Source organism: Elaeis guineensis, chromosome 3 (assembly GCF_000442705.2).
Source record: "Elaeis guineensis isolate ETL-2024a chromosome 3, EG11, whole genome shotgun sequence".
Lineage (NCBI taxonomy): Eukaryota > Viridiplantae > Streptophyta > Magnoliopsida > Arecales > Arecaceae > Elaeis > Elaeis guineensis.
Window position 1 is genome coordinate 112,657,666 of NC_025995.2, and position 144,179 is coordinate 112,801,844.

Here is a 144,179-nt window from a genome sequence, read left to right on the forward strand (position 1 = left end):
AGTTGAACCGGCAATTTTTTTGATAGTCCTACTTCGACGGTCTATCGTCAGTTACCGACACATAGTTGGAATACCGACCGTGAGATAGGGTGCCGATTGTGAATCGGAAAAAGCTGATTGCCCCAACATTGCTAACAGCTAGCAATGACCATTGAGCCTCAAATGAAGGCCAATTCAAATCCTAGAATCATTGCATTTCTGAAAATCTTCTAATTTACAGAGATAACGGTATGTCCTTTCAAAAGCACTGAATTAATGAAAGGAGCACCTAGGATAGGAATATGATAAGTATGTATGTATGTGTGCATGTATGCATGCATGCATGATGAAAATAGATTGACCAGGAAAAGGTCGAGCAAGGTCACTAATTCAACTTCCACGTTGTATCACCTTTGTGATGACAAATGTCCTCCATCTAATCGAAGGTTTACCACACTCCATCAACTTACAAGTTGGCAGAACTGATACGTTCCGAGAAGAGCTGATGCATTTGAAATCTGGACATGGAAAACGATCCAGTGGAGAATTTTGTGGCATATTGTTTGAGAAGCTGTTTCCGGGTTTCCTTGTTCCCATTGCTGAAACCTGCGGACCGGGAATGTAATACGCTAACGTCATGCTTGCATCATCCAAACTATTCTTACTTTGTGGAATGATCCCACTAACAGACTTGGAAAAGGACTTCTGGAATGTAAGCTTGCTCCCCCTGGGTCTGCTTGCTTTCTGGGTGCGTTTTTTCCTTAGTTTTTCTTTTCTTTTTTTTTTTTTTTTTGGGTTTTGGTTGTGTGTTGTAGGAGAGACAGTGATATGAGAAGACATCCCAGGTGGAAATAAAGTATAAATTTTTTGTGGTGTGGAGCTGGACAGATCGAAATCAATTATAATTCGCCTAGTTATGATAAAGAAATATACAAGATAGATTAGCTGTGGATATATGATAACTTTTATTAACTTTGGCTTTAGATCAACCAATATCTGCAACCAATGTGCAGTTAATAATTCTAAACATGCAAAGATATCCTTCAACAAATAGATCCCATGGAGGATCGAAAGTTAAATTAGGTTCATTGTTTCACATGCATGTACTATATTTAACGGTACGTTGAACATGGGAGTCCCGTGATGTCCCTTGATATATATTTATAGATTGTAATAGCATGTGCATTTTATCATCAAATCACGCGGATGATTGAAATCGAGCAAAGGGTGTAGGAGTTTTTGGTGCATCAGAAATTCCTATAATGGTCCAATCGAGTGTCTGAATGATTTGAAGAGAGAGCACAAAATGAAGGGATTTATATTACAAACACAAGTTATAATTTGATCAAATGCTCGGAAAATTTAGATGAGGCGAGAAGGAAATGCCATGATTCACCCAAGCAAAAGGCTAAAATAAGCGTACTATGAATTGGGAATACTGGAGGTTAAGATTCTAGAAATTAAATGGATAGATAATTGTTGATACCGAATGATCAGTTGTGATTCAAATCTGGTGAAAAGAGCAATCGGATTTCATGTATCGATCCCAGACATCCGGGCACAAAAGACAACCCAGCTTGGTTGTTGAGGCTGGTGCAATACCAAAAGGTGATGGGAACGAAAATGTAGGGCCTCTTCAAGTCAATGTGTCATCATTGGCTCTTTCTTTTATGCCTTGTAGGTCCAGTGGATTTGCCTTTTTTATGTTCAAAGTAGCTTGCATGATATTGGCACCAGTTCGCGGAGGGTTTATACAAAACTGCTCAAAAAAAAAAAAAAAAAACTCAATTCATGTTTAGATGCTTTTAGGTTTTTGAAGAGAAATTGCTTGTACCGTGATGCCTGTGGTCATTCAGTCGTTCTTCCACAATGGCAATCGTAATTTTGCATGAAAGTGAATTTTAGGCATGATCCATTCAAAGTAGTACATGCGTTGAGGTGTTGATGAAACACTAAATCTATACTCTCAAAGAATCATACAGACATATATTTAGTCCAACGTCACTTATTTATTGAGATAATTTTAGATATTTTATAGTATCAAAAAATACAAATAATATCTTCTTATTAATTTTTTTTAAGTGAAATCTTGAATTATTACAAATGGCATCAGAGTCAATCCAGTCCATAGTCTATGTGGATTGGAGGATACTGCAGCACGGATTCATTAGGACTACCATGGACTGATTATGATAGTTATTAATGGATACATGGGCGTGGACCTTTTGTCTAGTGAGAACATCAGGGCTTCAACGAGGAGAGTATGTGAAAAACTATGTGGACATGTATTTAGTCTTACGTTGCTTATTCATTGAGTTTCGTTGGAAAGATCTTAGATATTTTTATACAAAGCCAAGGAATACAAATAATACCTTCCAGCTAGCTAGTCTTTTTTTAATAAGATTCTGAGTTGTTACAAATAATATTAGAGTCATTCTAAGAATAAGATTCTGAGTTGTTACCAAAAGTATTAGGATCAATTTAACCCATAGCCTATATGGATTAGGAGATACTACAACACGGATTTATTAGGACAGCCACCAGCCAAGCATGTTATTTATGAATGGATGTATGAATTTGGACCTTTAATATTGATGTTAGGACTTAAACAGAGAAGTATGTAAGGAACCGTGTAGACATTAATTTTATTTCACATCACTTATTTGTTGGAAAAATTTTGGATACTTATATAAGATCAAAAAAACCTAAATAATATCTTTCAATTAAATTTTTTAGATAGGATTCTGACTTAATATAACAACATAAATTTTTAATTATAATAATTGATTTATTTGAAAACTTTGACGACCAATGCCAGTCAAAAGATTTAGATTGTAAGTACAAGCCCCAAAGGTGTTGTAGTTGAGGATCTGTGACCTGGGACCACAGAAAAAGGGAAAAAAAGAATGAAACAAGAAAAAAATTCCTGTACTTCCCAAAGTAATGGCTTAGGGTAGCGGGTGAGGGATTGTTATTCTGGGAAAGAGAAATTTAACTAAAATAATTTAGAATTATCAAAACCTTTACGTAAGACTGAAATCAAATTAAATATCATCATATTCATATCCATATCTATATTTTATTTGTCTGATGAATATAAATACATATAGAGATATTATTCGGATATAAAAATTTATATCTATATTTATTTTAAACGGATACAGATACAATTCAGATATTAAAAATATGAATATAATTATAGATATTATTTAAATAATTAAATTTTATGATTATATAATCAAAGATATTACTAAATAGATGATAAATCAAATTAATAACATGTTTATAAAATTATATATTTTTTTAAAAAATTAATAAATATTATATAAAATTATATAGAATTATATATAGATTCGGTTATTCGGATACTGATCGAATAGTTGTCTATTCATATCCATATCTATTTTTTTTTATGAATATGAATATGAATATGGCTATTAGTCGGATCTTCAAATTTTTATTCATATTCGGATTGATTTGGACACAAATGAATCTGGATAGATAATATTCATATTATTTTTATCCTCACCTCCACGAGAAACTGACATACGTTAATATAGAATTGCCGGTTATTACCACTTGAATCCGGGATACAGCTCTTTGCTCTCCAAAGGTGAAAATTGTTTCCTCTCGTTCTCCTCAAGTAGAGTTCAATGGTTGAGTGTAAATTATTTCCTCTCATTCTCCTCAAGTGGAGTTCAGTGGTTCTGTGTCCAACGATCTAATATGCCTTTTCTGCAATCATGACATGTTATGGAGTGCGCTTTTTCTTCTCCTCCTCCTCCTTCGATGAGAATATGGAGCACGTTTTTTCTTTCTTTTTTTTTTTTAGATGAGATTATGGAGCACGCATTTTATATGTAGGATGTGGTAGTATCATTACCATTATATGATAAATAGCATAACAAAAAAAAAACTGTGAGGCTATTTTTAAAAGCTCTTATACAATAGGATATAATGGAAGGTGAGTTTTGAACCGAGATCATTGGAATAGAAAGAGACAATAAGGAATGGGCTAGTCAATAGGGCCAGCTCTGTCTCCAATATCACTAATTCAATGTATCAAGAGAGAATTCGACCCCACATCACTATGGGAGGTGAGTTTTAAACCTAGATCATTGGAATAGAAAGAGACAATAAAGAATGGCCTAGTTATAGGGCCAGCCCTTTCTCCAATATCACTAAATTTTCACTGAATCAAGAGAGAATTCCACCCCACATCATTTGATATAATTTTTTAAAATTTTAACAGTTCGGTAATCCAGCACTTTGATAAAGACCTACATAAGATTATTGCTTAATCCAAAGCAGCTGTTAAACGATACCTAATCCTGGCAATCAAAAACTAGCATCTAATGCAGCATGGATGGTCCAAACCCCACAAGCTGTACCTAACCTTTGCATACTGCCCCAATTTCTTCTGACATGCCAACCTCGTGGGTAGCCTGTTTGCTTTATGGATGCACAAAGGAGAAATTATTGTCTGGACCATGCCCAGCTAGACCAGCCAAATCCCACGGTGGATAACATGCCACATTAACCCTTGTCTTTCAGGAATTCCCGATTGCACATTATCCACCGTGCATGTGCTTTGAGATTTGTGCTGGTCTACCTGGGTGTGGTCCGGGCAATAATTTCTCTGCGCAAAGTGCTGGGTTTGGTTCAGAAGCTTTATGGTTGGTCGGAGTCTAAGGCTCACCCAGCAGCCAAGCCACTGGGATAGGCATTCACCACGGTAGGGAACCAAAAAAGAAGGAACACTTCCTGCAATTCAACAACAACGATACATCTAATGTATACTATGCACTGCACCCTACCCTCTTTTTATTCCTAGAAGAAAGGAAAGCAATTTTCTAATTTATGGCCATGGGCAGCATTGTCAGGACTTCGTGATCCTTAACTCATAAGTTCCTTTCCAACAACATCAAACGCAAGCATTAACTTAGACTCGCCACTATTAATCACCGTTACCAACTTTCTGAAACTAATAAAGTACCATAATCAAAATTCGACACCTAAAATCTCAGGAGACTACATAAATTATTTACCATCATATTTTCCTCTCCCAGATCTTTTTTTGGATAATCCTTTGCAGCAGGATTCTCTAACCGCTGATCAAGTTTGTACCCTAAATTGATCCTGGAGTATGCCAGCACTGCTCAAACGATCCAACAACCATCACGCATTACAGTTGCCAAATCAAGAAAATATTACTGCTAAGAGGTGACCAACCATGTTGCTACCAAATTATTTTGAGCCAACTCAATTGACGCATTTGCACTTACGATGGTCATTGCATGCAGTTTTTAAAGGATACAAGCCACTAGGTCACAAATAGAGCCTCGCGCACAAAGGGCAATTTGCCCGAAAGCATCAGAGCAGTCTCAAGTTGAGTCCCAATCAGATCCCAGGCAGCTCTAAAGGTTTCTGTCCCTGCTTCATTATTTATGCTACCGACCAGAAAGCGAACTAACACCAAAAGCGTGATAAAGTCAAGGAGTAACCGAAACAGATACAGCTATGGAGCCACGATAACTTACCCCAGCACTTAATTCAGAACACCAAGGAACTGTTCCACTGAACTTAATACAAATGTCATGGCACGTCGACCCAACAATAATATAGAAGGTCCTTTCAAAAAATAATAATAATAATGTAGAAGGAAAAACTGGGAGGAACTACACTAAAACAACATGAAGGTTTTTTGAACAGAACTCTCTTTTATGTCACTAATAACTCCTGCTACATGTATCTTATGCATTCACCATACTTTCTACAACACCAACAAATTGAATAAGCTCCCAGATGACAGCTGCAACAGTATGCAAGTGGAAGGATGGTATTTTGCATTTTGCATGTCTTCACCTGAGAGAAAGGGAGGAAAAACGTTATCGGGCTGTCAAAATCCAAAATATGGAACAAATAAAATTCATAGGCACACGCAATCCTTTCAAGAATGTGGCAAAGATTACTTTTTAAACTACACAATTTTCAAGCATTAACAAACGGCAGCTACCTTCCACCAACCAGATTGTTTGCTTCTGGTACATAATACCAATCAGACCACTCAAGCAATTTGACCAATTCCATTTCAGTGTTTTAATCCAACAAAATGATTTATTGGTAGTATTGACCCAAATTCACTTGGATGACCAGCAAAATTATGCATATCAACATTTGATCCAAGTGGTGGTGTCAAGCCCTTTAGCTATTGTTTTTAGATATAACGGACAGGCCCAGCCTGCTCCTACAACATGTTCATCAAGGATCCCTGCCTACAATGAAATTTCTGCTTCCTGCTGTGGCAGGCAAAATAATACTGACTCCACTATCCAGCTGAGTCCAAAGTTGCAGAGTAAGTATCAGCTGAAAAGCATGCAATGAAGTAAATAAGTATGCATCTGAATTTCTGAATACTGGATTCTACATATGTCATGCATAGGTATGATATATTAGTAAAGCAAGCCCAACCACTTTTCCCTGTTTCTTTTCAAGTTTTCTCAATGTTCCTCTTTTTCCTTTTATTTTTATCTTTAAATTACTTCAGTGCCACTGATACTGTGAAAATAGGTAAAACACTGAAAATATGTAGATTTTCAAGATGATACCTTTACTGAGGCGGTAGTAGAGCTATTTCGATTTCCTGGAGTGACTTGCCTTTTGTTTCCACCACGTTCCTCTGCACGAATATTGCTGCTATCAAGCAAAAGGATGCAAACATTGAGTACAAAACCTGCGGTCCCAGTTGCTCCAACATTTGCAAGAATAGCAGACCAACAAAAAAATTCACCACCTGGAAAATTCAAAGTCAGGAAGACATTCTTCAGTTTGACGATACTATCAACCCAGCAAGAATCAAAATACATCAAGCAATGGCATCCCTTAACTTGACTATAGTATACAAGTTACAACAAGCAAACATGACAAGCAGCAATGGTAACAATCCCCAGCACAAGCAACTTCTACATCATCAACATCGTCATCAAAGCAACTTCTTATCAATCACACTACATTCTTCAACACAGTGCAACAGGGCAAAGTCAACAAAACTAACTGGGGAGAACTTTGAGTGGGTTGTGTTTTACCACATTTCTCGATGACTTCATTTAGCAGATATACAGGTTTTGCACAAGTTTCTCTGCTTATCCCTTCATGACACCATTTGAAAAAAATAAGATATGACAACGAGTACTTACCCAATGCACAGACATGCATAAAGCCATAGCTTTTGCCCGAATCCTGTTGGGAAAGATTTCAGGCAAAAGAAGACCAGGAACAGGGCCAGCTCCCAATGAAAATGCCAAGACAAATCTGCAAGAAAATAAGTAGGTAGCTTGATACAAAACTTCTATAAATATTCCTCTGTTCATTTTTATGAACCTACTCATCTAGTAAAATCATGCAAAATCTAATAGAAGTCCAGAATACCAGGGTTGTTTCATATATCTAATTAACAATAATCCAACTCCTGTTTCCTTTTCAGACCAATGACAGACACAACACCATTAATTAAGGGTTTATTAGAACTCTAGAGAACCCATTGTGGAGTTAAAACTTGAAAAGCAAGTGCCTGGAACAATGCACTTGTAAGACGCCAAGCCAAAATATAGACATTCACAACAAAGGATCCATGCTCTGAGTAACAATACTGCATAACCAGGTGCATGTACAGAACATACACAAAATCTAGAGATACTACCAACATACAACTAACAGGACTGAAGAATAGAATCACAGCAACATACCAATCATATCTGATGTATTATCAATCTAAATAAAAACATCCTCTTCTTTTTTAGTCAAGGTGGCTCACAGATCAAATGTGACTTTGCCACTAAAGAAACGACCATAAAGTTTATGATAGCCGTATCAAAGTTCAGATAAACATTATTAGAGGCATTATTGATGTGACTAAAGAAGCGCAAAGGGCACATTCTTGACAAGTTTATATGATGCTCAAGTGTACCCAACCAATAATGTAACGTCACAAAATGGGAAATACTTATATTGATAATAAGTTGAAATTTCAACAGTATAATGGTGGTGAGAAGCCTGTAGTAGAATTAAGATGCTACTGGAAGCTGCAACAAAAAAAAAAAAAAAGATTAATAGCCATAGAAGAGGCTCACCATTATAAAGGCCAGATGGAAGACACAAAAGAAGATCAAACTGAGTAAGAAAGCCTCTCGTAGTGTTGTGAGTGATTCAGTGAATCTTTGAAGTGATGATCACACACTATCATGGCTGAGTAACCCACCAAGCTGATGAGAAGTGAACTAGTTGAAGAAGCTGACCGTCGATAATACAAGCTAGACACTGAAGTCAACCAACAAAAAAGAAAACTAGGAGATGGTATATTACACAATAGCACCAAGTTGCAAGTGGACAATGCTTGAAATCTGCAAATAGTCGATGTGAACGTGTATGTCAAGGATGGTGAGGAAGATTGTTATCTCTCAATGCATGCTTAAAGAAATTGGATGCATGAGAGGCAAACATGCATGGAGCAACTAGGGTTAAAACTACAAAGATCCCAAGCCAAAAGAGAGGAAGGCTGCTATGCATATATCCATACACTCAGTGCAACCATGAGGATGAAGTTCCCATGAATAATTAGAAGCTATAAGAATTGGCATGACAACAAAGAAACTCCAAGAACCAACAAGCCAAGAAGGAAATCAAACCTTAGAGTCAAACTAGAAAGCCACATGGAATGACAAAATCAAGATGTCCCACAGATGCATCATGGAAAGATTAGTCCTTGGCATGGAAGACAAGAAGAGCCCAACTCAAAATAGAAGTTAGAAGTTAAGTGGCCATAGACTGACTTGGGCTCGGGATTAGAATTTGGGATGTTTACAGAGCGATAAGCAGAAGAAATGCACCCTTTGACCAACAAATGATGGAAGAGGCACGCTAATATGTAGGGGACCAGCCTAAAGAGGCAAAATGACTAGATACCACATGTGGCGGGATGACAATAGGATTTTAAGAATAGCAAGAAGATGCAACAGGAGTCAAAGAAGATAGTTCAACCATACCAATGGTTAGAGCAAATAAACTTGCAAAAGAGAAATAGTCCAACTAAATGCCAGAGATATCCAAAGGACACAATGTAATAAAGCTGAAGTTTTTAGTCATAGTCAAGACAGCAGTATACTTACATTATTTGACTAAATCATCAACAAATATTCAAGATGTACCCTCACGATAAAGTTTCATGACAATGTGAATCTAATATGACATACAAGGTTCCACCAATTATGAGAAAAAAGTGTAATTCTACGATATTTTAATTGATCATACAAGTAATCCAACTAAATGGGCTTCAGATAGAGCAACAAGATGCTGACACCAAATTTAGGTTCATTGCCAAAATCCCATGAACATATGAATAATGCAATTACTGTTAGTTACTGCAATAGCCAAAGTCTGCTGAGTGTGAATCAGACCATAGGAGCAACATATATTAAGATCCTGTGCAACTGAAATATAATTACATTTATCTTGAAGCTTAGGTATAGATACAAAATTTCCAGGTGTTATTAATGCGAATATTTAAATTGAAGAGCCTAGAAAGTTCAGATGTATCATGGTAAAGGTGGAAGCAGAAATTTTGATTTTCTAAGTAGCACAAAAGAATCAAGATAAATAGGTGCCCAGATCTTACAACAACATTCCACCAACAGAGAGATACAACCTCCCAGAACCTAGGTGGTGAAAACTTGCTGCACCAGCCTGCAGACCCATTGCTGCAGCCTGCATCAGCAGAGAGATTAGATGTTATCGGTGTAAATGTACTCAGTCTGCCAACAGTAGATTTTTCACCAAACCGCTTACCATGCCAATAAAGCTCCCTAACAGTAGAACCTTCCTTCCTAGTTTGTCCATCAAAAGCATTGCAACAATTGAACCTGAAAAGAAAAAAAAAATGAAATGATAAACAATTTATTATGAATTGCAGATTACGGTACTAGCATTAGAGATAGTTCATCTCACCTGATAAATTAGCTAAACCCACACATATATTAGCAATGTCTGAGGGCACCCCCGCGCTTTTAAACACGGTTGAAGAGAAATAGAATACAGCATTTATGCCTGATAACTGTTGTAAAGCAAACAGCGTAGTTCCAATAAAAACAACTGTAGGAAAAGAGAAGGGACTTGCAATGAACAAAACTTCCACATAGAACTTTTGAAATTATGACAACAGGGCAGCATGCAACAAAACCATGATGCAGAAAAGGAATGTTAAGTTAAATGCTTGCCTCTAAAATGACGGCCATATAACAATTCTGAATACTTAACACCCTCTGCATCATCGCCTTTGTCCGAACGTGATAATTCTGCTAATGCTGATTTGACATAAGGTCCTCCTAAAAGTCTCTCGAATTCAACTTCTGCTTCACCAATTCTTCCACGCTGTAATATGCATTTAATCACTCACAGCGATTTTCATATGACAAGTAAATAAAACTAGTTTAATATTCTTGGCATTGCTATTCATGTGACAGAAGCAAATGGATGTGGCACAAGCTTGGCAACACATTTGAGCTTAGGTTCATCTTTTTACTTTCAAATCATATTTTTCTTAAAAAAGAACTGACAATTACAGTTTTCTAATCCAGACATTTTCTTCTGTCGCATACCTGTACAAATATACACAGAGTCCACAAGCTTATTGTCAGATCTTCTTTTTACACTGCATTATTAGCCCTAAAAACTTGCAGTGACTTCATAGAGGTATAGTTCATGTTGATTTCCAAATTAATAGAAACAAGCTTATATAAGAAAATAAAATAATTGATTGAAAACTTGAACTTCCAATAAATGTTGCAAATTGAGTCAATAATGCATCAGCTTCAATTGCTGAGTTTAAACATGAATATACAAGTGAATTTTCCAATACCAACAATTCAAAGTTAAATTGGTTGCTGCAATTTTTTCCAAAACAACTATAGCAGATTATTTTAGTTACCTCATCTTAACTGAAGAAAAATCATTATATATTAACACAATCATCATATATTAACACATAACTAGTGAATGTTGTGCATATGGCAACTCTTCAGTAATCTCAATAAAATTAACCATCATTTCTGAAAGAGAGAACCTTATAGAGCCAATGCGGACTTTCAGCACAGAATTCCATGCAGAGAGCAAGTAAAGCAGCAGGAGCAGCAGACACCCAAAAGCACACTCGCCACCTACCAGCACAAAGCAAATATTCAGCATAAGGCAGACAATTTTTTGCTGACAAAAGGCGCAAAGAAGAGCTACCGAAGGAATTCTTTAAATTTCATTATGTCTCTTACCAACCCACGACTTCTTTCACTGGGATGCCAATAAAGAGAGATGCTATAAGTCCAAGACATGTTGCAATCTGAATGAAACTACCATACGTACCCCTCACAGAAGGAGGAGAAACCTGAACAGCATCGCAGATAAGGAAACAAATAAAGGTCAGGACTATGCAATAATATGAACTAAAAGATACTGTCAATCAATCAAAATATTTGATGCAGAATTCTGATGCACCTCTGTTACATAGAGGGAAGCTACAGGCGGACCTATACCCATCCCTGTTCCAACCAAGAATCTACCAAGAAGCATACCCTCCAAACTGGTCGTTGAAGCACTGTAAATGCAAATTTATAGAATAAGTTCCACTTAAACAAAACTGAAAACGCATCACCTCCAACAGAGAAGGACATCTGAAAGGAAGAATATGTTTTTTCAAAAAAGGAAAAACTTTAAGAACTAAACAATTCTAACTTCTGACATGCTGCAAAAACCAAATGAGTTAAACAAAGACGAAAGCCCAATAAATTTCGCAATGTGGATACACTACCTTATACAAGCTCCAGCGATCATGGGCAACGCAGCCAACTGGAAAGCCCTGCACCGCCCAATCCCATCTGCAATCGACCCACTAAATAAACACCCAACAAGAGCACCACCCAAACACATGCTCACCACAAGCCCTACATCAAACGCCAAATCAGATGCACTCAGAAATCACAAGCAAGTCCAAGTAACTTAAAATCAAAAGATCTATTCGAACAGTCAATACCTTCTGCCAACACATTCCCAGCAAAACCAAGATCCATAGAAATGCTTTCAAGAGGTTCATTAACAACACTGCCATGAAATCCACCCAAAGTTCCCAACTTTATACTTCTCATCCCGCTTTCAAACATTATAAAAGAGATGGAAGTGAAGAATGTAAACTAAACATACCTGAGGTGGTAGCCAAACAAGAAAGACGAGATGGTGGCCACGCACACATGTGGCAACGAGTTTTTCCACGAGGGACTGCCATTCTCCTGCCCAGTAGAATTCGACAATCGAACTGGCACCAGAAATGCACTTCAGAATCTAAAATCACTAATATACAAATCCAAGCCATAGATCCATATACCATTCGAATCCAATGTAACGGAAACCTAATCCTAATCAGATTCGCTCGAATTATGCCTTCGAACAGCCAGAAACATAAGAAAAGGAGCCACCTGGACTCTCGTCATCTCGATCCATGGCGCCTACAAGCTCCCTGGATTGCATCCGCTTGTGGACGGAAGAATTAAACTTCCACCTCATCCCGATTAGCTGTCACTGCTCCTCTCAGAGATCTAATCACTTCCAGACAAATCAGTCCAAACCACCCCAAAAAAATTCAACAAAAATACCGAAAAATCAGCGATCACTCTCCTTGGATCTCTTCTCACAAATAAACTTCAAAAAAAAGCAAAAGAAAAAATGGAAATAGAAGAAGATTCCAGGTACCTCGAAGTGAACATGAGAGATCTCGTATTCTCGAATCTACTCTTCTTTCCACTTTTGCCGCTCACTGCCAACGTGAGCCGGGGACCGGTGGCCGACGCTAGCGTGCGGATCGTTCGAGAGGAGTCCTGGGAGCTGACGGCTCTCTCCTCTTTATATGCACACCGGCTTCACTCGTAGCGTTTCGGGCACGAGGAGCGATATAACGTGCGGCGAGCGGTGAGCGGCGGGCGATCCGGATGCGATCCTGTACCTGACGTCGAGATCGCACCGACCGACGTGATGGAGGCGAGAGCGAACCCGGAAGTGGAGACTCTCCGCAGGCCGCGTGTCATTTAAAAAAGGTTGAGTCCAGCACAAGCCCCTTCAACCAGGACCGTCTGATTGGTTCCCATGATAAATTTACTCTACGTTTGTGATAGATTTATTTCTCCTTTTGTCTTAAATTTACTCTGCATTAATTTAAGACCTGATTCCTCGTCATTGAGGTGAACTAAAGGGTTGATTTTATATTAATTAAGTCTAATCCGAGTCGTTAGCCCAGAAAAAAAAAAACCAATGTGAGATTTATTATGGAGCAATTAATCGATGGTGACAGATCTCCGCGGGTGGTAGCTGGGGTGATCTCAGATGGGTGCACGTGTCCCCACGTCCCAGTGCGTCACCGCAATCTGCGGCCACCCAGAGGTTATATTCTCGTCGGCAAGCGAAGCTTCCTGCTTTTATCGATCCGACAGTGGTACGGTTCACAAAACGGCCCGCAACACCGCCGATGGTTTTCTTTTTAAAAAGAAAGAAGAAAACATAGAAACACTGTGGTGTGGACCCCACTGAAGACTCAGCAGCTGACGTGGCAGGAGACGGTCGCCCAGATTCAACATGGTTGGTGTAATTCACGTGGGGCTGCATCATTCAAGGGGCACCGTCGTGGTGAGTGAGAATAATGCCTTAAAAAAAGATGTTTTAATTAAAAAAAAAAAGTTGGCAACATGCTTTTTATCTAATTCAGAGAACATATTTTTTTGGGGTGGGGGTAAGATAATTCAGAGAGCAGTTTAAGAAATAGTGTACTGTCTAACGGAGATAAATGAGCAATATCTGGTTAAATAGATATAATTTCAAACTACATGATGACTAGGCGCATATTGATGAACACAAATTGAAAAATTGTAGATAGATTGTTCTGTAGTTAAAGGAACAAAAAAAGAGTTCCAATTTATGGTTTGCGGCTGGCTAAACTGCCTGACTCCATGTGAATTCTCTTTTATACTTATCCATTCCATGTTGAAAATAATTTTTTGGTATGAGTATTGGTATGAGAAATATTTTTATGGTAGATGCGGAATAATTATGTAACGTTGGAGTATGACACATATGGAACCTGGCTTTATGAACAGAATCTTTCAGAGTTTAAATTATGTAGAAGTATAATAGATAATTGCACAAGGGAATAGGTTTCTTTCTTGCCATAATCCTTCAATCTATTTCATACCAATCACTATATTCCCTGCACCCAATCTCTCTTGCTATTGAACGATGCCTTCCAAAAAAAAAAAAAACTTATACGAAGTGATGTTAACTGATTACTTGTCGGTTTCTTATAACACCATTTGTCAATTAATAATGGATATCGATATGGAATGGAAATGTATTAGAGAAAAACCCTTCTACCTTTACACATGAATGTCATTATCTTGCAATCACCTAGCTTTTGTTTAGGACAATGAAGATTCAATTAGGATTGGTACGAGGCCTAAAAGGGTGGTTGGCATATCACATTTGTATGGTACAATATATATTATTGATATGCACGGGTACAAAAGAAAAAAAAAAAAATACAATGACATTGCTAAAAGATGTCATGTGCTTTTGGTGCATAAATTTATAGACATCCATTTTTCTAAACTAGGGATCTTTTCAAACCGAAATTGGGCCGGAGAGTGCCTGTCTTCCAACCACAACCATCCATGATTGGTGGGTATAAATCAATCTCATTACATAAGATGGTAGGTCAGTGGGTTCTATCCAATCATTCTTGTTGTGCAATCATAGGTATATGTGATTGGAAGACAAACCCTCTACAATTTAAGTGAGGAGTGAAGATAATTTTTTAGTAATTACTTCCAAATCAAGCAAGGCATGTACAGTCAATATAAAATATGAATGTGCATGATTTATAAAAACTTAATATATCCTTTGTAGTGTATATAAAAAGCACATGCACCAAAAATGCATAGATAAACGGTTCCTGCACTCAAACTAATGGAATATGCATACTATTATAGTGTTTTACCATGATAAAACTATTTAGAATAATTGCAAACATGGAACAATACCCAACGATATATAGCAGTTGAAGATGCATGGTCGTATATTGCAACATCAAACCATAAATACAATATAGTTTGACACTCTAACGTACTTGAAAAATATAAGGCATCTACAAATGAGCATATATACTTGTTCTGTTTGTGTGGGGGGAACCTTGGTGTGGATTGATGAAGGGAATACCCAGGTTCTCTTTCATGCCTCAAGCAAGAGTACTTGAAAAAAATGCACCAAAAAATGAACAAGATAAAATAGAAGGAATTGAATCAACCTTTATTTATCTAAATTCATGTAATACTGATATATCTTATACATATGTATAGGTGAGAAAGATGGGTTACAATAAAGTGGGTACTTAAGAAGGAAGCGAGATCAGAAAGATGAGTAATGCTTGACTGTCATTTAATTTGATTTCAAATATTTTTGATGCACTAAAATTAAAAGGCAGTCCAATATGGATTAAACCTCTGCGCTAGAAAAGAATCATAGTTCTAAAATAGAAGACCGATGTAGCTTATTTAGTGTAGACATTATAGTAAATCCGTTGTAATTCTAAAAATCTCTAAAACTTAGTTAGGATTTGTTGAGGTGATTAGGCTGAAGTTCTTATCAGATTTGTAAGCTAGATTAATACAACCAGCAAAAACAATTAACTATAGATTAGGTTGGGTTTATATTTATAAATATTTAGAAGTAGCTTTGGAGTAAGTTAGATATGCTCGCTATAAGATTTGAGCCGATCCACTCCAATGCCTTTTGTTGCCGCCTGTCTTTGGTGGAATAGTCGGCCAAGAGCCGAATTGTTGCGCCTGAACGATGGATGGCAAGAAACCTGTAAAATAAGTTCTCTTGTCGGTGGTTGACCGACGGAGGACTCTCCGATACTTAAGTTAGCCGGAGAAAGGAAATAGTTGAAGAAAAGCTAAAGACAAGAGCATGGGCTTCAAGTTTATAGATATGCTTACCTAGTCCCTCTTTTTTTATCGATATTTATAGAATTTGGAGATGTCGTTACCATGTAATTTCCGTCCCTGATCGTTCGGGACGTGAGAGTTATGGGCATTTAGTGGACGGTTACTGCATTAACTGTCGTTAAGGCCAAGTAATGGGCCGATTGTGGGCATTAGCCGCATCCCACGTTTAAGAGTAGTTAGTGCCTGCACCGAATAACCATCATTTTCCTTTAAATGCATGAGATTCAAGTCGTCAGTATGGCACCGAGTAGATTGTCAGTTGTATACCGACTTGTTGTAGTTCCGTATAGGATTTAGTTGGTCAAGAACCGACTAGGCATCGAATAGTCGTCGGCCAGTTGTCAATTATATAGTAGACCAAGTTGGTTAAATGCCGACTTTACCAATTCTATCATTTTTAGTCAGTTGAACACTGTCTGGGATAAAGTCCTTTAGTTCAAGTCAGATTGAGCAACGTGTTAGTCGATGCAGATATGTCGTCTCTTGTTTTTTTGGACGGTTAGAAGGCAAAGAATAGAGATAGTCGGCTAAGCGACGAGGATCTACCCCGATATTTTATCCATGATTTTGCCGATTGTAATGATCTAATCCATGAATCCTATAAAATTTTCAACCTGACCATCCAAATAACCCTTTATTGATTTTTCTATGCATATTAATACTAAGTAATCTATGAACCTTACCCAATAGGCGAGAATAAATACATTCTACCGCGAGTATACATCTTCTTTTAGTAAATATAAACCTCAAATGCTCGTTTCACTAAAAAATCCTTCAAGCATTTTTTTTTTCATAAATACATTTTATGATAAAAGTCATGACCATCTGCTGGATGCTCTTAATTCTTGAATACATGATGTTCATCAGAACCATTATCTACGGCGATATCTGGCCCGTTCGTTCATGCTAGTGCTGGTAATTTTAGAAGAAGAGGCCAAGTCTTACCAAAAAAGAGAGGAAGAGGCCAAGGGCTGTCGCATTGTCGGCAAGCTTAGGCAGACCCAACCGGCCAACAAAAGTCAAGTCCTAAACCGCTTGGCTTCTTAGGATCTTCAAAATCTCGCTCCGCGCGTCGATGCATCAAAAGAAAGATCGCTCCGCATCCAACGGCGGATCTGAAAACCATCAAAAAGCGAAGTGAAACCTGTGCCCGCTCAAGGCTTCAGATTTCTTCGCTCTCAGACGACGTATGTCGTCCATGCTGCCCCGTAGGACAAATTTTCCACCGCCCTATTCTTTGGTCCAATCGAGAGGGAGAAAGCGAGAGAGATGCGGCCGCGGGAGAGTGAGGCGGCGACACCGCGGCCGGAACCCTCGCCGTCGTCGCTGCTTCCCACGACTCGTAGCGGAGGCGGTCTTAGCAGGATGGTAGTCCGCTCGTCGGACAGCGGCCACGCCGCGAATGACCGCCGTGACTCGCCACCGAACCTGCGCCGCCGGGACTCGCCGCGCAACCTGCACCGCCGAGACTCACCACTTGTTGCACGCCCCCGTGACTCGACGGCGTTCCGCCACCGCGGCGACGCGACGCAGGACCCCGGCCTCCGGGAGTCGCCACCGCTTGATCTGCGCCACCGCCACTTGCCGAGGTTACGCCGCCGCTCTCCGGCCGATTTTCGCCGCCGTGGAAGTCCTGCCGGTCTTCACCGCCGTTACCAGCGATTCAGTACAGGGGCGTATCTATTCCCCTAGATTCTGTGAGTTAGAATGAATCTTGAAGAGATTTGCTTTTGGGTTTACTTAAGCTTTGAGGTAATGTCTGGCAACCGAAGCTGGACTCCAGTGTCCTTTACCCGTCTGAAATTTAAGCGGTCATAAATGTTATAAATTTAAGGTCTCACCAAATAAGGGTGCGTTTGGTTAGCCATTAAAAAAAATATTTTTTTTATTTTTTAATTTTTAAAAAAATAAAAATCAAAAAGCAAGATAACATCATGAAAAAGTAAAAAATTAAAATTAAAATAATTAAAATAATTATTTTATATATAAAACAAAATAAAATTTTATTTTTTAAAATTTATTTTTTTAATTTTTTTATTTTTACACTTTTAAAATATCAAATCAAAAAGTAAAAAATTCAAACTCTTCTCTCTTGTCAAGCTCTTCACCTCCTCACCTTCTTCTCCATCTCTTCCTGAACTCTTCTCTTTAATTGAGCTCTTCATCTATCGTCCTCAAATATTACCTTTTGTTTTATAGCAACATAGTTACTAAATATATTTTTTATTTTTTTATTTTTATTCAATAACAAAAATCAAAAAAAATATTTTTTAAAAATTAAAAAATAAAAAATATAACCAAATGTACCTTAAAGATTTGAGAATTTAGATTTTATATCATTGAAATAATATTAAACTTAAACTTGAATGGTACTGTTGTCGTCTAACTCTGGTGAAATCCTCGTTAGATGCCGAGTAAATGAGTCTTGCTTCCGAGTGAGAAATAAACCTGCAAAAATAAATTTTCTTACCAAAGTTATCCAATAGGACCCTTTCTTGGTGGAATTAAGGAAACAGTAGGAAGAAACCACGGGACTGAGAGCTTAATATATTTAAAAAAAACTTAGCCCGACCCTCCTCTCCCTTTATATGAAGGTGAAGTTGCCTTGTAATATAATTTTCCGTCTTTTGGAATATAAGAACGTGAGATTTACTGAACTTAATATGAGTTTAGTGGGCAGTTTGTCACGCCTTCGATCCGAGATCATGAGCCGAAGGTCGTGATAATCGCCGTATACTCATAGAAAACTCTTTTCATAAGCATGCAAGGCATCTTATCACGATATCAATGCTTCACAGCAGAATAATTAATCAATAATTTAAATTCAAAATATAATGATCTAAATTTTTTTTAATATCTTAATAAATTTAACAATGATTCATAAGCCTTACATCAAATTCAATAAGACTTTCAATCTAAAATAAAAGTATGGAGATTCTACTTCTAATCACTCTTCCATTCATATCTTGTATAATCTTAATTCCTCAACATATGTAAAAACAGTAAAAATAGGAGGTAATGAACTAGACAACCAAGTAAGCAATGATCACTTTCAACAGATTTTATCAGACATTTAAGTAAATAATCATTAAAGAAAATAAACATATAGAGTTCATCAATTTGAAATCAATTTCAATTATGCAACATAATTCATGCCAAATTCATTTTTTTTCAAAAATTCGAGTTTCTTTCGAGATTTCAATTTCTTTTATTCTTAAATTCTTTTCATCAACCATGAGCTATGACCACATTTTCTCTGTGACAGGGTCATAACACCGCGTATCTTCTTGCGGTGAGCTGCGAATCATCTGGCAGTAAAGTCTTTCGGAACCACTGGTCTCTCTGGCAGTTTGTCGCTGGTCCCTCTAGCAACATGTCGCTGGTCTCACTGGCGACATAAACCCTCAGGACAAATCAATTGCCACCGTATATGCCTCCATTGGCGGGGTCCTTTACATAGTCAGGTTGTCAATTTATTTTGTTCTTATATCAGAATTCTTCATAAATCATGTTTCATATTCTAATTTCGATAAGAAAATATATAATCATGTAGTATCGAAATTAATCAATATAATGCATCATGAAATTAATATGTTCAATCATGCTTCATCATAATATATCAAAATATGATATTTTCATAATAAAATATTATTCATCCAATTCATATATCGTTTCACAAATCATATCAAAAAAATATATTATAATTTATCGATAAATCTAAAAAAAGTGAAACATTACTTACCTCGAACGCATTCCAATAAATCTATATATTTCTATACATTTTCTTTCAAAATTTTTCAGTTCATAAATCATATCACAATATCCGATTATCAGGAATCAACGATACCTATACGAGATCAAATTCAATAATCAGAAAGAATACGAATATCATATTTCAATGGTTTAGATTGGATCCGATCATCTAATTTCATCTAATCAAAATCTAATTAGGACATAAACGATCCAAAGTTTGACTATCAGATCAAATCGGATTCGAAGTGATAAGATCAAGGTTTCTTCATTGGTTTCGTAAAATCAAGTAGAGAAAAAATTAGAGGAGAGAGAATTCATGAGGTACAATTCAAATTAATCAGATGCCATAGTCCAACATCTCGATTGGTGTGATCAAAATAATCTAATCAAGTCATGGCTAGATCGGGATCATGGATGATCAAATTTAAGGATTTATGATCTGATCAAGGTGCTGGCATACTACCTGACAACTACAGATCAGGATGTTTTCACTAGAATCATTCAAACTCATCATCACTCAAACTCATCAAAATAATTTTTTTTTTCTTGATAATTCTAAAAAAATAAACTTCTAGGGAGATACAATTATAGAGAGAGAAATTTATGAAGATGAATCTGTACTAATTAGATGATATGGTTCAACAAATTCAATCGATTAGATCAAGATAAATTAATCAAATCATGCTGAAATTACCACATGGATAATTTAATAGAATCATAGGTGATAAAATTTAAAGATATTTGATCTGATCAAGGTGGGTGCCAGTACACTATCCGACAATCATAGATCAGGATTCTTCATCAGATCAAAATTATTAAAAAAAATTTCTTATTGATAAATCGATCAGAGAGAGAAACAGTTTTAGAGAGAAAAAATTTTAGAGAGAGAAAATTTATCTTGAATTTTTCAAACGATATGATTCAACAAATCTGATCGATCAAATCAAATCATGCTAAAATTATCATATGGATAATTCAATAAAATCATAAAAAATAGAATCTAAAGATATTTGATCTGATCAAGATGGTGCCTATATACTGTCCGACGATCACAGATCAAAAATCTATTACTAGAATCATTTAAATTCATCATCATTCTTCTCAAAATTCTAAAAAAATCTTAGGAGAGAGAAATAACCTAGAGAGAAAAAGTAGAGAGAGAGACTAGAGAGAGAAAGAGAAAGTAGAGAGAAAAAAAGAGAGAGAGAGAAAGCAGAGAGTCTATATTTTTTTTCTTCTTTTTTTTTTCTTTTCTTTTCCTTCTTCTTTTTCTTTTCTTCTTCCCACGGCTTAACTTGGGCCGAAATAGGGGACCGTATGGTCCCCTCCTTTGCTCGGCCAACCAAGGGCCGCAGCCGGCATGGCGGTGGCCGGCGATAAGGGGACGACGATTCCATGGCCCAGAGGGATCAAATCGATGGTCGGTGGTGACCACCGACGTCGAAAAATCGAAGAAAAGAGGGCAAAAATAGAAGTTTCTTCCGCAACAAAATCCGACGACTTCGGTCACCGACGATCGTGCACACAGGTGCGGAAAGAAAGGAGGAGAAGAGAGGAAGGGGAGGAGGCTCACCTTCGACGCCGGCGACACTTTCTAGCAAGAAAATTGGACGGACACAGAGTCGGTCTTCCACGATGATTTTTCGATGATTGTCGCTGATGAACTTCGAAATTTTCGATGAAAGGGAGAGAGGAGGGATCCCCTCCTTAAATAAAGTCGGAGGGGGCCTCTTTCCGACTCCAATTGGGAGTCGATGAAAGGAGGAAGAAGACTCCCTTTGGGAGTCTTCTCCTCTATTTCTCCCTTCCTTTTTTTTTCGTTTGTGTATTGGGCTGGGTTTAAGGCCCAATGGGTCGGGCCATGACATTCTTCCCCTTTAAAAAAAATTTCATCCTCGAAATTTTTTCTTACTTGAGTTTTCATAGTTTCTTACTTGAATCTCATCCACAAATATTTCTAATTCTTGATATAAAATTCATTCTTAAATTATTTCATAAGGAAAAAGTCAATATATCAAATATCGATATGAAACAGAACCATTCATTTCTTATTATCAACATCTCAAAGATTTTCAATATTTTAGAATTTCAAAATCATGCTCTCATTACCTATAAAATAATGTTTAATACCTCATGACTAGATCAAAATCAAATCTATCTCTTATAAATAGAAGAAAATCAATATCTTAACTTCTGAATAAAAATTTCATTCATCATCATCATTTTTTTTCTCAAAATACTAACCACTCTTAATTAATCAACCTATCATAAGATAGGAAAACATACTTATGTAAATCATACAATGACATTCCAATCAATTAAAATTCAAAAATATTTTTTCTTATTCGTACTTTCAAAGGTTGAGGATTCACCATTTTAATCTCATCCTCAAGTTTTTAATATTTTAATTTTTGATGCAACTTCATCATTAAATCATTTCATAAAAAAAATCAATATCACTAATATTGATTAGAATCAATACCGCTATTTCTGATTATCGAAATTAATCTCTCAATTCTAGATAAAAATATCAAATTTCTCGTCAAAAATTTTTAACTGCTCATGATTTAATCAATTTATCACAAGATCATAAATAAATTTTACCACATTCTCCATAGATAAATTTTTGAGTATGAAAATCTAAGATCAAAATCATTATTCGATAAACAATCTTAAATTCTTTTTAATAAATAGAGAATTATTCAATTCTGAGATAAAAAAATTTATCTCTAAATATTTTAAATCTAAAATCAAAAAAATTAAGGATCCACTCATCCTAGAATTAGGATGCTTAATATTTTTGTAGCATAGTAGGTGGAAGTACTACTTTTAAAAATCACATTAAGGATATCCAAAATAATCTAAAATTTTAAAATATTATTTTTTCTAATATTAATAAATTTTTTATATCAAATCATATCATCTATCATAATTTTTTAACTCAAAGAGTCAATATTCCTGACTTACTCAAAATAATCCAGATCACCATGCTTCCACTGTGCACTTTATTCTACCAATCAAAATTTCTTAGATTCATCAAAAAAAATTTTGATTAAATTATTTCTTTATCTTATCAATATAAAAGATCTAAAATTTTAAATTTCAATTGAAGTCAAAGATTTACTTTCTATTCTCATTCCTACTTTTGCTGGTATACAATAATCTTAATTAACCCTTGAGTCTAATATCACATTCAAAACCATCATATATGTCTACTATAATCAATATGAATCAAATCTAAATTCTCATATCAAGTTAATTCGATAATTTCAAATCAAAATTCTTATAAGTCAAATCAACGAAAAAAATCCTTCGATGCTCCACCAAATTAAGACATAATCAGAATATATAAGAATTTTAAATTATTATTATTTTTTCTAAAGTTTCTATCATCAGGATCTTCAATATCTATCAAGTATTCTTTCATAACAATCATACAAGCCTAAAAAAAAATTAATTCTCTGCTTAATAGATTCAATCAGAGACCTCATTAACAAAAGTAAAAGAACTCCATATCAATTTCTAAATCCAAAATTTCTAAATTGTAAAATCACATAGGTTCCATAATATCAAATAAATATAAATCAAATCTTTTATCTTAATCTAAAGATATCAGTTTTTCATTAACAACCTCAATAATAATATCAAAAAATCTCTTGATCAACTTAGATACGAAATTTTTAAATTAAAATTTTATACACATCATATAGTCTCCAAGAGATACAATAAGATCTATTATTTAGATCCAAAGATGATGATTAAAGATTTCAGTACAATGAATATCCTACAATCTCATAATCCATTTCATCAATAAGAAATAAGTTTCTTTGCAATATTCTCAAATATGCATTCATCCTAATATGCCACTTTATATATGATCCACATACCAAGTTCAATTTTGATAAATATTCCAATCAAGCATCATAAAAGACTTTCTTAGTCCATCCTGAAATAATATTTTATCATCAAATCTTTATCTTGTCAATAATAGTCAATTTCTCAACTAGAAATAATATCATAGTATTATTCTCGTATCGAATTTGAGTTTACGATTCACTTGAAAAATCAATGATCAAATTAATAACCACAATGCATAATAAAATTTCATATCAATCTTTTTGTAATTACTTTCGATCAAAATCTAACTAAGCATATCATGATCCATAGATCATCCATTATATTTCAAACTCTACATGTCGTAACTTCTTGTAGTCCTTTCATATATAATCTCAATGTTTAACCAAAAATCATAAAGATTTCTAACACTATAATCATTATAGATCTACACCATAATGACCTTAGTGTCTATCCACCTATACTTATTCTATACACATCTTAATTCATCTACTAATACTCTGATACCACCTTAATTATCATGCCTCCGATTCGAAATCGTGAGCCGAAGGTCGTGGCAACCGCCGCATACTCATAGGAAACTCTTCCCATAAGCATGCAAGGCATCTTATCACGATATCAATGCTTCACAGCAGAACAATTGGTCAATAATTTAAATTCAAAATATAATGATCTAAATTTCTTCTTTAATATCTCAATAAATTTAATAATGATTCATAGGCCTTACATTAAATTCAATAAGACTTTCAACCTAAAATAAAAGTATGAAGATTCTGCTTCTAATCACTCTTCCATTCATATCTTGTATCATCTTAATTCCTCAACATCTGTAAAAATAGTAAAAATTGGAGGTAATGAGCTAGACAGCCCAGTAAGCAATGATCACTTTCAACAGATTTCATCAGGCATTTAAGTAAATAATCATTTAAAGAAAATAAGCATATAGAGTTCATCAATTAAAAATTAATTTCAATTATGCAATATAATTCATGCTAAATTCATTTTTTTTCAAAAATTTGAGTTTCTTTCGAGATTTTAATTTTTTTATTCTTAAATTTTTTTCATCAACCATGAGCTATGACTACATTTTTTCTGTGGCAGAGTCATAACACCGCGTATCTTCTTGCGGTGAGCTGCGAATTATCTGGCAGCAAAATTCTTCGAAACTGCTAGTCTCTCTAGCGGTTTGTCGCTGATCTTTCTGACGACATGTCGCTGGTCTCGCTGGTGACATAAATTCTTAGGATAAGTCAATTACCAATGTATATACCTCCATTGATGGGATCCTTTACATAGTCATGTTGTCAATTCATATTGTTCTTATATCATAATTCTTCATAAATTATGTTTCATATTCTAATTTCGATAAGAAAATATATAATTATGTAGTATCGAAATTAATCAATATAATGCATCATGAAATCAATATGTTTATCATGCTTCATCATAACATATCAAAATATGATATTTTCATAACAAAATATCATTCATCCAATTCATACATCGTTTTACAAATCATATCAGAAAAATATATTATAATTTATCGATAAATCTAAAAAAAGTGAAACATTACTTATCTCGAACGTATTCCAATGAATCCACATATTTCTATATATTTTTTTCAAAATTCTTCAGTTCATAAATCATATCACAATATCTGATTATCAGATGTCAATGATATCTATACGAGATCAAATTCAATAATCAGAAAGAATACGAATACCATATCTCAACGATTTAGATTGGGTCTGATCATCTAATTTCATCTAATCGAAATCTAATTAGGACATAAACGATCTAAAGTTTGACTATCAGATCAAATCGAATTCGAAGTGATAGGACCGAGATTTCTTCATTAGTTTCATAAAATTAAGTAGAGAGAGAAATTCAGAGGAGAGAGAATTCAAGAGGTACAATTTGAATTAATCAAATGTCATAGTCCAACATCTTGATTGGTGTAATCAAAATAATCTAATCAAGTCATGGCTAGATCGGAATCATGGATGATCAAATCTAAAGATTCATGGTCTGATCAAGATGCTGGCATACTACCTGACAATCATAGATCAGGATGCTTTCATTAGAATCATTCAAACTCATCATCACTCAAACTCATCAAAATAAAATTTTTTTTCTTGATAAATTTTAAAAAAAATAAACTTCTAGAGAGATACAATTCTAGAGAGAAAAATTTATGAAGATGAATCTATACTAATTAGACGATACAGTTCAACAAATTCGATTGATCAGATCAAGATAAATTAATCAAATCATGCTGAATTACTACTTGGATAATTCAATAGAATCATGGATGATAAAATTTAAAGATATTTGATCTGATCAAGGTGAGTGCCAGTACGCTGTCTGACAATCATGGATCAGGATTCTTCATCCAATCAAAATTATTAAAAAAAATTTTATTGATAAATCGATCAAGAGAGAGAAATAATTTTAGAGAGAGAAAATTCATCTTGGACTTTTCAGACGATATGATTCAACAAATCTGATCGATCAGATCAAATCATGCTAAAATTATCATGTAGATAATTCAATAAAATCATGAAAAATAAAATTTAAAGATATCTGATCTGATCAAGATGGGTGCCTATATACTGTCCGACAATCACAGATCAAAAATCCATCACTAGAATCATTTAAATTCATCATCATGCTTCTCAAAATTTTAAAAAAATCTTAGGAGAGAGAAAGTAGAGAGATTAGAGAGAGAAAGAGAAAGTAGAGAGAAGAAAAGAGGGAGAGAGAGAAAGTAGAGAGTCTATATTTTTTTTCTATTTTTTTTCTTTTTTGTTTCTTTTTCTTTTCTTTTTCTTTTCCTTCTTCTTCTTCTTCTTTTTCTTTTCTTCTTCCCACGGCTTAACTTGGGCCGAAACAGGAGACCGTGTGGTCCCCTCCTTTGCTCGGCCGATCAAGGACCGCAACCGGCATGGCAGTGGCCGACAACAAGGGGACAACGATCCCATGGCCCGGACGGTCCAAACCGGTGGTCGGCGGTGACCACCGGCGTCGGAAAATCAAAGAAAAGAGGACAAAAATAGAGGTTTCTTCCACAACAAAATCCGACGATTTCGGTCGTCAGCGATCGTGCACACGGGTGCAGGAAGAAAGGAGGAGAAAAGAGGAAGGGGAGGAGGCTCACCTTCAACGCCGACGAGGCTTTCTAGTAAGAAAATTGGACGAGCACAGGTTAGTCTTCTGCGATGATTTTCTGGCGATTGCCACCGATGAACTTTGGGATTTTTGGTGAGAGAGAGAGAGAGAGGAGGGATCTCCTCTTTAAATAGAGCCGGAGGGGGCCTCTTATCGACTTCGGTTGGGAGTTGGTGAGAGGAGGAAGAAGACTCCCTTCGGGAGTCTTCTCCTCTGTTTCTCCCTTCTTTTTTTTTTTCGTTTGTGTATTGGGCTAGGTTTAAGGCCCAATGGGCCGGGCCATGACATAGTTACTCTGGCCCATGATTCTTCAATTATGAGAAGTTAATGCCCTTGTCATATGTTGTAACCGTTTTGACTCCTAATCTTCTGGGTCGTAAGTTAGGGTTCTTCTTTAGATATTTGGCAATTATCTAAGTAAGACCATTGGTTAAATACCAATAAGATTGTTGGTCTATAAGTAGTCGTATTGCCTGGCAAATTTTTGAGCATTGTCAGTTTAGTATTGTCGGTAGTTATCCGAATAGATTTAACAATGGAAGTAATTATGTGTCCTTAACCGAGCAAGATTGCCAGGTCTCCATCGAGATCATATTTCCAAACAAGTATCCCAACAGGTACCTTAAAACCCTTCTACCTACGCCATGTTAAAAGCAAAGTTCTATACTTTATTTATGTTTATATTGTTAGTATGTGAGAGAGTAGATAGAATGTGAGAAATAGGTGGAGACTATTATTGCAATTAAGTAGGCTTTCGTTGGCAAGCTACATTCAGCTTTGTACGTCAAGTTTGTTTTAATAATGATGGTGCCATAATGCATATGATAGCACTTCTCCTATTGGCCTTTTGATAATATGAGCTATAAGTGTGATGCATCTAGTAATGTGTTATACCATTCTCTCCTCTCAAAAGCAAAAAAAAGAAAGTGTGATATTCTTTCCAACTTATAATAATGGTGTATATGAGATTGGCAGTTTTCTTCTTTCTACACCGTAAATGATATAGAGTATGCCTCACAATTGCTTTGCTTTGGACTAATCAGCCATGTGGTGGAAAAGGCCTTGCAACTCGGAATATGAAACAAACTATAAAAGGTAATATTGAACTTATCTACAACAGGCCATTTGGTTGTTATGATTGCTGATCCAAATACCATTGATTTGTCTTATCAGCAAGGTTTCACATTAAAATTCTTCAAGAATCAAGATAATTCTAATATCTTACATATTAGAGGCATGTCAGGATGTGAATGAAAGAATCCTTCAAGAATCAAGATGTCTGAGTGAGACAGCTTAACCACAACGGAGTAAGTTTATACCAAAATTGAATTGATGGAGCTAAAGAATTGTCCAATGGCTTCTCATTTCTCAGAAAAATATATATATATATATAAAAGGAGAAAGCTAAGTCTGAAAAAAATAAGGGAGTTGGTAACTCAATGCTTGGAGAGATCTTAAGCAGATATGAGGGATTTTAAGTACCTGGAAAACTTTCTTTCAGGTAAAAGAAAAGATAAATCTTATTTGAAAATAGACCAGTCAGCCAAATAGTATATGGTCTAAAAATTTTCTACAGGTTAAGCAAAATTTTGTTCGTAGTATTTTCTGCCAGCAAAGATTTCAAAAAATTCGATTACAGTCATAAAAGTCACAGAGGAAAGATGCATCAACTCAATGACCATAAATAATGTTATGACAATACGGGATTTATGTTTCATAACTTGCTTTTAACGTTTCTTCAGCATGAATTAATTTTTGAGATTTTACTAATGAAAATTTTAGCATGTGTTTTATTTCTTAATTATTTTTTATAATCTAGTGAGCTAGAGATCAAGAAAGGACAAAAATGATAACAGGCACTCTTTAAGATTCATTTCCACAACAATTTTCAGGCTTCTTAATCCAGATTAAAAAAAACTAAATCCATGGTATCTGTACTGCGATGTCTCGGTACTAGTACCTCATCCTGGTGAAGTGATGTAGGTATTGTAAGTTGATCCATGCCTTATTTCCCTGTTGATTCATCAAATACCAAGAAATAATAGGTAATCTTTAGATCTAGCCCTTTTTCGAGGAAAAAATCTACCTATATCATTATTTGTTTTTTCTCTCAGGATCGAGTCTCATATATTAATGAACAGGATACTTGCTCAACTGCAGCAATAATGTTCCAAGGAAACCGATCAACATCTCAACAGAAAAATTTCCAGCTACTTGCCTAACTGCTGCTCAGATGTGAGATTAAGACACCAATATTTTGGGAAAAGTGGCAACTATGAGATCAAACTTAAATCCCCTGCTAATTATCTTGCTTGTTGCCACATATCTTTCATTCTTCCAACACTAATGAGCGACCGGCATAAGCGATACTTGTTTCAATCTTACATTCATATACCTATTCATATCTTCTTGTCATCTTCAATGCAAAGCTATTCATGCACTTTCATCTTTCAGTTTATGCCATACATGTTCTTCCTTGTTGCAGGGATCATTGCGTGGTATTGTTTCGATTCTGTTAAGATGGTCCATATTCTTGCAGTGTTAAATCACTCAAATGATAAAATAACCTCGACCTGACCCTTTTTTGTATAAGCCTACAATTAAGCAAATTTCCAGACTTTCACTAATGCAAAACCAGATGCCTGTACGAGGCAATGAGACCAAGAGCACCACTGTATACAGTTCAAGTATTGAGGTAGGAGTAAGAGCATCATCAGACTTCAAACAGAATGCGTATCTGCGATCGATTCCAGATTTAAAAGACTCTGTTAGGTCCTATCCTCTTTGCTAGTTCTATGCATGCAACTTTTCCATAACCATCTGCCCTTCTTTGATTTCTAGCATCACTGCAAACAATTCTCATTAATCAACCTATAATTGAGCTATGTATCTGGACCATTTTGTACGAGATGCTTAGTTACCTTTCTCCATAATTAAAACATATAAAAAATGTTTAAGGAAATAGCTAGGAGCAAATTATTGGAGCTTGATATGAACTAATTATTATATGGAAGAGTTGAAAAGGAAGGCCATCATTCTGAAGGTCCATTTTTGTTCTTTTTGAGGAATGGTTGGTCTGAAGAAAATGGTGCAAGAAGTACCACAAAAGAAAGCATTATTCAGGAACCAAAAGTGCCCTCATACGCCTCAAGCTTTGCCAGGAAAGCATCGGAGAAGGACATAAACATATGAGAGCTAAATTGCTAAAACCATTGGTGCTTCTTTTTTTTTTTTTCTTTATTTTATTTGAAGTGCTAAAACCATGGATGTTTAGAGAATGCAGGATAATCTTTGGCGTTTCTATTTGCAATAAACAGTTTTAACTGTCAAGCATTAAAAAACAAAAACTCAAGCTTTCCTCAACTAACGTCAGATAACATCAACAATGGTACTTGAGATAACTAAACAGAAGAGACTGCTGAAGCCCTTTGAGATTAGTAATAGACTTGTGACTTTGGTCAAAAATTTATATACGTACGACTCCCATCCTACTATCGTTTAGGATTCATTCTCTGATAGACCTAGAAATCTATGCTATATCAGAAAAAGAATTGAAGTCCTTTAGGTCTGTCAAAAAATTTGCAAACAGCCCCAAATTCCTCTCTTTCTACCCAAACTAACAAACCTATTCCCGCTCTTTTTCCTTCTCCCTCTCTAACAACCTACGACCACCAATATTTATCTTGATTTTATCCTATTTTATTTTTATTTACTTAATAATTATTCTATAAGCTAATTTGTCAAAACTAGTAAAATGTTTTAAAACCAAGGGTAGTTTATTGATGAACCTAGCATGACTTGTACACTATCAACTTATGACTACTTTGGGGGCCAAGCAGAGAGAATATATACGGTTAAAAACAGCATATCGAGCTTATCTTATACAGTCGGTCAAATCAGAACTTGAAAGAAAACAACAAGAATGAAACAGAATTTTTCATGCTATTTTAGTTTGACATGAAAGTCAAATGTGCCAATAAAGACTCATTAACGATCACAGACGACTACATGGAGTTGATAAGAACAAGTGGATTTCAGCTCTAATAACATAAATATGCAAAATTAGTTGATTAATCCGAAATAACAGTCATGAAGTACCATAGGTTAGTGCTGCTAATCTATGATCATGGAGCATATAGGAGCCATCGACTTAACTACTTGGATCCAAGGAAATCAAGTAACAGAGCATAAAAAAGTTTGTAATAGTAAGTTTGATGGAAAGAAATAAATTCTGTCCACAAAGGACATGAGGATCATTAAAGTCATCTCTCAAATACCATGAGTGAGCTACACTAAATTGGCATCCACAGAGATATCCTCTTGATGCAAAGAGTTCTGGGAGATGATGAGTTAGGATACTTGCCAACTAATCCAATAAAAGCAATGTACCTCGCAACCTCGGCACGTCTCCTAGCTTGATCAGCAATTTCTGAAAGCTCCCTGTAGCTATTCCCGACGGAGAAAAGGGTGCTCGTTTCTGGGGCTTGAAGTCCATGTTGAGTCCTTTGCAATGTGGCCCATTGGGCTTCTCTTTCAGGTATTCCATAACTATTCTTGGTCGTGAAGGCAGTCTGTCATCCGTAATAAGAGAAACGAGGAAGAAAAGCTTTATACGAACTTTGAGTTTCTGTTTTTTTTTTTACCAGACATATGATTGCTTGGCATCATCAAAGTAAATAAAGGAACAAATTCAATATCACTACAATGGTATACCTTCTTTTCCAAGACGTAATCCCAAGCCCTTCCCTTGAGAATGTAGCGAACCGTGAATTTGAAGAAATCAAGGGGAACATAGGTGATAACACTGTACAGCCAGATAACTCCAGCCCAGCCCCAACCAATACCTTTTATCTGTTCCAAACTCCAGTTCGCATAGACAGCAATGAGTGTTGCAACCTTCCAAAAATAAAAATCTCGGTCAAGAAATAGCTAAGAAAATGACGTCTAACATTGCAGAGAGGTTACTTGGTGGTATATACAAAGAATCTGCAGGTAAGTTTCTTTCAAAACAAGTCATGCCTATATGTCACTAACATTAGTTAATTGCGGTGTCAATTCAATAGATAAATGTTTCCCAAGATGGCTTAACTTCACAATGAACCATCAATTGATTACACGTTCAGAAGTGGAGGAATGCTTTAAGAAATTTTACCAGCTGAGCAAGCACAAAAGCACAAACTAAGAGAAATCCTGGTCGTTCCCTATATGACCAACTTTGAGATCGGGTGACGAATATGAGGCCTTGGCTCACAATGCTCAATTGCAGGTACAATGCAGACATCTTCCCATCATGATTGTGACGAAGAGATATTACTTTGAATAAACTCTACATGAAGCAGAAGTTAACTGTTACATGAGGTCATGTTATATTACAGATGGAGCAAACTTGATAAGTGATGAAATAATCAGTGACTTGACTTCTACTAATTACTTACTGGTATCTCTAACTAACAAATACCATTAAGAAATGATTAATTATATAAATTTTCATGAAAAAAAAAACTTCAGAAAAATCGCCCAACACTATAGGGCTATTCAAAAAATACCATAATGAATCAGATTTCTCAGATATCCTCTCTACGATCATAGGATGAATGGAGCTCAATGAAACTTACAGAAAAGAAGTCTGTACCGTGCATGAGCCAGAAGAAAAACACAGACGTCCCTGAAAGATACCAGCCTGAAACCGAACCAGTAGTAAAAATTTCTCCCAGATTCCAACTATCTGGCATTGGAGATGGTTTAACTCGATCCTTTGAGATGGTCATTATGGTACCCTGGAAAAACCACTCAGTTCAGACTAGACAACCAATGACAACTGCATCAGGTCAGCTAGGGGCAACAATGGACAAAGCACGCAGTTCCTACTCAAACTTTACTACTTTAGAATAATGCATACCATCATTTAGGATGGCAATGATCAAAACCATGAAAGGCGAAAAATCAAACTTCCATATCAGAGAAATAAGCATAAATCCAACCTATGGAAAATGAAATGAGATAGTTCATTAGCCAAAGTCAGCATCAGACTGTAATCAGGCAAATAATTTATAAAAAAACAAAGGGCTGTTTGGTTTCTATCCAAAACTCACCACCATGCGTATGGTAATGGATACTGCATATATCTGAGTCAGAGGAGGAGATCTGTAAAACTATATGCTACCAAGCAAAGTTACATTAAGTGGGTGAAATTAGGGCGTGGGAAGATTCAAATCACCGTGTAGTTCTTCATCCTCTAGAAAATTGCTCGACTTGTAAGAACAGCACTGATGATGACACTGAGCCCAGGTTCAGTGAGGACAATGTCTGAAGCACTTCTAGCAGCATCAGTGGCACCCGCAACAGCAATTCCAATATCAGCAACCTTCAAAGCTGGGGCATCATTCACTCCATCACCCGTCATTCCACATATATGCTTCCTCTCCTTCAGCTTCTTTACGATTTCAAATTTGTGCTCTGTTTTGTGGTAGATGATATTACAACAAGAAATTTATACAGGAAATAAGATCCCCTGATGGCAATAATGATACTTCAAGCTAACCTGGAAAGGAAAAACTCCTGCAAACCCATCAGCCTTGTCGATGAGTTCATCTACTGGAAGTCCAGCGATACCCTCATCTTTCACTTGACCAAGCAATGAAGATGAAGGATACATGTTTGTTCCCATTCCTAGCCTTCTACCTGTCTCCTTCGCAATAGCAAGTTGGTCTCCTGATGAGCCAAAAGAATAAAATTAAATAAAAAGACATTAATTAAAAGACAATTCATAAAGCAATGCAACAGAATTCCAAAGGCAAAAGAGGTGGGGAAATGACCAGCGATCATCTTCACATTCACACCCAAATTTAGGGCCCTTCGAATGGTCTCTGCACTGTCATGCCTTGGCGGATCAAAGAGGGACAAGAGACCAACCAATTGCCACGGTGACCCTGCACCCTCTTTGGTCCTCTCAGGAACTTCCTGCCCAGCAAATTTACAGAATTCAGTGACTAGAGAGCATAAGTTCCATGACATGATGGAGAAAACCAGGATAAAAAGATTCAGACCTGTCGTGCAACAGCCAATGAGCGAAGTCCACGCTCTGCATATTTTGCAATCACAGTGTGAACCTTCTTTCTAACATCTTCCTTGCAGTTGCAGAGGTCCAATATCTGTTCCCAATGCGTAATCAAAATGTCCTTTCAAAAAATGTACCACCAAAATGGCTAATACAAAACCATCGACATCAGACTTTCAATTACTATTTATAATTAAAAAGAAAAAACATGGATGAAAGAAAGAAAGAAAGAGCAACATACTTGCTCCGGAGCTCCTTTACTTGCTCGATGCCAGCTTCCATCAGCATTAATGTAGGTGAGTGCAGTTCGCTTGTCAACAGGATTGAAGGGAAGAAAATGTACTTCCGTAATACCAGCTCTTGCCTATTTAATACATCTTAAGAACAATATTAATAATCACATCAAATATGAGTTTCTCCACCTATGAGGAGTTGAATTTAAAGCATGCAATTTCAAGATATACCTCCTTTGGGTCAGCAAGCATCCCAACCATTGCAGCATCAATCGCATCCTGGTTTTCTGTCCTTGATGCTCTTGCTGCCAATAAAATCACATGCTCCTTATCAACACCTTTAGCAAACACCTCAATCAGGCTTTTGTCAATGCTCAGCTTGTTGAGGGTCAGTGTCCCAGTTTTATCACTGCAGAGCACGTCCATGCCGGCCATTTCCTCGATTGCGGTCATCCTTTTAGTGATGGCCCCTTGCTGAGAGAGCCTGTGAGACCCGATTGCCATGGTCACAGACAAAACCGTGGGCATGGCTATGGGTATGCCACCAATCAGCAGGACCAAGATGTTGTCTATTCCATCCCTGTACTTCCGGTGTTGCACAGCATACATGACGACCGCCTCAATAACAATTCCAATTGCAATGGAGATGATGCAGAAATTTCCGATGGACCGGAGGACCCTTCTGAAAATGTCCTTCTTGGTTGGTGCTATCCACTAGATGGGCAGACCTGCCAAAGAAGGTGTGGAGACCAGTGGCAATGACGACTGCCTCAATTTCACCGTGCTTGCAGGTGGAGCCAGAATAGACTAAATCCCCAGGATTCTTTGTGATAACCCGGCCCAATTGGGCCCAAAACCAGCTCACAAAGCCCACCAGAAAAAAAAAAAAAAAAGGGGAAACAGAGGAGAAGACTCCCGGAGTCTTCTTCCTCCTCTCACCGGCTCCCAATCGGAGTCGGAAAGAGCTCCCCTCCGGCTCTATTTAAGGAGGAGAACCCTCCTCTCTCCCTCTCACCAAAGACCAGAGACCCAGTCAGTGGCAATCGCCGGAAAACCACCACGGAGACCGTTCCTATGCCATCTTTTTTGCTCACCGGAAAAGCCTCGCCGGCGTTGAAGGTGAGCCTCCTCCCCTTCCTCTCTTCTCCTCCTTCCTCCCCGTGACCATGTGCACGATCGCCGGCGACCGGAGTCGCCGGATTTCTTTGAGAAAGGGATTCGGTCCCTTTTGTATGTTTGGGCATCGGTGGCCGCCGCTGGCCACCGGCTTGGCCCTCCTCTTGCCGTTGGGTCGCCCCTCCTCTTGCCGACGGCCGCCCCATGTCGGTCGCACCGCCGGCCGACCAGCCAACAGGGAATTGTGAGATCCCCTGTTTCGGCCCAATGGAAGCCCGGGAAGAAGAAAAGAAAAAGGAAGAAGAAGAAGAAAAGAAAAGAAAAGAAAAAGGGAAAAAGAAAAAGAAAAGAAAAAGAAAAAAAAGAAAAGAAAAAAGAAAAAGAAAAAGAAAAGAAAAAGAAAAAAATACATATATATAATAAAGATAATGATAATAATAATAATAATAATAATAATAATAATAATAATAAAAAGAGAGAAAAAGAAAAAAAAAAGAAAAAAAATATAATAATAATAATAAAAAATACATGTGAGAGAAAGTTTCTCTCATCTCTCTCTTAAGTCTTTCTCTCTCTAGAATTGGACTTTCTCTCTCTACATTCTCTCTCCATTTTCTCTCTCTAGATTTTCTCTCTATTTTCTCTTTCTAGATCTTTTATCTCTTTCTATGGATTTCATCTCTCTAGGGTCATTCTCTCTCTCTGATTGCATCACAGACCCTAGGATAAACTTGAGATGAAAATATGATGATCTGAGACTGCTCCGAAATTCATGCAATAGATTAGATCCCGATCCGATCCTTATTCGAAATTGATAACATCAATCATGGTTAATCCATATTAAGTCACCCTGATATGACCACTAATGATCTCAATCATGAATACCACTTTTGAAGGATACGAAGATTCTCTCTCCACTTTCTCTCTCTACTTTCTCTCTCATGACCGACTTTCTCTCTCTAAGAAGGTCTATGAATCATGTACCGAGTCATGCCTTCATCTTTTAGGGGTTCATATTGACTCTAACAAGATAATTCGAAGTTGCTTTGATATCCGTGCTTTATGTCAACCTCATTTGATTACATCAAGGATCTTTCAAATTCATTATTAAAGAATCTTATTGATTGATCTTGACCTTAATTCGATCTGTGCTTCACGATTTCTTAATCAAATCACTTGAATCTGACCCTCAGATCAGAGATCCTGAATTACCCTGGTATCTGGATGGTCCGACACATCCGGACAACAGTCCTATTTCCTTATGATTTAATCTTATTATATTTATGGAATAGAAATTGATGATGATTTGATATTTTAAATAGGATTAGCTGATTCTTTTAACGAAGTCTGAAGATCTAAGATGAACGAGGTAAGTGGATCTTATACTCCTTATTTATTTTTAAATGATCATATTTTCATGCAAAGAATTGTTATTGATGAAATCATAAAATAAGGATCGGCATATGTGATATGAAAAAGCATGTTTTATTATGAGCATTGATTTCATGAATATGTCTTATGAAAATAGCATGATTATGAAGCATGAATTTTATTATTTTTTCATCTATGTATATGTATGCTTTAAGAAAAAGATATAATGATTTCAAAGGCTCTCAGATGGCTATGAATGAATCCATTCGGGAAGGTCGACATCCGGAGCTAGCATCTACACGAAACATGGCCCTGCCAGCGGGTATAAAGTTGGCACATGAATTAAGAACTCTGTCGATTAAGAAACATGGTCCTGTCATGGGTATAATAGTGACCTTAGCATGAATATCTGTGAGCAATATTTTGAAACATGACATGAATACATGATGAAAATGATTTATGATTCATGATTGTGAAATATACATGATTTATGCATGCATGATGAGTTTATAACTTGTTTTGTTATATGCTCTATGAAATGCTTTATTTTGTATTATCTGTTATTTTTTAAATATTGCATTATCATGAAAAACTTATATTTGATCCGATAAGAAAGTACAAGTTCTACTTACTGGGCTAGTGTAGCTCATATTCTTTTTGTTTTCTTTTTGTTTGAACAGAGAAATAAGGTTAGGATCAGCAAAAGGAATCCAAGCTTGAAGATCGGCATAGCAAGCTAAAAAATTTGACAGTCAAAATTTATTTTATTTTATAATCATGGATTTGTAGTTATTTATGAATGTTGATATTCGGGTTAGTACTTGCTTTTGGATTTAGATGCTCTGAACCAATATTGGTTTGATTATTTGATGAATAATAGAATTGAATCTTTTTATTTGACGGATTTTAGATGATTATGATGGATTGGCTTCGTGTTATCGTGGGCTCCATCCCTCGGTAGCATGGCCGTGTTATGTCCCGGATTTGGGACGTGACATTTTATGATATCAGAGCCTAGGTTATAATCATTGGAAATTATGATATAAATGATATAAATGATTAGGATATGATAGAACAATATCAGAGCTTAGGTTTAAGATCATTGAAATTATAAAGTAATATCAAAATTTTATATATGATCAATAGGATGTGACCGAATGGAGTATAATGGATAATATCAGAGCTTAAGATTATGATCATTAAGGACGTGATAGAATGATATAAAGTTTAGGTTATGATCACTAGAGAATATGACTTAAGTGGTATTTGAACTTAAGATTATCATTATTCAGGATTGTGACTTTAGTGATATTTGAACTTGAGGCTAAGATCATGAGGAACACGATAGATATAAAAGAAAGGATTCAATAATTTGATTTCGAATCAATAGGTATTATGATGAAATTTATGCATAAGTGGCATATGAGGTCTATAATAGAATTGATGAGTTATATCATAGATTTCAATTAGCAAAGTTGACCTGAGTACGAGAAGTGCTGACCCTAGAATGAAGTGGGAGGTATTGATATATTATGTTAGGTATATTTGATGATATTGGAATGCTAAACCTATATGGATAAAGGATATGATAATTTTGCTGATTTTGATGTTAATTTCTTTGCAAAGAAAGGTTGGTTTGGAAGTTGTCTAAATGATTGTAAGGTAAATCGAAGGTTAACTCAAATTAATTCTAGACATATTGGATTCTTGAGGGGTGGTGAAGCTTATGTAATAAGTTCAAATATAGAAGGTGGATGAAGATTTAATTTTAATGTGCTATGCCTAAGAGATAGTAATAACAAAAAAATCTTAAATTTTACCCTAAATTATATTTGAAATATGAAAGTTGGATCTATCTTTGATTGATTTAATATACAAAGATATTTTAATTTTTTTATAGATTTAGATAATTTGATAAATTAAGATCAGAGTGCGCAGCAAAAGCGTGGTGGTCTGAATTGATTAGAAATATTAATCCTTTAAATCAAAAGATATTATGAAATACGTTAATTGTAAATAAGGAAGGATTTTACTGATAATAAATGGATGCTAGAAAAAAAAAATCTATCTGATCAAGGAAAGACTCAAAGCAGCACAGGATAGACAGAAGAGTTGGACAGATAGAAAAAGAAGAGAATTGAAATTTTACTTTGGTGATCATAATTTTCTAAAAGTATCCCCTACAAAAAGTGTCATGAGGTTTGGGAGACATGGCAAGCTGAGTCCGCGATATATTGGACCTTTTGAAATTTTAAATCGAGTAGGAGATGTTGCTTACGAATTAGCCTTACCACCAGATTTATCCAAAGTGCACAATGTCTTTCATGTTTCACTACTGAGAAAGTTTGTACCTGATCCAAACAGTGTGATAAAGTATGAGCCCTTGCAAGTTCATGAAGATCTAACCTATGAAGAATTTTCTCTTCGAATTATTGATCGAAAAGAGCAAGTTCTAAGACAGCGTATCATTCCGTATGTAAAGATTCATTGGAGTAATCATGAAGAGAGAGAGGCCACATGGGAGCTTGAAGATGATATGAAGATGAAATATCCACACTTATTTGAAAATGAAGGTATGTTAAATTTCGAGGATGAAATTATTTTTAGGGGGGTAGAATGTGATAACTCGGTCCAATTGGGCCCAAAACCAGCTCACAAAGCCCACCAGAAAAAAAAAAAAAGGAGAAACAGAGGAGAAGACTCCCGAAGGGAGTATTCTTCCTCCTCTCACCGGCTCCCAATTGGAGTCGGAAAGAGCTCCCCTCCGGCTCTATTTAAGGAGGAGAACCCTCCTCTCACCCTCTCACCAAAGATCGGAGACCCAGTCGGCGGCAATCGTCGGAAAACCACCGCGGAGACCATCCCTGTGCCATCCTTTTTGCTCGCCGGAAAAGCCTCGCCGACGTTGAAGGTGAGCCTCCTCCCCTTCCTCTCTTCTCCTCCTTCCTCTCCGTGACCGTGTGCACGATCGCTGGTGACCGGAGTCGCCGGATTTCTTTGAGAAAGGGATTCGGTCCCTTTTGTATGTTTGGGCGTCGGTGGCCGCCGTCGGCCACCAGCTTGGCCCTCCTCTTGCCATTGGGTCGCCCCTCCTCCTGCCGATGGCCGCCCCATGCCGGTCGCACCGCCAGCCGACCAGCCAACAGGGGATTGTGAGATCCCCTATTTCGGCCCAATGGAAGCCCGGAAAGAAGAAAAGAAAAAGGAAGAAGAAGAAGAAGAAAAGAAAAGAAAAAGGGAAAAAGAAAAAGGGAAAAAGAAAAAAAAAAGAAAAAAAAAGAAAAAGAAAAAAATACATATATATAATAATGATAATAATAATAATAATAATAAAAAGAGAGATAAAGAAAAAGAAAAAGAAAAAAGAAAAAAAATATAATAATAATAAAAAAAATATATGTGAGAGAAAGTTTCTCTCATCTCTCTCTCTTAAGTCTTTCTCTCTCTAGAATTGGACTTTCTCTACATTCTCTCTCCATTTTCTCTCTCTAAATTTTCTCTCTATTTTCTCTCTCTAGATCTTTTATCTCTTTCTATGGATTTCATCTTTCTAGGGTCATTTTCTCTCTCTGATTGCATCACAGACCCTAGGATAAACTTGAGATGAAAATATAATGATCTGAGACTGCTCCAAAATTCGTACAATAGATTAGATCCCGATCCAATCCTTATTTGAAATTGATAACATCAATCATAGTTAATCCATATTAAGTCACCCCGATATGACCACTAATGATCTCAATCATGATTGCCACTTTTGAAGGATACGAAGATTCTCTCTCCACTTTCTCTCTCTACTTTCTCTCTCATGACTGACTTTCTCTCTCTAAGAAGGTCTATGAATCCTGTACCGAGTCATGCCTTCATCTTTCAGGGGTTCATATTGACTCTAACAAGATGATTCGAAGTTGCTTTGATATCCGTGCTGTATGTCAACCTCATTTGATCATATCAAGGATCTTTCAAATTCATTATTAAAGAACCTTATTGATTGATCTTGACCTTAATCCGATCTGTGCTTCACGATTTCTTGATCAAGTCATTTGAATCTGACCCTCAGATCAGAGATCCTGAATTGCCCTGGTATCTGGATGGTCCGACATATCCGGACAACAGTCCTCTTTTCTTATGATTTAATCTTATTATATTTATGGAATAGAAATTGATGATGATTTGATATTTTAAATAGGATTAGTTGATTCTTTTAACGAAGTCTGAAGATCTAAGATGAACGAGGTAAGTGGATCTTATGCTTCTTATTTATTTTTAAATGATCATATTTTCATGCAAAGAATTGTTATTGATGAAATTATAAAATAAGGATCGGCATATATGATATGAAAAAGCATGTTTTATTATGAGCATTGATTTCATGAATATGTCTTATGAAAATAGCATGATTATGAAGCATGAATTTCATTATTTTTCCATCGATGTATATGTATGCTTTAAGAAAAAGATATAATGATTTCAAAGGCTCTCAGATGGCTATGAATGAATTCCTTCGGGAAGGTCGACATCCGGAGCTAGCATCCACACGAAACATGGTCCTGCCAGCGGGTATAAAGTTGGCACATGAATTAAGAACTCTGTCGATTAAGAAACATGGCCCTGTCACGGGTATAATAGTGACCTTAGCATGAATATCTGTGAGCAATGTTTTGAAACATGACATGAATACATGATGAAAATGATTTACGATTCATGATTGTGAAATATACATGATTTATGCATGCATGATGAGTTTATAACTTGTTTTGTTATATGCTCTATGAAATACTTTATTTTATATTATCTGTTATTTTTTAAATATTATATTATCATGAAAAACTTATGTTTGATCCGACAAGGAAGTGCAAGTTCTACTTACTGGGCTAGTGTAGCTCATATTCTTTTTGTTTTCTTTTTGTTTGAACAGAGAAATAAGGTTAGGATCGGCAAAAGGAATCCAAGCTTGAAGATCGGCATAGCAAGTTGAAAAATTTGGCAGCCAAAATTTAATTTATTTTATAATCATGGATTTGTAGTTATTTATGAATGTTGAGATTCGGGTTAGTACTTGCTTTTGGATTTAGATGCTCTGAACCAATATTGGTTTGATTATTTGATGAATAATAGAATTGAATCTTTTTATTTGACGGATTTTAGATGATTATGATGGATTGGCTTCGTGTTATCGTGAGCTCCATCCCTCGGTAGCATGGCCGTGTTATGTCCCGGATTTGGAGCGTGACATTCTTGGTCATAGGAAGGCATTCTCCAGTGAGTGCAGATTGATCAATCTTTAGTGGGTCACCCTCGAGGAGGCATGCATCGGCAGGAATGATATCTCCAAGTTTGATACCGATGATATCTCCAGGAACAAGAATCACTGCATCATCCTCGCTCCACTTGCCATCCCTAAGCACCTGCAGACATTGTCATGAGTAGTAAAAAAAAAAAAAAGAAAAATTAAAAAAAAAAATATTAGATGAAAAGATTCAAAACATTGTGGAGGTATTGTCATGTCTCGTAACCTTAGTTTTTGGAGCGAGATTAGCCATGAGAGCAGCAGCTGCATTACCGGCATTGTTTTCTTCAATGAAACTAATGGTGGAGTTGATCAGGAGCAGAATAATGATTCCAATGAAGTCCTGCCAATCAGGAGGTCTCCCAGAGCCATTTGCCAATACAATGGCTGGTAGTGCAGCTGATTCCATGACCCATGAGAGTGGATTCCACATAAACCCCAAAAAATTGAAAAATTTTGATTCCTGCCATTAAAGAACCATACAGTCATGGTTTCAGTAAAGAGACAGAAAATAGGGCGAATGATCTGATAGGAAGTACTGACCTTTTTCTCCTCGAGCTTGTTTTTCCCAAAGAACTGGAGCCGGTTGGCTCCTTCCTCCTGGGAGGATAGGCCGTCTTTGGTGCATTTAAGATGCTGAAACACCTCCCCTATAGGAATTTGTACCTGAGGTGATATCAAGAAAACCAACAGATTGAATAATAGATTAAAAATTAAACAAAAACAGTTCTATTCCAAAGAATACAACCTGCATCTTCCTTGGTGCAAAATATATCAAATCATGAACAGTTTGTAGATTCTCAGTTACAAAACAGCCCTCTTTATTCACATAAAATTAGACTTTTATTTTCTCTAAAAAAAAAGTCTAATATTTTAGTTCAACTATGAATGGCAATTTATGACCCGATCTGTTAACCTAATTCATAAATAACCAGCTTTATACATGTTTGGATTTGACATAAATGAATTTAGGTAATAAACATGTCGGCACATCTACACCTATTTATTAAATGGATAAAGGCTTCGAGTTAAACCATTTTGACCCGTTTAATAGTTAGGTCGGATCATAATTTTACCCATTTAACCTACTCAAGATATGTTGAATTTATTTAAAACCAGCTTAATCTATTTATATCTTGTTTAACCTAAGCCACTTATCTTGTTTAACTTATTTAAATCCATTTAATCGATTAAAATTTCACTTAATCTATTTAACTTAATTTGATCTATTTAATAAATAGGTTATATAGATCAGATCAAATTATCAAAAATATAATAAATAGATGAAATTCATATCTAAATTTATACCTGAATTTTTGACAAAAAGGCCAAGTCTGAATCGACAAATTTTTTATGCAACCTGCATCTAACTTGATTGCCACCCTTAAGTTCAACCTAGTTGAAAGAAGTTTAGCCTTTTAGTTCCGGTTCACAAATAATAAAATAAACCAAGTAATATGTAAACAAGTAGATACTCAAAAAGTAAAAGGAAAATTTGATATAAGCCAAATTGTTTTTCAATATATAAAAAGAGTTCCATTAAATCAAAAAAAAAAAAAAAAATTACAAGCATCAAATGCACTTGTTCACAAAGGGTAAGCTTCATGGAATGATAAGATTCCAACATTGTGATTTGTGACCATGGTGTCACTGATCCAAAATATAAAAACAATCACTCTCTATATATCCGACCCTCCCAAACCACTCAATGGCATGAGCCTTGTGCACCAGACCGTCTTTTTTATCAGAAACACTCGTTCACAAGACAAACCTTTAATTTTCCTTCTCTTTTCTCCTATTAACTTATCGAAAAATCCCTTTAAATCAAAAAAAAAAAAAATATCAAGCAGATCTTGATAATCAAGAAACCATCATAAACATTAGTTTTAACTTCTGTAGTCTATCTTTTTCCTTGAAAACTTCTACTAAAAAAATAAACAAAAAAAGCAGAATTGATCGAGATACAGAGTGAAAAAGCCTTACCAAATCGATCGGCTCCATTAGGATATCCTCCAAACCAATCATGTTGTTGCAATTCCCGCTCATGTTTGCAAAGACAAACTCCCGAGAGATGAAATCCTAAAAAATTATAATGAAGAAGATAAATAAGAGAGAAAGAGAGCAGTAAAACTCCAGTGCACTCGGCTTCGTATAGATTCTTTACAACTTAGGAGATTCTTAGGTCATCAGAACTTGGAGTCTTTTTGTTGGAGAAATAAAAACTGCTTATGTTCCTTCAAATCTTATCAGGGTACATTCCATGAAAATTATATTCACATGTAGGTCAAATAGAACTAATAGGCGGAAGGAAGTGTTGTGCCCATGCGTAGATTAGAATCAAATTGTTGTCCAAATCGAATCATCCGAGTCGTTTCAACGAGTCGTTTCAACGAGTCGTTTCAAATTCTTATACAAATGGACTCTTCTATCTCACCCCTATCCTATCCCATCCTTACCCTCACATCGATAAGCTCAGGCTTATCCTAGAGCGTATGCTTTCAAATTTCAACGTGACAAAGTCATTCTAAAGAAGATCCACCATATGCGTCCAAGGATTCTCACTGTCCTACCATTAAACTATTAAAAATTTTATTCTATAGCCTGGTTGTATGCAACCTTTGTTTAATACGCAGTCACAAGTTCAGTATTCAGAAACAATTTGGCCAGATAAATATATATGATATCGGAAATACTTGAAAAAAAATTATAGACTTCCAAAAACTTTGGAGTAGTTCTAATCCAGGAAAAATGAGTTTGGGTCTTTAGATATGACAAACTTATCCTGTGACAAATTGATTAGTTTTCATCGGAAACCTTAACTATACAACAAGTATAGACATAATAATAACAACTTGCCTAACTGCCTATCCAAAATGTATATTTAATTAATCTTATCTCTTCCCAAGATCTTCCTCCATTCAGACCCATTTAAACTTGTATCAAATAAATATCCTTTTCCCTTGATATCAAAAACTTACTTCTGTGACGGTAAGTACCGTAAAGTCCAACAACTGTTAGTTTCAGCTGGTTGGCACTTGTATCTCCCAAGAGACCAGCCAATTGCCACGGTGACCCTGCACTCTCTTTGGTCCTCTCAGAAACTTTTTTCTGTAGGTAGATATTTGGTCAGGACATCATCTTTCAGAATTTTTTCGATACCACATGATACAGTAAGAAAAAAATAAAATAAAATAAAAAATAATCAAATATATGGATTAGCCAAAAAAAGACTCATCTCCACGGGACATTCAAATTTCACTATTAGAAAAAAAAAAATATTACAAGAGAAGATATTATCCTCAACTCTCATACACCCAATTTCTTCCTCACAAGAAGTTCTCTCTCACAAAAGCTCTCTCTCTAGGAAGATCTTCCTAAACCCCTTAAGCGACCGCTGTCCGCTGTCCAAGAACCTCCCTGCTCTTTCTCCTCTCAACGTCCTAACATCTCTCTCTCTGTGGGTTCTCTGTTTTCGCTGAAGAAAACTGGCCCGCCATAATTCTCTGTTGCGTGATCAGGTCTTTTAAAGGCTTAAAAACCCAACACAAACAGGAAACAGACTCCTTAAAGGACCCAAAGAGACCCCTTGATCCGTTGGATCTCGACCGGAAGACCCAGGACCAGCTGATCGCGCCTTGATCCATGAAACAGTGCGTAGACTGCGATAAAAGATACAGAAATACCGTGCAGTCCATGGTGGACCACAAGAAACTGAGGAAAAATGCCCCTTCGGTCCACGCGCCTAGCTGTGCACCGTCCGGTTCACGATGGATCGGGCTACAGGCTCCCAGGCACGGGCTCGTGTGGGCCTGGGCCACGCCCGTGCGTGCCTGGGCCTTGGCTGCGCCCGCGCGCTCGTGCGCCTAGGCCGCGCACCGCCACACACAGCCACGCTGCCACCGACAGTCCTCTACCGCTCCGAATTCGGTGCCGACTGCAATCGAGCATATCTCGACCATCCAGACTCCGTTTGAGGTGATCTTAGGCTCGTGGGACTCCGTTTTTCATCGTGGACATCGCTGTGGGCTCAATATGGATCAAATTTTGAGGCATCAAATCTTAACAATTTCTATCTCGACTCGACATTCGGCCGTCTCTTGACTCCAAGAGCTTTTGGATCTCCTCGCCCCCATGTCCTGGGGCAATTGCCTACTGATCATGGATGGGCAAACATGGGAGTCGAGCCAGGACACTCAATCCCATCTCCATTGTATGCTGTTCTTCTCCTGATCTGAGACCTGCTCGGGGTATCATCCTGCGGCAATAGGAATCTCATCTTGCGATATCACTTTTCATCCTCCCGAGTCTCCTGTCTTGTGTCCGATCCACCTTCACTTGGAGCTCCATCTCGCTCTGGACTCTTGATTTTTGAAGCTCCACCTCGCACTGGGCTCCCTGCCAAATAATAATGTCCTCTCCTCCTCTTCTTTCTCTCTAGAATAATCTTATCACCGCATAATACCTTCAAGATTTCTCCACCAGCTACCGTCCTGTAGCCTCTCAAATCCAATCTGCTCAATGAGATAAGATTCCACCTGAAATCAAATATGTATCAGATCACCTCTATTCTCCTCACTGCACCATCATGTATCCTCCAACTGATCATCCCGATGTCTCTGATCGCACAGCATAATCTATCCGACAGATAAACAGTGCCCTCACTGTTCTCCATGGAGTCAAACTGCTCATCTCTAAAATATACACGATAGATGTATGCAGAATCTAAAATCCACTGCTGGAAAAAAGTAGATACCTTGTTAGATATCTCCAAGATATCTCCTTCTGAATCGCTACTAGCTATCGCTACAGCAGCCATCGTTCGATCCTTGAGTTGAGGATAATCTCTGGCTAGATGTCCCAACTCATCACACTGGTAACATCTGATCTTGCTCAAGTTCCTCCTGAACTTTGATCGCCCTCGTCGCGATCTTCTATCGCTCCGTATACCACCTTCTGTTCCTCCAAAAACTATCAAAGCTGATCTACCGCCGCCTGAGCTCGAAGCTAGGTTATTTCTCTTGAGAACCTCATTCTGAAATATCATCATGGTGATCTCATCTATTTTGATGGTGCTCTTTCCCATTAGAAGAGCAGTCACCAAGAACTCATACAAAGGAGGAAGCGACGTTAGTAAAACCAACACCCTGATCTTCTCCTCAATATTCTCACCAACGCTGAGGAGGTCGGTGAGGATCTTCTGGAAGTTGCGATCTTCTCCTCAACATTCTCACCAATGCTGAGGAGGTCGGTGAGGATCTTCTGAAAGTTGCTGAGATGCTCCTGCACGCTCTATCCCTCAGTCATCCGTAGTTAATAGAACTGCCTCCAGAGAAAAAAAGTATTGGTGAGAGATTTCACCATGTACAACTCCTCGAGCTTCGACCACAGTATCATTGAAAAAGTTTCGCTAAGCACATGGATCACCACCTCATCCGCTAGGTACATACGGATGGTACTCACCATCTGCATCTGTAGCCGTCTCCAATCCTGCACCTCCATGGTGGTCGGCTTCTCCTTGCATAAGAGAGCATCTATCAACCCTTGCTGGATGAGCACGTCCTTCACCCTTGCCTGCCACAAGGAGAAATTGCTCTTTCCATCAAACTTGTTGATCTCCATCTTGATTGATCATGTCTTCTCCATCTTCAGTCTTGCTCACCACCGCTGCAATCTGCATCTTTGTACCATCTCACTGTGATACCACTTGTAGGTGGATGTTTGGTCAGAGCACCACCTCCCAGGACCTTTTTGATACCGTACGATGCAGTAGAAAGAAAGAAGAAATAAAATAGAAAACAATCAAATATGTAGATAAGCTAAAAAAGGGCTCGCCTCTATAGGGCATGCAAATTTCACTATGAGAAAAAAAAATATTACAAGAAGAGATCTCACCCTCAACTCTCGTACACCCAATTTCTTCCTCACAGAAAGTTCTTCTTCACAAAAGCTCTATCTCTAGAAAGACCCCCCGAACCCCTAAAACAACCGTTGTCCACTGTCCAGAAGCCTCCCTGCTCCTTCTCCTCTCAGCATCCTAGCGTTTCTCTCTCTCTCTCTTTGTGGGTTCTCTATTTTTGCTGAAGAAAACTGCATCGCCATAATTCTCTATTGCGTGATCAGGCCTTTTAAAGGTTTAAAAACCCAACACAAACAGAAAACAGACTCGTTAAAAGACCCAAAGAGACTCCTTGAACCATTGGATCTCGATCGAAAGCATTCAGGACAATCAGATCGCACCTTAGTCCATGAAATAGTGCATAGACTGCGAGAAATGATCCAGAAACACTGTGCGGTCCATGATGGACCATGAAAAATCGAAGGGAAATGCCCCCTCGGTCCACGTGCCTGACTGTGCACCGTCCGATTCACGGTGGATCGGGCTATGGGCTTCCAAATGCAGGCTCGCATGGGCCTGGGCCGCGCCCTCATACTCGCACGCCTAGACTTGGGCCGCATCCTGTGTGCCCAGGTCGCGTGCTGCCTCACCTGAGCCATGCACTGCCGCGCTGCCGCCGGTAGTCCTTCACCACTTCGAATTCTGTGCCGACTTCAATCGAGCATATCTCGATCATCCGGACTCCGTTTGAGATGAACTTAGGCTCGTTGGACTCCGTTTTTCATCGCGGACTTCGCTGTGGGCTCAATAGGAACCGAATCTCAAGGCGTCAAATTCTATCACTTCCTGCCCAGCAAATATACAGAATTTAATGACCAGAGAGCATAAATTCCATGACATGATGGAGAAAACCAGGATAAAAGGAATCAGACGTGTTGTGCAACAGCCAATAAACGAAGTCCACGCTCTGCATATTTTGCAATCACAGTGCGAACCATCTTTCTAACATCTTCCTTGCAGTTGCAAAGGTCTAATATCTGTTTCCAATGTGTAATCAAAATGTCCTTTCAAAAAATGTACCATCAAAATGGCTAATGTAAAACAGTCGACATCGAAATGTCTAGTGTCCTTAAGATATATTTAATTTATTTAAAACTAGCTTAACATATTTATGTCCTGTTTAACCTAAGCCACTTATCTTGTTTAATTCATTTAAATCTATTTAATCGGTTCAAAATCCACTTAATCTATTTAACATGATTCGGTCTATTTTATAAATAGATTATATGTGTTGGGTTGGGTTACCAAAAATTTAATAAATAGGTCAGATTCATAACTGAAATTTTAGTCTATTTAATAAATAAATCAAATTTAAATTGACAAATTTATGATGCAATCAGCATCCAATCTAATTGCCACACCTATGTTCAACCCAGTTCAAAGAAGTTTAGCCTTTTAGTTCCAATTCACAAATATAAAAATAAAACAAGCAATATGTAAACAAGTAGATACTTAAAAATGAAAAAGAAGATTTGATCTAAACAAAAACATTTTTCGATATATATAAAGAGTTCCATCTAATCAAAAAAAAAAAAAAAAATCAATTGCAAGCATCAGATGCACTTGTTCATAGAGTAAGCATCATAGAACGGTAAGATTGCAACATTGCGATTTATGACTAAGGTGTCACAGGTCCAAAAACAATTACTCCCTGTACATCCGATCCTCCCAGACCACTTAATGGCACGAGCCTTGTTCACCAGGTCGCTCTTTTTATCAAAAGCACTCATTCACAAGATAAAATCTCTGATTTTCCTTCCCTTTTCTCAAATTTACTTATTGAAAAATCCCATTAAAGCAAGAAAAAACATCAAGCAGATCTTGATAACGAAGAAACCATCATAAACATTATTTTCAACTTCTCTAGTCTTTATTTTTTTCCATGAAAACTTCTACTGTATATCACAAAAAAGAAAAAGCAGGATTGATCGAGATATAGAGTAAAAAAGCCTCACCAAATCGATCGATTCCACTAAGATATCCTCGAAACCAATCATGTTGTTGCTATCACTGCTCAACTTTGCCGAGGCAAACTCCCGAGTGATGAAATCCTAAAACATTATAATGCCGAAGATATTTAATAGAGAAAGAGAGCAATAGGGAAAAAGTGTTTTAAAAGGACAAGTGAAACAAGAACCACTACGTCTCTTCTCAGGAGTGGTTCACCCGATTCCTTCCTATGAATCCCTCTTCCAATATAACAACCTCGATGCAGGCCCCATCAGATGATTCAAACAACAAATAGCGATTACGACTAACCAATAGAAAATTATGAATTTTTTTTCCAAAAAAAAAAAATCGTCCTCAACCGTGGAGCATCCCAACACTTTATGGCACTGTTTGGATTCCGTAGAGTTTAAATTTTACTGGAATAAAGTTTCGTGTCACCTGCATTAGCGTCCACATCGGCTTCTCTATCGGTTTAATCCCGTTATGGATAGCTTCCCGCCTCTTCGCACTCTTGCTCTGGTTCGCTCTTTTTTTCTCCTTCTTCAATGCAAAGGAATCAGAGCGGCCTGCGGGACTTGCCCGGGGTCTGCAGAACACCAAACATTTGTGGTGCACCATTAAGCATGTCTAACACAGGTGACGCGAAACTCGATTCCAGTAAAATTTAAACTCTAAGGAATCCAAACAATACGATAAAGTGTTGGGGTACTCCTTGGCTGAGAATGAATTTTCTTTTAATTTTTTTTGAAACAAAATTTCATAATTTTCTATTGATTAGCCACATTTGCTATCTGTTGTTTGAATCGTCTGTTGGGGCCTGCATCGAGGTTGTTATATTGGAAGAGGGATTCGCGGGAAGGAATCGAGTGAACCACTATGAAAAGAGAGACGTAGTGGTTTTTGCTTCACTTCTTCTGCTTTCAAAACTCTTTTTTCTTATTGCTCTCTTTCTCTATTATATATCTTCGGCATTATAATTTTTTAGGATTTCGTCTCTCAGGAATTCATCTTTGCAAAGATGAGCGGGGATGGCAACAACATGCCTAGTTTGGAGGATATCCTAATGGAGTTGATCAATTTGATGAGGCTTTTTCACTTTGTATCTCGATCAATTCTCCTTTTTCTGTTTATTTTCTAGTAGAAGTTTTCATGAAAAAAGATAGACTACAGGAGTTGGAAATAATATTTATGATGGTTTCTTGGTTATCAAGATCTGCTTGATGCTCTTTCTTTTTAATTTAAAGAGATTTTTCAATAAGTGAATAGAAAAAAAAGAAAAAAAAATAAAAAAATGTCCTTGCGAGTGAGTGCTTTTTATAAAAAGGGCGGCCTGGTGCATAAGGCTTGTGCTATTGAGTGGTCTGGACAACGTGGATATAGAATGCAAATTATGCTAATATCTATTCTTTTATGATTTTTTTTTCTTTTTTTTGGATGAGAGATGGGGGGTGCGAAAAGCCAAAAATTTTGCTTATAAAAAAGAATTTACTTCAGTTTCTAAACTTACATAAATCTTTGCTAATGATAATTATTAAATGAGTTGTGCCCACTGTTTGTTGCAGTAAATCTATCAAATTGCAATTACTATATGTTCATATTAGATTGAGGTTGAGCACAGTTACTTGTCATATTGCTATCATGTAGAAGATGGTAACATGCCCTTTGCATCTTGGTGCTCGTCCCCCCTTGTTAATTTATGATTTGATTTTAAAATAACGGATCAATAATCTGTTTCTATTATGTTGACCTAAATATAAGGAGCAAATAGTTTACCATCATATGAATTTGTAACATAAACCAATTAACTTATAAACTTGTACTCAGAGGTAAGTAATAAACAATACCCAATATATCCAAATGATTATATTTCTTTAGGTAAATCGATAAACTTCCTTCTCTTCTTCATCAAGTTGGGAACATCTTGATATGATCATAATTCTCAACTCTTCCAAGTCTTCGTGTTTGTATCCAAATTTTCATTGGAGAATGCCAAGCATTATCATTTCATTAAGATTTAAGAGGATCAAATGAAACAGGCTGCCAAGAACCTTTGCTTTTTGTTTTCACATAAAAAACCAGTGCCCAAGCAGTAAGCACCCATGAATCCAATAAGATATTGAATTGAAGAAAACGATTCAAATATAGGGTAAGAGAAGGGAGAGGAAGATTTTCTTCAGAAGAAACAGGCAAAAAAGTATAAAAGTAAAACTATAAGAATCAGGTCTCCAATTTGGGCCCAACTCAGGAGCCCAACAGATTAAGCCCACACAAGAAGGCTCACTCAAGAAGCTCAAGTAATTGCACCTCCTGTTGATACCCCTTTCTAAGAAGAAACCTGAAGCTCCAGGTCATTCCATCTCCTATCCTCGATCCACCACGGCCAGCGATATATGGAGTGTCCTCGGATTGGCCGCTCGTGTTGTTTCTCCTGCAAAGAAGAAGTGGGGACGCCTCAAATCATCCACCAGGCCTTCACTAAGGCATCCTACGAACTCAAACAAGTTGCTTAATGGTGCACTACAAATATTTAATAAAATGACATCTCAGAAAGAAATGTTCAACAGACTCCTATCGAGCCCGGATGCATAGATGGCCCACTCCAATTCCTTTGCAATAAAGAAGGAGAAGAAAAGAGTGGAGAGTGGCGAACCAACCAGAACAACACCAGCTAGAAAAAAAGTATGAAAAGGCGAGAAGCTATCCGTAATGGGATTAAATCGATAGAGAAGCCGATGCGGATGCTAACGCAGGTGACGCGGGACTTGATTCCCGTAAAATTTGGACTCTTAAGGAATCCAAACAACGCCACAAAGTGTTGGGATACTCCACAGCTGAGAACTGATTTTTTTTTTTTTTGGAAAAAAATTTTGAAATTTCTTAAAACTTTGTTGATCACGTCCTCGCACAATTTCTATTACTTCTCTACCACTTTGCCTTCAACCGATATTACACTCCTTGAGTTCCTTTACCATGTGTTCCTCACTTTGCTTTTTCCTAATCTTATCACACATTTATGGCAACATTCTCCTGTACCACATTGCTGGTCAAATTAATTTGATTCATTTGGTTTTGCACCCTAGTGCCTGCTAAGAAATTTCTTTTACTTTGGGCATGACAACCGATCAACAGTTTATAGACACATGCAGAATACGTAAAATCATGAACAGTTTGTGGCTTTTCAGTTACAAAACAAACCCCTTTATTCATATAAATGAGCACCAAGAGGCAAAGGGCATGCTACCATCTTCTACATGGTAGTAGCAATATCACTAAGTAACTATGCTCAACCTCAATCTAATATGAACGTATAGTAATTGCAATTTGATAGAGATTTACTGCAACAAACAGCAGGCGCAACTCACTGAATAATTATCATTAGCAAAAACTGATGAAAGTTTAGAAACTGAAGTAAATTCTTTTTTGTAAGCAAAAGTTTTGGCTTTTCACACCCCTCATATCTCATCCAAAAAAAAAGGAATCATAAAGGAACAAATATTAGCATAATTTGCATTCTACATCCGCGCTGTCCAAACCACTCAATGGCACAAGCCTTGTGCACCAGGCCACCCTTTTTATCAGAAGTCACTCACAAGATAAAATCTTTGATTTTCTTTCTCTTTTTTCCTATTCACTTATTGAAAAGTCCCTTTAAATAAAAAAAAAAAAAAAAAAAAAGCATCAAGCAGATCTTGATAATCAAGAAACCATCATAAATATTATTTTCAATTACTTCTGTGGTCTATCTTTTTTAATGAGAACTTCTACTAGAAAATAAACAGGAAAAGAAGGATTGATCGAGATACACAGTCAAAAAGCCTCATCAAATCGACCGACTCCATTAGGATATCTTCCAAACCAGGCATGTTGTTCCTATCCCCGCTCATCTTTGCAAAGACGAACTCCTAAGAGACAAAATCTTAAAAAATTATAATGCCGAAGATATATAACAGAGAAAGAGAGCAATAAGAAAAAAGAGTTTTGAAAGCAAGAACCACCATGTCTCGCTTCTCACAGTGGTTCACCCGATTCCTTCGCGCGAATTTCTCTTCCAATATAATAACCTCGAAGCGGGCCCCACCAGATGATTCAAATGACAGATAGCAATTGTGACTCATCAATAGAAAATTATGAAATTTTTTTTTCAAAAAATTTAAAAAAATTTTCGTTCTCAGCCATGGAGTACCCGAGCACTTTATAGCATTGTTTGGATTTCTTGGAGTTTAAATTTTACTGAAATCAAGTTCCGCATCACCTGCATTAGACATGCTTAATGGTGCACCACAAATGTTTGGTGTTCAACAGACATCCCGCAGGCCGCTTCGATTCCTCTGCATTGAAGAAGGAGAAAAAAAGAGTGAACCAGAGCAAGAGTGCGAAGAGGTGGGAAGCTATCCATTGTGGGATTAAACCGATGCGGATGCTAATGCAGGTGATGCAGAACTTTATTCTAGTAAAATTTAAACTATTCGTGATTTTACGTATTCTGCATGTGTCTACAAACTGTTGATCGATCATCGTGCCCAATGTAAAAGAAATTTCTTAGCAGGCATTGGGGCGTAAAACCAAATGAATCAAATTAATTTGACCAGCAATGCACTGTAGGAGAATGTTGCAATGAATGTGTGATAAGATTCGAAAAAAAGCAAAGTGAGGAACATGCAGTAAAGGAACTAAAGAGTGTAATATCGGTTGAAGGCAAAGTGGTAGAGAAGTAAAAGAAATTATGCAAAGACATGACCAACAAAGTTTTAAGAAATTTCGAGATTTTTTTTTCAAAAAAAAATCCGTTCCTCTTTTTGAGATATCGTTTTATCAAACACTTATAGTGCACCATTAAGTAACTTGTCTAAGTTCGTGGGATTGCACAGCGAAGGCCTGGTGGACGATTTGAGGCATCTCCTCTTTTTCTTCGCAAGAGAAATGGCACGAGCGTCCAATCTGAAACGTTCTTGTGGGCTTAATCTGTTGGGCTACTGAGTTGGACGTAAATTGGGTACCTGATTCTTATATTTTTACTTTTATACTTTTTTGTCCATTTCTTCTCAAGAAAATCTTCTTCTCCCTTCTCTTACCCTATATTTCAATTGTTGCCTTCAATTTAATATCTTAATGGATTCATGGGTGCTTACTGCTTGGCACTGGTTTTTTATGTGAAAACAAAAGGCAGAGGTTCTTGGCAGCCTGTTGCATTTGATCCTCTTAAATCCTAATTAATAAAATGGTAATGCTTGGCATTCTCCAACGAAAATTTGGATACAAATACCAAGACTTGGAGGAGTTGAGAATTATAATCATATCAAGATGTTCCCAACTTGATGAAGAAGAGAAGGAAGTTTATCGATTTACCTAAAGAGATATAGTCATTTGGACATATTGGGTTTGCTTATTACTTACCTTTGAGTACTAATTTATCAGTTTATTGATTTATGTTATGAATTCATATGATGGTAAACTATTTGCTCCTTATATTTAGGTCAACATAATAGAATACAAATTATTGATCCGTTATTTTAAAATCAAATCATAAATTAACAAGGGACGGAAGAGGACCAAGAGGCAAAGGGCATGCTACTATCTTCTGCATGGTAGCAATATGACCGAGCAACTATGCTCAACCTCAATCCAATATGAGCATATAGTAATTGCAATTTGATAGAGATTTGCTACGGCAAACAGCGGGCGCAACTCATCGATTAATTATCATTAGCAAAGATTGATATAAGCTTAGAAACCGAAGTAAATTCTTTCTTATAAGCAAAAGTTTGGCTTTTCACACCCCCCATCTCTCGTCCAAAAAATGAAAAAAAAAAAAGAAATCATATAGGAGCAGCATATTAGCATAATTTGCATCCTCCATCCGCACTGTTCAAACCACTCAATGGCACAAGCCTTGCGCACCAGGCTGCCTTTCTTATCAAAAGCATATACTCACAAGGCAAAATCTTTGCTTTTCTTTCTCTTTTTTCCCATTCATTTATTGAAAAATCTCTTTAAATCAAAAAAAAAACATCAAGCAGATCTTGATAACTAAGAAACCATCATAAATATTATTTTCAACTTCTGTAATCTATCTTTGTTCGTGAAAACTTCTACTAGAAAATAAACAGAAAATAGAGGATTGATCGAGATACATCACGAAAAAGCCTCACCAAATCGACGGACTTTGTTAGGATATCCTCCAAACCAGGCATGTTGTTGCTATGCTCGCTCATCTTTGCAAAGACGAACTCCTGAGAGACAAAATCCTAAAAAATTATAATACCGAAGATCTATAACGAAGAAAAAAGAGTCTTGAAAGCAGAAGTGAAGCAAGAACCACTACGTCTCTCTTCTCATAGTGGTTCACTCGATTCCTTCCTGCAAATCCCTCTTTTAATATAACAACCTCGATATGGGCCCTACCAGACGATTCAAACAACAGATAGCAATTGTGACTAACCAATAGAAAATTATGAAATTTTTTTCCAAAAAATTCAAAAAAATTTCCTTTCTTAGCCGTGGAGTACCCCAACATTTTATGCCGTTGTTTGGATTTCTTAGAGTTTAAATTTTATGGGAATCAAGTTCTGCGTCATCCACATTAGCATCCATGTTTGTTCTCCATCGATTTAATCCCGTTATGGATAGCTTCCCGTCTCTTTGCAATCTTCACCTTGCTTGTGTTGCTCTGGTACACTCTTTTGTTCCCCTTCGTTACGAGGGAATTGGAGTGGCCTGAGGGCTCGGTCGGAGTCTGTTGAACACCTCCTTCTGAGGTGTCATTTTATCAAACATTTGTAGTCTACCATTAAGCACCTCGTCGGAGTTCGCGGGACGCCTCAGCGAAGGCCTAGTGGATGATTTGAGGCATTCCCGCTTTTTCTTCGCATGAGAAACGGCACAAACGGCGAATCCAAGGATGCAACCAAAGCTCAGTGTACCGCTGGCCATGGGGGATCAAGGATTGATGGGAGGTGCAATTACTTGAGCTTCTTGAGTGAGCCTTTTTGTGTGGGTTTAATCTGTTGGGCTGCTGAGTCGTACCCAAATTGGAGAACTGATTCTTATATTTTTGCTTTCCTACTTTTTTTGTCCATTTCTTCTGAAAAAAATCTTCCACTCACTTCTCTTACCCTATATTTCAATTGAATCCTTCAATTCAATATGCTAATGAATTCATGGGTGCTTACTGCTTGGGCACTGATTTTTTATGTGAAAACAAAAGGCTAAAACTCTTGACAGCCCGTCTCATTTCATCCTCTTAAACCTTAATGAAATGGTAATGCTTGGCATTCTCCAACTAAAGTTTCGATGCAAATAACAAGACTTGGAAGAGTTGAGAATTATAATCATATCAAGCAGATGTTCCCAACTTGATGAAGGAAAGAAGGAAGTTTATCAATTTATCGAAAAAAATATAGTCATTATTTGGATATATTGGTTATTGCTTATTGCTTACCTCTGAGTACAAGTTTATCAGTTTTTTGGTTTATGTTACGAATTCATATGATGGTAAACTATTTGCTCCTTATATTTAGGTCCACACAATAGAAAATAAATTATTGATCCATTATTTTAAAATCAAATCATAAATTAATAATATATGGACCAAGCATTTGAGCCCTAGGCGGAAGAGGACCAAGAGGCAAAGGGCACACTACCATCTTCTACATGGTAACAACATCACCAAGCAACTGTGCTCAACCTCAATCCAATATGAGCAGATAGTAATTACAATTTGACAGAGATTTACTCCAATATCATCAAGTAACTGTGCTCACTGAATAATTATCATTAGCAAAGACTGATATAAATTTAAAAACCGAAGTAAATTATTTCTTGTAAGCAAAAGTTTTAGCTTTTCACACCCCCCATCTGCCATCCAAAAAAAAGAGAGAAAAAAAAAGAATCATATAGTAGCAGTAGATTAGCATAAGTTGCATCCCTCATCCGTGCTGCTCATTGTGAGAAGACAAAAAAACTGAACGTAACTTGCTATGATAAATAGACATATAATTACATTGCACTCGGTACATTACGTACAGGCATAATTTCTACTGCTGTCTTCAAATCATAAACGATTTCTGCTTCCTTCAACGCCCACTGCTTCATCCAAGTTTTTTTCCTTCACACTAATTTCCACTACACTGTGTAACTCTGCTGGATAGTATCGACGTCGATCCCCTTCAGCTTAACCGCCGATTCTGCATGGCCCTTTAGAGTGTTCATGTTTCTTATCCTACAAATGATCACAAAAATTGGCAGAATTTAGTGTCTGGCAACTACCAATCTTATTTAAGAGAAATGACAAGCTCTCATGTGTCTCTTCATGACAATTGCAGTGTTTATTGATCGATCGTCGTGCCCAAAGTAAAAGAAACTTCTTAGTAGGCATTGGGGTGTAAAACCAAATGAATCAAATTAATTTGACCAGCAATGCGGTGTAGGAGAATGTTGCAATTAATGGATGCGTGATAAGATTAGAAAAAAGCAAAGTGAGGAACACACGGTAAAGGAACTCAAAGAGTGTAATATCGGTTGCAAAGTGGTAGAGAAGTAATAGAAATTGTGCAAAGACATGACCAACAAAGTTTTAAGATATTTCAAAAATTTTTTCCCAAAAAAAAAATCCGTTCTCGGCCGTGGAGGTTCGTTTGGTTCTGCTCGATCTCTGTTTGGGTGCTTCAGTTTGTCATCAGGATGACAGGCTATGTTGTCTGTTCTCATGCATTTCAGGCCATGTAGGGTTAAGAGCTGCTTGTGATTTGTTCCGTGTGAAGCATCACTTGATGTGTGATTTGGCTGTCGGTTGCTTTTTTGTTGCTCTATTCGATGCTATATTACGTGTTTCCATGGCCTTCTCTGGACATCTTCGGATAGGAAATTCTTTTCTGGACAGACCTTTTTGTATCTTATATTCTAAAGTTATTCAGTTTGATATTGCTGGAAGGAATAATCAACATTCTTCGATCTTGACTAAATGGATGGCTGGTGTTGATTCTAGTTTTGAGGCAGTGGTTAGGATTTTTTTTTGTATTGTTCTGTTGGTATGTCGGCGAGGCCATGGTAGCTTATCAACACATTTCTTCCACCATGTTTTGGCAGTATTGAGTGACTTTTTACAAGCATATTTGGGTCTGAAATCCAAACTAACATGCAGCAAGTGAAAAGAAGTATCTGCTGCAGCTTGTATACCAAATGCAACAACCTGTGAATTGGTCCCTTCTCTCTGTAAATTATTTTGAAGGTTAAATTGGTGTTTATTATCCTGAGACTGGCACTGCTTTCAGCATTTATTCCATGCAAGCTCTCCCCTGGTCCCCTACATGCAACATGCTTTGGAAATTATGCCATTTTCTGTTAGCCTGCGGGCTGCGAGGACTTGACATTTGAAGATTAAGTAATTAATATTATCAAGTAGATGCTCATTTGCAAGGTTAATGACCGCAAAATCTCGGTTAATGACCACTTAATCTCGCACTGGTTCGGCAGCTATCACTATCCGAACTAAAATGGTGGGGCCTGTATCTCAAATAAGCAACCCAATTTTGTACTCTGAGACGTTTATCTTATGAGCTGCAGCATCTCTGTTCAGCATAAAACATCTAGAATCCTCCAGCCTTCTTTGGCTATCCCAAGCTATATTTGATTTGGTAGGTGTTAGATCAATTAAAAACAATAATGGATGGTGGATAACGTGGTCTGGGTTATTCCTCTTTTTGAATTAAACCCTTGTTGCTCTCTCACTACATCTGGTTCACAAGCTCTACACATGCAATCAACCTGCTGCAAGCTTGCCTGCGGCTATCTATCATTCCTTTCAGGCGTTCGATCCATGCAACTTAGCTCTTGTGAGTGGAAGCCCAGCTATCGGAAATAAGTTTCTTGTTTTGTTAGCTCTAAGTCCGCTGGAACCATTTACTTGGGTCTACAAATGTCTCATTTCCAAGAACCCAACTCCTATTCGTTGCAGGAATCATGGTTGCCATGTTCCATTACGAGCGTTTCCATGTATTGGCAATGATTAACCAAACACTGTACTTCAAGTTATATATTGTCAAATTAAATTTGCTAACGTATAATCATTTATATATATGAATTATGTTTTTCTACTGTCTTTAATTTCTTTTGTTTTATTAGTAACAGAGAGGGTCCACAGCGAATGGACCATGTGGCGATCGATGTCCCCTAGAAGCCTTCCTACGGTGACGCCGTGCTATCCCTTGTTCTCTCTTTTTGGTTATAAAGTGGGGCTGTGTTTCCTGGCCAAACCAGTATCGTAACTCGGCATCCCAAAATCGTACCACTATCGCCTGAATGCTATGAGATTCAATTCCATCCCTACACGTGTCCAGATTGAAACGGACCCCTCGATCAGAAGCAAGTCCAAGTCGTTTGCCCCAGTAATTTTAGCGGGAAAGGCCCACCAATAATCCTAACCCGTCACGATGCATCCAAAGGTCGGGATGGAGTCAAACTATGTCATGCGCCCACTTTTATCTTTCTTTATTATTCCCCCATCTTTAAAGCTCCCTTTTTAACACCTAATCCGACGGCCACCCACCGGCCACCCCTAGTCCTACGAATTCCCACCGCACGATGCGTTCACGGTATCACATCCGTCCGATCAATTATTAGAATTTGATTTCAAAACTCGAGAGGGAGAGAGAAGAAAGCCACCCTTAGCTTCTCCTGCTCCTCCCTCCCCCTCGAAAAATTTTTTTCCCTGCAGAACCCCAAAAATCTCTTCTTTTTCTCCCTCCCTCGCCCACTCCCCACCCCCCCCCCCCCGCCTGATCTCCGCCGCCAGATTCCCTCTCCGACCGCCGAGATCTCCTCTTTACTCCCCTGCTCTCCGCTTGCGCCACTCCCCTCTCCGTCGATCTCCCGGCCGCCACCCGCCCGATCGGAATTCTCTCAGATTCTCTTCAATTTCCCTCGCTGATGCTGGGTTTGATGGTTTCTAGCGGGAGCGAGATCTCCTGATCGAATTCGTTGGCCTTTTGGTTCGATTTCTTGGTTGCTGGTTTTTGGATTTGTCGGCTCCGATGGAGCAAGGCATTAAATCCGCCGCACCCGTACCGTCCGATTTCCCTCTGAAGAAGCTCGCCCGGCAGCTGGATTTCACCGCGGCTCACTGTGGAGCGCCTGGAGCGGGGGGACCCGTGGCCCTCGAGCAGCCGTCGCCGGTGCCGCTGCCGGTGTCTCGCCACTCGATTCAAGCGTCCGTGTGAGTTATTTCTTTCTCGTGTTTTTGTTTGATTCTCGAATTCGAAGTTTGGGCTTGGATACTTCTCGATTCATGTTCTTGGATTCAATCGACTCTGGGTCGCCCTTTTTCTCATTTGGCGGTGATTATTTTTCATGATTGCAGCTGTGTGGACAAGATTCCGCTGTTTCTTTCGTCAATTTCATTTTTGTCCGTGAAATCTGACGCCCAGTTTAAATTTTTTGGATGTAAGCAAGGGCGCTTTATTTTTCGGTCTTAACGTTTTGGATGATGGACAGTTGACATTTGGAAAACTGAGGACTTTATCGTAAATGGAAAACTCGATGATAGTTTCCTCTAAATTTTTGAATTGGGCATCAATTGTGTTACTAAATGAGTTTCTTAGATACAAATGTTCTGGCATGTTTGGTAACTCTCATGCATAAATGGTTTGATCTAAGACTACTTATTATTTATGATTGACTTCCTTTTTCTCCTGATGCTAGCTCTTGTTGCCAATTTGGGTCGTTAATATCCAATCTTACTTCAATTGTCAGATAAATTAATTTTCTTAAAGTTTAAATTTAAGTACTGTTGGAGTACACTGATTATTCCACGACAATTCAATAATCTTCATATAATTCAGCCCATATGTTCCTGGAAGCATGTCAAGATTTTGGAAGAAATTATGAATTTACTTATTATTCCCTGACAATTGATGAATCTTCATAAGAAATTGACTCCATATGCTCTTGGAAGCATGACACGTGTGATGAACTGCATGTTCTGAACGTTTGCGTTCAGCAGTGTGCTTATTTATCCAAATTCTTTCTGTTAGTGAAGGTAAGTACCTGTTTTTCTATCTTCAGGAAGCCAGAGTCCCCAAGATCAAGGCCGCTGCCAATATTTGAAGCTAAAGATGGTACTCCAAAGAAACAGAAGCAATGCAATTGTAAAAACTCAAGATGCTTGAAGCTGTAGGTGCTATTGCCCACACCCCACTTTCTTTTCTTTTGTGGAGATATTGTGTTTACAATTTCTAATTTTTCTTCTTGGCTCCAGCATTTCTCTCATAAACATCTCTGTGTGAAATAAGCTTACCATGATAAAATCATTTATTGTTATTGAGGGCTGTCTCCAAACGAATTTAATGCTGGAACCTAGTCTACCATTTGCCCATGAGGATTGTAAACACATTTTTATTTTGTCATGCAAAAATTGGCTATGTGATGGCAAAAGACAAGCCCAAACTAATGGCTGTAGTTGAAGTTGAAGTGAGAAAGTAAACAAGATGGGAATTGCATTGCTGTTCTGGCTTGTGGAAGATGATCTTAAATTTGATTTATTCGTAATGGAAAAAAATTGTGTAATCTGATTAAGGCAGAGGCTTGTTAGAATCAGCAATGGATGTATAGATATTAACAATATGTAGTTTGCAAATACGCTTCCATGATAAATTCTATTTATTATCTTTTAGGTAACTCCTCATTTGATTGTAAGAGTCATCTCTTTGGTAATGAGAACATGCTGACTTAGACATGTGGATGTCAATAATAAACAAAGCATGATTATATGATTTGATCAGTGTTTTGGATTGGATTTAATGCATTGGTGGCTATAAATCAATTGTGAGCTCCATGCTTGAGGCTTGGCCTGGAGTGCTGAGACCTGACATGCATTCTTCTCAAATATCTTGAGATCAACATTCAAGGGAAGCGCAAGGATGGAGAAACATGTTAGTAAGGGTGCAGGTTACTTTTTTGTGCCTAGTTGGGCTAGAAAAAGGTGATTTGGGTTTGATTCAGATATGAAATCTGCTTATTTGGGGTCTTAAAACCCAGGCTTTGTCTCAAATTTAGTTGATTGTAGGTCTGGAAGAGATGGGTTAAACTGGAGTCAACCAAACATGTTTGAAATAACATCAATCATTTGATCTAGCTCCAAAAAGTGAGGCTGAATAAAAAATTACATGAACCCATTAAGTCAGTGAGTTGGTTTAGGTTTAGGTTTACATTCAAGATTGAAACAGTTTTGATATTGTCTGGGACCTCTAGGTCCAGTTGGAGTTAGACAGTTGGATGTAACCTTGTTCATTTGCTAACTCTTTTTCTTTTCTGTGGAGAAAGTGAGAATCAGACATGAAACAGAGAAGGGGTACTACAGTTCTATGCTTTTGCAGTGGGGCAGAGAGCAAAATTGAAGAGTGAGACTATGTGATTTAGTATCGATTATTTATTTGTTTTAGTGTCTTTGTAAGTTATTAATGTCTAAATTTTCACTTGGGGTGCCTAACCTGCTCTATAATCTTTATCTCATTTCTCTTTTCATCTATACCTGGATTGCTATACTTTCATATGATTGTCTTGTACTCTGTTCCCTGATTTCTGTGTGTCAATGAAAAATTATTTGATCCATTAGCTTACTTCCATTCAAAGTTGTAATTCTTACTTTTCCTTTCTCCTAATTTAATTCTGATTATGCATGCAGATATTGTGAGTGTTTTGCATCTGGGTTATATTGTGATGGTTGCAACTGTGTAAATTGCTGTAACAACGTTGAGAATGAAGCTGCTAGGCAGGAAGCTGTTGAAGCCACTTTAGAGCGCAATCCAAATGCCTTTAGGCCTAAGATCGACAACAGTCCACATGCTAACCGGGATAATAGGGTATGCATGTATTCTTTGATTGGAGCATATACTGGCTGTCATATATGTATTTATGTATGTTGCCGATACACAGACACATGTGTATCTTCTTGCAGTATTAATATCGCTACATGCTTTCATATGTTAAGATTTCCATGTACTACTTACTCATAATGCATATGTAGGAGCTAAATGTGCAATGGCCATTCATTTTATTGATTACAAATTATTGCATCATGGAAGCTTTAAATTATTGGTACAAGTTAATTTTTCTTTATCCTTTTATATGTACGCTGTCCCGAGAAACAAAGATTTGGCCATACATGCATTCCTCACCTTATGAAGGTTCATGTAGCTGTTTATTTCATTGCTTAAAAAAATAAATATTTGAGGCTAATCTCACCTTATTGTTTGCCTCCATTGCACTCTTCAAAGATGCCTTGATGTTCTTTGCAATGTGAGTCATATCACATGAACAAGCAAGTGAAAGCGCACACCTTGTGTCTAGGTTTATACCTTTTTTTTTCTTTTCCTTTTTTTGGGGCAGAGGTGGAGGTGCAGGGAGGGGGCAAACATAATCTTTGATTGCTCCTATAACCAATAAATGAGAAGAGATGGATTTCATGTACACAGTTCACACAAAATTTTATATGGTATGAAACTCCATGCCTCAATATGGCAAGCTATGTTATTGAGTCTAATTTTAGGACTATGGCTTCTATCAATGTACGTCACCTGCAACAATTGTAAATGAGCAATTTGAGTCAAAGTTTTTCCAAACCACTCCATACGATTTTGTCATGATTCATGAGATGAAATGTATGGACCATGTTTTATTTTATTCACAATATTGACTTTGCTTGCTCTACCAATATTTTTATCTGGTCTCAAGAGTTTTCTAGATGCCAAGTATCAAGTTTTACTTTGAAATTCTATGGGTCTTGCACTAAATCATTTGAACTTAGTCTTTGTGTAGAAGTTTTGAAGATCAGTGCTTCTATGCCTAACTTTAATTTGTGAAATAAGGGTAACAAGGTAGAACAAGAGAAGATAACAGGAAAACAAAGAAAGAAGATGGCCTATTCAGGGCATCTAGACCTATTCTCGATTTTTTTTTCTTATGGACATATTAGAATTTATGTCATTTCTATATATATTGAGATACTGGTCTGTCTTATCTTTCACCACTTCTAAATAATCTCAAAAAAATATGCCTAATCAGCCTATGGTATTTAAAGTTTGAAAAATACAAAGGGTATGCTTTATGCCTGATTATACAAGATGTTGAGAGATAAGATCCACATTTGAAAGATACTAAGAATTTTTTTAATGATATACAAGCATGCAAAATATTTTTAAAAAATGTCTATTCGGTATGGAGTCATTGGTTCATGCAATGGACCAATGGTAAAAGGCTTGGGATGACAAGTGCAATGACATGAGTTCAAGTTCTAACGCAGCCACTTTGTGCAAAAGAAAAAAGCCACAAGTTAGGTCTTGCCCCAATTTGCCCCTCCCAGGACTCCATATTGCCAAGAGCATAACTAGGTAATCTTTTCCATTCAAGATTGTGAAGCAACTGAAACAACATAAATTAAAGAATAGGGTAATCTCACATGTGTCTTTGCATTACATGAGGACATTGTGTGTATTTTCTTGCTGATGCTTACCCCTACCCAATACAAGTTGGTTTCCCCATTTCGCTTTAAGCATAAAAGATGATGCCTCTAACATCATCTTCTACTAAAACTCTATGAACTAGTTCTTTATATTTTGAGAGAACATTTCTTTCCAGTAGTAACACTGCAACTCACCCATCATCATGTGTCCTTTCATGATTAGATTTTCATGCAAATACACAAGTGAGATGTGGACAAATTTCACTGTGTAAGTTGACTCTAGTGACCAAGGTGTACCGATGCATGGTCATGTTGTAGAACTAAATTGCATTCAGTATGGAGGACCTTGGAAATACCAAATGTTCCATTTAAAGTGGGAGAACTCGACAGAATGAATGATTTTGGCATGCAAAAATGGCAAATCTATGTGCAATTGACTATTGATGAACAAATAGAATGGAGATCCAAAGTGTTCTGCAGAATGAAATATGGGACTTTGAGATATCATGAAAAGGTTGGTTAGCTGAAGCAGAAGTAGAACACATTGTAGGAATTGAAGATGTGACCACTTCTATTAGATTGGGCTTGAAATAGCTCTTCAATACAATTCGAATCACTAAAAGGGAAGAGTTTAAGGGGCTATTTCTTTGTGTATGAGTATTTTTTTCCTTTTAATAAATACACCTTATCCTGAGTTTTTTTCCGTTTAATAAATACACCTTATCCTCTGTAAAACAGGTTTTATGGAAAATAGGGGGATTTTTTGTCTAAAACTCATTTTCAGGTTTTATTATTTTAAGTTTTAATATAGCAGATTTTATTAGAAGCAGACAAACAAGTGTTGTTGTAAAACTCATTCTTTTGGGTTTTCTGTAAATTGGCTTAACCAAAAGTTGTCAAGCAAACAACCCCTAGATGATATTAAGGGTTTGATTCATAGTTGATGGTTAGGATTATTTTGACTCTGGATCAGCTTTCTTCTTGAAACTTTCATGAAAAACACTAGTTCTCTTTATAAAATACAGTATCCTTGGATTGTTGATGGTTTAGAATTCTTAGCGCATTGAATAGGTGTGGCAATTTATGACCCAACTTGCCAACCTGACCTGCTTTAGATAGGTTCAGGTTTGGCATAAATGGGTTCCAGTCATGAATGATTTGACCGGATCTAACCTGTTTAGTATTGGGTTGCGTTCAAGCTTAGAGTTATGACTAGGCCTGAGGGCCGGCCAATGATCAGATCTAGTTATGACCTATTTAGTCCATTTGACCCATTTAATAGTTGGTCTGGGTCATGAGCCAACCTGTTTAAGCCATTCAAGACATGCTTAACCCATTTAAGACCCATTACGTCTTTAACCTGATTCGGACCATTGATTAAATGGGTTATGTGGGTTGATTTACCTGTTTAATAAAAAGGCCTGGTCTAGGTTTTGGATTTTGACCCATTTAATAAACGAATTGGGTTTGGATTTACATATTTTTGACATCATGCATCCGACACAACCATATCCGACTTGATCCAACCCAATTGCCACCACCTAGTGTTGATCCCTTCAAGTCATTGTTGAATATATGATCAGGATTCCTAGTTCTTCATCTATCAGTCTCTAGTCTATCATTCTAATGAATTTTATCTTTGAAGGCAAGCTTTCATTAAGAATTTTTATATTTAAGATTATCAATTTTGGGTTTGTGATTCACTCTTCCATATAAGTGAGGCAATTCTAGGCAGATTTTTCTATACTTGTCTGAAATAAGATTGGTTTAATCAGGCCTCACTGATTTCTACCCTGTTCTACTCTCTTTTACCTTCTTTCTGTTCGATGGTTGTTTGCTTTCTAGCATATCAAAGTAACTCAGTTTAGTAATGCAAATATTCAGTTGAGTTTTCAGTCCCTTTTTTCAAAATTCCATGTATCTTCTGTTATGATGCAAACTTTAGTGTATACTGATTCTTTCCTCCTTTATGCATTGTATTTCTTTTCAAATTCCTTATAATTCTCTTCTCTGTACAAATCAAGGTTTGTTGTACCAGTCGGTACCACACCATATACTTGACTGGTACCGAACTGGCATGTGGTACCATACATACGGACACTTGGTATGCTAAACCTTACCATACTATACAGGGTCCGGTATCAAGACGACGAACCTTGGTTCAATAATTTCGTGAAATGCACATTGCTTTTAGTTTGCCGCTACCTTCTATTTTTGGCTAAACCTATATATGATCGTAAAAGCCTTATACCCTGGGTATGGCAGCTGCTTAAGAACTTTGTCGCTTCTTTGCTCAGGTTCTCATATTCCTTAATCCACAAGATATTGCGACTATCAATCACTGTAAACCATTTTTGATCTGTAATCCTTACAGTTTTTCCTTTTTAGATAAAAGTGATCTTGATAAAATGACATCTATAACCATTGCTTCCTAGTTCCTATTGACAAATATACTTCCATTCTTCTCTTGCTTCATCTAACTTGAGTCCCATCATAGCTTCTGCTCTATAACTCATTTGATTGCTAACCAAGTGTCAGGTGATTCAAATTATTTTTTTCAGTTGCACTATTGTAATTATATTTCAAACAACAAAGTTCTGACATTAGTGTATAAGATGGCTTGATTATACAAACTATATGCTAATTGAGAAAATTTTGCACATGTTGCCTGGATTTTTGGGATTTTTTAATAATTTATGGGAATATTATAAAAAATTTAAGTTTCTTTTAATTTACTTGTTTGAAAATATTGTGATGGACATTATAAAAGTTGTCTGTATGCTAAACTTCTCTTAAACAAGAGTGTTAAGTTCTGAAGAGTTAATCTTAGACACTTAATAATCAACTAGATTGCTTTCTTTTTGGCTCTTGGTTTAGTGAAAAAAGATTAATTTTCTTTGAAGAATGCTATTACTGGCATAATTTAGAGAGCTTTTCGTGGTGTAAAATTAGCAACTATGTATCGTTAATATTTATTTCCTAACCATAGGCTTGATCTGGAATTTATTTCCTGTATATATGTATTTTTACTATACAAGGCAAGCTTCCAATGTATGATGCCCAGTCTCATGTGACATCAAAGTTGTCCTACCAAGCCACTGAAGGCATTTCGATTAGGAGATCACAATCACAACGACCGCACCCATAATGTGTTATCATAATTGTGAATCCAGTACTGTTAGTTCTTGATTCCTGTATCACAACTGTCTGCCGTAACTTTCCTGTCATGTGTAACCACAGCTGTGCAAGCATCCTTTCCCAACATTTTACACTTGTGTCATTAGCGAATGTCAGCACAATCCATCGCTTGTTTAGTCAGAAGCTTCCATCTCTTTGACTTTCTGCAAGGCCTGTGCCTCACTGACTATAGGCAGATTAAGAAGGTTGGGGCAAATTAAGAAAGTGAATATGCTTAAATTTTGAACTCATCAAGTACACTAAGCTGATGTCAGAGGGAAAGAAGAGGATCTAGCAAGCATGGTCTTTCTTTTATATTAGGAGCACATAACTAAGATACTAAGTGTTAATTCTTAAGGAGAGAATTATGGCTGTCTATCTACCTCTTGCAGGTGGGCTTGCAGCATGCATACAGGGGTCGATCTATAAGTGCCTACAAACCTGTTTGTTGTCATTAATGCTTGTTGCTTTTGGCATCTTATGCTAATGCACATGCATATAGATCATTCATGAGAAGATGCTGTTCATCAAGAAGAGGACCTTTTTTTTTTCTCAATTTGATATCATGTAAATTTTATTACTGCATGCTGTTGAGAATCAAGGAGAGGAAAACTGTGGAAAAAAAAAACAGGGGAAAAATAACTGATATCGAAAAGCTAGCACAATTAGAAAATAAGTTTCTTTACACTTTTTGGTATGCAAACATGAGATATGGCTCCTTATTTGTTCATTTGCTTGATCCAAAAATTGCCATTTTGTTCAGTTCTTTTTTCCAGGCTTTGTTAAATTAAATCACTCTCATTGCATTTGAAGTGAATAAAATATGTTCATTCTGTTTGCTTACTTGTAAAATTAATGTGCCGTTTTATGCTAGGAAGAGACAGGAGATCTACCTTTGGTGGGAAAACATAATAAAGGATGCCACTGCAAGAAGTCAGGGTGCCTCAAAAAGTACTGCGAGTGCTTCCAGGCCAACATTCTTTGCTCTGACAACTGTAAATGTATGGACTGCAAAAATTACGAAGGAAGTGAAGAGAGGCGAGCTCTTTTTCATAGTGACCTGGGAAACTCCCATTCGTACCTCCAGCAGGCCGCCAATGCTGCATTAAATGGGGCAATTGGATCCTCTGGTTTTGGATCTCCACCAGCATTTAAAAAGAGAAAAAGTCAGGAGCTCTTTCTTCCACCAACGGTAAAGGATCAATCTCTTCTCAGGCTCGGACAATTCCCACAGGTATATTTCTGTGATCATTTTTGACCCTGCTTTGCAAAGTCAGAACTACTAGATGCTTTGGCTTATAAAAAAATCCTATAGTGCATATGCTGACAGCTTCTGATCTTTTACAATCGCCTTGCATTTATGTTGAAAATGCACAGAGTACACCTCCCATTTGGTGCCAGCACATACTTGGCTATTGATGATCAAAATTAAAAATTTTAATGCTTGTGGAGTCTGAACAAGAATGCACAGTTTTTACTGTCACTGACATTTTCTGATGCTTAGTAGGCTAATCATATGAAGACAGCTGGACCTGCTTTGTCTTTTACTTCCAGCCCAGTTGCTCATTCTATTAATCCTAATCCACTAGGATCTTCTAAAGTCACATACAGGTAAGAAACTACCCTGAGATGATCTTAACCTATTAAAATATTTGTGATATCCTGACTTTCTAGTCAAAGTTTTCATTTGTTTTTCTAGAATTAAATTATTGTTATTTCATTTTGCAGGTCTCCTCTAGCAGAAGTTGTCCAGCCAGAGGATGTGAAGGAGCTTAGCAAGTTCTTGGTCATAGTATCAAGTGAAGTTGCAAGGACATTTGCTGGTAGGTTTGGTAATAATATAACTTTGGGCAAATGCAGTAAGACCCCTTTAAGTTTTCATGTTTTGCACTTAGACCCTCCATGTTTAAAAAGTCTCTGGCCTGTCAAATTAATGTTTCATTCCAATATGATCATGCTACTCTCCCTCATGATGCATTGATAGCTATGCAAAAATATCCAAATGCTCCCATCCACCTGGCCCCTCTCCTATCACCACCGACTTCTAGCCAGTACATGCCTTCATTACTGGATTTGGTTGGTTCAACCTCTTCAGCAACAATAGTGCCTTTAGATCCCTGCACTGCAATTACTAGCTCAACAATGAAAATCTCATCGACATAAGTGGAGGCAGTTGCATGAAGATCCCCAAACCATCAAGCAGCTTTGCCACAATAATGGCCTCCATTGCCGCCTATGTTGGCCCTTAACTCCGTTGAGAAGAGAGAATACCAACATGCGCCAGGCCATTGCCTTCCCCCAAGGCTGGAACAGCATTGCAAGCCTCATAAAAAAAAAAAAAAATTCCATGCACATGTCCTCGTCAACAGCAACCTCCAGCGTACAACACCTTTTAAAAAATCCATGCCGGCTCCTTATCTATGACTACCTCCACCGTTCCACTGTCTCCGCCAAGCTCCTCTCCTTCTGTGCCACCTCCACTGTCGGTGACTTCTCTTGTGTCCACCTCCTCTTCTCCTATCTCCTTTTCCCTTCCCTCGCCAACCACTGGAGCTCCATCTGCAGCTCTTCTTGAAGCCCCTTTCTCCTCAACTCCATCTCTGCAACACCTGGCTCGAAACTAATCTATTTCCGTGCCTTGATGCCTTCATTTTCTCCTTCCTCCTTTAGGTTTGCAAGTGGTTCATGGTCGTTGCCAAGTGCTACAAGGCCCGCAACTCAATCATGTGGAGCGGCGTCTTGTCAAGCATCATTTGCACCAATATGGCCTGTTCATAGTAAAGAATGGGCTTATGGAGGATGTGAGAAAGATCGTTGATGAAATGGTTGAGAGGGATTTTGTTTCTTGGAGTTTAATGATCGGAGCTAGACATTGATGCATTTGATGTGGAAGGCACGGGGGCAGAGAGGGAGCGTGCAGAGGATCATCATCCTCAAACTCAAGGAGGCACATGGTGCAATCTAAATTGGTGGCAGCAAGTTGCTTGTCCTTGGACTTGGAATAAAGGGAGAGAGGGAGGTTCTTGATTGCCAAGTCATCAAGGTATCTTAAAGACTTCTTCACCATTTTATGAATGAGTGAGAGTGAGGAGGGTGCTGCTCAGAAGATCATGGATTTGAAGGCAAAGTGAGCAGCGACTTATGTCACATTCTCAAAAAAGATGTGATGCTGTAAATAAATGGGAAGGTTTGCAAAGACTAGGAAGTTGTTGAGAGAGGGATGGGAAGTAGGAAAGAGACCAGAATGAGTTGAAGTGAGGAACAAGCTATCCAGTTTTTTTTTTTTGGTGGCCATAGCAATCCTTCGATTTATTTGGTTTATAAGGTATTAATCCTAGTTCAGCACATGAATGAAGTTCAGATATGTCAAGTTTGCTGCATTATTTGGAAGGAGTGGCATAATAACATGTGTATTATCCTCTTATCACTGAAACAAGTAAAATAGGAATGTGTTTATGAGCAAGAAGAATAAAGGGCCAGTCATTGTGATAGTTTACACACGGCAAGAAAGTAGTCAGAGGAGGAGTTGAAGGATCCGCCACCAGCAGGAGGGGTATTCAGTGTTGGAGGTACTGGTGATGGACTGGAGGTGGTAGTGGTGGTGCCACCAGCACTGATAGCAGTGAATTTTGAGGAAGAGGATGTGGGCATGGGGGGCAATGAGGAAGGTGGTGCCGACGATGGTGAACATGGCAATCAACAAGGTGATGAAGTTGGGGGTGATCCTTGCCTTCGAGCAGCCATCTGGATCACCTAAGATGGGCACCACTCAGACTTGTACTGCACCGCCTTTGCTAGCAGTGCTGGGATGAAGACTTCCCATTTCCATTTTCCTATTTCACTTTAGATGCCAAGGGCATTTGGATATTGTTAGCAAATTTTAAAACCCGTGTGATGTTCATGTGTATTGTTTACTGAAGGCTGGTTAACAGAGATGGACAGAAGGGTCAACTTGGAACGAAACTAACTTGGCAGGCCACATTAAGAGTTTTTTAGACATGAAGTGTAAAACAAAAAATTTGAGAGGGTCTTACTGTATTTTTGCCTATAATTATTTATTTATTTTTATAGGGCACTTGGAGATGAACAAATCAGTTTCAGGGCCTTTGTCCAGCCCCTTTCTCTCCCCTGCTCCCTCTCTCTGTGTGTGGGGGGGACAGTTGTGGTGGGGGCATTGTGGGGGGGAGGAGGGGGCAGAAGGGTTGCAACTTGCTTTGACAAACTCTAGAGCCTGTATTATTTTGTCAAAGAAGGAAGATGCACAGAAAATGAATAGGAAGAGACTTTGCCTGGACTTATGTGCTGAAAATAATGGCTTTTAGGATGATAGTGGCCGCTATAATAACTTGAAAAATCTTTGCACAGAAGGTATGCAAGGTTGAATATCAAGAAAGAGAGATTATCTTATTAGTATTGTAGCCTCCCAATCAAGGTTCACGGATTCCGTACCAGAATCCATGCCGGTCGGCCGGTGGTATAGGTCCATACCAGACTGGACCAGTGCGAACCGATATAGACAAAGGAAACGAATTGAGAGGAGGAAAAGAGAGAAAGAGAGAGAAATAGAGAAAGGGGGGAGAAAGAAAAGGAGGAAGGGGAAGCCGTCGGAAAGGCCGTCGGACAGCCTCCAACTAGCTGCCATGGCCGTCGAACGGCGCACTCCATGCGTGTGGCACCGTGGGCGTGAAACAAGGGCAATGCCCCTGTTTCATAGGTATTTTTTTTTTAAAAATCTGAAAAAGCATGAAGCCCGGCTTCACTATTCATCGTCATTTTTAAAAAAACGTGATGAAGGAACAGAGCTGTCATCTCTATTCCGCGGCTGTGGCTCTGTCCGCGTGGTTTCCACTGCCTGGTGGCCACGGTAGCCACCCGGCAAACTTCAGCGGCCCTTCCGTCGATTGCACATCCCTCCAGTACGTCGCTCCCCCTCTCTCTCTTTCTCGCTCGTTTAAAAACCCTATCAGGTGATAGTTCAGCTGTGGAGACTTCTGCAGCCCTCCGACGGCCCAGCGGACCACCGCCAGCCTCTTGCAGTGTCTACTCTCTCTCTCTCTCCTCCTCTTTTTCTCTCTCCTTCCTCCAGTATACCACTTTCTCCGACCGAATCGTTCTGGTTCCCCGCCAGTCCGGCTCGATATGGGATGTACTGGTCGGTATGGAATTTCTTACTCCCAATTATCCAGCTTGCCCATTTTTGGGGCTGGTATCGGTTCTTCGGATATGAAAATGAGAAGGTAAATAAATGGATTGGTAGAGGTTATGTTCTGACAAAACAAAAACTGTATTGGAAATATGGCCAACATAATGGTGGCAAGTGGCAACAATATGGACTTGGGGTAACTAGGCAAAGAAGTTAAATATCAGAAAGCAATGCATGGACATTGTCTCTGCGATTTAGCTCCCCAGCTATTCAGCTTGCTGAAATCCTCCAGCAGGTATAAGTCGAACAGAACATGAAGAGGATTGGAAAGGGAAGGTAAATTCAACTCCACTAAATTAAAGTTCAGTTCACTGAGGAGCAAGGAACATGCCAAAACATGAGGATAGCGTGACTTGGCTTTTGAAGTATCAAGGGATGACAAGTCCTGGCCAAGAGATAGCCAAGGAGACTCATTTGCAGTTTGAATTGCAAGGGAACATAGGAAACAAAGAATTAACTATAGAACTTTCAGGTGCGGCACAATGGAGGTCCCATGGTCTGATGAACATGATGACGATGAATTGCTGAGGTGCAATGTGCAAGGCAAAAGGATCAGTAGTTCAGTACTCTAGCAATTCTAGAGGCTTTGAAGGATCACAGCATATGTAGCTAGTGCTGGTATATCTATTCAGGCTGCTAGTTTAGCTAAATAATGATGAGGTTAAGAAGAGGACTTGGAGAGGGAACTTCAAATCTAACAACATCAAGATAAGGCGAGGTGTGAGTCTATCAACAGCTTTTGGTTGACCTCCTTTAGGTGGTCTACCTGCTTATAGCAAAACATAGTGAGAAGCCAACTAAGGAATTGACTCCAGATGAAATAAGTTCGAGGAGAAATAGTCAAAGTGGTCTTGCAAGCAATGGTAGGAATCATGCATATTGCATAGTTAGGTTTCCAAAGGAAGTACTGGTAACAACTGTTGTTTAGCAATTCGTAGCAACCCCAATTCATAATATCATGGTTTGCTGTATCACCTCGAACTGCCCGGTTTAGGGTCTACCGAGCCGAACTAATAAGGAACTAGGACGGTTCCCTCTATCGATTTGGAATAGTGGCCAAATCCTCCCTGGTTCAATTTAAAAAAAATATCCCCAACTCAATTAAAAACCCCTCCCCTGGCTCAATTAACACCCCTCCGGACATTTCCAATGAGCATCCCCCCTCTCTCTCTCTCGCTCGCTCAGATTAGGGTTAGGGTTTTCCTCGGCCCTCCCCCTTCCTCCATCCCTCTCTCTCTCTTGCTTGGGTTAGGGTTAGGATTTCCCTCGGCCCTCCCCCTTCCTCCACCTCCCTTTCCCTCCCTCCCCCCTCCTCTTTCTCTCCCCCCCCCTTCTCTCTCTTTTTTTCCCTCTTCCCCACCCTTTCCGGCTCTCCCTATTTCAGTATGCCTTGGAATGAACAGTACAAACCCATCCCGTGCCAAACCGATTGCCGGCCGGTATGCCTTCTAGTACCAATTCAATGGACCATGCATGATATGAATGTCAATGACAAGATTAGAATGTGAAGTATCTTCTAATCTAAATAGACATGTTTCAAGAAGTTTGTTGGTTCATGCCCTATCCCATACAACATGAGCTGACAAGCTTTATGGAAATAGACCAACACTATATACAGTTATATGTCTAACCGATATCAAGAAACATTTTTATGGCAAACTGTGGTTTCTGTTTTTTCTTTAATACCTAAAAGATGTGCATGTGAATGTGTATAATCTGGAGAGGTGCCATAATTTTTGCTACCTGTCTTGGATGAAATGGCTACCATCTTCTTTTCATTCTTCTTGTCTCTGTCTCTCTCTCTCTTTGCGTGCACATTCTGCTTGCCTACGTTTTTTTTTTTTGGTCAAACAAATCTAAGGACTATATTCATGTGAGTTAGTCCTGATTGATTCTTGGTTTCGTAGCCAATCAAGGTTTTCTAAAAGGGCTCTTATTTATATATTAAGCTTGTGATAATTTGAGTTAGACTGTGTGTTTCTTTACCCATGAAATGCATTGCCACAATTTTATTTTATTGTTTCCTATTTGGTTCTGTTGGCATCCTGATTTAGTGACGCTGTAATTTCAGCATCCTATTTTATATATTACAGATCAAAAAGCTCATGAGGAAAAGCCAACAGAGAGGGAAGACCAAACAGATTGCTCCCTTGCCTCATCAAACCAAGACAGCGATGAGAAACAGAGGGAGCCAGGTATTCTAAACGCATCAGTGGATGACCATTCAAATGGAACTGATGTGGACAAGGCAAATATGGAGGACTCTGGGTCTGACCATGTTGATGAGCCTAAAGGTGGTAGGCCTATGTCACCTGGGACGCTGGCATTAATGTGTGATGAACAAGACACAATGTTCATGACATCCCAGAACAATAGCACATCTTCTATGTTTTTGTCCAACCAGAATGTATCAGATGTCTATGTGGAGCAAGAGAGGCATGTGTTGATGGGACTCCGAGACTGTCTCCAAAGGCTCATCACATGTGGAAAGATGAAAGGTAAGCCAAACTACACAGCAATATGCATGAGATGTGATTAGGCATATGTTAACTAGTTAGTCACTGGCTTTCTCATGGAAGAGTGGTTCCCAAAATATGATGTCATCGGTCACAGCTAAGAAATTTTCACATGACTTTTGCTTGTGATATTCAGAAATTTCATATTGGTTTTCATTTTATGCCATGAAGTGACCTGTAAATTGGTGAATTTGGGTCTGTTATTCAAATTTTCAATGGTGGCAGGTTTAAATGAAAGTCCAGATATGAGCTTTATTGGCCCATCCACTATATTATACTCATAAATATCTAAATCATAACATTATGCAATGGTAATTCTTGAATTTATTTTTAAGTTTGAGACTACTGAAAATGGAAATACCATTTGTATGTTCGGTCATGCTTTAATGAATTAAGATCTGTTATTTATGCATCTTTTTATGTTTATAGTTTTTTCAGTTATTTTTGACAATTCATCGGAAAACTGATGTGTACTTCCCTATATTGTTGCAGAAGTACAGTGCTCATCAATGGCCATGAAATTTGGAACTACCAATCACCAGGATTCGGTAAGCAAGGTTCCCATGCCAAATAGTGCAGATGCAAATCGATCTATGAACTCAGTCCCTACTTCTGCAAGTAGTTCTCTGACTCCAAAAGCCGGAAACCATTCTATAGCAAATGGCGACAGAAAAACCAAGACTGAGAATTCATACATGTAGAAAACAAAAAGAAAGGAAAAGAAATTTCACAGGAAACTGCTGGAACCTGGTGTAATTTTCTCCAGTAGATGCTGTGGGAAGCTTACTGTCAATTGCTATTTTTTGAAACCCCATCGTTTATTAAAGAATAGATTAAGCCCTGCCAGCACGGTTATCTCTTTTCCTACTAGTGATTAATGTTATATGTGTTGGTGTTTGTCTGTGTGCATGCATCAATCCATCCATCCATCCATTTGCTGAGGTTATTATTCTATAAGGTCTCTGTCAACAAGATGATGCTATGGAGCTACAAGCGTACTGTTGCGCTGTATACTTCAATGTTCTTCAGTTGTGCTACGGGTCTCAGGTCATTTATCCAGGCTGAGTCGACGGCAAGGTTAGCCAAGCCACTAGGGGTTGTCTGAGAATATATTAGGTGGGCCCACAAAGTTGTAAGATTGGTGAATATAACTGCTGTTACGGTTACATGCTCGCATGGCAGCGATGCATGGACTGCTTCTTCAGGGCACATTCTGCCATCTTAGGACATAGCTTTTTCCACGTACATTGAAGCAGAAACTTTGCTTCTTTTTTTTTTTTTTCCTTTTTTTGGGTAAAGAAAATGAAGCAGTATCCGTCCACCTTTCGCGCTGGCGATCTGTCAAAATGTTTCCGCTGAATAGATCTAGTTGACAGGTAGACAGATGTTAAAATAAAACTAGTTTTATTTGGTTGAGCAATGTTAAAACATACCGCTTTCGCTGTCCTACACCGTGCTCGCTTTCCTGCTCCTGTGGGCCCCACCTGTCACATGCTTCACCCTCTTCTGCGGAGCCGGCGGGGAGAAGCGGTGGCCGCCTCCTCACCGCCACAGAACAGATGGCACGCTGCGGAGCTCCGGTCGGACCTCCTCCGCGTCCACAGCCGGCGGCGCACTCATTAAGTTTCTCGAACTTCCATATCCAGTCCATAGTAAAAAAAAAAAAAAAAAAAAAAAAAATATATATATATATATATATATATATATATATATATATATATATAGTTTTTAAATTATATCATATTTTTTAATAATTTTTAAATTACAAAAACATAATTTTTGATCTTCAAAATTTTTAAGTTATTTTAATATTATTTTTTATTCGTTTCCAATAATTTTTTTCTCATCAAAAATTTTATTTAATATTATTGATGCATATGTGACTGATCTAACTTGAATATATGGAGTTAGTGCTGGGCTGATAATAAATTAATTTAAAAAATTAATGATGCGGCGTCTCACGATAATTCAGTTTGGACGGTGAGCAATTTTTCCCGCCTCTGCCTTAATTTCCCAGTCTGTAGTGCCCTCTCTCACGTTCGTCCGTCTGGATTCTGCTGCTGGTGAAGAGGAGGTGCCGCGTCTTCTTCATCCCATTCTTTGCGATGGGTCACATGATCCCCTTGGTCGACATCGCCCGCCTCTTTGCCGCCCGCGGCGTGGACTCCACCGTCCTCCTTACCCCGACCAACGCCGCCCTTGTCCAGCCCAACATCGATCGCGCAGCCGCCGTCGGCCTCTCCCTTCGCACTCTCCTCTACCCCTTTCCCTCCGCCGCCGCCGGCCTCCCCCCTGGTGTCGAGAACATCAGCGCCCTCCCCCCTTCCGAATGCCGTAAAATCGACGCCGCTTCTCTTCTGACCCGCGCCGACCACGACCACCTCCTCCGGCTCCACCACCCCAATGCCGTTGTCGCCGACACCCACTTCCCCTGGACCACCGCCATCTCCCGCGACCTCGGTGTCCCCCGCCTCTCCTTCCATGCCCTCGGTCTCTTTCCTATCTGCGTCATGGGCGCCCTATTCCGCCACCTCCCACACCTCTCCGTCACCGGCGACGACGAACCCTTCCTCCTTCCCGACCTCCCGCACCCTATTCACATGGTCCACTGCGAGCTCCCCGACTTCCTCCGCGGCGAGACTGCCTACGCCGACTTCCTCCTCGCCGAGATTGAGTCCGCCTACGCCGACCGCATGCGGTCCTGGTTCATGGGCCCCGTTGCGCTTGCCTCCGCTGACACTGGCAACCTCGCCGCCCGCGGTGGCGACGACCCCTCCGCCGCGCCAACCGCGAGCGCTGCCTCTCATGGCTCGACACAAGGAACCAAACTCGATGGTCTATGTTTGCTTCGGTAGCTGGAGCCACTTCTCCGGCGAGCAACTGAAGGAGATGGCGTTGGCATTGGAGTTGGTAGGGCATCCGTTTGTTCGGGTAGTGAGGGAGGCCGCCGGCGTGGAGTGGATGCCCGAGGGGTTCGAGAGATGGGTGGAGGGGAGGGGGCAGATGATAGGGATGGTAATAGGTAGAGTTTAAGCTGGATATTGTGCTATCTATCTTTAAATTCGAATTTAATATTTTATATCTAAATTCTATCCGATATTCGATCGAATAAAAAAAAAGATATCCATCTTCATATTCAATGGATATAGTGATATCCATGAGTAATTCATTTTTTCATATCCAATCCATACTCACCTGATACCTTTTCCATATCCAAAAAAAATAAATAACCAAAATAATTTTATACATATTATCAATCAAAACAAAATTATCAATTCAATATAGAACATAATTTATAAGCCCACATTTATAGAAATCAAACATACAAAAAAAATTACAATTCAACATAGAACATATAAATAATCAAGATAATTTTATACATATTACCAACCAAAACAGAATTATCAAAATAGAATTATAAATATATATTTTTGAGTATGGATTCGGGTATTATCCATGTCTGTAGATTCGAATCGGATTTGGATTCGAATTCGGACAAAAAGCAGCACTATCCATATCTTATTGATATCCGTGCTACAATTTTCGGATTTTACCCAAATCTGGTCAAATTCTATTTTTCGGGTTTGATCAATTTTGGATAGAGTGCGCATACGCATCGGGTCTAGTCGATTTTATCATTCTTAACTGGTGATAAGGAAGTGGGCTCCATAAGTGGTGGTGTTGAGGCACGGGGCGGTGGGTTTCGGGAGGGTGATTGGAAAAGATCGATAGGATTTGGAAGGGGTAGGGTTCACTTGTAGCAAATGAAAGTAGAATTTTAGAAGATGATGAAAATTAGGATAAATTGTTTTACCACATAAGCACGTCAATGTCAACTATTTAAAAAATAGTTACTAAGCATCGATTCAATGAGAAATAATTAAATCGGTGAGAGAAAATTATTGAAAATTGATCGAAGGACAATATTAAGATCATTCGAAAAGATCAAAGATTAAAAGTTACAATTTTGTAGTTTAAAAATTATTTAAAAAATATGATATGATAAAATTAAAAATTTAATTTATTTAAAAAATTAATTTAATTTGATCTCGAGAATAATCTATCCGTACAAAGATGTTTGGATAGAAAAGCTAGATCTTTTATTCTATTTCCTTTCTTTGATCTCTCTGTTGAAAGAGTAAAGCCGAACTGAGTTAACGTATGAAGAGCATTGAAGTAGTGTGCATGTTTGTACATGGAATTTTGACCTTATGTTTTTAATGACTCGAATACTTTTCCTCAATTTTGTGTGTATTTGACGCTTTTGTCTTGAAGTTGTGTTATCTAGATTAATCCTATAGATTTTTAGTTCGTTTTAACATGAGAGTCTTGCTATTGCTTTATTATTATTTTGCATAGATTATTGGTTAATTGCTTGGGGTTACATTAATCGGACCAATGATCAAATTATCCACTCTCTTTGACTGCAAATATTGAATCAGGAACAAGCATTAGCCCCAGCACCCAAAGTCTTCCAGCTATTGGTTTTAGCCTTAATGGTCGTCAGGGTGACGGGAAGGAGGAGAACAATGGCGAGGAGAATAGCAAGGTTGTTCGACCCAATAGAAAATGGTTAGGGCTCTTGCAGTAGGGAGGGGACGGCCTTTACGCCCTCTTTTGCAAGCTAACGAATGGTAGGCGTAAAAGTTTAAGACCATTACACATTTCCTATCAATTAAACCTATACACACACCTATTTCCGACTGATTCCTGCAACTGGACCTCACTTGCTCTCGATGGCAGACAACCAAACAGGCCCTAAATAAGGTAAAAAAAAGACAGAATAGGGAAAGATATTGTACCTCATGTATCCGTACAGGGCTTATAATATTACTTTTGAATATTAATCATATAATAATACAATATATAATATAAAAAATATTGTAACAAGTCAAAAATAATTGCTTATAAATCATGCATAATTCAAAACTAATACTTAATTTCAAAATAGTTATAAAATATCTCAAAAAGATGGTTCATTATTTATTGAACTATCTCATCACCTCTCTTTTAATTTTTTTAGATTTAAATAATTAATTTTTAAATGTGAACATTATTTTTGAGAGAGAGCTTTTAGAGACGAGATTTCTATCAACTTCATTAAACTTAGATATATTTTTATTATTTTTAATAAAACTTTATTTAATAGAAGATATTTGAATTTAAATACCATTTAATTTGATTAATAAATTTAAATCTTTGATTTTAATATTTTAATAAATATCATTATATTATTTTGATATATATTTGAAATCTGCATGCTTATAAAAAGAGTCTTTCATAAACATGCGGCGGTTACTATGATCCTTGGCTTACAATCTTATGCCAGAGACATAATAATTTATATGATGAAAAATTAGATAATTTATTTCAATTTATCATTTTATTCCCAAAAGCTAATCTTCTAACCTATTCCATTTAGACATCAAACACCTAGAACTAGCTGGCATAGCTTTCCTTATCACCATTTTCCTTGCTCCTACCAAACGCCACATTAGGCCTGCGAAGCTTATGGAATGAAGACAACATCAAGTACCATCATCCACTAGATTTGATAAACAGCTAGACAACGAGTAGATCAAACATTATCTGATCCATCATGTACGAGAACTAGGGGACAACCAATCGTCAATGGTCCACCCGTGCATAGACATGCTATGCCATTTATTATTGGAACAGGAAGAGAGAGAAAGAGAGTGCAAACAGAAGAATGGAATAGCGGTTTACCGCTCACACCTTATTTTGCAGTAGCTAATAAAAATACCACAAACAGCAAGGTTAAACATGTTAAAACATTTGGTGCTTTTTAGGTGCTCAAGCTGATTGTACTCGCATCCCTCAAGCCAAACCAAAGCACATTCTATAGGCAAGCCCTGAAACCTTTGTCCGGTTGTTGAAGAGCTGCTTACATGCGGGACCTTGAAGCTTCTGACGGAGACAAACTGAGCATGCTCTGTAACAAAGTGAAACAAGTTCGTGAATTCAGAAATATAGTGCAACGCATATATAGAGCGCCTAGAACCAATATCAGAGCATGCAATTATGTCACAACTTGAATCATATATTTTGGTATAATTAATGAGCTCAAGGACCAGTATATCGGTCAGTTTATGTAATTTTACTTCCTACTTATGCAATAATGATAATATATAACCATGAACTCTCCATACAGCATATTGGCGCGAAGAGACAGTCCAGAGAGTAGTCCAGCCAGCACCTGTCACTTGCTGGCTTTGCTCCAGGCTGAGCAGAACCTCAATGGGGCGCTTGTGATTGTGAAGCCACCTCATAGAGAATTCTTCTCTTCGTGATAAAAAAATTTTTACCGGTGTAGAAGTACATTTCTCATAATATGTGCGAGTCACGCAGAGTACCACAAGAGATTTGGTAGTTTTCCAAGACATTTAACTTCAAGAAGCCTCCGGGCAAAGTAAACTGGGAGACCATATCAAGGTAATGTCTTAAATATATCAAGGAAAATAAAAAACTGGCTGTAGCTTTAGCAACTTGAGCGACGGAGTCTCTTTCAATTCTCAAGTAAAACTTCAATAAAAATAGAAAAGAGGAACAGAGGTTCATTTCAGTGAATACATAATAAGTGTCCCATACAAAATTGGATTGACATGTTCTCGAGTAGAGCATCAAACGGAGGAGAGTGGCTAATGCATGACTATGATACAGATAGCATGTCATAATGTAAAGAATATCAATGCAATAGAATAAGTGAAAAAGCTTCTGTATGCAGCCAAATCATCTCAAGTTGAAATGTATGCTTCAAAACAAAAACATCAAATCTTAAAACAATCAAGATTATTAAAATTCCAGCAAATTGGTTGGCCCTCCAAAAAAGTGTAGGAAACAGGAAGAAATCATAATGAAGGAAAGAGGGGTTAGACCAAAGGATGACGAGGTTCAATACCAGGGGTAGGCCTTTTTTGGCTCTTTCTTCCAAGTAAGATGCTGGTTTAAAGAATCCACCATAGACTTCTGCCCACTTTTTGAGCCTTGAATTTATGTAATCAGCTCCAACAGTATCAGCCCAAAACACAATGCCACCCCTTCAAATAGACGGGAAAAAAATCAAGTCACGTTTGTCAAAAACTCAATATGAACATAGAAATCCTAAGCCTTATTTGCAGATACAACTAAAATAAAATATCACAACAAGAATCAAGCATCAAAACATATAACAGCAGTAAGCAAAGGACGAAAAGCATGATGCTACACCATCATGATGATGTTTCAACACAAGAGTGCAAATATTAATGTTTGCAAAATATTATCCATCATGAGGTTGCCAAAGGATTCAACAGAGTCAATAGTCATTAGCCTGTAAATAGCGGTTAGATTCTTTATTGATGATCCAACCACGGCAGTCATGTCCAACAATGCAAATTGCCAATGAGTGAATTAATCTCCAATAAATGTTCATTAAGACTCTCATAAAGAGTCAAAGGAAGGATACTCTTAGCATCTATGATTCTATTCTATATAAATATAAGAGATGTTGGAACCATGCAATAAAACAATAAAAGTCACCATGGCAGAAATAGGAAAAATTTGTGTACTAACAAAAAGCCACAGCCATCCCATATATTCAGGTAAAATGAATGTATATTAAGTATTCCAACTCTATGTACAGTCAACATGGCAAGCCTCGATACTTTAGCCTAGAGTTCCTAGAACATGAACAATATGAAGGTGAACATCTTTTTCTTAGGCTAATATCAAACTGGAATAAAATTATTCCTATATAGCTATCTCCATCATCTCCTTGGTTACCAGGTCAGCTATCATCCATTTGAAAGGAATATTCAATTATTCTTTAAATGAGTACATAGCTTTTTTTCTTTTTCTCCATTAGTTCATCCATAGCACATAATCATTCGATTATTCTTTAAATAAGCCCATAACTTTTTTCCTCCATATTCAACTATCCTTTAAATAAGCAAATAACCTTTTCTCCATCAACTACAAACATGAAGTCTGGAAAATCAACCATAGCATATAATTATCGACAATTGTGAATGACCACTCTAATTTAATAATTTGTGCTCCTTTCTCTCATAAATTATTATTGAATCTTTCTTGTCTTAGAATGATTATTCCATGTCACCAAAAATGCAAGCAATCACACTAGACCCTGATTCAACATGATCCGAACCTCACACGAATAAAATTAGGTTACGCGTCTGGGTACTTCTGGTAAAACTAGCCAATTTACAGCACGGTCAAACTAGTCAGCTTGGACAATGCTATAGCAAACCCATCAGGTCAGCTTATCACTTGGACAAATCCATCAGTCCAGCGCAGACCTCCTCCCAAGATAGAAAAGACAAATCGAAGAGGAAGTGATTATGAGATGGTTATTGATTTTGCATTCTTTTATTTATTTATTTAGCCCATTCAGGTCAAAAGTGGTTGGAACCAGTAGTCTGAACGGTCAAACCACCTGGTTCCATGGGTTGAACAAGTTCTATAATATTCTGGATTTTGATAGGACCTGACCACCCATTAGTTGTCAGGTCCACCCGCTCACGCTTTAAAACACTCGGTCACAGTAATTAAGTAATCAGTTAACAATTAATAATACTGTAAAAGAAAATTGTCAAGTGATCAATCCTGTTAAGGCCACAGAATAAATAACTCAGCCAACCAAGACTGACCACCAGATTAGGTCTAACTCAGGTTATACTCGGTTAAACTTGAGTAAAACATACACAATTTTAAAGCTATATAAGACCTGATTTGGACCTAAATGTGATCCATGATGGCTTTGTAAATTGGGACTGATAAGTTTTCTGTCAGCCAATTCAGATTACCTTTTCTTGAAAACAACATTTTCTTTTCTTTAACGAAAAACTCAGGGCTCTGAAAGAGGAAAGCTGAAGCTAATAATTCAATCACACGTGAGAAACAAGTCCTAGCCTTTTTAATTACTCACCTGTACCTAGGGAAACCCATTCCAAGAACAGATGCAATGTCAAGATCTGATGCTCGAACAACAATTCTTTCATCCATCACCCTACATGCTTCATTCACGACTGGAAAGAATATCATCTCCTGAATTTCTTGGTCACTCAAAATTATAGGCTACAAGGAATATTAAATGATATCAGGCAAACTCCAATCACAGATATTCAGGTTAATGTGAATAGCAACAGAAGCATAGGATGAGAAAGAACAAGAGAACCTTTCCACCAGGCATGATGTTAGTACGCCTTCTAGATTCCTCAACAATAGATTGTATGCTAGGATCAGGTTTTGGCTTGCTTCCCTTTTCATGTATGTAGAAACCCTTCCCATTGCTCTTTCCTGTCAGTAGAAAACCTCCAATGAAACGCCATTTGCATAGATTGGGCAAGAATCAAGAGGACATAAGTAGAGAGTTGCAAAGATCTAACATACAGGGAACTAAGATTCACTGCTTACCATGTCGCCCATTTTCTGCCAACAATTCAATCAGATCAGACTTAAATGTACGACCCTTGAAGGCAGAAGCATATATTTTCCCAACTGCAAAATACACTCCATATCCAGCCAAATCTTGTAGCCTGTTAACACAATAAACATAACAATTCAACAGAGCTGGAAACATCACCAATTAATTAGATATTGGGTACATTATCCACATGGTGCACAACCTACAGTTATGGCATATATGTCAAGAAAGGTTAGTCTGTTATATGGGATGGGACAGTTGAATTGTATCCCCAGATGAATGCATGTACACAACCCAAACATGATGCTTTCCAAATATGTGGAAGGATATTCTACATTCTATCCTACAAGGTCCTTCCTCTGAACTACTACCATCACTAACAAAAGGAAGGCAGAAGCATTAGCAATATAAATGAAACCATGGAAAATATGGGGCAATGCATCAAGTTCAAAACCAGATTACTATTTTATGCAGAGAAGCACAGATGCCACCACATAAAAATAAAAAAAAGAATGTGTAAAGACTGAACAAAAAAAATCCATGAAAACAATCTAGAAGTATAATAAGTACTAGTTCGCAATATAGTGACATCATGAGAGAGGAAACAGGTTGGTGAATACATATCCCATACACACACAACCACATCCCCCCCCCCAACAAAACCAGGGTGAAGTACTGTGTGAACCATAATTTGCTTTGTTGTAGTCTAACCTATTCTTGTACATAGTTAATTTTATAATCTTCTATTGAATGATCCCTTATGCCTATAGGTCTCCATTAAAGAGCTAAAGCTGCAGCAGAGGTGATAATTGGAGTGAGAGAACACATTCAGCTGCCAGAGAAGCTAATAATGCCTGCCATTGCATGTGTGCCTTCAAAAATCTAATACAAAAGGACGAGCACAAAAAAAAAAAAAAAAGACCATCAAATATAGTGGCAAAATGAAATAAATTCTGACAAATCAAAGTAAAAAGCCAAGAAAAGAATAGGTCACCAAAAAGAAAGCAAGGTGAGAGAAAAAGATTGATAGAGGAAATATACAGAACATAAAAATTTGCTTTATTCTGTAGATTCCAGAAGGAAAACACCTTTCTTTCAATAATACAAATAAATACCAAAGGACATAATCTCAACAGCCGAAAAAGTTTCTTTTGTTTGATAAAGTTTTTCTCCATGAAAATAAAAGACAATGATTGGTCTTCTTCCATATTTTCTGCAGTCAATTATCGAGAAACATAAGAAAAACAATTGCTCTCTTCTTTTCTTCCATCCATCTAACATCATTGAAGAACAGTAATGATGGGTAAAGAGAGCTTACTGAAAAGGACCCATTGGCATGCCAAAATTGCTTATCACTCTATCAATTCTGAAAGGATCAATGCCTAGATGAACCAACAAATTTGCTGCTTGACTGTATGGAAAGAATGTACGATTAACTGCAAAGCCTGTGCAGTTTCCAACTACAACAGGGACTTTCTTTATGATCTTCCCAACTGTCATGAGATCATAGATTACTTGTGGAGATGTCTTCTCTGTCCGAACAATTTCCAGGAGAGGCATCACATGAGCAGGACTGTTTAATGCATACATATCTCATCAGTACAAAATTATATTTTCCAATTAATAAAAACTGCACACAGAGTACAATAAAAATTTTCAGGTGATCACAATAGAACTCCCCAATATGTGTATTATATGAGTACTTACATACATTGATCTCAAGTTTTCTTGCAAATTCAATTTTAAATGTGTAAGACTCAGGAAAGAACACACAAATTTCAGAAATAGTTATGCAACCAAAAAAGTTAATTTAGTGATTCATGAGACAAGATTTGATTTAAACTTCAAGTTTGAAGTGGTTTGACATTCACAAGAAACTAATAACAAATTACATGCACCAAGAAATGGGGCTGTGAACTAAAAAAGTTTTTCTTCCACAGGTCTTTCATAATATCATGGCTATGTATGATAGCTTCAATCTAAAAGGGCTCCAAAGCAACGTGTAAAGGTCAAATAATTCTAGAAGATGCAGCACTAGCTCATACAGAGTAGAAGGCAAGCTATGATATGGTTGGGCCTGCCTTATCATGGGCCTATCTCGAGCTAAAATTAAAAAAATTGGGCTATTCCAGCTGGGCCTAATCCTGGGCCCAGCCATCTGAAAGGTGAACCTGGACTTGCACACCATCAGATCCAAAAAAAAAAATGTTGACATGCATCAACAATTCAATATACAGTCAATCACTTTTGAAACGTAGAGATTCGCGGACTTCAGATTTTAAAGATCATGCTCAAAGTTAAAAAGACTAGGCCCAAACCTCACACCATTCGCCTTGGGCTTGCCTGAGCCCATCACCAGCAATATTTCCCTTAGCAGTTTGATAGCGCATCAATAACTTCATAAACAATCATCCCAATGCACAAGGCTCCTACCACTACAGGGTCTAGGGCAGGTCAAATGTATACAGCCTTACCCCATATGCAGAAAGGCTGTTTCCATGTTTTAAACACACCCAAGTCACAATAGAGCAACCTTCCCATTGCAGTGATGCCCACCCTCTAGCATTAAAAGCTTTATATCCATCTAAAATATGCTAAGTACTCCCGCAGCAATGGTTTTAGGAGTATGTAAAATAAAAGCATAACCTAGTTACCCATTGTTCTTGAACTTATCAACATGTTTCCAAACCATATTGACTTCATCATACAACTACAGTTTCCAGCATATCTTGGTTTGAACAAGCTTTCCAGTCTGGTACTAATCTATTAAATGAATCACCACTGACCTGAAAAAATGTGCCCCTATAATACGATCTTGAGATTGTGTTTTCTCTCCAACAATATTCAGGTCAATGGTGGATGTGTTGGTTGCCAAAACGCAGGTCAGAGGACAGATCTTTTCAATTTCAGCAAATATTGACTGTTTCAATGAAATATTTTCGATAACAGCCTGCAGAAATAAATAGAAAGTTGTTAGAGTTTCAGAGAAGAATCTGGAAATAAGGCCCTCCAAGATATAATAACTAAATCATGCCTTATAACGGCCGAAAATTAAGAAGCTTTAGCTAGAAATGCTTCCGTAACCTATGTCACTATTGTAAGAAAGCCTAATTTCAGAAAGATAAGCTCCATATTTCAAACTAACAATTTTCAAGTTCCCTTGAACTTGGTTTAATTTAAACAGACTTGACATTAAACCTAGCAACTCAACAGGCTCACTTGTACTATTAACAGAACACTAATGGCTGACATGTATAATCAATTCAGTAATAATGAAAAGAAGATAAAAAAAATTATTTGCTAGGATAAGAAGGATTTCTTTCATTCCAATTCATCAAACTGTAAATTTGTACACAGTTATATAGGAAAACTAAATCTAAAGTACAGTATGGATTGTTCGATGAATTGCAAGGAAGAGTTGGAATTGGAACCTCTATGACCATATCAACATGCTTGAACTCTGAATAATCCAATACACCCTTAAGAAGCGATAAGGCCTTATTCATCTTATCCTTTGTTAATGAGCCTTTCTTCACTAGACCTTCAAGATTGACTGCAATCAATAATATGGGCACAAGTTCCTTAGAGCAACAAACTAAAATTTGCATAAAACACATTTCTAGATAATCATCTGCTATAATTCTTACAGCTATGCATTATAGATAAACTACTTTGTCGAAACATAATTAGACCTTAATAAAGGGCAACCTGCTATCCGTAATGGTAATAGCAGGAGAAAAAAGAATTAGAGCCAACCATTGAGGTTTAAAGCTTTGTACACACCTGATACCACTTTCAGCCCCTTCTGCAGAAAACTGGAATCAATTTCCTTGAGAATGACAGATATGTCACTTAGTATAAGGGCAGTAGCTATGCCAGAACCCATTAAACCACCACCAATAACAGCAACCTTTTTTATGTTCCTAGGTCTGATTCCAATATCGGTAACATTGGGTACCTGTCCAGACAATCAAATGAGTAAATTCCAGATTCCTAAACTTATTCAGACAGGCAAACGTTAATTTACAAGACAGGATGACTGCAAAAAAAACATATAGATTTATCATTTGCACTGATACAAATAAAGCAGAGAAATCTTACTAGAGAATGTCATATGCCCCAAGGGAGAAAAACATCTCAAGAAGCAAGATATGAGTGCTTTGTAGTGCTAAATTAAAAATGTATTTCAAGCACAATCTAGAAAGTGGCTTTTTTTTTGGGGGGGGCCGGGGGGGGGGGGGGCGCGCGGCGCAGCTACCATCTAGCTTCTGCTGATGCAAAGTTGCAGGTATAATTCACTAAAAATGATTATAATACAAAGTTTGGTTTCTTACCATGTCCATTAAACATTCAATTGCATCAGGTAGATTGCAAATAAGTAAGGTAGACTGCACAAAATGATATGTTAGGCTAGGTCCATGCATGCTCTTAGAAAAGTAACCATGAAGCATGGTTTTAAAAAGCGGCCAAGCACCCGCATAGCCACTCACTTAGGCAGATGGGCCCCTAGGCACCGTTCTTGGGCCTAGGCAGCCCAGCATGTGGTGCGCACCCGGGCTCGGTTCTGCATCTAAGGCACATCTTCAAGCAGGTGCTTCACCATTAGCCCAGGGGTTGGATTCACTTAAATGGATCGGGTACCCATCAACCCAGTACTCAATCCAAAATTCCAAATTATTTTAACTCTATGTCTTTTCCCTTTTTCTCAATTCCTCCAAATCCACTGCTTCTAACCCTAAACCCTAGCGATGGCAGTGGTCGTCGGTCGAAAATCGATGGTTAGTAAACAGCAGACAATGAACAGCATAAGTGTTGACACAAAGGAAATTTTTTTCCTTGTTCTGTTCTTTTCTTCTTCTCAATCTTTCTTCCCTCCTTTTTCATTTTCAGGATAGTGCGTTGCCAGCTGAATCAGCTGCTGCAGTGGTGATTCCACCAGCTGAAGTTTGTTGTTACTGGTGGTAAGCCAGCTCTAGTGGTGCTTGTGCTGATGTGGTTGCCGACGGTAGCTGCCGCTACCCCCCTGACGCAGGTGGTGGTGGTATCACCGGCAACACTTGCAGCACGGGCAGTGGTTGAGCAGCTGCCCAGGCACCGACCTAGCACCTAGGCACCAAGCACCCCCTAGCCACCAGCCTCACACCTCCCATGTTTAAAGCATTGCCATTAAGCATAACCTGAAACTTACTTTGCACCCGCCACCCCCACCCCCCCAAAAATAAAATGAAATAAAATAAAAGCCATTTTTATGCATTGTGCTACCTCTCTTTTGCAACATTTTAAAATTTCGAGAGGAACCACATTCAATTTAGGTCACCATATTGATTATACCCCTTTTTCTCAATCACTATCAAAATGATAAAAACAACAATAGGCAATGATGACAATGTAAAAAATTTCGTGAAACTGAAAGCACATAATCAACAGAATTACCTTAGAAGTTGCACGTTGTGAAAAAAAGACATGAACAAGCCCCTTTGCAGTACTTGATAACACCAACTCCTTAAAAACCTTTGCTTCCTGTGGATAGAATATCAAATATAGTACAAAATAGTGCTACTGATATAAAGCATCGGTACCTCATAAAAATGACAGAGAAAATGAAACATTACAATATCTAGTGAAATACCCTGAAGAGAAGCTACAGAATGGATTTTCTTTTTCTCGCTTCTGAGCTTGGGAGACACCAAAGTCCTGATAATATTTCTTTCATGTCAACACAAGAGTGTGGTGTTCCCTCTTGTAAGCTCACAACTAAGAACTCACATAGCAGGCTACAAAGTCAGCCAGTATGTCACCTTAGGATCCCAAAATGCATCCTCATTTTTTAAAAAAATCACTCAATATGGATCATTATTCAGGTTATCTGCAGATGATAGAAATACCACACGTTCTGTTTCTTGTTTAATTGAAGGCTAAGGTTCTTGCTGAATTATTAGCCTTAATAACAAATTTAAGTAAAGAGAGGTTCCTTTATGTCCTGCTCACTTCATCCAAATTCTCACCCAAAAGTATGCATTTGACATGGTTGATCAAATTTCCAACAAGCAGCAAGTGGAATACAAGAGTAATATTTAACAAAACAATTGCTTGAATTTAAATGGTCACATATTCAAAGAATGGACCTGCAATAATAATGGCAGTGGTTTCAAGCATAGGGCTTAGTGTTCTGCATTGCCTAATATTGCATGCTCATTATCATAGCAACTAAAACAAATGCATATATACCTTCAGAACACCAGCATATCCTCCAAAAACAATGCCTTCCTCCATTGCGTCAAGGCATACTTGGTGCTGCGGCATATTTGGAGCTATCCTCTTTGCCTGTTGCCTAGCAGCGGTCAATATCTCACGTGCTTCCAAAAGGGAACTGAGTCTGTCTGTTCGACGAAGAGAGCTAATCCAAGGTTTGCGTCGTTCAGCAATTTCTAAAGCCCAGAGTCGTGACATCTTCATCAACTCTTCAGGAGAAACAATGGCATCAATAAGACCACATTCTTTCCCTTCCTTGGCACGAATTGTCTTTGATAGCTGCATGTAAATATTAGCAGTATGCCCTATTGTCAATTTTAAAAATATTTAATTATAGTGAACTTCATGAATGTCAATGAGATGCATACCATTAACAAAGGCAAAAAAAAAAAAAAAAAGAAAAGAAATCGTCATGTCAAGTTTACTTCTTCAGCAGTATAATGTAATTTTCATTATTAAGTTAGTCCATGCTAATAAAAAATGAATCAACAGGTACAATATTATGATTTATGGAAAATATATGAAATAATAAATGAGGTGGTCAAATTTGCAATGCAAAGAGGTGAACAGTAATAGGCGTAACAATTTTCAACATCATATGGAATGGGTTCACCTCTTACATAGATGTCACACAAACAGGCTAGTTTCCTAAAACTTACTGGCACATTTAGACTCCCAATGAAAATCACCATGTAAAGTGATCACTTGATGTGTAAACCAAAATAGTTCCTTTAAGACAATAAATTTCCTGGTTCAGGTTTATCTATGGCATATGTTGACCTAGGGAACACTAGATCTCAGAATGCCCACTAGATAATCATACGAATGACAGAGTGTAAACCATATATTCTTCTCAATGCTTGCAACATATATCAGGGGCTTCACAATCCAAATGTTCCCATCTAGCTTTTTGAACACCATATATTGAAACACATATCCATCTCAATGCTCAGAATACATATCTAAGGCTTTTCCCAGAACAACTCAACTACCCTTGTTTTAGCTTTTACATGGCGTAGATTAGTTCTACAATATGGAGAGCGTAAGTCCACTAAGACACAAGCCTATAAATCCAAATAATTGATAGAGAGCCTTCAACAGATTCAGTCATGAGCTAAAACATTGATGGTCAACCGAGAGAATTTGAAAAGTTTGCAAGACAATGCAAGTAACCATATTTACAATGATAGAATAGTGTTTCAAGGAAAGGTTAATACCATACCCCCAATGTTGGCAAGTTCCTCAGCTAAAGTGGGACAACCATAATTTACTAAATTTAGCCCACAAGGATGGAAAAGTAAATTTACAGTTCTTAGGTTCGTCAAATAATAGGAAATCATCCTGAATGATAGAATGGCCCCAGACTATTCATGGCCCTGAATCCAGTGAGGTCTAGGAGAACTTGCATCAGGACCTATTTTACAAAATTTAAAGGCACTCCATAGGATTTAATCACCTGATCAGCTCTTTAATAGGTAGCAACATACATGGACCTTAATATTTGGGGTTTATATTAGAGTGCCATGGGGGATTGTTGTATAGCTCAAAGTATGGCATATATTTGTTTTTGGAAACTTTTAGTCAAGAGTCATGGAAGAAGTGCTTGGAATTTTCTAAGTCAAACAACTAGGCGGCTGTCTAATGCAACAGTTGGTTGCTTCTTGTAGTCATAGACTCATAGTTTTGTTAAGCGTTAGTGGAAGAAGTGGATGGGCATCAGCAGCCACAGAGGTAATTGGTGGTTACTTTGCAGTGCTTGTAAGTCACTTACTGAAAAGACTCAGTGTTGTATATCTTCTCACATTTACAAGTCAAGAGAAACTTGAAGTCAGTAGAACTATGTTGTAAAGGGTCCTCTTAGATGGAAGATTTTCAAATTCCGGAACCCAAAAAGTGACTGCTATTGAGAGAACAGAGTTGCTCTTAGATACAAATCACCTAGATTACCCACCAGCTATAATCAGGGTTTAAATTGTAGGGTCAATTCAGAAGGCATGAGGAAGCTGCTCGATCTTTGGAAGGATCCCTGCTTCAGATAGTAATATTTTTTTTCTTATAATGCTATGCCCAACAAAAGCATGAGTACCATCATAATTAAATCACACCCTTCAAGACCTATTATTCCCACATAAACCTCAAGTTTTCAACACTATCCTCTCATCTTACGGACCATTACCTTTACCTAAATGTCATGCTAAATACCAAACTATGTTTTTCTAAGATTGCAATTCAAGCAACTCTTAGTTCACATCATCAAATCCATGCAAAGATGGGCCAGATTAGTTCAGCCGCAGTGTCGTAGCAAGCAGTCCCACTAGTACCCAGCCCATAAACCAAAACCATCTTCCCTAAGAGCAAGAGCTTCGACAGAGCAACATGACAGAACCAAGAGATCAGGTATCATTTTCTGGTTTGGAATGATAATTGAAGCCAACAATTTTCAAACTGCCCAGTTATGAAAGCAAAGCAAAGAGATAAAGGATATGGCCAGCAAACAAAGGCAGCTCAAACTTCAAAAACAGGAGCAATTATGAAATAAATGCATTACAACTTTGTTCCTAAGAGTGATCTGAGGTAAGAAGAGGTCTCAGAGCAAGTTTCTAAACAACAATACAGAACCCTGCACTGTTTTTCTATCAGAATATTATGACATCAGTATGGTACCAGGTATGCACCAAAACTGACCACTTCACAAAAAAGAAATGAAAAAATAACAATTGTTGGTAATTTGGTCACCAGTACGGTACTGTCAGTATGGACTAGTGTGACCTATAGGGCTGCATCATCCTAACACCTGTACCAGTGCCAAGTTAGCATCAAAATGGTATAGCAGCGGTTGTACCATCAGCTGATCAGTTTTGAACCCATGGCCTCTTCCTATTTCTGAATCAAGAGGAAGCCATGATTACTTGTTGGAGGATATTAAGCATTTATATACATAACGAGGGGAGAAAAAACATGCATTGTCCAGCTTTGTTAATGGTATGAACCTAGACAAGAAGAAAACTTCTTTGAAAGCCTCAATCAGAAGTTTATGTTCCACATATACATCACATGATTAATTTTAAATATCCAAAAAGTAACTTGTGATGAATAAGACTCACCAGCATCATTTCTATAGCCTTTGGCAGCCCTACGAGCCTTGGTAGCCGCTGGGTACCTTTATATTATGAGTCTCCAAGTAAGGTTATTATTAGTAAAATGTACAAACAAAATAACAAGTACTCAACTCCATGGATACATCATATATGATAATATGAAACTATCATTACCTCCAAAACCAGGAATAATTCCAAGAGTCAATTCTGGCAATCCAAGTTGAGCTTCAGGGGTAGATATTCGAGCATGGCAACCCTAAAGAAAAATAGCCACAAGAGTTTGAATAGCTAATTTAAAGGACAAGATGATCAGACTGCAACTTGTACTAAGCACAAACCATTGCCAACTCTAAACCACCACCAAGTGCAAGCCCTTGAATGGCTGCAACAGAAGGCTTTTTGGCATCTGCAGAAATTAATACATAATGATTATACATCCGTGAACTAGAACATTTATAATGGTCAGGTAAATGTTCGATTTAAGTATCATAAAGACTTGTTCCAACATAAGCAACATAAAGAAAACTAGGCAAGAACTAGCAGAGATAAAATGAAGACCTTCAACTGTGTTCACCACAAGTTCAACAGATACATCTGGTAGACGTGACAGATCTCCTGCAAAGCAGCAATTTATATGTAAACCAACAGTGAAAAAATTAGTAAAATAAGAATTATGTCATAGTCGTGCATCTGCAAAGAATCTCATACCTGTCTTATGAACTTCAGCAAAAACGTTGATATCAAAACCACCAGAGAACTTGCCCATGTGACCTTAACAGCAGATTCACATATCGGCAGGAATGCAGTATAAGTCAGTCATGTAGGTGAACATTATGATGCTTTGCTGGGATTCACCACATCAAATTAAAACAAGAGATAACTAGAGCATTTCATCAAGCCTATCTTTATAATAAAATGCCAAATGTCAATCCTGCAGTCAGCTAGCAAAAATCTGGATATTGCAAGTGGTGGACCAAATATAATATTACATGTACATATGTGCATGCATGCATGTATGTTCAATCACCAAAGAATTGTGTGCTTAGAAGTTTATCCACCTCCATGAAGTGGACAGAGTCAGAAAGCCTGCTAAACCAGCCATCTTAGCTTAAGAAAGATATCTTAAGATAAGATACCTTTATTCTTAACAATCATGTTTTAAACTTGTATAACTTATGAAGTAGTGCAGACATTTCTCTTTTTTCGTTATTGTTTAAAAAAAAAAAGATCCATGGAATAATTGCATAACCTTGACTAAAAATATCTTCGCTGTCTTTCTAATAAGCTTTAGCCTTTATCAACCCCTACTCAGCAAGCTGTTCATATGCCTATTTTCTGGATTAAAAATAAATCTAGAAGGAGAAAGCACTTAAAAGCAACCATTCATAAGCAAAAGAAGCTCCATAAATAGTTTTAGAATGTAAAGAACAATCTCTGATGCCAAAGAACATTATCAGCCGCAAACCGATGACAGAAGAAGAAAAACAGCATACATGCAGGGTTGCCAATAAAAGATCCAAGCAGGAACATGACCATTGCTTATTTAACATGACTGAAACTTTTAAATGTCAGCTGATCAATTAATTGAAACTTTTCGACTTTAGGTGAAGACTAATTGATAGAAAGAGGAAGTAAATGATGCAATTGCAAATCCGGAATGCCTTGACCTCTATCAAGCGTATTAGGGATGAGATATGAGGGAAGCGACACCTAAGACCATAAACATTCTCCTCAAAGTTCCTTTATGGTTCTCCTTTGTTTTACACAGTCACAGCAGTCCTCTGCCTCATTAATTACTGTTGTTGCCGTTTTTTCATATGAAGAAGCGGAAGCCAGGATTAACAGCTTAAAAAGTTCATTTCTTTGCTGGTCACAAATACAAGAACCTTTGGTCTATAGAGAACACCTTATTAAATTAAAAAAATAAATAAATTCTGGACCAAACATAGTATTAATCTTCAAGAAAACCCTAGAAAAATTTCAAAAGCGTCAGACTCTCACCAGTCAACACAACAGCCTTGACGTCATCCCTATTCATCGCTTCGGTGTACTTCTCCTTCAATCCAGCAATAACTGCACCAAACCAATGTAACATCAATCCAAGAACAAGTGAGTCCACAAAAAATTCAAAAGTAAAACAACATTCTTCAATAAGGACAGCCCTCTATTCAAGAAAAAGCGGCTCTCGAACCCAAATTCAAGAAAAAAAAGGGGCAGAATATGGCATCGACATTGAAGATACCCCCGAAGGAAATGAAATAATTCAAGGAAATGCGAGAAACGAATCAGAAAATGAAGTGATCGGGATTACTTTTGGGATGCAACGCATTGACGGGAGGGTTGGAGATGGTAATGACTGCAACTCCATCGCTACCGACCTCCATCGAGACCCAAATCCCCGCCATCTCGTCGAACTCCAAAAATCTAAGCTACAGTTCTCGACTAGAAATCGATCGTCTCCCGATCAAGAATGAAAGAGAGACCGCCGCTTCGCCCCCACGGCCAGTCTAATGCGCGCGGTATGGCCGGGGATCTATTTTAAGAGGGTTAAGATCGGGTAAGTTATTCCCTCTACGAAATTTTCTTGACATATAATAGCTACGTGGCAATCATTTATTTGCCCGGCGCAACTCGGACTTTTCACACGTGACCCTTCTCGATGCGAAACTAATCTCTGCGCCCAGGAGCATGAAACACGACTGCACCTTTGAGTAGTTTTAATTGACCCAGCACCGACGGGGGACAGCGGCACTCCTCACACGGGCTCCTGCTAAATCATGCGACTCCAAAACGAGATAATATTTTATATCAGACCAAGAATCGATCACGACCGTATAATTAATGTTCTCGTGGATCACGACCGTACGAGGATGAGTGGGAGATCCCGCGTTAACTTGCAATGGAGGAGTACATGTCCCGCGAACGGGTGTTTATAATTGTCCGTGGGACGACCCTACGGGAGGGTGCGCTGAACGGTTGACTTGACTACCCCGCCTATGGGCACCAACCACGTTGGGGAATTAAATAAGAGGGAGGAGCATTCAGACCGGAGGTGATCGGCTGAAAGGGCGATTTGAAAAGATATACCAATCACCCGGACAAATCGAGGAAATCGTCTGAACATGAATCATAAAGTATACGTGGCAGCAAATGGCCAGGAGTTTAGGGAGTTTTGTGATGCCATTTGTTTGGCTTATCCATATAGTTACCAAACCGTGAAACGGAAGAAGCGGACGGGAGGAGGGTTAGCGCCGATGGACGTTGGATTCTGGAACGATTTTGCTTTTTCCATTTCGCCAAAGTTAACTTCTTAAAAATACGTCCCTATCTAATTAATTTTTTAAAAAAATATAAATTATTTTTTTAATTATCTTCGATACGAATCAAACGTCGGAGGATATGTCTATTCCACTTTCCATCCTAAGATCTTCATTCCAATTATTTTGATTTCAATTTTGATTTATCACAAACGCAAAGAAGATATATTTCAAGGAGAAGATCTCAGTTCTCATCCTCTTCAAAATTTTCTATCGTTGAAGAAAGAAAGCTATTTTTCGAGCCAGCCAGCCTGATGAAGAGCTCCTTCACCGTTCCTTTCTCATGACATAATTCTTGTAGCTTTTTTTTTTTTTTCAAAGAACATCTAAGTTAAAGTTTACTCAATCAGATGAGAATCCCGTGAGCAGCTGGACATCATCAGTTCAGCTTTGACTTGGCTTGAGTTTGGTATTCCATTTCATATCACAAGCCAACCATGAGCCACCCAAAAGCTCAGCTCGGCTCATTTTATAGCCCTATTTGAAACAAATAAAATATTAATCAATCAACAAATCGGAGAACCAATCTCTTTATGACTTTCTAACAAATGAAGCTGACTTGTTGGGGCTTGACCCAGGACTTGGTTGGTGACTTATCTCCTGAGGCATAAATTAGATGTGGTTGGTGGTGCACTCTTTTCCAAGAAGTGATGTGGTTGGTGCATTCAAGAGAGCCGTCACCATTTTATGGTTTACTATCATACTGGTTGGGGGTTGGTGTCCTTTGGAGAGAAAAATGCCAAACCACTTGATGTCCCTGTAGGACTTCAATCAAAGCTTTGATAATTTATTTATCTCAATCATTTGTTGGAACCTAATACATGATCCATGCTGGTGGGAGCTTCCGACACTTTGTTAGGTGTAATTTCTCCGGAGTCGTAACGCGGCCAGGAATTTCACCTACTTTTAGGCCTTCCATGCCAGTTTTAGAGAATTCTTCATTAACTCAAATGTGCTCTGGTCTATCTATGACTTCAAAGTTGGCAAGTAATATTCTAGGAACTTGCTGATTCATTTCGAGCAAACATGGTCAGGACTTGGAAGTTCTGTCCATGGACCTTTACCCTGACTTGGTCTCTAAGATCATGGATTAAATTTTCTTTTCTAAAAACTGGTGGCTGACCTCAAGGAAGGATTTGTTTTAGCAACTGGTTTGTCCTTTTGTGTTTTGTTAAGAGAAGTGGTTTGTTCTTTGAAGTTGACAGGGAACCTGCTCCGAGTTGGTAAAGATTCTTCCTTCCTTATTTTATGCCTCCACTCAACATAGAGAGAGAGAGAGAGCATTATAAGTCAAGAAAAGAGAAATCATGCAGTATATTTTATTACTTTGAAGATACGCTGTCCCCATTGAAAGGCTTGCATTTGCCTGGTGTTTCACAAAACACAACCTAACAACGTAGTTTCATGGTGCCGTCCACCAGCTTTCCTAACCCATGGACTTAAAGTAGTTGCGTCCATATTATCATGTACTTTTCACCTTTGACGAGCCCGGTCAACATTTCTTGATATAACTCACCCGGCTGGCTTGTTCTGTTCTCATTGCTCCATCCCAATTGGCATGTGAAATGATATGAAGCAAAGTGAACGTGCAAAACAGTTGGTGACTTTTTTGAGTGATTTTTACCCGTCACGCTCTTAAGGTGCAACCACCGCGGGCTGCCACACTACTGAAAAGCATCCAATTAGACTGAAGACGTCACTAATAATTTATCTTCTGGCCGATAAGCCACTCAGCAGTTTGGAGTCGAGACTCGAGATACCCCACACTGCGTTTTTTGCACCGAAAGAGCTGCTCGGCTCTGGATAGCTGCCAGTCATCCATCTTAGAGATGAATTACCATATGACGTGACGACCATCCAAGATCGTATGACCCTCTGAAGTGCAAAATAAAAAATTTACCACTTACACAACTGTAGATGATCTAAACCCAGCAGTTTGCATTCATACGAGATATAGCATCCAATATATACTTAAAAATTAAAAAAATAAAAATAAATTACCACTTGACATCATTTTTATTTTTCTTATTTTCAAAAATAAAAAATATAAATTATATTATCATTTTTCTTCTAACTTTTTTTTAAAAATAATATGTTCAATATCATCAATTATTTTTTTAAAAAAATATGATTAAAACAATGACGATAACAACCGTTATAGTGATAGTATAACTTTGATCATGCTGATGGCACATCCAAATCTAATGACACTATAGCATAGATGACAAGATGATAAGATGATAGCGATAGTGGCAACAGCAGTGACGATGATAATAGCGGCAATGGTAGCAAGGGCACCATCAACATAACTAAAAGCCCTGCATTTCATACAACAAAATTATATTGCACTCACCATACATCCATGATCTCTAGGCAAAAGGTCTATAAACGGTGCCACACAAATGCACATAAAAGTAACATAATCAAGATCCATAATTGGATGTCATAAGATAGTAACCAATTTTATCCTCATACATTAACGTCACAATAACATTGGATACGATGGTACACACAATACGAGTGTGCGCATGTGATACACTTCTCTTGAAGCTTAACCTTTTTTTGGCATGGCAGCAAGCCTTGTATACATCCTTGCCATCGACCGGTATCCCCTGATGTCACCAGACCGGAGAAGATTGCCTGCACCAAAAGGAAGATTTCGTTCAAATAGAATCAGGTGCATAGAGGGTCTCTACAAGCAATTCAATGTATAGGAGTTTCTGTACCACAGGGTCTATCCATTATCCAACACGATGCAGTAACACAACAAATAACAGGTCATTAAACTCAGCAAGTGCACAATTTTATAAATAGAGCCAAAGTTCTTGATAAACCAATGCATTCAGAATTAGTAGACCAGATCCTTTGTTTTTCCTAAATCATACCTGGTAAGCCTTTGACCCTGCAGCGACTAAAGCTCTGCTTGTAGAAAAGGAGCAAGGAGTGGGAAAGGGGAAAACTAACAGGGGAGTCAGAAATAAGCTGATTAAGTTGTAGAAAAATGAGCCGATTTGCTTACCACTTTGCTCCGGACCAAATCCAGCCAGACCATGACTCCAATTGTAATATTTTACTCACCTACTTCATTAAGTTGACCAACTCAGGATATAAAAGGATTAAACTTTCTTCCAAAGAAATCAGAATCAATTATTGAAGGTCTTTGACGATGAACCTTGGAATACAGAATTGCTCTCAAATTGGTTTTACTCCCCAATCGTGTTTTTTCCCCTTTGATTAGGAAGATCGGATATCAATTTGATGATCGAAATTGTGATCTCCTAGCATGAAATTTCGTAAACATGAGGCAGATGAGTTTTTTTTTTTTTTTTTTTCCATCTGGTTAGAGAGATCAGATATTACTTTGATGATCGAAATCGTGATCTCCTGGCATGAAATTTTATAAACATGAGGCAAAGCAATTAGCGTGAGAACGCCTATACAAGGCAGTTCTTTGCATTGCATCAATAGCATTAATATATAGCCTAATAATAATAACAAGATTCATGTTCAATGCAATTTGAATAGATCTTTGAATGTCTTTAGACCAAATTTCTTTAAAACGGTGGGTACAACTTATGAATCAATGAACATGTGACTGAATACGATCATCATGATGGCTCAGTTTATATAGATGAGTCTAATGAATGGATGAATGAACAAATAAATTAATGGAAGGACCATATCAGCAATATAATTGGAATGTGGCTCTTCAGTCATTTGCAGATCCAACTAACTAGTTTAAGAGGTTTTCATTATCAATGAAAAGGAATGACATATAGCATGAGCTTGTGAGACAACTGATAAGACCATAAACTAATACACTCTTGCACAGAAACATATCTTCCAGTCTAAGAAGATTTGGACATGTTGAAACAAGAGGACCCCTGCCCACCCCAATCCACACACACACAAAAAAACAACCTTTTTCTCTCCCCTTGCTCCCTGGTGATAAGAAAACTCAGCCGGGGCATCTCTCCATTGTCCAAACAGCACAACATGGACCCAACTATTTTGATTTACTTCTCACAGAAATTCAAAAAGTCTAAACCTTGTTTTGACTTTCTCTTTTCCCCTTGTCTTACAGACCCATGCCACTTATGGGTACCATGGAGTAATGAACATATAACTGAACTGACTAATAACTTGAGAAAAGATCCCCACTAAGACAGCAATTTCTGGTTCAGTGTTCACAAGCCTGAACTCATCAGAGTTAATAGTGTGACACTGCCAACATAATTGCTTAACAAAGACTTCATGTTCTTTTCATCACTATGATAATTGTAACCAAGTATATCCTATCTAAATGAATTCAGATTGCCATTTTCTTAATAAGGCTTAAGCTTAAAAGCTATGAGTAACTTGGTATTATTTAATATCTTCAGTACTAATAAATATATTTTCAACAAGAAGAACAAACTTGGAGGAAAAAATGAATCAAATGCTTATACCAAATCAAGTGGCAGCTTTAACTACTTTGAGCCCTATGGGTTGAATATTTTAGTTAATTAAGACACAGTGAAAGTCATCTCATAATGAACATTCAAAGTCTGAAACAAAATGATAGATCGTGTTTTAGTAAATACATGTGTAGCTAATCTGACTGACCTGAATCACAATTGAGAGGGCTATCAGGTTCTGGATGAGCCATTAAAGCAATTATAGCTCTGCAAACAGACTGAAGGGTCCATGCAGGACTCCAAGCATTCTTCAAGATATCAAGGCAAATCTCCCCAGTCTAGAGAATACAAGAAAATGAAATGTTAGAACTGCAAGTACACGAGGGCTAGAAAATGCTATCTAATTATTCAGGCAAACTTTTACAGCAAACATTAGCAATGAAGTTAAAACATATCCAACTTCCTGGTATGGTCAGATGTTCCTAGCTACAATTACTCAAATACAGATTTGAGATATGATTGAACTTGAATGACCATAAAATGACATGCAATTATTGGGCTTATAATGAAGTAGATTGTCAAGAAGACAAGCATTCAAATGCATCTGCTTTGAAATTAACATAAGTTCTACAACATTAATTTATCTTCAGCTAATGGGATGAACTGCCCCTGTGCCTTACATACAATGAGATGTACATCTACTGGCATGGCAGGTATGTTATAGCTAGTATCTATTTGAAGACCACCTCATATCACAGTGGTGGAGAGATGTGATTGTCTAATGTCCATGACAGTGGAGAGGCAACATGACATGAAGAGCACATGTCATAATAGGAGTAATTAAAAATTTTACGAATGAAAGACAAAGAAAAATTGTAAGGAGAATATGGAATTGAGCAGCAAGGAAAGGAGGGGGGAATGGATAAAGGGACCATTATGAGTTTAGATAGAGTTATCATGATGAACTTAAGGAGAATTACCACAACAACCACATAAGTTGGACAACCTCCTTACAACCCTACTTTGGCTGATTATATATAGGTTCCAAGAACTTAAAAGTCTGAAAGATTCTATAAATGCGGTATATGTACCCCAAGAACACCATAATCAAAACCCTACAGATTAAAAGATCTAAAGCAGAGAAAAACCTGAATTCCGGAGTAGTTTACCAATTTTCATCAATTTTTAACTCTTGAAGTTTGACCTTGGCCTATAATAATCTAAAAAGATATTCCCAATGACCATTGGACCATTAAAAATTCAGGTCCTGGTGGTCTTATATGCCTTTTGCTGGATAACATACACGACTTAAGTAGTTATGCTAATCAATGTGACAGACTCACAGAAATCAAGTTTGGTCTATGCTAGCCTTCAGTTAACAATTTCTACTATTCATGTTCTCCAGGATACAATGCACAAATTCCTTAAATTCAGGATGCGCGCGTGCGCGCGCACATACACACACACACACACACAAACTCTTTGAGTTAATTCGTCCTTAAGGTATCATTACCATATTATTCTCCCAGTTCCAACATCAGGATGCCAATCCATTGATCTGTGGCCCATGGTTGCAGATCTATGGTCGTCCAGGGAGTATGACAGTGGTGAAGTGGTGATCCTCTATCTCGTCAGTTATCATTCTCCTCTTCACTGCCTGGATGACCCAATCCTATGATGATCCTCTATCTCAGTCATCACCCCCTTCTCCACCTACATGACCAGGCCCTCCCTGTCCCAGGATTTCTCTAGATTTCTTCCACCATCCTTCTCTAGCAAGCCCAATTGACCCAACCTTGAGCTGATCATTTAAATTGTAAAATGAAGCTCAAATTATGGTAAGCTTGTTCATGTTCAGCTTGTTTACACCCCTAAATGTCAGTGACCATAACACATAGGTAAGATTGTTAAACTGAGCTTGAGTTAGGCTAAGCTTTGGTTAGCAACACTTGCAAATGAAGACAAAAAATGTTGCTACTTTAGGCTGACATTTTCATTATATTGTCTCATATAGCAAAATGTTAGATATGCATTCATAGCTAGAATTCTAGGAGCTTTAGTACTTATAATGAGCTCTTCTTTCACATGAGAGAGAACACAAATCCATATAAGCCAAAAGAGTTTGCACATCAGTTTAATTTATTGATTTTGACACAACATGATGAATGAGACACATGCATATGGATCGTTTAACTAACTTAAAGGTTCACAGATTAGGATTAAAGTAATAGCTAAACATCTCCACATCTGCAATGATGCTTTATCTTCTAACGACTAAATTATCACCTTACCTTGAAATGCACATTTGGATGGAAAATTTTAGTCAGGAAACGCACTTGTGGAGGTAGTAAAGGGTACTGCTCTGGAATAGCAAATGCAAGCTGAAACACACCACCTTCATAAGGGGTTTCTGAAGGTCCCTATACACACAAAAAGAAGATCCTTTAGTTTTATCATGATGCTGCCACTAAAAATACCTTGCCGTTACATGCTTACCTTGATAAGAGCAGTCCATTTGAAAATGTTAGAATCATCACATACTAACTGGATATCCGGGTCTGCTGCTTTCTCTCGTTGCACCTCTTTGTATTCCTTGAAAAGCCTTGCTCTTGAAGCCTGTAGGTAGCAATACTTAGTGCTTTAAATAAGAATTATGCAATTAGACAAAGAGCAATTCTCGCTATGCTACTTGAAAAGCATTTCAAGGTCTGGATGATAATAAAGAAAACCAGGGCTGATATATCCAAGGAGGAAATAAATTAAATTCAAATTTAGCACATTAAAGCCAATGATGCCTTAATCCAGCCATGTAGTCACAAGTTCATGTAAGAATGAAATGCCAATCTCAAAAAAGATTAAATAAAAATATCATCACCAGTAAATGTTAATCTATCTATGCCGGTCTACTTTATGACTCATAAATAATGTTACGTCCACTTATATGATTGTAAATTTGCAATGTTTTGCTACTTGTCCAAGTTAATAATATAATTACCCTTCATGAACCTTACATCCATGCATTGGTATCGGCATCCATAACCTTTACAGGCAGATGGCGTATCACGTGTTGGTAATTCTATGTTGGTCCAGCACCATGGGTCAGTATGGGGGGTTGTACCTCTATAGTGCAATTGTTAAACCTTGCTTACGCCTATGTTTAGACTGAAAGTTTAGCTTCATGTCCCGGACAATGGTTTATGGTCTGCCACTTGCTCATCCATGGGTCATAATTTATGCCTGAAAAAAATTACTCATGACAGTCATAGGCGAAAGAGCCTACTTCGGTCTCTGTTAGGCTACAAATTTGCACAAGCTTGAACATAATCTCTTTTTTTATTGAAATGGTGAAACCCTTAGGCCTCATGCTTATTTTCATTTTTCTTGTTCTTAAATTTCACCCTCGATCTCATTCACATCTCATAAAGCCATTAAGTGATGAGCAAATCTTTCCATATATTTATACAATCCATCAACCTTTATATCTGAATTTTGCAGACATTAGTGATCTTTTTTTACAAGAAAACATATTATATGTACGTTGGTTATCAAATAATTCAAGTGTTGATTAATCATATATTTATGCATCTGTTCTAAAAGCCTTATGATTATTAGAAATGGTTCCATAAAGTACATCCAAAATGTAGAATGAGCATTCATGGCATGACATATTTACTAACTCAAAAATAAATTTGATTTATAGATGCCTGCCAACAACATCACTGATATTCCATCTCAATGGGATGGAACCAAAAGATAAAAACAATCAATGATGGTAACAGTCACATCGATGCCAATAGAATCCACAAAAATCTCAATATAAAAATCTAACGGATAAGTACTGAAATTGATATCAGCACATGAATATACACGTTCATCTATTTGTGCCTCTAATTTGTAATGCTGGATTGTTACATATTCTAATCAGCAGAATTTCTATCAGTGCCTCTAATTTGTAATGCAAGATTGTTAAATATTCTAATCAGCCGAAAACCTCCAGTTTCATATCCATGCTGTGATGTCTATGTGAAATTAAAAATAGTCAAAAAACACATAAACAGAAAAACACGACAAGCAGATTATACATGCATATTCAAGAACATATTGAGCATAAGATTTGTCTAACATTGTGGATGATTTTACAATTAATTTTTTAGCAAAGAATATTACAAGCACATATTCACACATGAGATTCGAAAAGAAAAGGAAGTTGCACAAAGCACTGAATTACTGACCTGCATGACCTCTGCTGAATAATGTACTTCGAACTCAGAAGCACTGAAGTGCAAATGGCCTCAAACTGAAACCAAATCTAGTTAGGAGTATTAAAACCGTTAAATATATGCAAATTGGTAGATCCATCACACAGTGATATAACCAAAAATTTATCTGAAACACACTAAGAAACAACAGATGGATTCACGACTGCTAATACCAAGAATTTTTGAAAACGCCTTCCTATCCAAGTTCCAAACAATACATTTGGCACTATATAGGATAAGCTCACCCTGTGAAAGATCTGATGTCTCTCACTGATCGACCATTCACACAACATTATGTTGGTTAAAAGCATAAAAGCAATGTTTTCTTTGCAGCATTCATCGGATCCCAGAACCAAGATAACAGAAAAATTGCGAGTTTTTCTTTTCACATAATAGAGCTAAGAAGCGCCACATAATGTGTGCATCACATAATGATCAAAAACCCATAAACCCAATAAAAAACGCCCAGATAATTTTAACAAAACCTCGATTGGAGTCAGAAACGTACTATTATATCCCTCCCACGCAACATGAACCAGATCAGTAGAGATCCAATTCACCGTTTCAATCAGAAAGACAGACACAGAGGCATCAGATCGCCCTAATATCTAATCTAGTCTCAAATTAATATACTCTAAGATCCATGGAGCACATAACAACATTAAATAAAACGTAGGCTGTTGCAGAGAATCTATAACACACAAATCCAAAACTTAGTGAACTAATTGAAAAATAAAATGCATATCGATGAAAAGGAGAAACAAAAGCAGCTCGAAAAGAAAGAGATCAAATAAATTAGGGTTAGGGTTTAAAAGATTTTTAAAAGAGAAATCAGGGGTGGAGAGGAAAACGGAAAGAGAGAGGGAAACGGGATTGGACCTTGGGGCTCGAGGAAGAACAATGGAGAAGCTGTTGATCCCGGGACGGACCAGTTTCGAGAAGGTCAGTCGTGTAAAGAGACAGTTTCGTGTATCGCGAAATTTCCTCTCTAATTTTATTTAGTAATATTAGAGGTTAACGAGGTGTTTTATGAAAAATATTTAAACTCACGTTGAACTAGTCCCGGCGCCCCAATAGCCGAGACTAATTCCCTCTTCCGCCTCCTCCCCCACTCCAACTGCCCCTCCTAGCCCGTGCCCTTCTTCGCCCTCATCCGCCTCCTCCTCTCCCTCCCCCCACCGACGGCCTCCCTCCCGCCCTCCGCCTCGTCCGCGCCTTCGCCAGCCGCCGCGAGGCTCCCCTTGGCGCCCCTGCCCTCAACCACCTCGTCGCTGCCCTCTGCCACTCACACCGCCACGGCTCGCACAAAATCCCATATGCCTGAGGAAAAACCCCAATCCGAACCTAAGAAACCCCTCCGATCTCCCTCAGGTTCTCTCCTTCACCATAGATCTCCGAAAAAGATAATGAAATGAAAAGAAAAAGAAGTGGAAAGAAAAAAAAAAAATGATCGAAAAGGCCTTACCTTTTAATTTTTTTCCCGTCTTTCCTTTTTTTCGTTGATTTTTCCTATATTTTCCCCGGTTTTTCCTCTGTTTTTAACTCCTCACGAGTCCCACTCGGCGGGCGGAAGCCTGGACGGTTAGAGTTTTGTGCTGATAATAGTTTGAATGGTAATAATTATCAATAAATTTTTGCGGAATGGATGTGACGTGTGGCTTCTTGATTAAGGTGGTGGTTAACCTATCATGGGACTTGGAGCTCCAGATCCTCGTTTCCTCTTATTATTTATAAAATTTTATAAAATATATATAATCATAATTTTTTTTAATATAAATTATTTTATAATTATAATAATTAATATGATATTTTATAACAATAAATTTATAATTTTGATAAAAAAAAGATTAAAAAAATAGGAGAAAAGAAAGAAGAAAGAAAAAGAAAAACCTAATTTATCATCCAAAATAAGATTAGATACATAAAATTTTTTTACGATCCATCATGAATTTTATCCTAATAAAAAATTTATAAAATATATAATCATAATTTTTTCTTGATATAAATTATTTTGTAATTATATTGATTAATATAATATTTTGATAATGTTAAATTTATAATTTTGATAAAGAATGGGTAGAGAGAAGAGAAGATAAGATAGATGAAAGAAAGAAATTCTGATTTATTATCCAGAATATGATTAGTTACATAGAATTTTTTTTTCAATAAGATTTTACATCCTATCGTGAATTTCATTCTAGGATTATAAATCTTAAATATTCAGAACAAATCCTAAGGCTTTATATAGGTTATATATAAACACTTTAAATTGGGTGATTGACATCATATCGTTTAAGTTTAATTTGAGGGTGAGATTCATCGAAATGAGTAAGCTCCAAATTTGCATCCAAATTTGATTAATAATTATATTTAAATTTAGATTTATTTTTTTAGATTCAATTTGGTATATGATTTTCATAGACCAATTGGCCAGGGGTTAATAATTTTGAAAACTAAAAAATCTCTTTTCACAACAGTTGGTGGTAAATTATAAAATGAAAAAGCATAAATAAAAAGTGAATACTTTATATTAAAAAATCCAATCACTTTTAAAACATATTCAAATTTTTACTTATATTTGGTTTGATCAAAATATAACTAGAATCCAAATGTCAATTGAAATTTTAGAACTATGATATCAATGGATTAAGGAGAGCATTAATTAGAGAAAAAAATAAATACAAATATAAAATAAAAATTAATATCAATCATGTAGCCGGCTTCTTTCTTCTTCTTCTTTTTTTTTTTTTTTTTTTTTTATAAGAATGTAGCCGGCTTCTTTCATGCCCTAATACTTACGGATAATACTTATATAGTTTGTTTTTCATTATTAGGCTTGTTGAGTTTTTGGATTTGAACATGACTAAATCCAAATTTGATTCCATGAGACTTTGGATTATATGTAGAGAGAGAGAGAGAGAGAGAGTTCAATTTCGATATGATAAGATTATCAAGAACTTAATTTGAATCTGTAGTTGGTTCTTATAAAGGTTGAGTTATCATGTTTTCACGTATCATTTACACTTATATTATGCATGGTAGTGTTTGCATATGGTCCATGTAGAGGATGAACAATAAATTTGAAATTGTTTTTTAGATAATGTTTATAGAGATTTAAATGCAATTCTTTAGACCAAACTTGAGGTCATTCTAGCATTGCAAACTACTTTAAACTTTGTATGTATGCCGCGTAGGGTACTTCAGCTAAAATACAATTAGTGCCAACACCTTTGCTGGGGAACTGGATTATAATCAACTTATTAACTCGAAGTCATCTATAATAAGTATCCAACGTAAATAAAATGGAGATCGTTCTTTTATCCATATGTTAGTGTGCAAACAACTTTTATCTTCATTTGTGGTTGTAAGTCACCTTTAAACGCCGTCGCTTATCAATTTGTAAGGCACCTTGGACATACCTTTATATGCCTTTTTCTCTTTTTTTCCATTTTTAGCATGGATTTAACTTATGTTCCAATTTTTGTTTCTTGCTTGACAAAGAGAGCTAAGTTAAATTCGGCGGCTAAAAATGGAATAGCAAGCATCCATGAGCTCTTTATGGCAATTGAAATATATTTAATGATCTACCCCGATATTTACTGACAATTATTGAGATAACATCATAATTTACTCGATCTTCTATAATGAAATAATTTACTTGAAGTCAAAAATTAATCGCAATCCATTTATCATGTTCTTTAATTTTATGCCATGCTCATTGTTTATCAGATTTACTAGTACTTAGCATGTATAATGTATGTTTGAAATACCAGGGACATCTATGAGCGTCATCCGGTGTTAGCTAACTTACATAAAGTTGGTTGGCATCCATTTCTACATGCAAGAGGTCTTGTTTGAATTTTAGAGATAGTGTCCCAACCATATTTTTCAAAAATTATTCATACTAATACAACATCTACTTACATTTTTTTTATACATATAATTATCTTATAACTCAAATAATACACTCCATGGTTATGGAACAATGACAAAGTATATCCCCATATGCCGTTAGTGACAAAATAAAAATTATCATGATCCACATCTAACTATTTTTTTAGTTATTTTTATTGTTCATGTAAAAATTTTTGTAAGGATTGTTCATGTAATTTGTGTATATATTCTTGTTTTTAGTTCCGACATTTCTGTTATTTTTATTTTTATAAATAACAAGTTGAAAGAGCTGGGTTTTATGAAAAGTAGGTACCTACATAGACTAAGATAGAATAGATTTTTGCAAATTTCAATTTATGGGCCATATAAATGATGTGGTTTATCTAAGTTAACAAAAAATTATCAAATGATCTCATTTCTTTGATGATAATGATCAACCATATGTATATATTATGCTATAATCAATAGTCGAGGTTTCTTTTGTCAAAAATAAAAAAAAATTTAAGATTTTTACTTTTGTGCAGGTAGAGAGGATCCAACGAGAAATGAGAAGTGTGAATCAAAAGTATCAAATCAAATTGGTAATGGATGGTTGGCTTATGCCTCCACATCTGCGTGCATGAGTATTGTCTGCTTTGGTCTCTGGTGCTATCGCATTAAGTCTCATAATTTTATCTTTTAAAAAGTGCTTCACAAAGGAGAGAAAGTTTCAATCCATAAAAGCCATACTTTCTCTTGACTCATAATCGATATGGGACTAAAGAGATCCTCTCTATACCACAACAGATATCATTTCTAGTAGGTTAGGAGCTCACATGAGCTAATTCTGATTTGGGTGAAGTTACAGGATATTTAGGTTCGAGAAGGATTTTATTCCAAAATTTTTATCCTAGATTACAACCAATGTCAGCAAACCGGTTGCCAATGTTGTTTTTATATGTGAGTCCACTGGTCTGAGTGCTGTCATTGAGATCGTATCATCCTAATCGTAAAAAAAAATTGACATGCACCAAGTGGGCCAAGATACATCAAGAACTTGGGGGGTTCACCTAGAGCTGTCAATTTGGGTTGGATCTGTCGGGTTGGCCCACCCCACCATATAAATAGGATGGATTAGATTTATATTTTAGCAATCCATTCAAAAGCGGGTCAAATGATCCGTCCCGTTTGGGTCGGAGGGTCAAGATGGGTTGATCCATCTCTTTTTATTTATACATACGTACACACACACACACATATATATATATATATATATATATATATATATATATATATATATATATATATATATATATATATATATATATTTCAAAAGAAGATTCTAATGTTATTGAAGAGATAATTGATGAAAAAGAAGAATAAGATTAAAAATTGAATGATGAGGACCATAATAATGACATGGAGGATAATTTTTTGAAATTTTGATTTGTCTTTAAATTAGTTTGAAAATTAAAATTCAAAATTTTTTAAATTTATATTGTATTAAGTATTTATTTTAAGTTTGATAATTTTATTTTATGACTCTAATAATTGGGATGTAAGATTTTGATAGATTAATTTAAATTTAAATTAGATATAAAATTTAATTTATATTATTATTTATATATATATTTTAATTTTAATTTTAATGGGTGGTTCTTTCGATCCGTGGCTCCCGACAGATGAGATCGGATTGAAATTTTTTCAACTCATCGGTTAGATGAGCCAGCAGACGGATCGGGACGGGCCGGCCCGTCTCGACAGCTCTAGGTTCACCGGGAGGTAACGCCCAGGTTAAACCCCACACAAAACCCTCGTCTTCCTCCTAGGCGCGCAGCTCCGAAGAAAAGAAAAGGAGAGAAAAATGTCCACTTCTCCCCTCCTGTTCCGATCTAGGGTTTCAGCTCGGACCATTTCGATGGTTCTGAGACCCTCCAAGAAAGCGATCCGATCCGAAATATCTCCATCGACGTCGAACTCATGCTCGCAGATCTCGTCTCCCAGGAGGCGCATTTCCTGCATTCCAAGGTTGGAGCTTTCGGCTCCTTTGATTATTTTTAGTTTTACTTCAAATATTTTGCAAAGTATTGATTTGGATACGTGTTATAACCGTTATTGATTAGGTTATCGACATGTTCGAGCTGTTTGGTGTCGATGCTGCCTCTCCACAGCGCGATTGCTTCTGCTCGTCTGCGATCGGTCCTCTCGGCAGAGTCGCAAAGTTGGGGAATGATTCCACAAGGTGGTCCTTTATTTCCTTTTCACATTCATGTTATTTCGTATATATTTATTGTCAATTTCTGCTTTTTCTTGAATTCTTGAAACCTTTTTAAAATTCTTACATGAAACATAAAAAAAAAAGAGTGAAAATGTTCATGATACAAGAAAAATTTACATGATACGTTCTTTTGAAAATATCTGTTAGTTTTGTGACAATGGTGTTCATCTGTTCTTCCTTGATATCAGACCACTTTTTGCCTTTTATTTTATTTTTTTCTATCGAAAGCTGGAATTATATATATATATATTCTCGAGGAAGAAAAAATTGAGTCTCTGCACATTCCATCGAATTTATTTTAGAAATTGTTTGTTATTTAATGATTGCATACTTGGGGATATACGTGCTTAGTCTATGAACCTATAGTTATGTAGTATTGACAGGTGACTAGTGCTGCCCATCAACACCCCCACTCCACCACCACCATCACCACCACCAATAGTATGCAGCATAGTTAGGTCCATCAACACGAGTTTATTTCATTGTATTTCTTGATTTTGATACCTAGCAGCCAGAATCTCTTGCCCAGGGTATTGCACACACATTAGAATGTGGTCTCAACTCATGCACTCGCTTCCTGATGGCTTGGATGATCGTTGTAGTCATTTGTTGCTTGCAATCAGTTTTTGTATTGCTTGTACCATAAAATTGTTATATCCCAGTTGTCTCAGGTTTCATAAAATCAAGATAATGAAATCAAATGAGTTTCTTGTGAGTGTTACTTTCGCATATCCATTCTCTAGGCCACTGTGGTCTAGTTTCAAATAGTATGGAAGCAAGAATATGGTTTTTGAAAGGCCTCTTGGTTAAGGTCCAAAATATATGACATCCTATACAGTTACAAGTACTCCAATGGAAACATTCTTTTGTATTGATGGAGGGTTAATTTTATGTTGTCGTAATCTGTAAGGAGGGTTAATTTTATGTTGTCGTAATCTGTAAGGATTTTTTGTATCGATGGAGGGTTAATGTGATGTTGTCTTAATCTGTAAGGATAATATCATCTGTTTTCACCAAAGGGAATCAAAGACAAATGAAGATATGCGAAACATTCTCATTTACTTAGAAATGTCTAGGATTGTAGGTATCCTATCCGTGTCAATGTCAATATCTTTTCATCATCCTATTAGAAAATTGTGATGGTTATAGATGTTTTAATTATCAACCTCTTGAACAATCCTAAGCATCTAGCTGTTGAGTTCTAAGGACTCATTGTTTGTCAGTTCTAGTCACCAGCTATTCCTGTGTTTATGTTTGATTGCTTTTTTCAAACCTTTAAAAAATTCATAGGCATGGCTTTCAATCATTCTATTCCAGAAATAAAATTTGTTTTAGGGCTAAAGGGAGTTCTAATGCACAATTCTCCTCTGGGATGACTGACCAACTAGTGAGTTTTGCTGATCCTCTTAAAGTAGTTGAGACACAAATGTCAGTGACATTGAATTGAACATACATGAAGATCCCACTACTCATCTCCACTGTAAATTTTGAAGAGGCTTTTAGATGCATTCATATTACACCCAATTGACATTACTTGTTGCCGACTCACACCATTGGAAGCTTGTAGACAATTTAAGTGATGGTACTGTCTCATATCTCACATACTTCTTCATCATTTTGGTGGATGCAGACCACACCATCTGCGCCAGTATCCATCCTTTTAGGCAGGATGAGATGACAATAGGTAACCATAATGACTTTATGTCAAAGCAGTGAGCACCTATTATAATAAGGCTGAACAAGATTTAGCCATATATGTTATCATGTCATTACATTGTGGAATCAAACTATGATCTTTTGGACATATAAGACTCCAATCACACCTACGACAGGGTCAGCTTCCCAAGATGATAGGCATCTTGGTCAATTTTCACAATAAATTTTAAATATTCTTTCAATTGTTTTGGTGAAAAATATTTAGTGTGAGATCAAAATAATTATATGGATTATCTGCCATCACAAAGCCATGGCTAATATCCTTTATCTTTGGCTGTACTGGACATAACGTGTAATAACAAGGTTTCTTTTGGTTTGCAAGAATATAACGGAGAGCTTTTGGCTTCAGCGGCTGTGAATGTTTTGCTTGTATGTTCATGGTCGAAGATAAACCTTACAAAATTAGATATTCATACTGTGAAAAAAAAAAAATCAGAGACAGGTTGTGCCAATTCCAAGAGACTCTTGTTGAGCAGGCTGTTAATATTATAACATGCCATAAAAAGCTACCATGTTCATCATCAAGTAGTTTAGTTTTTACTTTTCCTAGCCGCATCTGGATGACTGATTCCCCAGTTGGGGAATGCCAAATAGAAAAGGTCAAGAAAGAAGGGAGATGGGGAGCGAAGGGGATCATCAATCCATATCCTTCTATTCTTTTGGATAGGGATGAAACCTTTGAATGAGTGATTTCCAATTCGTTGGAGTAGTCAGATCTATAGCATCATGAGCACCTCATATATCAGCCAACCATCCTCTCATCTTTTTCCTTGCCTCATGTAGTGACCTTGCATGAATAGGTGTTTAGGCATCCAAATTCTAAACATGCCAACAAATGATGGATTATATGTATTTGCTTAGTCTTTGCTATTACCTAGACCTATGAAGTTGTTGAAGATTCCATGAACAATGTTAGGCTGCAAGGAGTTCTCTGGTGTAGTATGGAAACCCTACACTAACATGAAATGTCAACAAGCTGGGCTGACTAGTTTTTGAAGCACTAGAATTGAGCTGGCTAAATATAATTTTTTGTGAAGACAGTGTAATATTCTTATTAAGTAGTTTGTGTAAGGCATCTAATCTCTCTTGGAATCTCTGTAGTTCTTGTTAAATGGGGTTTCCAAAGTTTGAAGAAGCAACTTGACTGAAAGAAGTGACAATGACGTTCCACCTATATGTATGCATATGATTTGGGTGCAATTAGTTCTTGATTTTTTTTTTTTTTGGATTAAATATTGAAGGACCTTTCACCTGGTTTTCTAGAGGGTATAGGGTTCGTTGCCCATTTGCAATAGGTCTAATGGATTATGAACCTAGTGTTTGCTTTGCTTACATAAAGACATGCTCTCCTTTGGGGAATTTGTAAGAGATGCCGCTTCATTCATTTCATCATATGCATGAGAAGTTTGCAAACTTTGGAGTGTGATTTTGTGGATTGCTAAGGGGAACAACAAACTGTTATGAGTGGTGGATTGGGCACCTGGGCGACCACCTAGGTGATAGACTGGTCATAGAGTCCTAGGTAAACTTTGCATAGACTTCCAGGAGTGTCATCCACTTACTATTATGTACCTATGTGTTTCTGTGTGCCTATTATTGTATATATGTATATACATATTTTAAATGTTTGCCTATATATGTGCATATGTTCTTATGTTTTTGCTTGTCTAGTTATGTGTTTATAACACATCATAGTTTTTCTTTTGCGCTCATGGACCATAGTTCTGAACTCCTGTCAAGTTTTATGAGAAAGAAACTAAGCACTTTCTGCCATCTGAGCAGAAATAACAATGCACATTACCATTTATATAAAATGACCTTGCACATTAATGTTTCTGTTATACTTCATATATGATCTTAATATAGTTTTCTTAAATTATTGTATATCTTGAAAAGTGCTCTTTACTTTCAATGATTAGTTTACAGTGTTCACTGCACATCTCTTGAGGCATGTTAAAGTTTTAGTCATGAAATATAGTGCGGACTTTGATAATATAAATGAAGTAGATGAGTTGAAGGTTGGAAACTTCTATACGAAGTTGCGTGGCTGATGGCATGTGGACCTTTCCTGCCTGGGCAGTCATCTGGCAGTTTGACAACCACCAAGCAAATGCAAAATGACTCAAATTTTCTTGCCATTTTCTATTTAAGAATGCTGTTTGGCGAGGGTTAAATTATCACCAGACATTCTCACAAGTGCATTTACTTCTGAAATATTTCTTTGTTGGTCAAATATTTTGCTTACTGTTGTACATCTTGTAGGCATCTCCATGCCTTTATGACAGCACATGGTGATCATCTTGCCTGGCACCTAGACACCTCTGTTGGGCAGGGGACAAAGAACTGCATGTTATATTTGTTCACTTGTTATACTTCGGAAACTATTATTCAAATTCATGAAGGCTTTGTTGGTATTGTATGAAGACATTTTATTTTGGATTCTCATATTTCATTATTATCTGTTTCTCTGCTCTTATACTAACTTGGCTTGGAAAGCAGTCATTGGCATTTTGAATAACCAAATACATCATAGGATTTTATGAAAGATAGCTGAAAGAATTGGTTCAAACAAGCAATATGATGTCTTTCAGACGTTGGTTTGCAGTATAAGGCGTATCTTGAGTGAATAAATATTGTGGAGAAATCAAAGTGCATGTATAGTTTTATTCGAAATCCTCCATAAGCTAATGAAGTTGCAGCCATATGAAGGTAATAATAGTTCAGAAGGCTGCAGCTTTCTGTCATGATTTACATTTTCTTGGGCTATAAAAATGTTTTGATATTAGGAAACTGGTACGTCTATCATACGAGGTTTTCAGGAGAACAAGTAGGAGGAAGCTAGTTAAGCTGTGCATTTCCATTAAATTAAAAAAAGGTACTTTTATGCTTTGTCAAAGCATATTCTATCTAATGCTATTATCGGGTACTATTATATGGTATGGTGGCGGGTCTGATACATTAGGGCCGTCCCATCTTAATATTTCTACTTATTGTAATTTAGCAAAACGAAAGAGGCAAAATAATATGGAAATTTTAATACATATGTAAAATTCCCAATCAGGAGATTTAAAGCGAATTGGTCTTTACCAATTCATACCCAACTTGACAAAGCAATTAGCTTAACCTAATGCAAACTACAGGTTGGGTCATATTGGTTTTTGGGTGAGGTTAATCCAAATCACGCCTCTTAAAACATTTCTCCTTGAAAAGCCTTTTTTCCCCCGGTTATTGAGGTAACTTTTATATCCTTTCCGTATTTTTATTAATATTTTTTCATAATTCAGAAACTTACTGATGTACGCTTGTTTCTATATGTTTCCTTTTTTCTTGTTTAACGTTAGAATTAGATACATGCAGTGCACATGATAAGATCCAGGTTAGTCCAGGTTACACTTCCAAACACATTTATCCTAGGAAACTATTTCTTTTCCCCAAAGTCTTCATATTAAGTTTTCCATTTCTTTGCTTATTTTTATCATCAGTTTTATCCATAATCTCAAATCTACCAATTTAGGCTTCTATATTTAATACTGCAACTAAATACATGTAAGGTATATGATTAAGGAAAGCCAAAGAAGATGTTTGGGATAAGGTAGGGTTCACACTCTATGGATATATGGAACATTCGATTACTTGGTTATAGAAAGATCAGGATGTTGTGCTTTGCCCAACAACATCTACATAATGAGTGGGAGGAGGAAAGGAAGTGGGGGTGGTTGGTGGTGGGGGGTTTTGGTCAAGTGGTTAGTGTGGGGCTAAAATGCCAATTTACCTTTCAAAGTTCTGAATAAAACATTTGTTAAATGTGTTTTAGGGATATTTTGGGGGATATGATTCAGTCACAGACTAATTGGTTCAGTTTCATAAACATTTCTTATTAAAATACCAGTGATATCATATTGTAGAACGACTAACGAATACAAGTGTTGGATTGCACGAAAAATAAATAATTAATAAAATATTAAAATAAATTTATTAGAATATATGTGTGGAGCAAGGATCCACCCCTTAGCGGCTAGATATTTTTTTTTAACCCAAGCAACATATGGATGATCGTACGTATTCAATAATTTGTCAATTGAAACTAAGGTCAGATAGCATCAAGTTTTATTAACTCACTTTGTGATGGGGAATTTTGTTTCTGGAGTTTGCAAACATTGCATTTTACCCAAAAGAAAAAAATATATTTCATGGTAATCTGATACAAATAATTGACATGCCGTGAGATGGCCGGTGCGGGTCCGGACGAGTCAGAAGCAGCAATACACGGGGCCAATTGCGTTATGACAGGTGTCCTGGGATGGAAAGTGTTTTGGTTCTCGGGTGACGTACCGTTGTTCTGTGCGCGACCGAGCGAGCGAGTGCGAGGTCATCAACGTAAATTTGGTCTCGGGGCTTCCCATCCTGTCCATCGGTCTCTGGATATATCCTCCGTTTTGGTATTCTCTTCCCCGCCATGGAACGCTCACCATTCCCGCATGGCTTCCTTCGCTTCCCGCTCTCTCCACCGAGACCTCTTCCTCTCTCGGAGCTTTCCATCTCCAAGCGGCTCCAAAGCCCACTCCTTTCCCCGTTCCTACCCTCTCTCGGCACCCACACCCGCTCTCCTGCGTGAGTTCCCGACGGTCTCCGTTGCTAGATCGCACGCGAGCAACGTAGCTGAGAAAGTCCCCCAGAGAGAAGAGACCTGTGAGAAGAATGCTAGGAACCACGCAAGGCACAAAGACGCTGGCTCCCCGCTCCCGTCTCTGAGTTCGCTAGATGGAATGGTGGAGAGGAATGATCGAAAAGCTGAGAACCGTCCAGCGGTGAAGGAGAAAATGGTAGAACTTGGAGCTACGAAACAAAGGAATAGGTCGAAAGGTAGAGGTTCCAGGTCCGGGGCGTCTTCCTTCGGATCAAGAGTTGAAGTGGGGGTTAGAAAATTAAGAAAGATCGAAAATTTGGGCAAAAGTCACAAGAAAATGGAGCAGAAGAAAGGGATTAAGAAAGCTGAGGTCGATACAGCAGCAGTTGAGCTGAGACTTGGTCTGGACATGTGCTCCAAAACAGGGGACGTGTTGGGGGCGATATCTCTATATGACTCGGCTGTAAGGGATGGCGTCAAGATGGAACAGTACCACTACAACGTGTTGCTTTATCTGTGTTCTTCTGCAGCCATTGGGGTCGTTCTTCCTGCAAAAAGTGGTACCGGTGGTAGTAGTATCACTTCCTTTAAAGAGGACGCAAGTGACCTGGATGAAAACAGGGACTTGGTTGATGCAAGGAATCCAAAATGGCAGCTTTCAGGTGACATCAGAGGAGAAGGTCAATTAAAAGATGTTTTGCATCATTATAGAACAGAGTTGAAGGGAAAATTTGATGTCGGCAAGAGTATAGATGGTTTCTTGGATGGAACAAATGAAAGTAGTAAGAAAGATGGTGCTCCAATTCAATTTAGCGATGATGTCAGAGACTATGCACGAATGAGGGGATTGGAAATCTATGAAAAGATGTGCTTGGAGAAAATTCCTATGAGTGAAGCAGCTTTAACATCCGTAGCTCGAATGGCAATGTCGATGGGTAATGGAGACATGGCTTTTGAGATTGTAAAACAAATGAAGGCGCTGGGTATAACTCCAAGACTGCGGTCATATGGTCCTGCTTTATTGGCCTTCTGCAATGCTGGTGATATTGAGAAAGCATTTGAGGTAGAACGACATATGTTGGAGTCTGCAATCCACCCTGAAGAGCCAGAACTGGAGGTACTTTTAAGAGCTAGTGTGGCGGCTCGTAGAGGAGACAAGGTTTATTACTTACTGCACAAGCTTAGAACTAATGTGAGACAGGTTTCCCCATCCACAGCAGAATTAATTGAGGCATGGTTTAAGAGTTCAACTGCTTCCAGAGTAGGAAAAAGAAAATGGGATGTAAAGATGGCAGCACAGGCCATAGAGAATGGTGGAGGGGGTTGGCATGGGTTGGGTTGGTTGGGTAAGGGAAAATGGACTGTGGCACATGCTAATGTTGATGCAGATGGTGTCTGTTTGGGCTGTGACGAGAAGTTGGTGACCATAGACCTTGATCCAGTTGAGACTGCAACTTTTGCTGAATCTGTAGCTTCTATAGCTAGCAAGAGGGAAAGGAATGCAAGCTTTCAGAAATTCCAAGTACAAGAGCTTGACCTATAAATTACCATTTCATAATGCAGCTTTAGATACTATATAGTCACTCTTCTCATAACATGCTCTCTTCCTGCAAAAAGCTTTTATATCCTGAATATTATGGCAGTAGGTTTTGTGCTCATGTCCAATCATAATGAGTTTTCCAGCAGTGGCATTCTTAACTTCTCTGAAACTGAAAAGAATTATGAAATCCTAAATGTTATCTGAAAAATCAGATATTCTTTTTTTTTTCCAGGCCATTTTTCATCTTATATATATACATTTTTCAGAGCCTCTGAACTTTTTAATTTGCAATTTTTTCCTGCACCAAATTATTATTTAACTCCAATTTGCTTCATGATGTCTTATTATCCATCTCGGTATGAGGCTGATAAAAACTTGTTTGCCACTTGTAGAAATGGTTGGATTACTATGGCCCTTTTGAAGCTGTTGTAGATGCTGCAAATGTGGGTCTTTTCAGCCAAAGGCGGTTCTCAATAAATAAGGTGTGTCTTGAGTTCAATGATAAATAAGGTGTGTTATAAGAATATCAGGATTGCATTTAAAATTTCCTTATCTTTAAAATTCTTTGCTATTGCTATGATTTAAGTTTTATATTTTATGTATAGGTAAATGTTGTCGTTAATGCCATACGCCAGAAACTTCCGTCGAAGAAATGGCCACTGATAATTGTGCATAACAAACGGCTCAGTGGAGGCAAGATGGATGGACCTATCAACGGGAAGTTAGTAGAGAAATGGAGAAATGCAGATGCTATTTATGCAACTCCTACTGGATCAAATGATGATTGGTGAGCCTGTCTTGATGATCTTGGTTATAACATTTTCCAGATTTGCATAAGCCTATATTTGCTATCCCGCTTCTTTCGGTGATCTGTCTTTTATTTAATTTGCTCTATCAAGTGATTTAACGCCTTGTTGCTCTCGTCATGGGGAAGCTGAAAAAGGAACAAGCAGCTTGAATTAAGCTAATTTAGAACTTGAACCATTGAAAAATATACATTTTGCAGCAGCAGAAGCATCCATAATTGTATTAGACCTATGATGATTAGAGGAGTTTTTAACATTCTCTTGAAATATACCAACATTTCTTTGGCATGAATCACAATTGTATAACCTGTTCTTGCATATTCAGATGGGAAATTTTCCAAGAATCAACTCAACCTATGGGTCGAGGAGAATGGGAGCTTTTAAAGAAAACTGAGAAGTGAGCACAAGTAAGAGTGATTGTGAGCCCTTAAAAATTCCACTAGATTGAGAAGACTAAATTTGGGGAAGAATGGAAAGAAGGAGGAAGAGGAAGATGAAGATAGATAGGGAAATTGGGTTTGACAAAGTGTGCATGATGAAGGTGGAAAGTGGTAGAAAAATATTGCCGTGCCCTCCATACTCGCTATTCAAAAAATCCCTAGAGCTGACAATACTTCTCCTTAAGTCGGCACATAGATATCTAGGAAAATTAACTTGTGAAGAAGTTCAGTTGTCAATATTACCCTTCAGTGATCACAAATGCAAGACATCTTTTTCCTAACAAATTTTCCCCAATGAAATAAGTATCCTTCTAGATCTTCACTTTAGTCATGCTGAATGGCTTGTTCAGAAGCAGGACGTAGCAGCGCTGCAGAACTAGCTGTGATGTGTGAAGACAATGCCAATTGGTGATAGACGTGTCTCACTATAGTGTCTATAGAGATAAAAAGAAAGGAAGGAGAGACTGATGGGAAATATTTCTGTGGACTAACCTATAACTTCTCCGGGATGCATGGATGAAAAATCTCAGCTTTAACGGACCCATAACTTACTGCTGCTGACCATCCCCAAGTTCTGGTCTCTAGGCATACAACATGGGCTTCATAGCTGAATGTGTAAGTCATTCATGTACCATATCAGCACAATGTGTAAGTCATACATGTACTGAACTGCTAAATTCCACCATCTTGTTCTCATAAATAAAAAGAACATGCAAAATGCAGAATTGCTTAATAACTTGATTTCTCTGCTCGGCTGGATGACCCATCACAACTGTTCAATCAGTTCTTTTTTTTGAATAGAAGAGAGGAAGAACCATCCGTATTTAATTATAGGAAGAAAAAAAGTACATGTGCTTGATTTAGTTCTTTTGCCATTAGGAGCAAGAGTTAGTGATGATGGAGAGACATTTGCAGATCACATTCGACGAGTTCATGAGGTAAAAACTGTACTAAAAATCAGCAATGAGACTTATGCAAATACAGCTAATCAACATCATCGTGTCAAGGAATTTAAGGAAGGAGATTTGGTTCTTGTGCATTTAGGGTAAAAAAGGTTTCCTAAACGTACTTATCACAAACTTAAGTTAAGAAAGTTTGGGCCTTGCAAAGTGTTGAAACAAATAAGCTTAAATGCTTATTTAATTAAGCTGCCATCAGATCTGCAGATCAGTCCAATGTTTAATGTTTCAAATTTGTATCAATTTGATGGGGAGTGGTTAAAGTTTCAGATCTGATTTAGCAGTATCCTAAGGGTTAAGTTGAGGTTGTTGAAGATGTTTTGGATGTCAAAGAAGTCAAGTCTCGAAAGGGCAACCAAGATAGAAGATTCTTGGTGAAGTGGTTGGATAAAGCAGCCAGAGTACTTGGATTGCTGAAGATGAGTTGAAGAAGATTGATCCAGAGATGTATATTGAAATTTTGAAAGCTTTCTCGTTAGAGTCTAGTTTTCTAAGTCGAGGAGAATGATGCAGGAGCTTAGGGTTAAATTTTAAATAAATTATTTATTTTAATTGCTATTTTACTGTAGCAAGTTACTATTCATGGGTTACAGTAGCACCATCACTATTTACCAGTACTGTACCTTAAGGTTTATTTTAATAGTTTTCAATGGCTAAGATTTAAAGTAGTTAATCTATGGTTGGGATTAAAAGAAATATTTGTAACCCTAATATTTAAGTGCTGTAACATAGGTTTGTAGCCGTCTTTTGTCATTTTTTCATCAATAAGCTCCAAAATCTCAAGATTTTCCTAAAATCCTAGTTGTTCCTTCTTTAATCCTATCTTTTCTTGCTAGCCTATAATTTGTCAATACTTGTCCTCTCCTTTTACTACATTACAAAAACTTTATAAAGAGGCAGATAATTAAAGATTAGAAAGCTTGCCATAGAGGTCAGTAAAACTAGAAAATTGCTTCTGATTGCAAAGCAAGGATCAGTCACAGAAGAGGGACAAAGCAGCATAAAGAGAGAGGAATCAGAAGAAGATTTCTTGAGAAAGATTCTTGCATTCCTCTTGTATACCTGAAAGGTACTTCACAAAAGATTATTACTTAATACTGGTCTTTCGTTTGGATCATCCATTTGTCCTTTCATGTTAGAACCCCTTGAAAATGAAGTTTCATGGTGATAAGATTATGCAGAAAAGTTGGTCAGATGTATGGAGTATGCATCATGGCTGGTCCTTGGAGTTTCACATGATACACACCTATAAATGAATGCTTGGTGTGCTAAGCTTGTAAAATCAAGAGGAAGTTCCTCTAAGGAGACAACAATCTCCGACACTTAATCAGACCTGTTGCAAAAGAGCTCAGTAAAACATTATGAACATTTAGAGAGCTAGGAAGAACTATAACCAGATAATAACACATAAGAACACCTTAAAACTGGTTTAATTGAGAGAAAATTAGCATGATATCTCTTATCCACACGAAACAATAAATCATTCAAATCTGTAAACTTGATACTTTCAGTGGATCATGCATGCAAAAGTCAGAAAAATATATGTAAAAAAAATATTGAACTTATCTGGATTCAGATTATTTTTAATCAGAAAATAGGGTATATATATAGGATAGTAGCAGTTATAAGGGCCTATAAGAGAGCCTTTTGATCTCTGAGCTAACTTTTATTGAATGAATGACCCTAAACAGATAATGGGGGCAATGTACCAAAATTAATTGAGATCTTTTAAGGGTTAAGGCTTGATAGCGAGCATTTTGTGATTGCAAATCATAACTCTGGATATTTTTCACCAACAAGGATTATTTTGGAACCAAATTCTATGGTACTTAACCAAAGTCAAGATTCAGAACCCCTGAAGGGCCTGAACTCATCTATTCTAACGTATTATTGAGCAGTTGAAGGTTCTCAAGTTGCAAGAGTTTAGAACAAGATTTTATGCTTGACTAAAAGTGTTTATATGATTTAAAATTCAGTGGCAGTGATGAGCTCTGGAACTCAATTTTTAAGGAAATTATTCTCCCTATAAAATCTGCAACATGAGCTCTGATGCCATTTAACTAAGAGTGAGTTAATTGCATCTATCAACTGATAAGGGTGATAGTTACTTAGCTAGTGTATGAACAAAATCCAAGGTGGTATGCCAACTTTGGGAGTAAGCATATAATTCTGCTGCAGGTATGCACAAGATGCATGTTAACAATAGTCTACAATAGTTATAAGGTTACATTCAATCTACATTGATTTTCACTGTTCATGTCTATGGGATGATAGAACATGGCACTTTGTTTACAATGAAAAACCTGCAGAAGCTTAAGCAAGACCTATTTCACAGTTTGTTCAATATCTTCTACAGTGTCTGTCAACCTGACACCAAAAGCCCAAGTTTTCCTGCTTAGAAACTGATAGCAGCTGTGTTTCCTTATCATCTGTTATGCAAAAGCACTGTCATTCATGTATTATTTTAATTTGCTGGCACAGTCATAGCTCACGTTGGTTGATTGTTAAGATGGAACAGAAGATTTTGGTTTGTTTTTTGGAGTTTCCTTGGACAAATCATCAGCTGCTGATTCTGTTGTCCAGGTCGTCTTGAAATAATTAATACATTATGGGTACTGGGACCTAATACATCACAATACTATATCTATGTTGACATATTTGGAAATCATATAGATCACAACTCAACTGTTGCATGTTAAAGCTAAGCAACTCTGTTTTTATTCCCACTTCATAACATTGTTTTTCTCTCTCATATTGCTTTTGCAACATCTTATATTCCTGTTTGCCCAACTGCAATAAATCAACTGTAAGTAATAACATATGGTTCAGGTACTGGTTGTATGCAGCTATAAAATGTAAGTGCTTGATCGTGACGAATGATGAAATGCGAGATCATATATTCCAGGTCTTAGGAAATGATTTCTTCTCCAAATGGAAAGAAAGGCATCAGGTATGTTTGCATTTTCCAAAAATAAAATTCACTTATTTTAAATAGAGCTTGTTATTATGTTTATTCTGTGAATAAAACAATTTTTTGGTCAGAAAAAGAAGTGAACTTCTACAGGATGCAATGACCAGAAATGCCACAAGTGGTACACCATGCATGCAATGACCACTCCAACTCTAGATTTTTAGTAGACAACAAGTTTTCGATCTCCTTTTGCAATACATCTTTGATATAATTAATTCACTGAAAGTTATATACTCTTCTGGTTGTTAACAGCCACGTTAGCATTTTAAAAGCTGATCGATGTATGAGTCGCTGATCTTTTGCTCTAATAAAACAATTTTTTGCCCTGTCACTAGGTGCGTTTCAGTTATCATGGTGGCAATTTTGAATTTCACATGCCGCCTCCTTGTTCTGTGGTTATCCAGGTTTGTTTCTCTTCCACTTCACTCTTCACTAGACTTCAGTGTTGCATCTCATATTTTGGAGTCAGAACTATGGACAACAGTAGAATCTATGTCAACTAATATGCTATATTTGCATTATTAAGATAATATAGGTTTGAAGGCTCCTAATTTTCTTTTCCTCTCATAGACTCTTCACTTTACCAAATAGGATGCCTTTGGTTTTCTATTTGGTTATTTTATCTTATACATGCTAAAATATTAGCTAATAAGGGGATACATATGGTAGTGAAAGCATAAATTAACCTTGATGTGAATAACTACGTTGTTATGCCAAACCACCAGAGGAAAAGGTAATTAAAAATCGCACTGAGTGGCCACAAGTCACTTACATTTTGACTATAAAGCACTGTGCTAGCTTGATATTCTAATGGAAGTAATCCTAGATTCCAAATGCATAGATTGTCAGATATGATGAACTACCACAAATCAGGGAAAAAAAATAAAAAAACTAAAATGTGATTTCACTAAATGGAAATCCATATGACAACTAGAATTCAGTTATTTTATATTATTATTATTATTATTAAGTGGATCCGGCTATTCATAATCATGATATCTGCTTAATCTGAAGTTCAGGAATCTGAGAAAGGTCATTGGCATAATCCAAGATTCCAAATGCATAGATTGTCAGATATGATGAATGACCACAAATCAGAAAAAAAAAAAAAAAAAAGTAAAACTAAAATGTGATTTCACTAAATGGGAATCCATATCACAACTAGAATTCAGTTATTTTATGTTTTTTTTTCTTTTTAAGTGGATCCGGCTTTTCATAATCATGATATCTGCTTAATCTGAAGTTCAGGAATCTGAGAAAGGTCATTGGCATATCCCAATGTCAGTGGAACATGATCAATCAGAGAGAGAAAGAACCTGGTTATGTGTAACACGTGCCCACTTGCATATGATGACGGAAGAATTGTCAAATTCACCTGAAGGTTTATTGATTCATTCCTTTGACTTGTTAGATAGTTTGGCAATCTTTTATGTTATAAATGTCATAATTCCTGTTATCCTTCTAGATTGGTAAAATTTTACATTCAAAATGTTTAAAAAAAACTTAGGAGGCCATCAACAAAATGTCATGCTTCAAAAAACGATCAAGAACAAACTGTTTAGTGACATGGTAAAGAAATGAAGAAAAGCTTAGAAGGGTGGAAAGTAATCCAAGGGTGAGTTCATATGTTATAATGGCCTTTGTACAAGGAAATGAATCACAGAGTTTGAGCTAGCTAGCAGAACCAAGGAAAAGATTTAAGGCATTCAGAAGTCATGATGTAATGAAATAGGGAAAACTGGTGAAAAGAGCTGTTAAGGGCCTGTTTGGGAAATCCAGCAGGATTGGGCTGGATTTCCCATTGGATCATGGATTATACAGCCTATTTAAGTAAAACTCATATCAACCTAATCCCTCTGTAGACCAAATCCTGTGGGATCTTTTTTTTTTTTTTTAAATGGAGGTCTTTTTTTTTTTTTTTCAATCCTATGGTCCAACAGGCCCATAAGTGGGGATTTAGGCCAAGACTAGGATCGGCCTTTAGAAAAAAAAGGGCTGGGCAGGCTAACAAGCCCAATTCCTATAGGAAATCCAGTCCTTTCCCGCTGGATTTCCCAAACAGGCCCTAAGTGTGATGGGGAAACATCTTTCTTAGCAGAAGGCTTCTCAATTCAGTTTATTCAAAAATGTACGTCACCATTATCCTCCTGTCAAAGTAGTATCCACCAACATGTGATTCTTAGTCTGTAGGACCAATTGTTAAGGAAATGCTCACAGTTGAATTGATCATTAGGGAACCTGCTTTTTTTGTTAAAAAAAAAAAGTCTAAATATGAGCAGCCAACAATTAGCCATTATAAAAATGTATAGTACATCTTTGTTGATTAAGATGTAAGTGTTTCTGCAATATCAAGCTAACAGCTTAGTCTGAGATGAGAAAATTCCATGCATATAATAAGTTACACCCATGCAACACAACTTGACAAGCTTCATCACATTTTACAAGCAGCAAACGCTTAAATGGAAAAAAACTCATCATTTTCCAACATATCACTGGAAAAATGAAGCTTATCAGGACTTGAGCGATGGCTAACTGTAACTGGAGGTAATGTTGATTTATATATCTTTAAAAACAGAACAACAACCTGAGAAGATGGCAATCAGTGCTACTTTATACATTGGAGCTAGCAACCAGAGCAGGTCCAGTGAAAGCTCAAAAGAGAAGTTCATAAGAAGTCCCCAGAGAGATATCGCTGACAGGGAAAATCCAAATACAATAATATCCAGTATTGAGGCTGCTGAGAAATTGTGTGGCTGTGTTATTGATTTCCAAATCTAACAGGGACCAACAAGTTTTACGGGTCTCATCATCAGCAGACATGTTATGGCCTATCAGCCAGGAAAATTGTTATTAGAAGTCAGGAAATATTTGAGGCTCCTGAAGTCGAATTTTCAACGTTAGTGGTTCTTGTGTAAATATTTACTTCTTTTTTGGCCCTTAATTACCTTTATCTTCAACATTATATAATATTCTTTTCTTCTTTCTTTTTTCTTTTCTTTTCTTTTTTGATGATAGAAGCATGAAATCCACACTGAAAGTTCTCCGCAATATTTTTCTGTTGCAAAAATCTTGAATTATGAGTCATTTTATGCCTTGTGGTGAATAACCACTGTATTCTCAAAAAAGGAATGTCATTGTAGGGCCACAAAGGAAATGGGGCCAAAGCTGAGAGATAGTTTGACCATAGATACATTTAGTTATATGATGTCGGTATCATCTCACCAATACTACAGAATGAACCAATGATCAAGCACATTCGTCAGCAGGCACCTGAAAATTTCAGATGAGCCACTTGCTGCAATTTATGGTGAGACAGGAGAGGTATCATAATTCAGCTTGAATTGAATTGTCCTTAAATGATGGTTCAACTTAAGTTGGCTTTAAAGATAGAAATTTTATTGATTAGTTCTCTCTCGCTCCACCACTCCATCTTTAAAGCCGTTTCTGTCTATAACAAACACAATTCAACTTAAATTGGAGTATAATTTTCAAATCATATATCATTTGCATAATTTGATAAATACACTCTAAAACTCTTGGAAGGTGAATTTTTCCTGTTAGAAGCAAGCATTATGCTACGTGTTCTTTTCTCTCTCTTTCAGGGCAAAAGGGAGACCTGCCCACTTGATTCGTGGGATTGGGAACACCAATTGGAAGAGGGGGAACCGGAGTGTGAAGAGGGTGTGGGAGGAAGCGTGAGAAAGATCTTGAGAGGTTTTGGATTGGGGCCCGCAACACCGACAATCTCTCTCCAGCTCCCACCACCTCCCGTCCATCGTGTCACAGTCTAAGCAACAAATCCCACCAAAGTCTCTGATATGAGAATCCTGCCCCCTGTCCCACGAAATCTTCAGGATTATCCAAACGGGCCCTTAGGATGGAGCTATCTTGTTACCCCGCCCGGCAACCATTGGTTCAGGGATAAAACAGGCCTAAGGTTTGTCTTATAAATAGCTTTTTAAGAATAGGCATGAGTAAAGGAGTATTTATATACAGTTATGCCTATCCACCTGTTTTTTTAAATGGACAATGAATACACCTCCTAGACTAGAGTATTCCAAAAACGGCAGTCAACCAAAACCAAGTAACCTGTCAGAAAACTATTCTTCTTGTTCCTTTTTTTTTGGAATTAATTTTCATGCCAGCCATAATTGTTAGCTCCAGTATCAAGCATTTATTTTCCAGTAGACCAACCCAGAAATATAGTTAAAACGAGTTATAATAATATTTGCCAGTCGGAAGAGTGGATGCACGTTGCAAAATGACATTCAATGAGAAAGCCATTCGTTACATAAGCAAGGTGCAAAAGTATCAACTTACCAAACTGGTAAAGTCTTTAATAGTTGTACCAAATAAATTGGAAACAATCCTACATTCATCTGGATTTGGGATGTTATAAATATTTGGAGGAAAGACACTCCCATCCATTGCCCATGAGTCCTTTCCATTAAAAAAAAAATAAACAGAATAAATAAATGAAACAACAAAAAGGCCAAGGGGGCCTATTAAATGTCTCAAAACAGTACAGGTTTCCTGGGGACATTATTCCTGCTTGAAATACGCTATTTTTAACTGCAGCATGACAAAAAGGAAAAGTGAACGAAAAATTCATTCTATCAGAAAGAAGATAATATAGCAACTGATGTGAACCGACGAGATGCATTCTTCAACATTGCTTCCTTGCAAACAGTTGGCACCATGAGAATGCTCTGCTTGTACCATTGAAGAAAGAAACTCGAAAGTCAATTCAGGAAGTTCCTCTCGTAGCTCTCCTTGGACTGACATGACAAAAGCAGTATAAAACATCCGAAGGCCAAGTCTTTCGAGTTCTTCAGTCCACTAGGACTTGGTACTTCGCAACGAAATGCAGTTTACCTAAACTTTGAGATTGTAAATGTCCGATGCAAACCGTTCAAGGACTTGCAACATTATAGATAATGTGACTTTTTCTATAAAACAGCCATCAAGACTGTCATCAACAAGAACTCTGAAACCTTGTGTTAACAAAAATAAAAAGGTATCTTGAATCTCTCTAATCAATCTATTTCCATTTTCCCTCTCTAGATTAAATGTACATGATTAAAACCAACAGACAGAACATACAAATAGGGAGCCAGAAGAGAAGAATATATATAAAAGAAAGAGCCAAAGCGAGAACAGCAAATCATTAAAAAAATATATAAAGAAACAAAACAGAAAGGACCCACTCACTGATTTTACAAGCTCCCAATCTTATTAGCAGAAGGTTTAATTGGCTTTGATTTGGCCATATTAACAAGATCACCAAACAGCTTATCCTCAGGCTTGGGTGGCTTGCTGGACTGCTTCTGGTAAGAAGAGGACGTAGGTGTCTGATAAGAGGGAGTCATGTTCATATATGTGCTGTTACCTTGCATAGAAAGCCCATACATTCTCTGAGCGAGCTCATTTGCACCAGCAGAAAGGTACATAGGTCTCCTCTGATCATAAAACTGGGCTCCTGGCTGCAGTCCATATCCATATAGTGTCAGCTGACTGCCCTGCATGGGTATTTGGTGCATTCCTGCCATCTGTCCTCCCAGCACTGGTTGAGAATAAAAACCTCCAAGCTGGCTGTTCTGCATCAGTGAAGGATAGATGCCTACAAACTGACTGCTCTGCAAAGTCTGCATAGGCTGGGGTTGCAAACCTCCAAACTGGCCACCTGGCAATAATTGGGGGTGCATGCTTCCAAGCTGGTTGCCTGGCGTTGGTTGGGGAAACATACCTCCCAGCTGACCACTTTCCATTATCTGGGGCTGCAAATTAGGCAATTGGTTACTCTGCACTGTTTTAGTTTCCCAGGGTGGTGGGGGGAGTGCTCCAGCTTGATCACTTGCATCTGTTGAGAAAGATGACAGCAATCATAGGCCAGCCAATATGCATGTAGAAAATTATTGAAAATGCCCTCAGTATGGAATACTTTTTTTCACAGGAAACAGTTTTGGAAGACAGTACACCCAGAACTGCTCATTATTATTATTATTCAATTGGTAGTTTCATACAGCACTTGCTTCATTCTGTCTCGATCCATAATTTAGCAATCTTGATAAATACAACATTTAGTATACAAAAGACCACAAGCAGATAGCCATAGATAAAATGTAGGCAAATCTACAATCAAAAGCAGTCTAGAGTCGAGGAAAAAGGTCTGAGTGTTTACCATAGCCTAGCGTCTGCTGCTGTGGATTTAAGCCCTGAGCAACCTGACCATTCCATGTAGAACCTGCATGGTTCAATTGAGCTCCTTGATGCTCATATTGTGGAACGCCTGTGTCTGGGACACCTCCATTTGGATAAAGCGCAGACTGTTGTGGCTGTTGGGCTTGCAGCTGAAGCTGAGGTGCAGCAGGATGTGTTTGTGATGCTGGAAGTGTGGAATGCAAATCAAGAGAGTTGGAAGGATTGCCATTGCTATTGTTAGTGTTGTTTTGGGGAAACATGTCCACCAGAGCTAAGAGGTTCTGATCAGAAACAGAAGGTGCAAGTGGTTCACCAACAGGAACAAGGGCCAGTGGATTCTCACTTTTAGGTGTATTGTAGTCCTCCCCGCTAAGAAGGTCCATATGAGGATCAATTTTGGCTGCTGGAGTTGCTGAACCGTTGGATGCTGGAGGTGCAGGCAACAATAATTGCTGAGGAGCCTGGTTACTCGTGCTTGCAACTGTACTGGGCCTACAGAATTTTGCCACAAGTATTAAATATGGAAAATGTATTATGCGACCGAAATCAAATGAAAAAGCATCTACTTAATTGGTGACTCATTTGCAATGTGAGTCAAAGAAAACCAATGTTTTCAATTATTTAGCTAAATATTTTCATAAGTCTAATCTTGAGGATAATCAATAAACTACAAATAAGAAGTCCAAGTCGATAAATTTCATATAATCCAACTACTTTACACGTCTATGTACTGAAAAACACAAGCAGGACATTCAGATCATGGAGATTTTTTTACCCATATCAGTAAGTGAAACAACTACAATGCACTTGCTTAAAACTGACAAAACTTCATCACATCTGCGTAAGAGGAAAACAAATGACTTAGCAAGAGAATATGAATTGATTACCTGCGATCTGGTTGTACTGCAGAATCATCAACATCTACTAATGCCTGAAGTGATTTGGGTTTTTCCACACGAACAAAAATTCCTGCAGCAATGGCATCATGCTTTGCTAGCACACGTTGCAAGTCATCATTCAGAGAAAGTCCTTCGGCAAGTAATTCCTCATCCCTATAACAACCGGAAAAGCTATTATGCAAGCTGATAGACCATAATCTTCTTTACAAGACAAATAAGTTCAAGGGCTTTATGATACAATCTAACAATTGTCAGTTCAGAAGTGAGAATCAAAGAGAAAGCAGGCATCTAGCTGAAAGCCTGGCTTTTGCACACATATGTTCCAACAACAGCATCAGATGAATGAGAGAGTGAATGAATGAGTACAAGAGAGACAGAGACAGAAAAGGGAGGGGCCACGTAGTAGAAGAACCAGGGGACACACCCAAAAAAGGATGTAGAACGTGCAAAAAATGCACTTCCAAAATTCTATCTATGTCCATTTAATCTCATGCCAGACAAGAAGGAAAAGAAATGCTACAAAGACTTACGAAGTTGTGTTCACAAGCTGTACCACTCTTTGTTTGTAAGTACGGCACTGTTCAACAAGGTCAACAATTACCTCCTGCCTGAGTCCCTGCATATTGGCATTAACATGGCTCAGCACTTGTGATTTTAATGATTATACCGATTTTGTATTGAATAATCATCGGACAAATTGGAGCAACAATATTTTGATGAATAAATCAGCATGAGAAGATTAAGGAACTTGAGTTTTGCGAATTGTCTGATAAAAATGTATGAACAAACAGCCAACATAATGACAGAATTGATATTATCTTCAACTGCAGAATTTTGGAGATCATGATTCTGAGAAAAAAGATGCATTCCAATGTTTTCAAGCATTAACATATATGGTTGTTTAACAGAAGTAAAAAAAAAGTATCAGTAATATTTTCTCAAAAAGTATAACAAGTCACATTATGATTAAAAGTGTCATATTGCGGAATACCTCTCTGTTTCCAGGATCTAAAGCATTAAGCATTTCAGCAAGAACATCCATGATTCCACGAGCATTCTGAATTTCTGTCAGGCTGAGAAAATAAAGAGAATTTCAATCCTGAACCACAGCACTGGAACTTAGAATGTTAATCTGAATGGAAAAATTTGCAGATCGAATTGCACCCAACTATTGCATGATTCTAAATTAAGGAAAAGTACTACTAGCTTAAGTTATGAGAAAACACCTTCTAAATTATATAACCATTGTTTTTATTTGATTCAAAAGAAACACAAACAAGTTTATTTTTTACACTAATAATTTGATATATCATTTGAAGGAATAAAATATTACTCCAAACATAAAGTGATCCCGTAGCCGATATTTGCTAACTACCTCTTTTATTTTAAGTCACAATGAAGTTCAAAGAATGGGAAGGTATCAACATGTTGATCACTTTATGCTTTTATCAAAAATTATTTCATATTAGTTTCAAAAGACGTTTCTAACCCTAATTTTGGCCATTAGATTTAATATGTGGCAAAACAATATAGTGCAAATTAGCAAATTTGAAGAACTGGAATATTAACCAATGATCACATGCATTTACAAGTATCATACTTTGCTTATGTCATATGTTCCAAAATATAGATGTCAGAAGTTAGGCACTGCACCTCAAAACAGGAAACTCAGATCCAACAGATGACTCAGGCACTTCTTGTTGATAATCAGGACTTCGCAAAGATGGTGGATACGATCTCAGAGGTTGTGTCTGTGGAGGAGTAAATATAGGTGCAGACCTCTCAGGCCTCTGAGGAAATACAGCTCCAGCACGCTGATGTAGGGGGGAATTTTAAGAGAACATCTAATTAGAAAAAGATTGTTTGCTGACATATTATAATTTAAAAACACTTTCTCCTAGACTTAAAGCAAGATAGGAGCTTTAGTCAGACTGTGTAAGAACTTGCTTGGCAACATGTTTAGATAGTAGATATACAGCTCACAACCTAGCTCAAAAAATTATGAACATAGTCTAGCATACCAACAGCTCCTGGTAAGCTGCATAATATTGTGGATATCTTGCCCGTGGACCACCAAAAGCTTCTTGCCAGGTATCTATTAATACTAAAATCTTCTCCTTGACATGAAAATCTGGCTGTGGAACGAAAAAGCTTCAGATTAGTTGAGATTTTAATAATGAAGAAAGAAATAGCTAAAAAGGAAAATTTTATATGAACAATTGCAACCTTTCTTTTCACTATCTTCACCATCTCATGCAGTATATCTTTCTCAGCCACATGCATATGAACTATGTCTCCACAATTTTTTATCACTGTTTCCAACAGCTGAAATATGATAACAAGAGCAAAAGACTAAGCAAAAGACTATATTAGTTAAAAATAACTGCAATATGAAGCCTTCATATAACACAAGAACGACCATAGAAACAAATGATGCTTCTAAAGTACTAAGAGCCTTAATCAACAAGTCTCGTTCAGTCTATATGATCTAACTTTAGAGGCTATCAACTCAATGCTCACCGTCAAAGATTTTAAGATAGGCTATTAACCAGATGGTAACCCTTTGAGTTGGTGCAAAATTCCTGGCTAAGGCATCTTTATACATGAGCAGTTGCCTGCCATGAAACCTGAAGGACAAAAGGCAGGCAGGAAGACCATTTTTTCTATCATTTCCCACTTTATGCTCGTGCAGTCACCGAATGACACTTCAAAGTTCCCTTAGACTAACAAGCTAAATGCAACAGGAAGTGGAGAATTACTTTTTATGAGGAATTGCAAACAATCTGAGACATCAAATATTAGCCAAAGAGCCCGCTTACAACATAGCCCTCAATGTCTACTTAAATTAGAAAGAAAACATTTATGAAGAAAACAATATCTTCCTCACTGTTTTCTAGGAAAAAAATCCTTCCTCCAATTACTTCTTACATCATTTGTTCTTTCGAAAAAAGGATCCTTATCACATCACTATGAAGCTCACAAAAGAAGATGACAACCAAAGGCATCCATGGACGACTGGCTCTTAATATTAAGATCACTTGCAGCAACATGACAGGATATTAATGTTTCATACTGAAATGAAATAGGTCATAATTTATCAACTTATCCAAGCAATGGTCAATAAACTTTAGAAGGACAATGCAGAATTGCAGATGATAAAGATAACCAGTGAATGTTTTGACCTATGCAAACAGCCAAACAATATAAAAAGTTCTCTTCATCCAAAAAGGTTAGAAAGCGCAATGGGCTAATAAAAAGAAGACTAGAAGTATTAAAACATCTTCAAATCCAAGATTACAATCACGGAAGAAGTTTTATAATTTACCACAAATGGTGGTAAAGATAAAAGAGCAAAAGAAAACAATTACATCTAAAAATTTGTTTGAAAAATTGAAAATATGGAACAGAATATAATGTTCCTATCAGCTCCATGGTTGGATGATTATGGCTTGTACCTTAAGTCTAGTTTATGCAGAATGGACCTGCATCAAGGTTATATACATCTTATAGAATTAGTTGTTCTATGACAAGAGTATGAAGCATTCTATAGAGAGCAGTCATATCCACTGACTATTGATGGAAAAAGACAAGATGAATACTGATGAAGCTCAACAACAACAGGCAATTTCTAATGATCTTGGGAATTGCCCAAGAAGTTCATCATTTTGTCCCAAACCTGTAGCAAAATAAGATAAAGGTGCAATTAAGTGATGCAAAAGTACAAAATTGTGCCAACATAAGATAGAAATGCACTAAAGTCAGAGGATCAAAGGGCTGGTCAACATGGTTGGCATAGATCAGCATGTACCATGCTGGTACTTTAAGCTCAACACGGGCAATTTATAATGGTCTTGGGAATTGCCCAAGAAGTTCATCATTTTGTCCCAAACTTGTACCAAAATAAGATAGAGGTGCAATTAAGTCTTGCAAAAGTACAAACTTGTGCCAACATAAGATAGAACTGCAATTAAGTCAGAGGATTAAAGGGCTGGTCAACATGGTTGGCATAGATCAGCATGTACCATGCTGGTACTTCATTAGCTGCATCATGGGTGTGCACCAGGTTGCATGCTAGTGCATTCCAAGCACTGACATTGCATGATACATATTATGTCACTGTTACACTGGCGCAGCATTGGCACATGATACCTCAATACTTACAACTGACAACAATGTAATTGATGCAGTAAGATAACTTGTACAAAACAAATCCAGACCACAGTTATTGCATGTGAAAAGCATGAGCCTTTGTTGACCATTAAAACATGAAGCTTGGTTTCCTCAGGGTGAGCTTTATGAATCTCTATTTGCCAATCATTTATACTACGCAGCGTGTCAATCTTATTACAAACTTCTCAAAATCCTTTGTGACAACCTCCATATATTTCAGCTTAGGACATCTTGTCTTCTTGATAACTCTTTGAGGCTCTGACACATAATCTTTGTGGCGAGAGGGCAGCCTTCATGACAAGTGAAATGAGTTTCAAAACAAGCACAATATGCAAGATTCAGGCAAGTAAGAACCAGTTGTATGCACATTCACCAGTGAGTTTAAACAAAATATGAGCAAACTTAACATTTCATTTAGTTGGATAACCCATTGAGGGTTTGATGCAGATTTTTGTGGTGGTAGGGCAGGCTTTTTGTCAAGTGAAATGAGATTCGGGCCAGGTACAGTATGCAAGATATAAATCAGGCAAGTAAGAACAAGGTGTATACATGTTTGCCTGTAAGTATAGTTTAAAGAAAATACGTGCAAACATAAGCATTTCATCAAGTTAACACAAAAACCCCCATTACAAGCAACTCCAGAAAGTCGATGATTGAGTATAGATATCTCAAAATTTATCTTAAAAAAAAAAAATGAGGCAATGAAAACTATCTATGGAACTTACTGTCAGTGCAAGGAGCTGAATCTTTGGGTTCTTATGCCCAATACGTTTTTTGAGGGCTTTTATGGCATCTTTTACTTGTCTGTAGTCAAAAGAAGAAGAAGTGGAAGGGTAAGCATGATGTATGCCAGCTTAACAAGCCAGAATCAACAAGTAGATAACTTTACATCAGAACATACGAACTCTATCTAATTAGAAAGGTATAAACTTACATATGAATAGCAGCTTCTTTTATGTCCATACAAAATCATTTATATTGCCTCCATAATCCTACATGATTTTGCAATATGATCCTGGGGGTTAAATAGGCGCATATTCTGAAGCAGAATATGCAGGGAAAAATGTCATAACCCAGGGAACATGTCACAATCTCATGCAGCTAAGGTTGTGGTCATTTGGGCAAATAAGTTCATTATCTTATCTTTTTTTGAATACTCCGTTGAGTAATTATCTAAAACTTAATAACCAAATGAGTAGATAAGGATTAGTTAGTATTTAATGATATGCTTCCTAAGCACTTCCAGACCCTTGATTTCTTTAGCTCCTCAAATTTCACATTTCTGAATCTGCTCTTGCATTTACTCCTGATTCAATGAACCAAGATGATGTTAAAGATGCATTGGTGAAACATTTTACCTCTCTTGTTTTTGAAAATGAAAAGGAGACATAACAATCAAAGTTTGATCAAATAATGATAGGATAAGATTTGATCATCCGAACTTATTTTCAACTTGAGAAAACCAAATAGAGAAAGAAAGCCAGGGGAACAGAAGGAAAGTGGAAAGGTAGAGGAAGATTCAGAGAGAGAGTTTTTTTTTTTTTTTGCTTTTTGATAAATCAACTCTGTATCACACATGCAAATGTAACTTGCACACTAATTGAAAGCCCAATAAAACTTATCCCTCAATCCATCATGCTATTCTCTTTTTACTCTATCGTTTCCTCTTCATACTTCATCAATCGCCTTTCCTTAGATTTATCTTAGCATCTAGCAACTTTCTCCGCACTATCATAAAGTGATCAAAAGCCATTCTCCAATAAAGAATCACAAGCAACAACCCTTGTCCCAGCTATGTGTTATCAACCTTTTGAGGCCAAATTTGCAATTTATTTTAACTAAGGTTGCATTTGGTGCATCGTCAGGCAATCTTGGAAGGTAATGTAGATTGCCTTTAGGATAGATTGCCACCATTAAATTATCAATAATGTTGATTACTGTATTTAGTACATACAGATAATGTTGCAGTAAAATTATTGAAAATATTGATTGACATATTTGGTATGACAATCAGATTACCGATAATATGAAATCAAAATTTTAAAGTACCCCCAATAATTTTGTCCGGATGCTCTTCCTTTTCTCTGATGAGAAGTGGCGGGAGTGGTGCGTGTGTGGTGGAAGTTACGGGCCGGGGGGTGTGAGAAACTACGGGCACTGGGAGGGTGGAGAGGGGGTGAGCGCGTGTGGAGCCATGGGGGTGGTGAGGACGGACGTGAAGGAACCACTGGGGGTGGTGGGGGCAAAGGCAGAGGAGCCGCGGGCCGGGGGCACATGCCGAGGGGGGTGGGGAAGAGAAGGGAGGATTGGGCAATGGATTTTGTGTGATTTTTTTGAGGAATAATTTTGTCCAAAATTTTTATTGCAACATTGCCAAAGAAGTGGTAATCTGGATAGCCACCCCTCCCCAAGACAATCCAGATTGCCTCTTGCCTCCCATGAGGCAATCTGGATTGCCAAAGCAATTTAGATTACCATCCAAAAAGCATACCAAATACAGTAATCCAGATTACCACATTAAATTGCCAACAATCTAGATAGATTGCTAGCTACCAAACGCAACCTAAGGGCTGAACTAGTCATTGCCAACTAGTGCAAATCATTTCTCACACCTTCCATTAATGTAATTCTCTTTTTGAAAGGAATATATCTAAAAGACTATGAATATATTCAGATTTAAGCATATTGTAAGTTTTTCATGTTGTCTCCTAAATGAGTCAAGATTGTTTACCCAAGTTTGGATGGATCATCATATTTGAACTAGGAAACCTTGTAGCTATGCTTCTTTCTCATGCAACATCTTAACCCTAGAGACATAGGGCTTTCGAACCCTTTCTCTAGGCTGCCGCTTTTGAAGACATTGCCAAGGCACTAGTCTAGTACTTGACAGTGAGGTCAAAAAGTTTATACCAAACAACCTTATGATAAAATCACAAAGCAATTCCTGCATAGACACAATTGTTTTATCTTCTGAGGCTTGCATCCATATAATCTTCATGGCTACTAATTGAGATTCAAATGGGTTTGATTCATCAAGTGCCAATCTTTGAGCATGTTTAAAAATATTTAATTTATTAGATTAGGAGTTATCTGATGAGTAGCATATATCTATTTCGGTACTACCCACTTGCACAATTGATCAGCTGGCATGACTACTTGCAATGCAAATGATTGTGAAAGTTGGCATCCCACCATTAGTTTGTAATTCTATTATTAGTGAAAACAGTAGAGATAATTCAGACAATTTTTTATTCCTCCATCGAGCTAGGAGGGTCGACGCCACTCAAAGTGAATCTCCGGAGGTTGGTTTTCATGAAGCAGGCCTTCTTGTCTTCATCTCTATTTCTTAATTTGTATCAGGTATAATAACAGCTATTATCAGAGCATTGACTGGACTATGATTACACTTCTAGGGATCCTAATGAACAACAATTTAAAATAATTAAGATACTTATACAAGAACTGATAGGGGATAACGAAGATTTAGAGAAGGATTAGACCAAATAAGCGTTTTGATTAAAGACATGGATGCTTAGATTGGAGAGTTTCAACTTGGCAGTAGAGACATCCAACATGTCAAAGCTCATGAAGTTCAAGGGCGATGTCTAAGTCATCTAAAATGTGTCGTCCACGTGTTCTTTCATTTCTAGGAATTTCCATGATGAGAAGGCAGATTACAATCTTCTTGTCTTCATCATTGCCTGCAAAGCTCAAGCTTGCAAAGGCTACATTCCCCTTGCATAAAAGACAAACAAGTGGCAATCTTTTTATTAGGGGGAAAAAATGCAAAAAAGACTGTATCTTGGAGGTTCCAACCCTCATCTTGAGATTGGAGTCTTTGTGTACTTATTTTGTCCCTCACCCACCCCCAAAAAAAAGAAGATTCATGCGATTTAGAAGTTCTCCATTAAAGGCATCTAGTTATTTCCACGTCGAACTAGTTAAGTGATCATTTAGGGTGGTGATTTGCAATAGGTCTGATCACAGTAGGAGTAGTGACGAGTTGGCATCAGACCAGTTGTTGCCTCGTTCTAGTTACTCTTGTATCAAGAAAATAGTATAGTATTCAGATCAAATTTTGTTCTTTTGGAGAACGAAGAGGCTGACAACCCAGGAAGCAAATTTTGGGAGGTTAGTGCCACTCAGAGCAGATCTTATTTCCTTATTTTCTATTGTCCCTTATTTGAATCAGGAACCTAATCTCCTAGAACAAAAACTATATAGAATCGAACGATACCATTCAAACTTTTCCTTAAAAAACCCACTTTTGCTTCAAACTATTACCTACCCATAAACCAGGTTCAAGAAAACAGGAAACTTCGGAAAGAGATCGATTGAAAAATAACAAACAGTGGAAACGAATCAAGAATTAAACGGGAAAACATCTTATCTAATGATTACCTCCAAGAAATCCAAGGCAGAAGCGAATACATGTAAATTTAACGATCGAAGAATCTGACCACAGAAAGGAATAAAGGCCAATAGCGCATACCCAGAGTCACGATTGAGGATATCACAGATCTCGAGGTTCATCGCCCAATCCGGACCGATCAGCACGTCGCTCGTGGCACGCTCCACCAAAGAAGCCGCCATGTCTCCAACAACACGAAGAAAAGAATGGAAAAACAAACCCCTCGAACGCAATCAAGGCGAAATCCGGAGCTCACCGACAAGATCCCGGCGAAGACGGCGAATCCCACTGCCTCCCTCCTCTACCGGCGATCAGAGACGAGAACCCAAATAACCCCAAGAAAAGAATCCCTAGGCGAGAAGGCCGTTGAATTCGAAAGCCCTTTAGAGAGCCGTCGGTGTTACTTCTTATCCCATTTCTCTTAGCCTTTTATTCTAAAACCCCAACGGAAACAAAAATAAAATTACAAAAAAATATATGTATCTCTCGCCTTTCCGTTGCTGGTGGGCTACAATCCCCTTCTCTGTCGAAATGCTCTCGGGCTTTGGAATTCTCTCCAGTATATTTTCCCCGTCGAAGTGTGCTCGGGTTTTAAGAGGAAAGTGGCAGGTTTGACCAACAGGGTGCCTTCACTGTCGATGATAAGGAGTTTTTTTTTTTTTTTTTTTTTTAAAAAAAGAGGACGTAAAGTCTTTGTTTTCTCCGATTTTGTAAATGCAGTTAGATGGGGCCTTTCCTAACCGTAAATAGTGGTATCTTTCCCACAAAAGAAAAATAATTATTATTTTTTTATGACCCCAACAATTGAATCATGTCCCATATAAATCTTAAAGCACTCCGAACCATCTCTTTCATCCATTTTAGTTCATAAATATCATAGAAGCTATCATGTAATCCAATAGTGCACATTGCAAAAAAAAAAAAATGGAATGATTCTTTTAAGAATGATCCAACTCAACCCTGCAAAAAAGATTAATGAAAAGATCTACGGTAAGTATAACAAAAGACTATTGCTTGGAGCATCAGGACCATGAAAAGATTGTTACCGTGCAAACTATTTGATTTTTTCAAGAATATAGCAGATTTTAGTTATCATGGAGGATTCTCGTGTCCATAAGTTGAATATAATGTAATTTATTTATTAGAACCATTTAAATCCTCAACCTTGATCTAACTCATTAGCCTTGATGGAGTCAACTTGGGCACTATTCCATTTAAATTGAGGCAAGAAAAATTAGTCTAAACTAGGGGATCAAAGTAGCCGTAGTCTTAGGTTGAATTTAAGATCAACGATGAAATGATGCCATTGTTTTACTTTATGCTATATTTTGTTTCTATGTGGATAGGTAGAGGGTCTCAAATACTCAAAACTAGCCAAGCCTCCCTCCTCTTTTATTTATAATATTATCTGGAATCTACTTGAGGATTAAGCATTCTCATTCCAGTAGAAGGTATAGGTTAGATACTTTGCTAAGAAAAGAGGACTGAGATGTTCTTATCCCTCTGCTTCGCATCCGCCATTAATTTTGTATGATATACACATAAAAATGCATGATTAACTAATTTGGTCAGACATTTTGTGGCTAAATAAACCAGATTTTTTTATTATTTTATTAAAAAATATGTAGAAAATATAGAACATGCAAAGCTAGTCTTATGGAATCCTATAGCCAACTCAGTAGGGCTTATAGGTAATCACTTTCAAAAACTACCTGCATTAACCCTTTGTACTTGGTGGTTATAAATACTTGCTTCTAAAACTTTTGCCATGTTGCAAACTCAACTTTCATATAGAAGAAATAGGAAAATTTTATGATTATTTTGAACTTATTTTGGAGTTTTCTCAAACAAAATATGCCCCCTCTAACTTCCACTCTTTCTTTAAAGGAACTTTTCATTAGTTTAGTGTTTGCAGTGGACGTGTTCAGTCCCTAACAAGTTCAATCACAATATAATTTATTTTGATTTTTAAATGCATATTTTATATGCTAAAATTTTATTTTTTTAGAAGATACAATCTTTAGATTTGCATCTCACAAACCATAGCATAGTACTAGTGCATCCAACTCCAATTAGAACTTTGCCTATTCCATTTATATTAGGTTTATGATATCTAATGTTCAATGTGTTGCACTTGCCTTTAGGAGAATGGGACGAGAAGACTCACCTATAGGATAATTGTCCAAATTCTCATATTTGAGGATGTAATACTTAACAACCGAACCAATACACTATCTAATAGTCAAATCTAAAACCTCAAGTTACCAACTGGATTGATGTAATTGGTAGGGTGAAAAACCCTCCTTTCATCATGCATTTCTTGTTAAGGGATGAGAAGACTCACCTACATGATAATTGCACAGATTCTTATATTTGAGGATGTAGTACTCAACAATCGAATCAATACACTATCTAATAGTCAA

At 37.4% G+C, this 144,179-nt stretch overlaps 7 protein-coding genes, 1 long non-coding RNA gene and 2 pseudogenes across 20 annotated transcripts; 4 read left to right on the top strand and 6 right to left on the bottom strand.

Annotated features, from left to right (window-relative positions):
- Nucleotides 1-5,599: 5,599 nt before the first annotated feature.
- Nucleotides 5,600-13,055, bottom strand: LOC105040839 (probable plastidic glucose transporter 2). 3 transcript variants are annotated; one of them, XM_010917553.4, is made up of 15 exons: nucleotides 12,766-13,055; nucleotides 12,492-12,618; nucleotides 12,220-12,331; nucleotides 12,053-12,120; nucleotides 11,831-11,963; nucleotides 11,518-11,617; nucleotides 11,295-11,407; nucleotides 11,093-11,186; nucleotides 10,248-10,401; nucleotides 9,979-10,122; nucleotides 9,820-9,893; nucleotides 9,650-9,738; nucleotides 7,176-7,290; nucleotides 6,588-6,772; nucleotides 5,600-5,844 (listed from the first exon to the last, which is right to left on the bottom strand). In XM_010917553.4, the coding sequence occupies exons 2-14, from the start codon at nucleotides 12,577-12,579 to the stop codon at nucleotides 6,590-6,592; spliced, it is 1,467 nt and encodes a 488-aa protein (XP_010915855.1). In that variant the 5' UTR covers nucleotides 12,580-12,618; nucleotides 12,766-13,055; the 3' UTR covers nucleotides 5,600-5,844; nucleotides 6,588-6,589. The 3 variants fall into 3 exon arrangements, with proteins under 3 accessions (XP_010915855.1, XP_010915854.1, XP_010915856.1); XM_010917552.4 differs by having other exon boundaries at nucleotides 12,492-12,611; nucleotides 12,766-12,976; XM_010917554.4 differs by lacking the exon at nucleotides 5,600-5,844 and adding an exon at nucleotides 6,207-6,345 and having other exon boundaries at nucleotides 12,492-12,611; nucleotides 12,766-12,976.
- A 17,878-nt stretch (nucleotides 13,056-30,933) lies between these two features.
- Nucleotides 30,934-43,932, bottom strand: LOC105041512 (plasma membrane ATPase-like; annotated as a pseudogene).
- A 9,524-nt stretch (nucleotides 43,933-53,456) lies between these two features.
- On the bottom strand, nucleotides 53,457-56,074 carry LOC140856132 (uncharacterized). Its single transcript, XR_012139502.1, has 3 exons — nucleotides 55,903-56,074; nucleotides 53,749-54,081; nucleotides 53,457-53,655 (listed from the first exon to the last, which is right to left on the bottom strand). It is a non-coding gene; the product is annotated as an uncharacterized lncRNA (long non-coding RNA).
- Nucleotides 56,075-60,450: 4,376 nt separating this feature from the next.
- Nucleotides 60,451-76,964, top strand: LOC105040838 (protein tesmin/TSO1-like CXC 5). The gene is made up of 8 exons (XM_010917551.4): nucleotides 60,451-60,962; nucleotides 61,811-61,918; nucleotides 63,429-63,606; nucleotides 69,256-69,615; nucleotides 69,889-69,992; nucleotides 70,110-70,204; nucleotides 75,678-76,082; nucleotides 76,593-76,964. Exons 1-8 carry the CDS (start codon nucleotides 60,781-60,783, stop codon nucleotides 76,799-76,801), a joined length of 1,641 nt encoding a protein of 546 aa, XP_010915853.1. The 5' UTR covers nucleotides 60,451-60,780; the 3' UTR covers nucleotides 76,802-76,964.
- A 1,037-nt stretch (nucleotides 76,965-78,001) lies between these two features.
- Nucleotides 78,002-79,133, top strand: LOC109505612 (probable UDP-glucosyl transferase 73B6; annotated as a pseudogene).
- Nucleotides 79,134-81,728: 2,595 nt separating this feature from the next.
- Nucleotides 81,729-97,419, bottom strand: LOC105040837 (peroxisomal fatty acid beta-oxidation multifunctional protein). The gene is made up of 18 exons (XM_010917550.4): nucleotides 97,204-97,419; nucleotides 96,894-96,965; nucleotides 95,601-95,663; nucleotides 95,451-95,507; nucleotides 95,231-95,298; nucleotides 95,067-95,148; nucleotides 94,899-94,954; nucleotides 91,771-92,073; nucleotides 90,976-91,062; nucleotides 89,326-89,500; nucleotides 88,974-89,095; nucleotides 88,329-88,492; nucleotides 86,861-87,115; nucleotides 85,533-85,654; nucleotides 85,294-85,415; nucleotides 85,045-85,193; nucleotides 83,020-83,158; nucleotides 81,729-82,053 (listed from the first exon to the last, which is right to left on the bottom strand). The coding sequence occupies exons 1-18, from the start codon at nucleotides 97,295-97,297 to the stop codon at nucleotides 82,006-82,008; spliced, it is 2,178 nt and encodes a 725-aa protein (XP_010915852.1). The 5' UTR covers nucleotides 97,298-97,419; the 3' UTR covers nucleotides 81,729-82,005.
- Nucleotides 97,420-100,577: 3,158 nt separating this feature from the next.
- Nucleotides 100,578-108,474, bottom strand: LOC105040836 (protein PEROXIN-4). Of its 4 annotated transcripts, none has more exons than XM_010917547.4 (6): nucleotides 108,331-108,474; nucleotides 106,839-106,903; nucleotides 105,103-105,222; nucleotides 104,898-105,026; nucleotides 102,815-102,944; nucleotides 100,578-100,849 (listed from the first exon to the last, which is right to left on the bottom strand). In XM_010917547.4, exons 2-6 carry the CDS (start codon nucleotides 106,842-106,844, stop codon nucleotides 100,761-100,763), a joined length of 474 nt encoding a protein of 157 aa, XP_010915849.1. In that variant the 5' UTR covers nucleotides 106,845-106,903; nucleotides 108,331-108,474; the 3' UTR covers nucleotides 100,578-100,760. The 4 variants fall into 4 exon arrangements, with proteins under 4 accessions (XP_010915849.1, XP_010915850.1, XP_010915847.1 ...); XM_010917548.4 differs by having other exon boundaries at nucleotides 106,839-106,915; nucleotides 108,331-108,459; XM_010917545.4 differs by lacking the exon at nucleotides 108,331-108,474 and adding an exon at nucleotides 107,745-107,998.
- A 3,969-nt stretch (nucleotides 108,475-112,443) lies between these two features.
- Nucleotides 112,444-117,214, top strand: LOC105040835 (uncharacterized). The gene is made up of 3 exons (XM_010917544.4): nucleotides 112,444-112,766; nucleotides 112,862-112,980; nucleotides 116,995-117,214. Exons 1-3 carry the CDS (start codon nucleotides 112,603-112,605, stop codon nucleotides 117,012-117,014), a joined length of 303 nt encoding a protein of 100 aa, XP_010915846.3. The 5' UTR covers nucleotides 112,444-112,602; the 3' UTR covers nucleotides 117,015-117,214.
- A 1,310-nt stretch (nucleotides 117,215-118,524) lies between these two features.
- On the top strand, nucleotides 118,525-129,066 carry LOC105040834 (proteinaceous RNase P 1, chloroplastic/mitochondrial). Of its 4 annotated transcripts, none has more exons than XR_002164149.3 (7): nucleotides 118,530-120,881; nucleotides 121,292-121,381; nucleotides 121,505-121,686; nucleotides 125,934-126,054; nucleotides 126,411-126,479; nucleotides 127,319-127,456; nucleotides 128,651-128,816. XR_002164149.3 is itself a non-coding variant. In XM_010917541.4 (7 exons), exons 1-7 carry the CDS (start codon nucleotides 118,959-118,961, stop codon nucleotides 128,851-128,853), a joined length of 2,721 nt encoding a protein of 906 aa, XP_010915843.2. In that variant the 5' UTR covers nucleotides 118,542-118,958; the 3' UTR covers nucleotides 128,854-129,066. The 4 variants fall into 4 exon arrangements, 2 of the variants coding, with proteins under 2 accessions (XP_073110553.1, XP_010915843.2); XM_010917541.4 differs by having other exon boundaries at nucleotides 118,542-120,881; nucleotides 127,324-127,456; nucleotides 128,651-129,066; XM_073254452.1 differs by lacking the exons at nucleotides 127,319-127,456; nucleotides 128,651-128,816 and adding an exon at nucleotides 127,095-127,283 and having other exon boundaries at nucleotides 118,525-120,881.
- A 2,027-nt stretch (nucleotides 129,067-131,093) lies between these two features.
- On the bottom strand, nucleotides 131,094-142,341 carry LOC105040832 (TOM1-like protein 9). Of its 5 annotated transcripts, none has more exons than XM_010917537.4 (11): nucleotides 141,838-142,341; nucleotides 137,551-137,635; nucleotides 135,402-135,500; nucleotides 135,197-135,310; nucleotides 134,829-134,989; nucleotides 134,167-134,248; nucleotides 133,706-133,791; nucleotides 133,164-133,328; nucleotides 132,620-132,768; nucleotides 132,257-132,460; nucleotides 131,094-131,935 (listed from the first exon to the last, which is right to left on the bottom strand). In XM_010917537.4, exons 1-11 carry the CDS (start codon nucleotides 141,936-141,938, stop codon nucleotides 131,292-131,294), a joined length of 1,890 nt encoding a protein of 629 aa, XP_010915839.1. In that variant the 5' UTR covers nucleotides 141,939-142,341; the 3' UTR covers nucleotides 131,094-131,291. The 5 variants fall into 5 exon arrangements, with proteins under 5 accessions (XP_010915839.1, XP_010915840.1, XP_010915837.1 ...); XM_010917538.4 differs by adding an exon at nucleotides 138,071-138,149 and having other exon boundaries at nucleotides 132,257-132,768; nucleotides 141,838-141,898; XM_010917535.4 differs by having other exon boundaries at nucleotides 132,257-132,768.
- Nucleotides 142,342-144,179: the final 1,838 nt, after the last annotated feature.

Bases quoted from the DNA above. Each gene is read 5' to 3' on its own strand.
- LOC105040839 (XM_010917553.4), bottom strand. From the start codon at position 12,579: ATGAGGTGGAAGTTTAATTCTTCCGTCCACAAGCGGATGCAATCCAGG. The intron at 12,332-12,491 runs GTGGCTCCTTTT...TTCTGGTGCCAG, and splicing joins TCGAGATGACGAGAGTCCAG to TTCGATTGTCGAATTCTACT. The intron at 10,402-11,092 runs GTTCTCTCTTTC...TGCATATTACAG, and splicing joins GTCCGCATTGGCTCTATAAG to CGTGGAAGAATTGGTGAAGC.
- LOC105040838 (XM_010917551.4), top strand. From the start codon at position 60,781: ATGGAGCAAGGCATTAAATCCGCCGCACCCGTACCGTCCGATTTCCCT. The intron at 61,919-63,428 runs GTAGGTGCTATT...TTATGCATGCAG, and splicing joins AACTCAAGATGCTTGAAGCT to ATATTGTGAGTGTTTTGCAT. The intron at 76,083-76,592 runs GTAAGCCAAACT...ATATTGTTGCAG, and splicing joins CACATGTGGAAAGATGAAAG to AAGTACAGTGCTCATCAATG.
- LOC105040837 (XM_010917550.4), bottom strand. From the start codon at position 97,297: ATGGCGGGGATTTGGGTCTCGATGGAGGTCGGTAGCGATGGAGTTGCA. The intron at 89,096-89,325 runs GTGTGTACAAAG...TATTGATTGCAG, and splicing joins GGGGCTGAAAGTGGTATCAG to TCAATCTTGAAGGTCTAGTG. The intron at 82,054-83,019 runs GTATTGAACCTC...ACTTTGTTACAG, and splicing joins CCAAAAAAGGCCTACCCCTG to AGCATGCTCAGTTTGTCTCC.
- LOC105040836 (XM_010917547.4), bottom strand. The intron at 105,027-105,102 runs GTAAGCATGTAA...TTGTGTGTATAG, and splicing joins AATGGACTGCTCTTATCAAG to GGACCTTCAGAAACCCCTTA. The intron at 100,850-102,814 runs GTCAGTCAGATT...CTTTTGGTGCAG, and splicing joins CCCTCTCAATTGTGATTCAG to GCAATCTTCTCCGGTCTGGT.
- LOC105040835 (XM_010917544.4), top strand. From the start codon at position 112,603: ATGTCCACTTCTCCCCTCCTGTTCCGATCTAGGGTTTCAGCTCGGACC. The intron at 112,767-112,861 runs GTTGGAGCTTTC...GTTATTGATTAG, and splicing joins CGCATTTCCTGCATTCCAAG to GTTATCGACATGTTCGAGCT. The intron at 112,981-116,994 runs GTGGTCCTTTAT...TACATCTTGTAG, and splicing joins TTGGGGAATGATTCCACAAG to GCATCTCCATGCCTTTATGA.
- LOC105040834 (XM_010917541.4), top strand. From the start codon at position 118,959: ATGGCCGGTGCGGGTCCGGACGAGTCAGAAGCAGCAATACACGGGGCC. The intron at 126,055-126,410 runs GTATGTTTGCAT...CCCTGTCACTAG, and splicing joins AATGGAAAGAAAGGCATCAG to GTGCGTTTCAGTTATCATGG. The intron at 127,457-128,650 runs GTTTATTGATTC...CTTTAAAAACAG, and splicing joins ATTGTCAAATTCACCTGAAG to AACAACAACCTGAGAAGATG.
- LOC105040832 (XM_010917535.4), bottom strand. From the start codon at position 141,938: ATGGCGGCTTCTTTGGTGGAGCGTGCCACGAGCGACGTGCTGATCGGT. The intron at 134,249-134,828 runs GTGCAGTGCCTA...TTATTTTCTCAG, and splicing joins TCTGAGTTTCCTGTTTTGAG to CCTGACAGAAATTCAGAATG. The intron at 133,792-134,166 runs GTATTCCGCAAT...GCCAATATGCAG, and splicing joins TAGATCCTGGAAACAGAGAG to GGACTCAGGCAGGAGGTAAT.